At 46.9% G+C, this 144,179-nt stretch overlaps 2 protein-coding genes across 2 annotated transcripts in view; one reads left to right on the forward strand and one right to left on the reverse strand.

The window, feature by feature from the left end:
* Positions 1-26,824, forward strand: part of med12 (mediator complex subunit 12) — a 190,997-nt gene extending 164,173 nt beyond the window's left edge. The window contains exons 40-44 of the mRNA XM_070882632.1: positions 3,765-3,994; positions 9,466-9,604; positions 16,273-16,494; positions 20,956-21,037; positions 24,572-26,824. Of these exons, the coding sequence (XP_070738733.1) occupies positions 3,765-3,994; positions 9,466-9,604; positions 16,273-16,494; positions 20,956-21,037; positions 24,572-24,609 (711 nt within the window). The 3' untranslated portion in view covers positions 24,610-26,824. The remainder of the gene's footprint in view (positions 1-3,764; positions 3,995-9,465; positions 9,605-16,272; positions 16,495-20,955; positions 21,038-24,571) is intronic.
* Positions 26,825-31,844: 5,020 nt separating this feature from the next.
* On the reverse strand, positions 31,845-119,610 carry LOC139266081 (matrix-remodeling-associated protein 5). Its single transcript, XM_070883935.1, has 9 exons — positions 119,387-119,610; positions 91,063-91,296; positions 89,996-90,125; positions 67,010-67,400; positions 54,204-56,500; positions 53,754-54,117; positions 51,653-51,754; positions 49,016-49,919; positions 31,845-33,747 (listed from the first exon to the last, which is right to left on the reverse strand). The coding sequence occupies exons 1-9, from the start codon at positions 119,608-119,610 to the stop codon at positions 31,845-31,847; spliced, it is 6,549 nt and encodes a 2,182-aa protein (XP_070740036.1).
* Between the last annotated feature and the right edge of the window lie 24,569 nt (positions 119,611-144,179).

Here is a 144,179-nt window from a genome sequence, read left to right on the forward strand (position 1 = left end):
TCACACATCTTCCTAACTTGGAAATATATATCGCTGTTCCTTCATCGTCGCTGGGTCAAAATCCTGGAACTTCCTCCTTAACAGCACTATGGGAGTACCTTCACCACGAGGACTGCAGCGGTTGAAGAAGACGGCTCACCACCACCTTCTCCAGGGCAATTAGGGATGGACATTAAATGCTGCCCTTGCCAGCGACGCCCAGGAAAGACTAAAAAAAATAAGGAGTAGTATGTGCCTGGGATTGTGAAGTGTGACCCTAAAAAGATTACCCTTAATAAGAAATAAAATAAAGAGGAAGAACAGCCTCTACATATACAGGACAATGTGAAAGGCTTCACTGGGATAAATAATAGGAATGTACAGAAACACAGTTAAAGAATGGTCAGAGAAGCAAAGAAAGACCTGGGGGAAAGTATAGCTGTAGATGTAATACATAATAGTAAGAAATTCTTTCAGTACTTTAACAGTAATCAAGGAAATGTGCGGTATTGATGGTCATTATGAAGTAGCCACTGAATTCTGGGAAGCTGCCAGTAGGCTGGGAGCAGGCTATTGAGGCTAATAAGCAAAAAAGGGAAGCTTATATCAGAAATCGAGAGCTCAATACTGCAGAAACCCTAGAAGAGTGTAGAAAGTGCAGGGGTGAAATTAAAAAGGAAATTAAAAAAGCAAAGAGAGGGAATGAAAAAATACTGGCAAGTAGAATCAAAGAAAACCCAGAGATATTTTATAATTACATAAAAAGCAAGAGGATAACTAAAGAAAAGAGTAGGGACGATTAGGGACCAAAATGTTAACCTGGTGTGGAGGCGGAGGATTTGGGTAAGGTATTAATGAATACTTTGCTTCACAAAAGGGGGAGTGATGCTGACATGAAGTTAAGAAGGAAGGGAGTAAAAAATTGGATGGCATAACCATAGTAAGAGAGGAAGTATTAAGGGGTTTAACATCTTTGAAAGTAGATAAATTGCCAGGACCGGATGAAATATATCCTAGGCTATTAAAAGAAGAAAGGGAGGAAGCGTTGACCATCATTTTCCAATCCTTACTGGCTATAGGAGTTGTACCAGAGGATTGGAGAACTGCTAATGTTGTACCATTGTTTAAAAAGGGAGGAAGGGATAAACTGAGTAATTGCAGGCCAGTTAATTTAACCTCGGTGGTGGGCAGATTACTTGACAGTAGAAAGACACAGATTAATCAAGGACGGTCAGCGTGGATTTGTCAAGGGAAAGTTGTGTCTGACTAACTTCATTGAATTTTTTGAGGAGGTAACAAGGGTGGTCGATTAGGACAGTGCATTTGATGTAGTCTACATGGACTTTAGCAAGGTTTTTGACAAGGCCCCACATGGCAGGCTGATCAAAAAAGTAAAAGCCCATGGGATCTAAGAGCGAGTGGCAAATTGGAACCAAAATTTTCTCAGTGAGTAGGAAGAAAAGGGTAATGGTTGACGGGTGTTTTTGCGACTGGAAGGCTGTTTCCAGTACGGTTCCACAGGTCCTTTTGCTTTTTGTAGTATGTATTAATGATTTAGACTTAAATGTAGGGGGCATGATAAAGAAGTTTGCAGATGATACAAAAGTTGGTCTTGTGGTTGACAATGAGGAGGAAAGCTTTAGACTGCAGGAAGATATTGGTGGACCTGTCAGTTGGGCAGAAAAGTGGAAAATGGAATTCAGTCCAGAGAAGTGTGAGGTAAAGCACTTGGGGAGGTGCAACAGGGCAAGGGGATACACAATAAATGGGAGGATACTGAGAGGTGTGGAGGAACAGAGGAACCTTGGAGTGTATGTCCACAGATCCTTAAAGGCAGCAGGACAGGTTGATAAGGTCGTTAAAAAGGCATATGGAATGCTTTCCTTTATTAGCCGAAGGATCGATTAAGAGAAGGGAAGTTATGCTAGAACTGTATACAACACTAGTCAGGCCACAGCCTGAGTACTGCGTGCAGTTCTGGTCACCACATTACAGGAAAGATATGATCGCACTAGAGAGGGTATAGAGGAGATTTACGAGGATGTTATTAGGACTGGAAAATGTTAGCTATGAGGAAAGATTGGTAGGCTGGGGTTGTTTTCTTTAGAACCGAGGAGGCTGAGGGGAAATTTAATTGAGGTGTATAAAATTATGAAGGGCTTAGATAGAGTGGTAGAAAGGACCTATTTCCCTTAGCAGAGCGGGCAATATCCAGGGGGCATAGATTTAAAATAGTTGGTAGAAGGATTAGAGGGGAGATGAGGAAAAAACATTTCACCCAGAGGGTGGTGGGTTTCTGGAACTTACTACCTGAAAGGGTGGTAGAGGCAGAAACCCTTGTCATATTTTAAAAGTACTTGTATGTGCAGTTAAAGAGCCGTGACCTACAGGGCTATGGACCTCATGCTGGAAGGTAGAATTAGGCTGGGTAGCTCTTTTTCGCATGGACACGATGGGTCAAATGGCCTTCTGTTGTGTTGTAATTATTCTATGATTCTATGTGCAACAAAGCAAATAACAGACTTCAATACAGAGTAAAGGAATCAGTTAGCGGGAGTAAACTTCAGGGTTATCTATGCAGTTGTAACCCTGTCAACGTGGATTCAGAGTGGAAGAGCCTGGCTGACCAATCTTCCGGATTTCTTTTTGTGACATCCCAACTGACTTTTGAAAGGCTTACAGCATTAGTGTACCTAGACCTCCAAAATAAAAACATTGGATAAAGATCAAAATGAAAGGCTACTAGTTAAGCTCAATGTCATGGAGAGTCAGGATAAATTTTAGAAATGAATATGAAATTGGCTGAAAGGTTGAAAACCTTAGGTAGTGCTCAGTGTGGTTATGTCAGGGTAGGGATCAGTATTGGGATCACTACTGTTTCTGATTTGGAACAATGCCATCGATTCACAAACTCAATGCAAATTGATTAAATTAAACTAACAGGTGAAATCAAACTTGGGGGGTGGGGGGGGAAACGACAGTTAATACTGAATTACCAACTCGGTAATACAAAATGATTTGAACAAAAGGTGTAGGTGGCTGTAATAATTGCAAATGGAATTTAATATAGACAAGTATCAAGCGCTGCATGTCGGAAGAAAAAAAGGCCCATTCTATTAATGGTATCAAGACAGCAAAAGCTGAAGTTGAAAAAGATCTATGGGTCCTGATTGCTCCTTTGATGGCTGGCTAAGTTGAGAATTGAGCTATCAGCAAAGCAAGTAGAATATTGAACTATATAGCCACAACTGTAGACTAACGGTCAAAGCAGGTGATGCTCTAACAATTGTTATGTTCTGCTCACCAAGACACAAGGGAAACATTAAAGGACTGGTGGCACTACATAGAGAAGAACTTCCCAGTATAATGGTAAAGGTGAAAACCTTGAGTTATTTAAGAAACAAATTGGATGCCACAGTGGACGGACTTGAGTCTTTCTGAATGGACGAATTAAATTAGGCCAAATAGTTTTCCTTGTCCATATTTATCTTGTGATAACAATAGTGACTACACTTCAGTAATAATCATTGGATATGGTGCACTTTGGGACGTGATAAGGCACTATATAAATATAAGTTTATTTTCTTTATTATCTGTCTATTAGGTGAAAAAGGTTGGGATGGTGGAGGAATATGACCTAACTTTAAGTGATAACAAATGGAATTTATAATACGTTGAGGTGGGAGTGAGATCGTAAGAGCCCAGAAAGAGTAGCAGGATAATGGAATGAGTTGGATGGCTTCTTTTGTTAACAATCTTATTCATGCAAGACTGTTCTCTTCCAGAATATTTCCCAAGGGTACACCAACTATGGCTCACACTTGGGGATGCAGCCACACCCTTCGCAGGCGAGCGGCATGATTCCTCCTGCCTATTCAAGCCAACCATACCAGGGCAGTCACACGGCCAATAATCCTGCACTCGTAGATCAGGTTCGGCAGATGCAACAACGACCAAGTGGCTACGTTCACCAGCAAGCTCCAGCTTATGCACACTCCATGCAAAATACACAGAGGTACATGTCGCAAATCTGATTTTCCAAACCTAACTTTACTCCAATTTACAATGTTATCCTTCTCTCTTCTATAAGTTGTAAGTCTCTTGCCTCGTCTCTGCCATGCACCTTCCAGACTTAGGAAGTCACTGCATGATTTGTTCCCAGGCCTCTGGTCCCGTTGCTCTGTTTAGAAGATCAAATGTGCATTGGACAACAGAAGTGAATCAGTGTTCTAACTATCCTCCCCACCACTCAGTACCTCCCAGTAGCTTTGAGCGATAGGACAGTATTTAAGAATAGTAACACAATGTGCTGTGCTTCTTTCCATTCTCTATCCCCACCCTTCTTTATTTTTTTTCCTTTTTAATGATTGTAAATCATTTCCTTGCCAAATGGCTGGACAGAATTGGTATACAGTCTGAAGACTTGTGTGTCAGCTTAGCTTAGTTGGTAGCACTCGTGCTTCTGGGTCATTTGAGTCATTTACCAGTGACTGACACTCCCCAGGGCAGTACGGCAGGAATCCTGAATTGTCAGGAGTTATATATGCATTGCCATTCGGCTAAAACGTTAAACTGAGGTTCAGTCTTGCCTGTTTTGGCGATTCAGGTGAGTCTTTAAAATCTCATGCATTTTTTAAAGAAGACCGGGGAGTTCTCCAGCTGTTCTGTTCAACGTTACTTCCTCAACTAATACCAGAGAAAAAGGTTAACTCGTCATTTATCTCACTTGTGAGACGCTGATGACACAGAATGGATTGTCATGTTTGCTTACATAACAATAACTGCACTTCAAAATTAGTTGTGTAAAGCATTTGAAACATCAACAATGCATGAGAGAAACCTATTCAAAGGAGAGAGTTGTGTGACAAGTGGGGAGTTTCATCATTTCAAATTGTAAAAAGAAATATTTGAGATGGTTAATCACTAACTTAGTTTTACTGGAACTGCGAGCATGGCTAAATATGCAAACATCACTAACAAGTTTGCCCTCAAAACATATTTCCTAAAGATAATTATTACTCAAATTAAGTACCATTTAACACAACTATTTACTTTGCTCTGAAGATCATCTAGTAAGGTAATTCAATAGAAGAGGTAACGTTTCATTGTCTGCCTTAAGTTTGAGTAGCAGTTTAATCTGATACTGGAAAAAGACAGGCCAATATATATTTGGTGGCACAAGCGACCTGTAAGCATTCCCTGTGTTTTAAATTCTGTGCAAGCTGGCCCACTAATACAAGTGCCCCCTTTCCACGAGCCCCCTTATGATCAGGACTCTACGGGCTAGATTTTCGGATTTCGGCGAAAATGGTGCTACAGTTTTTAGGCCGAACTTTCAGCCTTTACGTCTGCACCAGCGCATCGGTAAAGTCGGCGTTACACGAGGATTCGCAGCACAAACCGCGAGTTTTGGCAACTTTAGTCTGGTGCCGGTAGCGCTCGGTGCCAGAGAGGCCTTGGGAGGGAGAAAACCAAAAACAAAAAAATTGCAAAAAACATTCACAAAACCCTTACCTATTAAATCATTGAAAAAGAAAAAAACTTTAACTTACCTTTTTTGCAGGTCTTCATACTCACTGCTACTGGCAGGGCTGCACCGGCAGATTTGACCCTGTTGGTAATCTGGGCACAGAGTACGGGTCCGGAGAGAGCCAAAAGCACAACCGTAACTCAATCCGCGGCGTTGCACATTGTTTCACGTCAGCGCTCCTCTCCCCGGTGATACATGGAAGCGCCACCGCAAAAAGGTGCCCGATGATCCCGCCGACCGGGTTTTTGCCGCGGAGGGTCAAATCGCAGCGAAAACCCGGTCGCAAAGTCAGCGAAAATCCAGCTCAGATAGTTCAAGAATAACCATGCTTTAAGTTCATAGTTTAGGCTATAAATTGCAGAACTGATTTATTAAAAGTAACAGATAAGTAGTTGGAAGAGAAAATACAGCAGTTTACACTATTATTACAGAACTTTTATTTTTGTGTCACTTTGCGAACTCTAATGATGATTGTATACTTGGATATTGGTGCCATACTGTAATACTTGTACATGGAAATTTGTAATGGCTAACGGAGCTCCAGAAGATCACTTTCACACAAGCTGCAGTTCAGTGACACAAAAAGAACCGATGACATGGAAACATAGGGGTCAAGTTTTGGCCTGAGTTGCTCCTATTATTTTGGAGCAACTAGTTTAGAATGGAGTATCTTAGAAATTGCAATTCTCGGCATTTAGTTTGCTCCAGTTCTAGTGAGTTAGAACAGTTTCATTTTAGAACAGATTTTTTTTTCCAAAGGGGGCATGTCCGGCCACTTAAGCTTGTTTTGCAAGTTTAGGCAGTGAAAACTTACTCCAAACTGACTTAGGATGGAGTAAGTGTAGATTTTCATATGCTCAGAAAAACATTGCCTACATTTATAAATCAGGCGTAGGTTACAAATCAGGCATAGGGGACGAGAGATGGGAGGGGGAGGGGAGGAGGAGAGGGAAGTTTACAAACATGAAACACATCACTTTTACAAATAAAGAGCCATCATCAATAATAAATGATAAATAAATCAATAAATCAACCAATAAATCAATCAAAAAAAATTAAAAAAGAAAAAAAATAAATAAATAAAAAATTAAGTTTCTACTCACCGACTGCAGCACCAGTAGCCTTCCAACTGGGACGCCCCCCCCACCCCACCACCCACCCAGTGTGTGTGTCTCTCTCTCTCTCTCTCTCTCTGTCAGTGTCTCTCTCTGTCTGTCAGTGTCTCTCTCTGTTTCTGACAGCGAAGCGGTGGGGGGAAGGAGAAGAGAGGAGTTGGGGGGGGGAGGAGAAGAGAGGAGGGGGGGGGGGAGGAGAAGAGAGGAGGGGGGGGGGGAGGAGAAGAGAGGAGGGGGGGGGAGGAGAAGAGAGGGGGGGGGAAGGAAAAGAGAGGAGGAGGGGGGAAGGAAAAGAGAGGAGGAGGGGGGAAGGAGAAGAGAGGAGGGGGGTGGGAAGGAGAGGAAGAAGAGAGGAGGGGGGTGGGAAAGAGAAGAAGAAGAGAGGAGGGGGGGAAGGAGAAGAGAGGAGGGGGGGAAGGAGAAGAGAGGAGGGGGGGAAGGAGAAGAGAGGAGGGGGGGAAGGAGAAGGAGAAGCGAGGAGGGGGGGGAAGGAGAGAGGAGGGGGAGGGAGAGGAGGAAGAGGAAGGAGAAGAGAGGAGGGGAAGGAAGGAGAAGAGAGGAGGGTGGGGAAGGAGAAGAGAGGAGAGGGGGGAAGGAGAAGAGAAGGGGGCGGGGAAGGAGAGGGGGGAAGGAGAAGAGAAGGGGGCGGGGAAGGAGAGGGGGGAAGGAAGAGAGGGGGGGAAGGAGAAGAGAGAAAGGGGGGGAAGGAGAGGGGGGTGAGGAGAGGAGGGTGGGGAGGAGGGGAGAGGAGGGTGGGAAGGAGAAGGGGGAAGGAGAAGGGGGAGGGAGGAGCGGGAGGGAGGGGTGGGGGGAGGGAGGCTGAACGGGCCCGGCCGATGAGATGCCATGCAGTTGGGCCCCGCCGAGGACGTGGAGGGAAAGGGAACAGCTGAACAGGGGGGAGGAGGAGAGGAGCTGAACGGGGGTGGGGGGGGGGGGGGGGGGGGGCGGTGGAGCCGGAGCCGGGCGGGGGGGAGGCGGAGCGGGAGCTGAACGGAAGGGGGAGGAGGGAGAAGAGCTGGAGCGGGAGCTGAAGCTCAAGACGAGGGAGGCCCGAATCTGATCTTCACTGCCCCAGTGAGCCCATTCGGCCAGGGCTAGGGGCGGCATGCTTCGGGCCCCTCCCACGCAGCCCTAGCGGCCTGGAGCTACTGTACACGTGCTTACACTCTAGCGCACATGTGCTGAGGTCTGGCACTGTTTTCAGCGCCGGGACCTGGCTCTGCCCCCCACAGCTTGTGCTGCGCTGTGCCAAGGGCCTGGAACGTTCCAGCAGCAGGGAGAATACCGAGGTAAATTTTAGGCGCGGTTTTGAGCGCAGAAATCAGGCGTGGCTCGCGGGGCTGTGCCATTCTAGGCGTGGCCCGAAACTTGACCCCATACTGCCTGGAATATGCCTCTCATACTCCTTGAAGTCGAAAACTGGGATACAGAGAAACAAGTTGATCAAATTAATACAATGATTTCCTGCGATTCACCCAGCTGGAAGATCTGACAGCATTTGTAAATGTTCTCAAATACTTGGTGTTAAATTTGATTACTGTGTTTAAACTCAAAATATATTTTGCATGGTGATGAAACCTTTTGAAGTGACATTTTGCATACCAGACAAACTTGTGTATCATCTCCAAAATGTGTCAAAGCAAATTAATAGTAACCAAATTTTGGGGGGATATCACATCTCAAAAATAGATAATATGTAGATTTCCTTATAATTTGAATTTTGAAAGATATGTTATTTTTCACTGTTGTTTGCCTACACTTTGAAAGCACTTTGAGACATTTTGACATGTCATTGCAAATGTTATTGCTACTAAGGTTGTAGGGAAGTTTGCACAAATGGTCTTGATTTGCTATTCTCCATCTTCCTCGCCTTCCCATTGTTGGGATGGCCAAGTTTCCGATCACTCCACATAGGGAATTATATATGTGTAAGGACTCCCCCAGCCCCAGAAAATTCTATCAATGAGTGGTATTGCTCTTTGGAGCTATAGTATACCATGACACTGCCCACTAAATAGCTTGCACTTTACCTAACTCATGGTCTGTACCTACCCGTCTATATTCTTACCTCTGATCAAACCTCTAACTTTGAGCTCATCCAAAACTCTGCTTCTCATATTCTAATTCACACCAAGTTGTATTTACCCATCACCACTGTGCTTGTTGCTCCACCAATGCCTTGATTTTAAAATTTGCAACCTCGTATTCAAATCCCTCCATGGTCTCGTCTTATCTCCCTAGTTCTGTAACCTCCTCCAGCTCTACAACCAATGTTCCCTGTAATTTTTGGGGGGCGTGTGGCCTCTTAAGTAGACTGTGCGGCCCATTCAAAATTCTGCGCGTGCACGGTTTTTGCATTTTAAAATCTGCGCAGGTGCTCCAGAGCGCTGCGCAGCCTTGCAGATTAAAGGGAGCATTGCCAACAACCCTCAAGAGTTCTCTGTTCCTCCAACTCTGGCCTCTTAGAATCATAGAATGGTTACATTATGGAAGAAGGCCATTAGCCCGCCGAGCCCATGCCGGTCCTCTGCAAGCACACCTCAGCTTATGCATCACCTACTTCCTTCACCCCACCGCAGGCAGTCATGCCTTCAGCCACCTAGGTCCTAAGATCTGGAATTCTCTCCCTAAACCTGTCCACCTTTCTTTCCCCTCCCCCTCCTTTAAAGCTCCTTAAAACCTACCTCTGAGACCAAGTCACCTGTCCTAATATCTTCCTCTTTGACTCTGTGTCAATTTTATCTATTAGTCTCCTGTGAAGCACTTTGGAATGTTTTACTATGTTAAAGGTGCTATATAAATGCAAGTTTTATTTAATGTGTTTTTTTTTCTTTGCAGGCTAACTCACCAACCCATGCAACAGGCGCCCATGATGTCTGGAATTAGTCATATGGCCCCACAGAGCGTTCATTCAACTATGAGGACAAATCAGCTGGGTCAGGAACAGCAGTACATACGACAGCAGCAGATCTTGAGGGTAAGTCATGCTAAAATGCTTGGTTCAATAGTTTGAAGGTTATAACCACAGAATACCATCCTGTTAGTTTCAGGAGAGTCTAATATCAAATGTGTAATTCAGTGACATTCTGGATTGCTGCCAAAACTAGTGGTAAAACAGCATTCAAGAAAATGGATTTACTGACCTATCGAGTGATCACTGACTTAGATCTCTTGTATTCAGGGATTGAGGATAATCACCTCATTGTACGGGAAATCATCAAATAGCTGGGGCAGTTGAAACTTTCCTTACGGGTCAAAAGATAAAGGCGTTATTCAGAAATTGTGTGTTTATAACGATGTGGGTACAATGCTGCTTATGAATGGAATGATTAGACATGGAGGACAACTGCATACAAGTAGTGACATTCAAAGGGTCAGTGTGTAGATGGAGTGTAAAGGTATAGATCGCCCCATGAATAGTAGACCTCTGGAACAAGCTGTCATTTCATGTGGTGGATGCAGACTCGCTGAATTCCTTCAAGCGAAAACTGGATTTGTTTCTGGCTGTGGCGGAGATCACCTCTCACAGAAGATCGGTACTGCAGTGAATTTGAGGCCAGAGTGATCACCTGGACTAGTTTCAGTCGCCTAGATGGGTTGGAGAGGAATTTCCCAGATTTATTTTCTCCAAGTTGGCCTGGGTTTTTTATGTTTTTTTGCCTCTCCCAGGAGATCACATGGTTTTGGATGGGATGTATGTGTTGTGATACACAAGATATCACAATTGTGTGGGACAGGCTTGATGGACCTGATGGTCTTTACCTGTCCGTCATTGTGCGTATGTTCGTAATGAAGTAGTGATATTGGAGTAGTTGGTGTGTATGGAGCAAATAGGCTCAGAACAACGTGCCATTGCATCCTATCCCAACACTAAGTTATGCAACCCTATCATCCCTGTTTTTGCTAATCTCCTTTGATTCCCCTTTCCCCAACCCATTGAACTTTGTTCCACTTTTAATGGCAGTACCTTCAACTGTCTTGGCCCTACGTTCTGAAACACTCTCCCTAAACCCTCTGCCTTGTCGCTCCCTCAATTCTCGCTCTTCAGAACATTGGTTAGACCACACTTGGAGTACTGCATACAATTCTGGTCGCCATATTATAAAAAGGATATAGAGGCAATGGAGAGGGTGCAGAGAAGATTTACAAGGATGATACCAGAAATATGAGGGTATACCATTCAGGAAAGGATGAACAGGCTGGGTCTCTTTTCGCTTGAATAAAGAAGGCCGAGGTGGCCTAAATTGAGGTCTTTCACATTATGAAAGGTTTTGATAAACTTAATAGTGAGAGAGTCTTTCCACTTGTGGGGAAGAGCATAACTAGAGGCCATCAATATAAGATAGTAACCAAGAAATCAAATAGGAAATTCAGAAGAAACTTTTTTACCCAGAGGTGAGAATGTGGAACTTGCTGCCACAGGGAGTGGTTGAGGTACATAGTGTAGATGCATTTAAGGGGAGTCTCGGTAAGCATATGAGGGAGAAGGGAATAGAGGGTTCTGCTGACAGAGTTAGATAAGGAAAGACGGGTGGAGGCTCGAGTGGAGCATAAATGCTGGCATAGACTGGTTGGGCCGAGTTGCCTGTTTCTGTATCATATATCCTATGTAATTCAAAGAATAATAGAATAGTACAGGCCATCGAGTTTACACTGGCTCTTTCGAAAAGCAATCCCTATATCCTTGCACTTCTTTTGCTTCAAGTATTTAATCAAATTGCCTTTTGAAGGCTACTATTGAATCTGTTTTCATCACCCCATCAGGCAATGCATTTCAAATCCTAACCACTCTTGCATTAAAAAAGGTTTTCCTCGTCTTGCGTCTGGTTCTTTTGCCAGTCACCTTAAATCTGTGCCCTCTGGTTATCGACCTTCAGCCATTGAAAGCAATTTCTCTTTATTTACTCTATCTACATCTTTCATGTACTTAAACACCTCTATCCAATTTCCTCTTGGCTTTCTCTGCTCCAAGGAGAACAACTTCAGCTTCCCAGGTCTATCCACGTAACTGTAATCCCCCATCCCTAGAGACATTCTCGTAAATTTCTTCTGTACCCTCGCCAAAGCCTTCACGTCATTCCTAAAATGTGGTGCCCAGAATTGGACACAATCCTCCAGCTGGGGCCGAAATTGTGTTTTATATAGAAACATAGAAAATAGGTGCAGGAGTAGGCCATTTGGCCCTTCGAGCTTGCACCACCATTCGATAAGATCATGGCTGATCATTCCCTCAGTACCCCTTTCCTGCTTTCTCTCCATACCCCTTGATCCCTTTAGCCGTAAGGGCCATATCTAACTCCCTCTTGAATATATCCAATGAACTGGCATCAACAACTCTCTGCGGCAGGGAACTCCACAGGTTAACAACTCTGAGTGAAGAAGTTTCTCCTCATCTCAGTCCTAAATGGCCTACCCCTTATCCTAAGACTGTGTCCCCTGGTTCTGGACTTCCCCAACATCGGGAACAATCTACCCGCATCTAACCTGTTCTGTCCCGTCAGAACCTTGTATGTTTCTATGAGATCCACTCTCATCCTTCTAAACTCCACAATGTATAAAGGCCCAATTGATCCAGTCTCTCCTCATATGTCAGTCCGGCCATCCCGGGAATCTGTCTGGTGAACCTTCGCTGCACTCCCTCAATAGCAAGAAAGTCCTTCCTCAGATTAGGAGACCAAAATTGAACACAATATTCCAGGTGAGGCCTCACCAAGGCCCTGTACAACTGCAGTAAGACCTCCCTGCTCCTATACTCAAATCCCCTAGCTATGAAGGCCAACATACCATTTGCCTTGATTACTGCCTGCTGTACCTGCATGCCAACTTTCAATGACTGATGAACCATGACACCCAGGTCTCGTTGCACCTCCCCTTTTCCTAATCTGCCACCATCCAGATAATATTCTGTCTTCGCGTTTTTGCCCCCAAAGTGGATAACCTCACATTTATCCACATTATACTGCATCTGCCATGCATTTGCCCACTCACCTAACCTGTCCAAGTCACCCTGCAGCCTCTTAGCGTCCCCCTCACAGCTCACACCGCCACCCAGTTTAGTGTCATCTGCAAACTTCCTTCATCCAAATCATTGATGTATATTGTAAAGAGCTGGGGTCCCAGCACTGAGCCCTGCGGCACTCCACTAGTCACTGCCTGGCCATTCTGAAAAGGACCCGTTTATCCCGACTCTCTGCTTCCTGTCTGCCAACCAGTTCTCTATCCATGTCAGGATATTACCCCCAATACCATGTGCTTTGATTTTGCACACCAATCTCTTGTGTGGGACCTTGTCAAAAGCCTTTTGAAAGTCCAAATACACCACATCCACTGGTTCTCCCTTGTTCACTCTACTAGTTACATTCTCAAAAAATTCCAGAAGATTTGTCAAGCATGATTTCCCTTTCATAAATCCATGCTGACTTGGACCGATCCTGTCACTGCTTTCCAAATGCGCTGCTATTTCATCCTTAATAATTGATTCCAATATTTTCCCCACCACTGATGTCAGGCTAACCGGTCTATAATTACCCGCTTTCTCTCTCCCTCCCTTTTTAAAAAGTGGTGTTACATTAGCTACCCTCCAGTCCATAGGAACTGATCCCGAGTCGATAGACTGTTGGAAAATGATCACCAATGCATCCACTATTTCTAGGGCCACTTCCTTAAGTACTCTGGGATGCAGACTATCAGGCCACGGGGATTTATCGGCCTTCCATCGCATCAATTTCCTGCCTAATAAGGATATCCTTCAGTTCCTCCTTCTCACTAGAGCCTCGGTTCCCTAGTAATTTCGGAAGGTTATTTGTGTCTTCCTTCGTGAAGACAGAACCAAAAGTATTTGTTCAATTGGTCTGCTATTTCTTTGTTCCCCATTATAAATTCACCTGAATCCGACTGCAAGGGACCTATGTTTGTCTTCACTAATCTTTTTCCCTTCACATATCTATAGAAGCTTTTGCAGTCAGTTTTTATGTTCCCGGCAAGCTTCTTCTCGTACTTTATTTTCCCGATCTTAATTAAATCCTTTGTCCTTCTCTGCTTAATTCTAAATTTCTCCCAGTCCTCAGGTTTGCTGCTTTTTCTGGCAAATTTATATGCCTCTTCCTTGGATTTAACACTATCCTTAATTTCCCTTGTTAGCCACGGTTGAGCCACCTTCCCCATTTTATTTTTACTCCAGACAGGGATGTACAATTGCTGAAGTTCATCCATGTGATCTTTAAATGTTTGCCATTGCCTATCCATCATCAACCCTTTAAGTATCATTTGCCAGTCTACTCTAGCCAATTCACGCCTCAAATCATCGAAGTTACCTTTCCTTAAGTTCAGGACCCTAGTTTCTGAATTAACTGTGTCACTCTCCAGCTTAATAAAGAATTCTACCATATTATGGTCACTCTTCCCCAAGGGGTCTCGCACAACAAGATTGCTAATTAGTCCTTTCTCATTACACATCACCCAGTCTAGGATGGCCAGCTTCCTGGTTGGTTCCTCGACATATTGGTGTAGAAAACCATCCCTTATACACTCCAGGAAATCCTCCTCCACTGCATTGCTACCAGTTTGGTTAGCCCAATCAATAATACTCTGCTTTCGTGTTTTTGCCACCAAAGTGGATAACCTCACATTTATCCACATTATACTGAATCTGCCATGCATTTGCCCACTCACCAAACCTGTCCAAGTCACCCTGCAGCCTGTTAGCATCCTCCTCACAGCTCACACCGCCACCCAGCTTAGTGTCATCTGCAAACTTGGAGATATTACACTCAATTCCTTCATCTAAATCATTGATTTATATTGTAAATAGCTGGGGTCCCAGCACTGAGCCCTGCGGCACCCCACTAGTCACTGCCTGCCATTCTGAAAAGGACCCGTTTATCCCGACTCTCTGCTTCCTGTCTGCCAACCAGTTCTCTATCCACGTCAGTACATTACCCCCAATACCATGTGCTTTAATTGTGCACACCAATCTCTTGTGTGGGACCTTGTCAAAAGCCTTTTGAAAGTCCAAATGCACCACATCCACTGGTTCTCCCTTGTCCACTCTACTAGTTCCATCCTCAAAAAATTCCAGAAGATTTGTCAAGCATGATTTCCCTTTCATAATCCATGCTGACTATAGGTTTAGCATAGCTTCCTGGCTTTATAACTCTGTGCCTCTATTTATAAAACCCAGCATCCCATATGCTTTACTATCTGCTTTGTTAACCTGTCTTGCGACCTTCAAAGATTTGTGCACAAACAGCCCCAGATCTCTCTCTTTTTGCACCCCCTATAACATTGTACCATTTAGCCTGTATTGTCTCCTAATTCTCCTAGCAAAATGCATCACCTCGCACCTTTCTGCATTGAATTTCATCTGCCATGTATCCACCCATTCCACCAGCCTGTTGATAGCCTCTTGAAGTCTAGTACTATATTTTCACTGTTTAATACACTTCCAAGTTTCGTGTCATCTGCACATTTCAAAATTGTGCCCTGTACCTCCAAGTCCAAGGCATTAATGTATATCAAAAAAACATCAGTGGTCTGAATACTGAACCCTGGGGAACTCCACTGTATACCTCCCTCCAGTCTGAAAAACAGCCATTAACCACAACTCTGTTTTCTATCCCTTAGTCAATTTTGTATCCATGCTGCTACTGCCTCTTTTATCCAATGGGTTTCAGTTTTGCTAACAAGCCTAATATGTGCGACTTTATTAAAGGCCTTTTGAAAGTCTATATACACAACATCAACTGTACTGCCCTCATCCACCATCTCTGTTCCCTTGTCTAAAAATCAAGTTGGTCCAGCATGAGGTGCCCTTAACAAAGTCATGCTGGCTCTCCTTTTAGTCCATGCTTGTCCAAGTGACTGTTAATTTTCTGTTGTTTCTAAAAGCTTCTTCACCACTGACGTTAAACTGACTGGCCTGTAATTGGCAGATTTATCCTTCCCCCCCTCCCCTTTTTTGAACAAGGGTGTAACATTTGTAATCCTCCAGTCCTTTGGCACCACCCCTGTATCTGAGGAGGATTGGAAGATTGCAGAAAACACCAATGCATATTCTACCCTTCCCTCATCAACCTAGGATGTATTCCATTCAGACTGGATGACTTAATCCACTTTAAGTACTGCCAGCCTTTTTAGTACTTTCTCTTTATTTATTTTTATCTCATCCAGTATCCTGGCAACGTCCTCGTTTACCATAGTTTTGGAAAAGTCCTCTTTATTGATAAACATCGATGCAAAGTACTCATTTACTACCTCAGCCATGCCTTCTGCCTCAACCAATAGATTTCCAATTTGTTCTCTTCTCAGCCCCAATGCTGCTCGGACAACCCTTTTACTGTTAATATGTCTATAAAAGATCTTTGAATTCCTATCTATGTTGGCCACCGATCTATTCTCGTACTGTCTCTATGTCCGTCTTATTTCCTTACCATCTTGAAAATCCTCATCACACCTCTTTGACCTTATCTTTTATAAAAAAAAATGTTTTTGGACTACTCTTGAATTACCTGCTAAATTCAGGTCATTAGATCCTCCATCCCCACCAGCCCCCTAGTCCTACAGAGTCCCAGGGAAAGCTTTTACTACAGTGTTGGACTTATTCTCACCAAAACAAAAGTTCTTGAATTGGTATTCTACATTTTTCAGCAGCAGCAGCAACAACAGGTACAACAGCAGCAGCAACAACAGCAGCAGGTGCAACAGCAAGTGCAACAGCAACAGCAGGTACAACAGCAGCAGCAGGTACAACAGCAAGTGCAACAGCAGCAGCAACAACAGCAACAACAGCAGCAGCAGCAGCAACAACAGCAGGCCCAACCCCAACCACAGACTCTGGGAATGCAGGCCATCCCACCTCAGCAGACCATGGTAAGCTATTCTCTAGTTCACCCTGATTATGATATTGAAGCAACATGACCTCAACTTTCAGAAGGTGGTGCAATACCATAGGCTACAGTAATTTATTATTCAAATTGATATAGTAAACACCGTGATAGCCAAGAAATTATTGAGTTGGGCCTAGGGTCTTCCTTTATTTCCTTCCCCTCTTCTAAAGGTATCTCTTGTGTACCTATGCTTTTAAGTAGCAGGCCAGGTGTTGCTCTTCAGCCTTGTTCCTTTGCCGAGGAGTTGCTCAAAGTAATACTTACAAGCTAAATATTTCAAAGATTGCATGTATACCATTACTTAAATGGGTGGTTCATCTGAGGTCACCTGTTGGCAGGTACTAACAAAGCCGTGTTTGGGATTGGGAAAATTTACATGGATGAGAGTCCTTATGAGTGAATTGATCTGTTGGGTAATCGAGCCTCAGAGATTTCACATGGATCCTTAACATGATAGAAAAAATAAAACTGGAACATTACTTTCAGATGTCTCCAGGGCAACATGACAATGAGAGCACAGGATCATTTGTGAAGTGCAAATTTAGTGCATATGAAACACAAAAATGACAGGAGAAGACCAGCTGGTCCATCAAGCCTACTCCACACTCATGATGTCTAGAGCATCGTGTCTAGACATTTCCAACCCCCATCCCCCTGCTGCAAAAGAAAACCGGTCCAATGAAGGGAGAAATATCTGGAAAATTCCTCTCTGGTGATTGAAACCCGTTTAGGAGATGACATTGACCACGGGTATGTTAACTGTTAATCCACTTACCTATTATATGATGCAATATCTGCCCCAGCGAACAACTCATAGCTCTCATTGAAGGTATGCAGAGAGTCAGCACATATTGCACAAGCCAGATGTGAGGAGGTGGACAGCTAAAATGGAAGATTGATTAAGAAATAGCTTGATCTTAAAATGGAAAGACAATAGGGATTGCATTCTAGAAGGATGAAATCAAATGAGTTGATGCAGCTGCATTGGGGCTGTAGAATTATGAAGAAAACTCACCTCAGCCTTACTGTTGCCGGCAGTGGCTAATTTTGAAGTTCCTGGTGCCAGACTGATTGTGTAGCCCCAGCATGCAACTAAACTTACAAGGACAATGGCCTCCAAAATGTTTACCGCAGAGAAATTCCAGAACAATTGGAAGCAACAGTGATACCCAAAATCATGATGCCCTAAACATCTTATTCTCCCAATGACAAATATTTTTTCCCGCCGGATAAGGCAGAATTGTTCTAGAAGGTGGTAGGCGGAATTTCTGGCATTAAGCCCTAAGCAGTCTGTAGCTGCTTAATACGGAGCAGATTAATATCTGATGGGGTGGGGGGCTGGTAGGGCGGAGGGGGGGGGGGCTGGTAAGGGGGGGTGGGGGGGGCGGGTGTGTAACGTCTCCAGTTCACAGGGGCCATCAGAGTTTCCCTTAAAAGCTTTATAACTAAAGAGCGACAAATCCCCGGGACCAGAAGGCTTCCATTCCAGGGTTGTAAAGGAAGTAGGTGAGCACATTGCACGTGTCCTAACTATAATCTTCCAAAGTTCTCTCAATTCGGGAATCACTTAGATTGTAAAATTGTGCACGTCACTCCACGAAAGAAATGTGAGAGGGGGAAACCAGGGAATTATAGACCAGTTAGCTTAGCATCTGTTGTTGGGAAATTACTAGTCTGGAATTAAAGATGGAGTGACTGAACATCTTGTAAATTTTCAGCTGGTCAGAGACGCATTATGGTTTTTGTAAAGGATAGATCATGCCTGATGAACCTGATTGAATTTTTTGAAGAGGTGGCTAAAGTTGTGGACAGGAGAATGACTATGGATGAAGTCCATATGAATAAATATTGACTTCCAGAAGGCACTTGATAATGTCCCTCATAAGAGACAGTTAGCCCACGTTGAAGCTCATGGAATTGAAGGCAAATTATTTACCTGGTTAGGAAATTGGCTGAACGACAGGAACAGTGAGCAGGCACTCTAATTGGCAGGATTGGCTCGTAGTGTCCTGCAAGCATCTGTGGTGGGGCCTCAACTATTCACCGTATTTATTAACAACTTAGATGATGGTATAGAAAGCCATATATTCAAGTTTGCCGATGACACAAAGATAAGCGGCATTGTAAACATTGTAGATGGAAGCATGAAATTATAAAGAAATATTGGGCTCAAAATTGGCCAGGAGATGCTTTGATTTTTTTGGAGCAACTTGATTCGAGTATCTTAAAAAATCCCCATTTTGCACATTCAATTTGCGCCAGTGTAAGTGAGTTAGTTACGATTTTTTTTAGTTTAGTTTAATTTTTCTCAAAAGGGGGCGTTACCAGCTACCTACGCCAGTTTTGGCCACTTTGGCCAGCTAATAGTTACTCCAAATCTACTTAGGCCAGCGTATGTGGCCACTTCAGAAAACCCTTGCGGAGAGTTAAGAAATCAGTGCAGGTAGGTACATCGGAAGCCAGCAGAACTTAATGACTTGACTAAAAAATGTGAATAGGATCAGACCACTGTACAGGACATCATATAACAAACTTCGCAAAGTTAATTTACTATATAATGGAAGCTTAAACTACAAAAATAAAAGAAGTAAAAGATAGTTGAATTAAATTGCCCTAATCTCACAACTAATTTAAACAGCTATTTGTTTGCAATGATTATACTAGGCCAAAATTGAGCCCATATTATCTAAATAAAGTCTACTTCAATAAATAAGATATTCTCTCAGTGTTCCTCCGTCACTTAAGTTCTTCTTTCACAATAGCACCGGGTGAATAGGCTTGACAAATGGTCACCATTATTCACAAGAGACAAAACATATTTACATAATTTTTTCAAAATATCCAAATAAAAAATAGAAGTAAGTCAGCCCTATCCTACCTTCAGCCCGGGAAGACAGCGGGCTGGCCTGTGTGGTAGGCCACTCGGCCTGGGATAGGGGCGGGACGCACCAGTAGTCGGTATGATGATGATGATCGGGTCCCACGCTGCAGCAACACACTGAGAGGCTGGGGGGCGAGGAGCTACTGCGCATGCGCGCACACTCCAACGCGCATGTACAGATGTCCCGGCACTGTTTTCAGCGCGGGACGCTGGCTCCGCCCCCGACCCAACTGGCCACACTGCGCGAAGATCCGGGAGAGGCCGGACAGCGGCCAAAGTGGGGAGCGATTTTTTTTTTCGGAGCACTTTTCAATGCAGAAAAGCGGCGCATATCCGGTGAGTGCGCCGATAAAAGGGGTGTGCCAATTTTGAGCCCATTAATAGTGGTAAATGAATTTCAATGTAGGCAAATGTGAGGTCATCCACTTTGGACCTAAAAAGGGTAGAGCAGAGTACTTCCTAAATGATGAAAAGCTAGACACAGTGGAGGTCCAAAGAGAATTTTGGGGTCCATGTACATAGATCATTAAAATGTCATGGACTGATACAGAAAATAATCAAAAGGGCTAATGGAATGCTGACCTTTATATCTAGAGGAGTTAAATGCAAGAGGGTAGAAGTTATGCTGTAGCTATACAAAGATCTGGTTAGACCACACCTGGGGTACTGTGAGCAGTTCTGGGCACCACATCTTGGGAAGGATATATTGGCCTTGGAGGGAGTGCAGCGTAGGTTTACCAGAATGATACCTGGACTCCCAAGAGTTAAAGTAGGGTTGTTGTCCCTGGAATTTAGATGGTTAAGGGGTGATTTGATCAAAGTTCTCAAGATATTGAGGGGAAGTGATAGAGAGGAACTATCTCCATGGGTTGGTGAGTCTAGGACTGGGCGCATAGTCTAAATATTAGAGCCAAGCCTTTCAAGAGTGAAGTTAGGAAAGACTTCCACACACAAAGGGTGGTAGAAGTTTAGAATTCGTCAAATGGCAATTGATGTTAGATCAGTTGTTAATTTTAAATCTGAAACTGATAGATTTTTGTTAGTACAAGATGGATATATGGAGTTAGGTCACAGATCAGCCATGATCTCATTGAATGGCAGAACAGGCTTGAGGGGCTAAATGGCCTACTCCTGTTCTATGTTTCTAATTATAAGCAGAAGGACAGGTTCAACCCATGGTCTGTGCTGGTTTAGCTAACCTCAGCTACAGCACCAGTTGGGGCACTGCTATTGGTCTTAATACACCTAAACTAAGAAGACAAATCATCCACCAGGATTCCTGCTCCTGGTCACTGTACATTGACTCCTGCTGAAAAATGTGTATGTGTTGATGAGATTATGTATTCCCATGGTCCAAAAACCTGCTGACATTGTTGAGCCTCACATGAAGATTCATAATTTTGTCAAGGCAGCTGAACTGCATGCATTTCTGACAGAAAATAAATCGTTGATTGGGGCGAGAAGACAGATATGAGGTTGAGTTAATCAACAAGTGCTAAACTTGTTTTTCTATTCTAAAAAGAAGGCACAGTGAAAAATCAGCATGTTTTAATTATTTTCCAGTTTCAGCGACAAGGAATGCAGCAGACACAGCAACAGCAGCAAACGGCAGCACTGGTCAGACAATTGCAGCAGCAGCTTTCAAGTAAGGTTAATGTACTTCTAGCTGTGTACATTAGAACATAAGAAATAGGAGCACCATACGGCCCCTCAAGCCTGCTCCACCATTTAATACGATCATGGCTGAACCAATCATGGACTCGAGTCCATTTCCCTGCCCGTTCCCCATAACTACTTATTCCCTTATCGTTTAAGAAACTGTCTATCTCTGTCTTAAATTTATTCAGTTACTCAGTTTCCACAGCTCTCTGAGGCAACAAATTCCACAGATTTACAACCCTCTGAGAAGAAATTCCTCCTCATCTCAGTTTTAAATGGGCGGCCCCTTATTCTAAGATTATGCCCCCTAGTTCTCGTCTCCCCTATCATTGGAAACATCCTCTCTGCATCCACCTTATCAAGCCCCCTCATAATCTTACATGTTTCGCTAAGATCACCTCTCATTCTTCTGAATTCCAATGAGTAGAGGTCTGACCTTTCCACATAAGACAACACCCTCATCTCCGGAATCAACCTAGGGAACCTTCTCTGAACTGCCTCCAAATCAAGTATATCCTTTGTTAAATATGGAAACCAAAACTACGCACTATTCCAGGTGTGGCATCACCAATACCCTGTATAACTGTAGCAATTATTATAACTGTTATACTCCATCCCCTTTGCAATAAATTTCCATTGGTCTTCCTGATCACTTGCTGTACCTGCATACTAACCTTTTGTGTTTCATGCACCAGGAACCCCAGGTCCCGCTGTAGTGCAGTACTTTGCAATTTTTCTCCATTTAAATAATAACTTGCTCTTCGATTTTTTTTTTCTGCCAAAGTGCATAATCTCACATTTTCTAACATTATATACTCCATCTGCCAATTTTTTTCCCACTCACTTAGCCTGTCTATGTCCTTTTGCAGGTTTTTTGTGTCCTCCTCACATATTGCTTTTCCTCCCATCTTTGTATCATCAGCAAACTTGGCTACGTTACACTCGGTCCCTTCTTCCAAGTCGTTAACATAGATTGTAAATAGTTGGGGTCCCAGCACTGATCCCTGCAGCACCCCACTAGTGTAGACATGTTAATAATAATGAGGAACAAATAGAGCCTGACTGCATCATATTCTGCTAGTCAGATCATGATCCAGAGTCCCTGTGTAATACATTAACAGTGTACCCACCTTTCCTCATATCATATTCAAAAAAAAAAGTGAGACACTGCAGGAAACACCAAATGAATGGCAAACAAATGGCCCGCAGACGCTAGAAAAATACATTAAATTTAGCACTGAATAACAGATGATTTACCCCCACTAATTTACACTTGCATTCTCATACACAGCGTAAGTAGAGCAGGGAGTTTGTGCAGACATCACTACAGGCTTAATGGATATGGATTTTAGCAAAGCTTTCGATAAGGTCACGAAAATAAAAGCCCATGGGATCCAGGGCAAAGTGGCAAGTTGGATCCAAAATTGGCTTAGTGGCAGGAAGCAAAGGGTAATGGTTGATGGATGTTTTTGTGACTGGAAGGATGTTTCCAGTGGGGTTCCGCAGGGCTCTGTGCTAGGTCCCTTGCTTTTTGTGGTATACATCAATGAATCTAGACTTGAATATAGGGGTTATAATTAAGAAGTTTGCAGATGATACAAAAATCGGCTGTGTGGTTGATAATGAAGAAGAAAGCTGTGGACTGCAGGAAGATATCAATCAACTGGTCAGCTGGGCAGAACAGTAGCAAATGAAATTTAATCCAGAGGAGTGTGAATTAATGCATTTGGGGAGGGCTAACAAGGAAAGGGAATATGCATTAAATGATAGGACATTGAGAAGTGCAGAGGAACAAAGGGACCTGGGAGTACATGTCCACAGATCCCTGAAGGTAGCAGGCCAGGTGGATAAGGTGGTTAAGAAGGCATATGGAATTTTTGCCTTTATTAGCCAAGACAAAGAATATAAGAGCAGGTGGGTTATGCTTGAACTGTAAAAAACACTGGTTAGGCCACAGCTGGAGTACTGCGTGCGGTTCTGGTCACCACATTACAGGAAGGACGTGATTGCACTGGAGAGGGTACAGAGGAGATTTACGAGGATGTTGCCGGGAATGGAGAATCTTAGCTATGAGGACAAATTGGATAGGCTGGGTTTGATTTCCTTGGAACAGAGGGAATTGAAGGAAGACCTCATTGAAGAGTATAAAATGATGAGGGGCCCAGATATAGTGGAAAGAAAGGGCCTATTTTCCTTAGCAGACTATTTTCTGGTCAACAACCAGAAGGCATAAATTTAAAATAATTGGTAGAAGGTTTAGAGGGGATTTGAGGGGAAATTTCTTCACGCAGAAGGCTTATGGAGGGCTGGAACTCACTGCCTGAAAGGGTGGTAGAGGCAGAAACCCTCACCACATTTAAAAAGTACTTGGATGTGAAGTTGAAGTGCCGTAACCTGCAGGGTTACGGACCTCGAGCTGGAAAGTGGGATTAGGCTGGATAGCCTCTTGTTGGCCAGCACGGACATGATGGACCGAAATGGCCTCCTTCCGTGTGTACTATGATTCTCTGATTAATAGTGAGGCCTTTATGTCAATAGGACTTAGCCTTATAAATTGAGTATTGTTTGTAATGTCTGTATACTTAATTCACAGTCCGGCATTATAATTCAGTAAAAACTAAATTTTTTTTCTTTTTAAATTTAGTTTGTCCAAGTTTTGTAAAATGAAGACATAAAGTTGTTTCCAAGCTTTATCTTTGACTGAAATATTAGAACAGTTAGGTAGTTGCAGATATTACATAAAGTGCAGGAACATCCCATGTGTTAAACGCTATATATTGGGGAAGGTGGATGAATTGCTTACATGGTTCAGTTGCTTAATTCTACTTAACACTTCCATTACGGATTTGTTCCAAGCTGTTAAAGTCTATTCAATGGAGAGGTCATACAACAGGAATCCCTCTAACAAAACCAACTAGGAATTTTTGTGGGTTTTGTTCCCTTCCACTTTTCTACATGAGCTAAGGTTTTCCTATCAATGAAAATGTCAGCTTTTAAGAAGAAAGCTCGGGGTTATCTACTTGTTGTCTTCTGGCCCTCTGTAACTAACACTGATAGGTGCATAAGATAAGCCCAGGATATCTGCTTGTGTCTGCTTTTCCTTTCTTCAGTGTCTGCCTTGATAACTTCGGTGAAATATGAAACCCTCCCCATCTTGTAATTTGCAGGCACCAGCCTATAACTTTATGCTACAGAGTACATTGAGGAGACCCATAATAAGCGTTGTGATGCTCCCTGACCTGATGAGTATTTCCAGCATTTTCTGTTTATATTTCACATTTCCAGCATCTGCAGTATTTTGACTTTGTAATAAATTTAATATCTTCCTTAGAGGGAAAATTGGGTGGGGGAGTGGTTTATCTCTAGAAATTAAACCAAACTGACTGAACAGATGAGCTCAAAGGTTTCTTGGTCAAGGTTTCTTTCCTTCTGACACTGAGTCCAGTCTGACCACTGTTTCTGAGGGGATTCTCAGATATTTGAGTTGCACTCACTCATGTTTGTTATTTTGGTTCAACAGATTCACAGCCACAGAAGAACACAAACCCATACTTTTAATGTTGGAATGTCCTGAAAGAAAAGACTGCTCTCTGCTTACCATTTGCCCTGCTCCAGATTTTGCATATTGTTCTCCAGAGATGCATTACTGTTGTGACTGAAACTGCAGCATTTCACAGAGGTTTTCTGATCGTCCTATGCACTTCCTCTTGTATTTAACAGGTTGCTCTCAATGCGTATAAATTCACAGTTAGAAAAATGATATTTCAGCATTAGAAAGCTAAGAGAGATGCTGGTATAATTTTTCCAATCTTCCTTCTCTATCCCATCCCATCCTATCCTCTTCTACGTGGAGACCAGGACAGCTGAGCCAGTGGACATCTGTGCTCAACCACAGTACTTCAGCTGATGTGCATTTAATTAACAAGGCTGTCGTAGACCTTGCATCTGAGGAACAATTGAGCACAATTTGTAAACTTCCATGCAGCTCTGCTAGTTGTCACCAATGATGGAAATTCATTAGAGGTCATGTTGTTAATGGAACTGTGACTCTTCCAGCAGCTGTACCAGCGCTGTAATATATATATATATACATTTGTATATATACATAGAAAGCACTCTATGAACATTTATTTTTAATTGTTTTCATTAATGTTTCATATTGGTGCTCTTAAAGCTAAAGAACCCAAGGAATTATAGTAACCATTTTCCCCCTCATGCCTGGAAATCGTTGACTTGCAGTGGTATGATTCCATAAGGCCAGCAGCACTTTGGTAGCTCCCCCTGTAAGCATTCTTTATACGTGAGCCTGCACATTGGCTATTCAACCACACATGGCATTACAGCCAAGCCTGATCTTGTCTAAACAAGTGCACTTTCCAGGATGGGTCACTGGATAATGATCAGGAGCCAGAAACCAAAATGTGTGTCCTTGGCATATCAATAAAAAGACCAGTTTTCCAAAGTGGGAAGAGAGATATTTTTGACCTATTTTACAGTAAGAGTGCAAAATGGTTTTCAAATATGTCTTCACTTGTCATTCCTAATACAGATTCTGGATTGCAAGTTGAGGTATTGGAGTTAGTTTGTATGCTGGGGAGAAAATGATGCTTCATGAAAGACTTTATAATGGTGAAGAGTTGTCTTGTGTTGACACTAGTCTTTTTCTACATTGTATGCTTATAATTGTTTCTTTGATTAATTAGGGAAAAACCAGCATCTCTCAGTCTGCTGATTTGCAAGTATTATTAATTATTGAGACAGTGAACATGGGAGTTTCAACTTATGTGTCTGCCACACTTTATGCTCTGTATGAATTCAGAGTGTCCAGTGAAAGTAACCACAAAATAGTTTATGAAGTACTGCAATTGTTCCTGTGGTCTTGGGAAATGTTGTTGCTGCTTTAGTTGTTGGCTCCTGCCATTCACTAACACAACTCAACTGGTGTAGAACAAAAGTTATAACTAGAGAAGAACAGCTGAATCACCGATTGTCGTATTGTATGAGTATGGAGCTATTCACATTCATTCGCTAAGGATAAGTTTAAACTGAGAAGTTTTAGATACTGGCATCACGACTTTGAAAATTCTTATTCGTCATCCCAAAGCATTTCTGAACTTAGCCCTCCAGAAACAGTTTGCAGATTCTCCATCCAATGATTTATCTTTTATATTTAAAAAAAAAAGTTATGGATTATAATTTGTGCTCACTCAATATGAATCCTCCTCATCTTTGCATGAGTTTTGGCTCACATCAAAGGTCATTTTTACATAAATTTTGTTTTCGAAAGCTGCGGGTAGAAGAGGCACAAAGTGCTGAGCACATAGGTGCCCGTGCAACAAAAGTGTGTTGACTGAAATCTGGGGCTTAAGTATCATGGAAATAAACTACTGAAATTGAGTAAATCTATAAAGGTGGGGCCTAAGATAGTAGGAAATTCTCCCAAGTACCTGTTTGTAAAGAAACTCATGGAACAGGTTACTAAGTGTGTAAGAACATCCCCTCACACACACGTGCAGTAGAGACAGCCAGCTGGAGAAAAGAATCGTCACACTGTACAGAAAAAATACTTTCTATCTTGGTTTGTAAAACTGTACCCACATATTAAAAATTATGTACATTTTTGGTAATTGTTTTGTTTTATCTTTAAGAAAATTCTGATGTAAAGATAAAATTCAAGATGGTGTATGTATAAAAAAAAATTGTACATGTGCAGTTTTTATATATAAAACACAAACATTGGTCAATGTGATGGAGATGACCAAATGAATCAGAAGATCCAGGTCTCAATTCTTTTTAAGACTTTTGCATGCATTATGTGTTTCATAAATTGGAAAAGATGCAAATCTATACTGCAAGAAGGGTAACGTCTCTCCCTTGTCATGATTAACATTTCAACTTTTATTAAGTTGTGAAACCCTGGTGAAAGGACATGGTTTCACCGCTCAAAGCCTTACAGCTAAAATTGTGCATTCACCAATGTGTGAAAATAATTATTATGGTCCACTCTGTGGGGCAGAACACCTATTTTCTAGTTGCATCACTGTCATGATATATTTTGTTACCTATATAGGCCCAGTTAAATGTTTAGGAAGAGTGAACATATTAATAGCTCATATTTGTTATATTAGGCTAATTGTCTGACAATGCAGAATCCCATCATCATGCTTAAGAGTATCCAACCAATCTAATGAGAAATCCACATAATGAAGAATTTCTGTTTCATGATATAGGATGCACCCATACTTGGCTTATGGACCCCCAAGATGTGAAGGGCATGGCTGGTGTTCAGCTGGCTAAAACTGCACAGATCAGGAGAACTTTGAATAGTAAGCTTTCCACAGCATGTTCATGAAGAACCAATTTACCTGTTGGGCCATTGGCATGTAGTGTTACCTGGAGCTGAATGGGAAGAATCCAGGTCAGGCCATTATTAATGACATATTTGCAATGGAGAACATTTCCTTTTTATCCAGTTACCATCCACCAAAAGTTAAGTAGCAGAAGGTTCTAGTTCAAATTCCTCAAGCTCACTTTTTTCTCAGCATCCTTTCAAGCTTATATCTAGAACACCAGGGGAAAATACAATACTGGACTATTGATTCCAGTGGATTACTTGTGGCATTACTCGTGCCAAGTCAAACCATATTCATTACAAGAGCGTTATAGCATGTAATGTATATTCTGCTACATGGAGCTGTGTTTAAGGTGCCATGTCCTTTTAAGGCCACAAAATCTAAATGCGTTAATCCCGAGGTTGGCTAGGGGTTAGCCTCCAATATCTTCAGCACAATTTAGATGGTCCGTATAGGTTCTGGATCCATTCTACAAGCTATTGTAGTACGAGCTCACTTAATCCCAGACACAAAGCAACCTGGGCTTGGAACTCTTGAGTATCTTTGCTATTACCATTGCATTTCGAAGTATAAATATGACCCATTGTCATTGACATATTAACCAGCTAATGAATTGGTTGGGGAAGTGGGATTTGGGAAACAAGTTTAACAGATGGAAGATGAAGGATAACACCATAATATCCAGACTGCAACATCTTTTTAGTATTTATTAGATATGCAGTAAATATAAAATCTGTAAACAGCTTTACAGAAATTATTTCAATGACTATATTTAAATAGTTACATGGAAAGCATGAGAAATTAATTCCATAGATAATGATAAATGTAAACTTTCAGTTACTATTCATTTCTTAACTGTTTTTGATGAGTCTCATGAACATTAAGGTGAGAAATGTATCTAATAAATAACAACTTTGTCTTTCCCTTGCTTGTCAGGTATACCATAGATTAGATGCAGGCTAAAGCTTGCTGCACAAAACCTCCCATGTCAAGCATTACAAAGATCACATATGGAGAATTCGCTCCAACAATGTCCTAACTGGCTGCTGTGTCGTGTCTATTTCCTTTATTTGCCATCCTATGCCTCTTTTTAAAAAAACAAATGGTTGAGAATACACAGCAGGTCCATCAGCACGAATGGACAATGGATGTCAGCTTCGCCCACATCCTGAGAACAAATAAAACAGAAAAGACAGGTTGATGTTTCAGATCGAACCCCATCAGTTGGAGGGACTCTACCTGAGCTTTTAACTTGGCTTCTGTTTTCATATGTTAATGGTCTTGGCTATGTAATTCTAGCCTTTTGTTTTCTTATTTCAGATTTTTAGCTTTGGAGAGTACTTCCTTTTTGTCTCTTGGGCCTCTTTAGTGAAGCTGAAAATGTTGTACCGATTCATGTAGAATGATGGGCTGTTTTGTGAAGTCTACCCACGAGGAGTTGAGTTTGAACCATTCCATGTTCATTTCACTTCTGGCCAAAGCCATGGTTTACAGTACGATACATTAAAATCCTTTTTATCCACATGGGATTCTGGAATTGTTACCAATATGTTGAGGAACGTATTCTTCAACTTTGGCCATTTTTCAATGAAAATTGTATAAAAAGCCTTTTTGATAATCGTTACAACCAACAGGGAGAGGAGGCATTCGACCTATTCGTCTGGGCTCAATTCAGATACAGGAGCTAAAGTTGAAAGCAATGTATTAGTACAGATTGTCTCTTCCAATATCTGTCAGTGGAGTTGGGTCATATGTTTGTATAGGAAAAACATTTGTCTAAACAATCTTTAAAAATGTGTTCTCTGGATGTGGGCAACACTAGCAAGGCTGCATTTATTGCCCAACTTTGGTTGCCCTAAAAGTGGTGATAGACCTTGACAGTGCTTCCAGGAAATTGATTCAGTGACTATAAAGGAATGAAAATATATTTGGATATCTTGGAGATAATGGTGTCTCCACAACTTTGTTGCTATTGTCCTCTGCTAGAAATTGCAGTGGAGTGAGATGCTGTCAAAATAACTGGTGAATTGTTGCAGTGCATCCTGTATATCGTACATACTGCAGCCAAAGTGTGCTGGTGATGGAAGGGTATTGAGTCCAGTGAATGTAATTCAATTGAACTTACAATCAAGCGAACTGTTCTGTCCCAGATAATGACCAGCTTCTTGATTGTTGCTATTGCTGCACCCATCCAGATTAATAGTATTTCATCTCACTCCTGATTTGAGCCTTGTAGAGGGGTCAGGAGTGGAGTCATTCATCACAGAATACCCAGCCACTGCCCTGCTCATGTGACCACGGTATTGATTCTTCTGGTCTAATTAAGCTTCTGGTCATTGATGACCCTCCAGGATTTGGTGCAGACTCTGCAATGGTACCATTAAAGGTTGGTGGGACATGGCTGGGCTTTCTCTTATTGGACATGGCTAGTGTCTGGTGATACAAGTGTTACCTGTTACTGGTCGAGCAAAGTTTGGATATTGTCCAGGTCCTGTTGTCATCTGACTTGGGCTGCTTCATTGTCAGAGGAGTTGTTGATGGAGCTGACCACTGAAATCATCAGTAAATGACCCAGTACTGAGTTGTGTGACTGAGGTCAGGCAATTAATGAAGCAACTGAAAGTGGTTGAACCAAGGATGCTTCCTTGAGCTCCTGAAGCGATGTCCTAGGGCTGCAATGATTGGCCTTTGACACCATAATCATCATCTCGTGTCACACGTGATGCCAGCCACTGGAGGCTTTTCCTTTGACTCCCGTTGACTTCAGTTTGCTTGGGCTCCTTGGTGCTATACTCCATTTAATGCTGCCTTGATGTAGAGAGGAGATACACTCACCTCTGGCATTCACCTCTTGTATTCATTTCCGGACGAGGTCTTGAGCCAAGTAGTTCTGGCAGAACCCGAACGGAGTTTTCTTGAGTAGGTGTCTAAATGGCACCATTGATGATTCTTTTCTAATTTTTGTCTTGATACAATGCCTACGGTTTTTGTCAATAGTGACATCAACTCTGGAGATACAAAATGAAAAGATTCTTCTTTCTTTTCTGTCACTTCTCTTTATCCCCTCCTGCTTTGCAATTCACCCATGTTGCCACTGTCAGATGAATAGATATTTCCTTGAAGATTCAAATTGTAACCAAATGCTTCCCCATTTTCACATCTGCTTGCCACAACTTAATTTTTAATAGAACAGGTACGCACGTGTTTCTGGCATGAAAAGTTCTGTCTTTTTAGATTAAATGTAATCATAAGTCTCAGATGATGCCATAAACACGTGACCTTTCTGAATCCAGGCCCCAATTCAATATTTCTAATTTACCTGAATGCCATCATTGAAAAGGCGAGAATTTACACAATGCCTTGTCACATTTCTCAGAAGCACCTCACATACAATTAACCAGTTAATCTGTTTTTGAGTTGTTGCTTTGCATACTGTTAGCTCTCCATTTCCTTGTATAGTAGTACAATGTTCCTTGCTGTGGATCTGTTCATCTCTCATTTGAATCATCAACTTCAGGGAGAGTTAATTTGAAAAAAAAAACACATTCCCTTTACAATGCAATGATTTATGTCATACATCCCAATCTGTCCTGTGTGGAGAAATCTGGGAAAAAAATGAATCCTGATCTCACTGCAGCCGTTCAAACTGAACAGAATCATACAAAAATATATTGACCTGTATTGTAAAAAAAAAAAATCTCTAACATTTCAGGAACACGTTAATATATTTGTAGATTATTTATGGGAATGCCTTACCAGATGTGTTCCAGGCAGAGAACTGGGAGATAAAAAGGAACAGGACAGCCTATCTTTTTAAATAAAAAATATACAAAGTGGAAAGTATCCTCCCCCAGCCAAGTGTAAGGTCTAACTTACTAACAATGGAAACCCTGTCAGCTTGTACTGATATTTCCACTTTCGCTTGACCCTTCAGAGTTCTTCACGCTGTTTAACCCTTTCCCCCCTCTCTATGGCCCTCTTGCAACTGGGCAGTTTGGCACCTGTCTTTCATCTCTGGTGTTTGTACTTATACAATGAGTGTTGCCGTGTAGTTATATGGAATTGACAATAGGCCAGAAATGTGGTTTAAATTCTAAAGATCTTATGCTGGTTTATGTTATAAGCACAACATTTTTTGGATTGGGCCCTTTTTCCATAGTACCTTGATCCACTTTGAAGACTCGGGACAACTAGATTGCAGTGAAGTAGTTGTCAGGTCTTTATCCGTCTTTGTTATTTTGAGGTTACAATGGAGAGTCTTAGAAAGCAGGAAGGCCTCTCCCTTCATATTTAAGGTACTGTTAATGGTACGGCTCCATGCTACCAATACCCTTCATCAACGTGGTTCTCAAAGGACTGTCTTTTTACTAATAATACCTTTCTTGTTGCTTCAGTGATCCCTTCATTTCCACACCAAGATGGATTTTTAAATTTTAAATATCAAAGAACCTTGATGTAGGTTGTCCTTGCATCTGAACCCAGCACGTTCCTGGCAATACACTTGTAAAAGCCAGAGTCTCTGAAAGAGATGGTCTGTAAGACTAATGTCCCCTGAGAGGTGATGTATTTCTGTCCGCTGGGGGGATGCCAGTGGGTTGTTGATAGCTGTTTGCCATCAGGAAGTTCCCAGACAATCTCCACTTTGGGGATCCCAATTCCAAAACAATTAAGCCGGAGCAATGCTCCAACAGTCCCAGTAAGGCTAGGTGGAGGACTATTGGTGATGCGCGGTTGGTAGAACACAATGATTACTGGGATGGACATGGTGGCACTGCCCATTTCATTCACTGCACTACAGGTGTAAGTGCCCCTATCTTGGACATTAACATTAGGAATGGAAAGAGTACCATTGGCCATCAGTGATGCCCGTTCAGAACTCTGAAGGCTTTTCAATACTGTCCCATTAGGTAAGCTCCATGAGACCTGTGGTGTGGGCAATCCCTGTGTCAGGCAATGCAGAAACAGATTTTCTCCATGCAAATAGCTTACTAATCCAAAAAAGAATGACTGGATCTTAGGCTTGGCCCCTTCAACCAGCATAAAGAGCTTTTCAGCATATCCAGCAACATTTTTTGCCATGCATCGATACCTTCCAGTCTCAGAGAATGTGGGGTTAGCTATATACAGTGTCCCATTAAGCTTATGATGGAATTTGGACAGTTTCTTTCCAAACTCCAGGCGTGTCCCATTGGGAAGTATCCAGGTAATGTCTGGGGTTGGGATTCCCTGCACAGAGCAATGCAGACCAGTGCTACTTCCTGGTTTAATAACGCTTGTCTCATTCTGTGGGGGTGCAAAGGTTGGTTTTACTGGCATATTAATTACTTCCAGCTGGACCATGAGCCTCGCTTCTCCCACTTCATTGCGCGCAACGCATATCAGTGTCCCAGAATCAGGCTTTCTTAATGCACGCAACTCCAAGGTCCCATTGAGGTGCACAGTAATCTTTCTCCTATAGGATGGGGCTGGCAATGTCAAACCATGGGGTGTAATCCACATGACTGTCGGTTCAGGAATGCCATCAGCCTTGCAGGTAATAAGTTTCTTCTGAAAGGAGAGGATGGTCTCTTTTATCACAATATCCTCTCGGTATCCATTGATCTGTGGTGCTTTGGAAACTATTTCCAATTTGATATTCCTCACATCATCTTCAAGTCTATTGTGCATAATGCAAGCATAGTTACCACTGTCCCATTGCGTTACTCTCTTTATGATAAGTTTTACACCTCTGATCTGGAACTTTTCTTCCGAAACATTGATTATTTGATTAAGGGGAGAGAGCCAAGTAATGCCGTGGAGGGGCTCCTCTTGAGCTTCACACTTGAGGGTTACTGACTCCCCATATTTTGCCTTCACACTAGCCTGCTCCTGCTCTTTGATTCTAGGAGACTTAATGATCACCTCAATGTTCACCTTCATTAAATCCTTTCCCACTTTGTTTTCAGCATAACAAGTATAATCCCCTTCATCATTCTTTCCAATTTGATTGAAGTAAAGTGTTCCATTATTGAAAATAATATACGGCCTGCTTCCGGCACTGCTGGTAGCACCCTGCGATATGTTGTTAATCATAGTGCCACCAGGTAAACTCCAAGTAATTTCTGGGATGGGAAATCCTGAAGCCGCACAGTCCACTTTGAATTCCCCTCCATAAGTAACCTTGCACCTGAGGTTATCTTTGCGTTCAATCTTGGCCGGTTTCATGACCACATCCAGTCGGAGAGCCAGAATATCATCGCCCATTCTGTTTCTGGCCACACACATGTATTCGCCTGCATCCTGGTCAGTCACAGATTGGACTATCAAAGTTCCATTGTGAAATACAGTTACATGACTGGATGAGCTGGAACACAGAATGCTTAGATGTTGAACAGAGTTCAGCAGAAACTAATCATTAGACAGTAAAAAGCAGTCTTTAGTGAGATATTTGCCGAACTGTCTAGAATTTACTAAATTATCTTATTGGATGTTTTTTAATGAGAGGAAATTTGTTGTGATTAGATTACTGTCGGATCTAGAACACTGAAATTAAGAACCCATTCATACTTTAATGATCAATTTTAAGAGTCCTTTAAAGAATCCAATAAAATAAACTGGGTAATGCATATTGTTAGCAAAGGTCTTTTCACCTGAATTCGGGATTTGAATTCCGACAAGACTACTAACTTGAAGCTTTCATAACTCTTGCTATGTTTGTTGTAAGGGTCCTATGTGTAATGAGTTTGGGCAGGCCCACGACAATTACTGATGGATATAGATCTACAATACAAATTACTCTTGGTGAGAGGAAGGGGCGGAATTGTAATTTCACTCCGATAAGCCAAAACGATGGCTAATGTGGAAAATGGCAGTGTCACACTAATGTCAAAAGGATACTTTTGTGATTTTGGAGCAGTATTTATGTTGTGTATAAGCCGTCTGGTCTGAATTCAAATCCTGATTTCAGGTGAAAAGAACTTTGCTAACAATATGCATTACCCAGTTTCTGTTATATTACTGAATTTTTTAAGAGACTCTTAAAAAATTATGTTCTGTATTAGAGGCCTGTTCACCTACTGAGTAAACATATAATTTACAGCACAGCAGCAAGCCATCAAGCCTGCAGCTGGTATTTTTTCTGCATGAAACACCTCCCCATTTCACTCATTTTTCAAGCGACTTTCAACAATTTTTTGTAGTAGAGAATTCCACATTTGAACTATCCTCTAACAATTTTTTAAATTCCTTTTGCCAATATTTTTAATTTGTGTTCTCTTGTTATCATCTCACAAGCTCACTGGAAACAATTGTACATCATAACCCTTCATAATCATGAAAACCTCAATGAGATGATCCCTCACGATCTGAGCTTCACTGAAAAATGCCCTGACTTCTTTAAGTTTCTCTTAATAATTCTAACCCTTCATCCCTGGTAACATACTTTACCTTTTCTAATGTTTTTATATCCTTTATATACTGTGATGCCCAAACGCTCATTATACTGCAAAACATTACTCTCAACAGTGTTCCAATCTGAGAAACTTTGTTTTACCCCTACCTTGTCTTCCAAGCATTTCCCTGTCCATGAGGCCACATGCCCTGTAATGTATGTGTCATTATCTTTGCTATAAGTCTCTTATGTGGAACTTTATTGAATGCTTGTTGGGAACCCATATAAACCTCATACTGCCTTTTCTTTTTCCAGCCCCTCTTGATATAGCAGGAAGTTATAGCAGATGCATTTGTTATAATCTACCAAAATTCTCTGGACTCTGGGGAGGTACCAGCAGATTGGAGAGCAGCTAATGTAACGCCTCTGTTTAAAAAAGGGGGCAGGCAAAAGGCAGGTAACTATAGGCCGGTTAGTTTAACATCTGTAGTGGGGAAAATGCTTGAAATTATCATTAAGGAAGAAATAGCAGGACATCTGGATAGGAATAGTGCAATCAAGCAGACGCCACATGGATTCATGAAAGGGAAATCATGTTTAACTAACTTACTGGAATTCTTTGAGGATATAACGAGCATGGTGGATAGAGGTGTACCGATGGATGTGGTGTATTTAGATTTCCAGAAGGCATTCGATAAGGTGCCACACAAAAGGTTACTGCAGAAGATAAAGGTACGCGGAGTCAGAGGAAATGTATTAGCATGGATAGAGAATTGGCTGGCGAACAGAAAGCAGAGAGTCGGGATAAATGGGTCCTTTTCCGGTTGGAAATCAGTGGTTAGTGGTGTGCCACAGGGATCAGTGCTGGGACCACAACTGTTTACAATATACATAGATGACCTAGAGGAGGGGACAGAGTGCAGTGCAACAAAATTTGCAGATGACACAAAGATTAGTGGGAAAGCGGGTTGTGTAGAGGACTCAGAGGCTGCAAGGAGATTTGGATAGGTTAAGCGATTGGCTAAGGTTTGGCAGATGGAATACAATGTCGGAAAGTGTGAGGTCATCCACCTTGGGAAAAAAAAACAGTAAAAGGGAATATTATTTGAATGGGGAGAAATTACAACATGCTGTGGTGCAGAGGGACCTGGGGGTCCTTGTGCATGAATCCCAAAAGGTTAGTTTGCAGGTGCAGCAGGTAATCAGGAAGGCAAATGGAATGTTGGCCTTCATTGCGAAAGGGATGGAGTACAAAAGCAGGGAGGTGTTGCTGCAACTGTATAAGGTATTGGTGAGGCCGCACCTGGAGTACTGCGTGCAGTTCTGGTCACCTTACTTAAGGAAGGATATACTAGCTTTGGAAGGGGTACAGAGACGATTCACTCGGCTGATTCGAGAAATGAGGGGGTTAACTTATGATGATAGATTGAGTAGACTGGGTCTTTACTCGTTGGAGTTCAGAAGGATGAGGGGTGATCTTATAGAAACATTTAAAATCATGAAAGGGATAGACAAGATAGAGGCAGAGAGGTTGTTTCCATTGGTCGGGGAGACTAGAACTAGGGGGCACAGCCTCAAAATACAGAGGAGCCAATTTAAAACCGAGTTGAGAAGGAATTTCTTCTCCCAGAGGGTTGTGAATCTGTGGAATTCTCTGCCCAAGGAAGAAGTTGAGGCTTGCTCATTGAATGTATTCAAGTCACAGATAGATAGATTTTTAACCAATAAGGGAATTAAGGGTTATGGGGAGAGGGCGGGTAAGTGGAGCTGAGTCCACGACCAGATCAGCCATGATCTTATTGAATGGCGGAGCAGGCTCGAGGGGCTAGATGGCCTACTCCTGTTCCTAATTCTTATGTTCTTATGATATTTCTTCAAAGCAATTTATAAGGTTGTTTAAGCATAACCATCCTTTCAGAAATCCGTGCAGACTGGGTTTTGAATGCAAACCTTTTGACACAGAGGCAAGAATGCTAGTAATTGCTGACACTCTTTCAAATTTGCTTGTTGGAGCCCTGAGCAAACGTGAGCCTGCTAACAATCCTAAGCTTCCCAATGTGAATGATCGATGATGTGAGTATGTTCATTAATGTCGGTCTGTGGTAATATCGCATTGCACATTTGCGGATTTGAGCCACAAAATACAGAAATATATATATTTTTTCAAAGTCACACATATAATAAAATAAAATGATATAGTGATGATGACAGCATAAACCTGAAAAGAAGTAAAGATCATTTTGATCAGCAAGCTCACTCTTCACAATCCATAGTAACAAACACAATCGTGTATACCACCCGCACAAGATCTGCATACTCTTTTTATTTAACTCATTTGCAAATCAAGCAGATCAATTAGTGCAAAAGCAAAACACAATGGATACTGGAAATCTGAAATAAAAACAAAATGCTGGAAATACTCAGCAGGTCAGGCAGCATCTGTGGAGAGAGAAGCAAAGTTAATATTTCAGGTCAATGATCTTTTATCAGAACTGGAAAAAGTTAGAGATGTAACAGGTACACAGGCAGAGAAAGGGGGGGAGGAAAGAACAAAAAGGAAGGTCTGTGATAGGGTGGAAGACAGCAGTGATTAAATGATAAAAAGGTTGCTAATGGAAGGCAGAAGGGGATGGGTCTGGAGGAGGTGTAAATGGGAATAGCAGAATCATTACCAACAGCCACTGTCTGAAAAAATGGGGACAGTGGCTATAATCTGAAATTGTTGAACTCATTGTCTAGTCAAGAAGGCTGTAAAATGCCTAATCGAGAGATGAAGTGCTGTTCCTCGAGCTTACATTGAGCTTCCTTGGGATAGTATAGCAGGCTGAGATCCAAGTGGGAGTGGAGTTGGAGAATTCAAGTGACAGGTGACCGGAAGCTCAGAGTCACCCTTGCAGACTGAACGGAGGTGTTCCGCAAGGTGGTCTCCCCAATGTAGTTTGGCGGCAGTCGGCGAGAGGTGGGAGCAGCGTGAGTGAAGCCTATAAAGGCCCAGTGGGTGTTCCTCAGTCGGCGAGAGGTGGGAGCAGCGTGAGTGAAGCCTATAAAGGCCCAGCGGGTGTTCCTCAGTCGGCGAGAGGCGGGAGCAGTGTGAGTGAGGCCTATAAAGGCCCAGCGGGTGTTCCTCAGTCGGCGAGAGGCGGGAGCAGCGTGAGTGAAGCCTATAAAGGCCCAGCGGGTGTTCCTCAGGCGGCGAGAGGCGGGAGCAGTGTGAGTGAAGCCTATAAAGGCCCAGCGGGTGTTCCTGAGGCGGCGAGAGGCGGGAGCAGTGTGAGTGAAGCCTATAAAGGCCCAGCGGGTGTTCCTCAGTCGGCGAGAGGCGGGAGCAGTGTGAGTGAGGCCGATAAAGGCCCAGCGGGTGTTCCTCAGCCGGCGAGAGGTGGGAGCAGCGTGAGTGAAGCCTATAAAGGCCCAGCGGGTGTTCCTGAGGCGGCGAGAGGCGGGAGCAGTGTGAGTGAGGCCTATAAAGGCCCAGCGGGTGTTCCTCAGTCGGCGAGAGGCGGGAGCAGTGTGAGTGAGGCCTATAAAGGCCCAGCGGGTGTTCCTCAGTCGGCGAGAGGCGGGAGCAGTGTGAGTGAAGCCTATAAAGGCCCAGCGGGTGTTTCTGAGGCGGCGAGAGGCGGGAGCAGCGTGAGTGAAGCCTATAAAGGCCCAGTGGGTGTTCCTGAGGCGGCGAGAGGCGGGTGCAGTGTGAGTGAGGCCTATAAAGGCCCAGCGGTGTTCCTCAGTCGGCGGGAGCAGTGTGAGTGAAGCCTATAAAGGCCCAGCGGGTGTTCCTGAGGCGGCGAGAGGCGGGTGCAGCGTGAGTGAAGCCTATAAAGGCCCAGCGGGTGTTCCTCAGTCGGCGAGAGCAGTGTGAGTGAAGCCTATAAAGGCCCAGCGGGTGTTCCTGAGGCGGCGAGAGGCGGGAGCAGCGTGAGTGAGGCCTATAAAGGCCCAGCGGGTGTTCCTCAGTCGGCGAGAGGCGGGTGCAGTGTGAGTGAGGCCTATAAAGGCCCAGCGGTGTTCCTCAGTCGGCGGGAGCAGTGTGAGTGAAGCCTATAAAGGCCCAGCGGGTGTTCCTGAGGCGGCGAGAGGCGGGAGCAGCGTGAGTGAAGCCTATAAAGGCCCAGCGGGTGTTCCTCAGTCGGCGAGAGGCGGGTGCAGTGTGAGTGAGGCCTATAAAGGCCCAGCGGGTGTTCCTCAGTCGGCGAGAGGCGGGTGCAGTGTGAGTGAGGCCTATAAAGGCCCAGCGGGTGTTCCTCAGTCGGCGAGAGGCGGGTGCAGTGTGAGTGAGGCCTATAAAGGCCCAGCGGGTGTTCCTCAGTCGGCGAGAGGTGGGAGCAGTGTGAGTGAGGCCTATAAAGGCCCAGCGGGTGTTCCTCAGTCGGCGAGAGGTGGGAGCAGTGTGAGTGAGGCCTATAAAGGCCCAGCGGGTGTTCCTCAGTCGGCGAGAGGCGGGAGCAGTGTGAGTGAGGCCTATAAAGGCCCAGCGGGTGTTCCTCAGTCGGCGAGAGGCGGGTGCAGTGTGAGTGAGGCCTATAAAGGCCCAGCGGGTGTTCCTCAGTCGGCGAGAGGTGGGAGCAGTGTGAGTGAGGCCTATAAAGGCCCAGCGGGTGTTCCTCAGTCGGCGAGAGGCGGGTGCAGTGTGAGTGAGGCCTATAAAGGCCCAGCGGGTGTTCCTCAGTCGGCGAGAGGCGGGTGCAGTGTGAGTGAGGCCTATAAAGGCCCAGCGGGTGTTCCTGAGGCGGCGAGAGGCGGGTGCAGTGTGAGTGAGGCCTATAAAGGCCCAGCGGGTGTTCCTCAGTCGGCGAGAGGTGGGAGCAGTGTGAGTGAGGCCTATAAAGGCCCAGCGGGTGTTCCTGAGGCGGCGAGAGGCGGGTGCAGTGTGAGTGAGGCCTATAAAGGCCCAGCGGGTGTTCCTCAGTCGGCGAGAGGCGGGTGCAGTGTGAGTGAGGCCTATAAAGGCCCAGCGGGTGTTCCTCAGTCGGCGAGAGGCGGGTGCAGTGTGAGTGAGGCCTATAAAGGCCCAGCGGGTGTTCCTCAGTCGGCGAGAGGCGGGTGCAGTGTGAGTGAGGCCTATAAAGGCCCAGCCGGTGTTCCTCAGTCGGCGAGAGGCGGGTGCAGTGTGAGTGAGGCCTATAAAGGCCCAGCGGGTGTTCCTCAGTCGGCGAGAGGCGGGTGCAGTGTGAGTGAGGCCTATAAAGGCCCAGCGGGTGTTCCTCAGTCGGCGAGAGGCGGGTGCAGTGTGAGTGAGGCCTATAAAGGCCCAGCGGGTGTTCCTCAGTCGGCGAGAGGCGGGTGCAGTGTGAGTGAGGCCTATAAAGGCCCAGCGGGTGTTCCTCAGTCGGCGAGAGGCGGGAGCAGTGTGAGTGAGGCCTATAAAGGACCAGCGGGTGTTCCTCAGTCGGCGAGAGGCGGGTGCAGTGTGAGTGAGGCCTATAAAGGCCCAGCGGGTGTTCCTCAGTCGGCGAGAGGTGGGAGCAGTGTGAGTGAGGCCTATAAAGGCCCAGCGGGTGTTCCTCAGTCGGCGAGAGGCGGGTGCAGTGTGAGTGAGGCCTATAAAGGCCCAGCGGGTGTTCCTGAGGCGGCGAGAGGCGGGTGCAGTGTGAGTGAGGCCTATAAAGGCCCAGCGGGTGTTCCTCAGTCGGCGAGAGGCGGGTGCAGTGTGAGTGAGGCCTATAAAGGCCCAGCGGGTGTTCCTCAGTCGGCGAGAGGCGGGTGCAGTGTGAGTGAGGCCTATAAAGGCCCAGCGGGTGTTCCTCAGTCGGCGAGAGGCGGGTGCAGTGTGAGTGAGGCCTATAAAGGCCCAGCGGGTGTTCCTCAGTCGGCGAGAGGCGGGTGCAGTGTGAGTGAGGCCTATAAAGGCCCAGCGGGTGTTCCTCAGTCGGCGAGAGGCGGGTGCAGTGTGAGTGAGGCCTATAAAGGCCCAGCCGGTGTTCCTCAGTCGGCGAGAGGCGGGTGCAGTGTGAGTGAGGCCTATAAAGGCCCAGCGGGTGTTCCTCAGTCGGCGAGAGGCGGGTGCAGTGTGAGTGAGGCCTATAAAGGCCCAGCGGGTGTTCCTGAGGCGGCGAGAGGCGGGTGCAGTGTGAGTGAGGCCTATAAAGGCCCAGTGGGTGTTCCTCAGTCGGCGAGAGGCGGGAGCAGTGTGAGTGAAGCCTATAAAGGCCCAGCGGGTGTTCCTCAGTCGGCGAGAGGCGGGTGCAGTGTGAGTGAGGCCTATAAAGGCCCAGCGGGTGTTCCTCAGTCGGCGAGAGGCGGGTGCAGTGTGAGTGAGGCCTATAAAGGCCCAGCGGGTGTTCCTCAGGCGGCGAGAGGCGGGTGCAGTGTGAGTGAGGCCTATAAAGGCCCAGCCGGTGTTCCTCAGTCGGCGAGAGGCGGGAGCAGTGTGAGTGAGGCCTATAAAGGCCCAGTGGGTGTTCCTCAGTCGGCGAGAGGTGGGTGCAGTGTGAGTGAGGCCTATAAAGGCCCAGCGAGTGTTCCTCAGTCGGCGAGAGGCGGGAGCAGTGTGAGTGAGGCCTATAAAGGCCCAGTGGGTGTTCCTCAGTCGGCGAGAGGTGGGAGCAGTGTGAGTGAGGCCTATAAAGGCCCAGCGGGTGTTCCTCAGTCGGCGAGAGGTGGGTGCAGTGTGAGTGAGGCCTATAAAGGCCCAGCGGGTGCAGCTTCAGCGGGGAGAGAAAACAAAAAAAAGTAGAAAGAAATCAAAAGGTGATGTCACAGCCATAGGGGTAAGTGATTGGTAAGTAGCTTTTCTTTTGCTTTTTTATATCAGTAAGTAACCTGTTAACATTGTCGCCAAATTAAGTGTATCTAAGGGTTAAGTCATGGCAGGAGAGCTCGGACACGTGTTATGCTCCTCCTGTACCATGTGGGAACTCAGGGACACTGGAGCTGAGGGTGGATTCACTCTGGAGCATCCACGATGCTGAGAATGACGTGAGTAACACGTGTAGCGAGTTGGTCTTACCGCAGGTAAAGGGTACACAGCCAGATAGGGAATGGACGACCAGCAGGAAGAGCAGTGCAAGGAAGGTAGTGCAGGGGTCCCCTGCGGTCATCCCCCTGCAAAATAGATACACCGCTTTGAGTACTGTTGAGGGGGATGACTCATCAGGGGAGGGCAGCAGCAGCCAAGTTCATGGCACCGCTGCTGGCTCTGCTGCACAGTAGGGCAGGAAAAAAAGTGGGAGAGCAATAGTGATGGGGGATAGATAGGCGATTCTGCGGCCGCAACCGAGACTCCAGGATGGTATGTTGCCTCCCTGGTGCAAGGGTCAAGGATGTTTCGGAGCAGGTGCAGGACATTCTGAAAAGGGAGGGTGAACAGCCAGTTGTCGTGGTGCACATTGGTACCAACGATATAGGTAAAAAACGGGATGAGGTCCTACGAGACGAATTTAAGGAGCTTGGAGCTAAATTAAAAAGTAGTAATCTCAGGATTGCTACCAGTGCCACGTGCTAGTCAGAGTAGGAATCGCAGGATAGCTCAGATGAATACGTGGCTTGAGGAGTGGTGCAGAAGGGAGGGATTCAAATTCCTGGGGCATTGGAACTGGTTCTGGGGGAGGTGGGACCAGTACAAACTGGGCGGTCTGCACCTAGGCAGAACCGGAACCAATTTCCTAGGGTGCCTGTTTGCTAGTACTGTTTGGGGAGAGTTGAACTAATATGGTAGGGGGATGGGAACCAATGCAGGGAGACAGAGGGAAACAAAATGTTGACAAATGCAAAAGACAGAAAGGAGATGAGTAAAAGTGAAGGGCAGAGAAACCTAAGGCAAAAAACAAAAAGGGCCACTTTACAGCAAAATTCTAAAGGGTCAAAGTGTGTTAAAAAGGCAGGCCTGAAGGCTCTGTGCCTCAATGCGAGGAGTATTCGGAATAAGGTGGACGAATTAACTGTGCAGATAACAGTTAACGGATACGATGTGGTTGGCATCACGGAGACATAGCTCCAGGGTGACCAAGGCTGGGAACTCAACATTCAAGGGTATTCAGCATTTATGAAGGATAGACAGAAAGGAAAAGGAGGCGGGGTGGCGTTGCTGGTTAAAGACGAAATTAATGCAATTGTAAGGAAAGACATTAGTCTGGATAATGTGGAATCGGTATGGGTGGAGCTACGGAATACCAAAGGGCAGAAAACACAAGTGGGAGTTGTGTACAGACGTCCAAACAGTAGTAGTGATGTTGGGGAGGGCATCAAACAGGAACTTAGGGGTGCATGCACTAAAGGTGCAGCAGTAATCATGGGTGACTTTAATATGCATATAGATTGGGCTAACCAAACTGGAAACAATACGGTGGAGGAGGATTTCCTGGAGTGCATAAGGGATGGTTTTCTAGACCAATATGTCGAGGAACAAAATAGGGGGGAGGCCATCTTAGACTGGGTGTTGTGTAATGAGAGGGGATTAATTAGCAATCTCGTTGTACGAGGCCCCTTGGGGAAGAGTGACCATAATATGGTGGAATTCGACATTAGGATGGAGAGTGAAACAGTTAATTCAGAGACCATGGTCCAGAACTTCAAGAAGGGTAACTTTGAGGGTATGAGGCGTGAATTGGCTAGGATAGATTGGCAAATGATACTTAAGGGGTTGACAGTGGATGGGCAATGGCAGACATTTAGAGATCGCATGGATGAACTACAACAATTGTACATCCCTGTCTGGCGTAAAAATAAAAAAGGGAAGGTGGCTCAACTGTGGCTATCAAGGGAAATCAGGGGTAGTATTAAAGCCAAGGAAGTGGCATACAAATTGGCCAGAAATGGCAGTGAACCCGGGGACTGGGAGCAATTTAGAACTCAGCAGAGGAGGACAAAGGGTTTGATTAGGGCAGGGAAAATAGAGTACAAGAGGAAGCTTGCAGGGAACATTAAAATGGACTGCAAAAGCTTCTATAGATATGTAAATAGAAAAAGGTTAGTAAAGACAAACAAAGGTCCCCTGCAGTCAGAATCAGGGGAAGTCATAACTGGGAACAAAGAAATGCCAGACCAATTGAACAAGTACTTTGGTTTGGTATTCAATAAGGAGGACACAAACTACCTTCCAGATATAAAAGGGGTCAGAGGGTCTAGTAAGGAGGAGGAACTGAAGGAAATCCTTATTAGTTGGGAAATTGTGTTGCCGAAATTGATGGGATTGAAGGCCGATAAATCCCCAGGGCCTGATGGTCTGCATCCCAGAGTACTTAAGGAGGTGGCCTCAGAAATAGCGGATGCATTGACAGTCATTTTCCAACTTTCCATAGACTCTGGATCAGTTCCTATGGAGTGGAGGGTAGCCAATGTAACCTCACTTTTTAAAAAAGGAGGGAGAGAGAAAGGGAATTATAGACCGGTCAGCCTGACATCAGTAGTGGGTAAAATGATCGAATCAATTATTAAGGATGGCATTGCAGTGCATTTGGAAAGAGGTGACATGATAGGTCCAAGTCAGCATGGATTTGTGAAAAGGAAATCATGCTTGACAAATCTTCTGGAATTTTTTGAGGATGTTTCCAGTAGAGTGGACAAGGGAGAACCAGTTGATGTGGTGTATTTGGACTTTCAGAAGGCTTTCGACAAGGTCCCACACAAGAGATTAATGTGCAAAGTTAAAGCACATGGGATTGGGGGTAGTGTGCTGACATGGATTGAGAATTGGTTGTCAGCCAGGAAGCAAAGAGTAGGAGTAAATGGGTACTTTTCAGAATGGCAGGCAGTGATTAGTGGGGTACCGCAAGGTTCTGTGCTGGGGCCCCAGCTGTTTACATTGTACATTAATGATTTAGACGAGGGGATTAAATGTAGTATCTCCAAATTTGCGGATGACACTAAGTTGGGTGACAGTGTGAGCTGCGAGGAGGATGCTATGAGGCTGCAAAGTGACTTGGATAGGTTAGGTGAGTGGGCAAATGCATGGCAGATGAAGTATAATGTGGATAAATGTGAGGTTATCCACTTTGGTGGTAAAAACAGAGAGACAGACTATTATCTGAATGGTGACAGATTAGGAAAAGGGGAGGTGCAACAAGACCTGGGTGTCATGGTACATCAGTCTTTGAAGGTTGGCATGCAGGTACAGCAGGCGGTTAAGAAAGCAAATGGCATGTTGGCCTTCATAGCGAGGGGATTTGAGTACAGGGGCAGAGAGGTGTTACTACAGTTGTACAGGGCCTTGGTGAGGCCACACCTGGAGTATTGTGTACAGTTTTGGTCTCCTAACTTGAGGAAGGATGTTCTTGCTATTGAGGGAGTGCAGTGAAGGTTCACCAGACTGATTCCTGGGATGGCGGGACTGACATATCAAGAAAGACTGGATCAACTGGGCTTGTATTCACTGGAGTTCAGAAGAGTGAGAGGGGATCTCATAGAAATGTTTAAAATTCTGATGGGTTTAGACAGGTTAGATGCAGGAAGAATGTTCCCAATGTTGGGGAAGTCCAGAACCAGGGGTCACAATCTAAGGATAAGGGGTAAGCCATTTAGGACCGAGATGAGGAGAAACTTCTTCACGCAGAGAGTGGTGAACCTGTGGAATTCTCTACCACAGAAAGTTGCTGAGGCCAATTCACTAAATATATTCAAAAAGGAGTTAGATGTAGTCCTTACTACTCGGGGGATCAAGGGGTATGGCAAGAAAGCAGGAATGGGGTACTGAAGTTGCATGTTCAGCCATGAACTCATTGAATGGCAGTGCAGGCTCGAAGGGCCGAATGGCCTACACCTGCACCTATTTTCTATGTTTCTATGTTTCTCGAGGAGACCACATCATGAGCAGCAAATACAGTAGGCTAAATTAAAAGAAGTACAAGCAAATCGCTGTTTCACCTGGAAGGAGTGTTTGGGAATCTGGACGATCAGAATGGAGGAGGTAAGAGGGCAGGTGTTGCGTCTCCTGCGCTTGCACGGGAAGGTGCCATGTGAAGGGAAGGAGGTGTTGGAGGTATTTGGACCAGGGTGTTGTGGAGGGAATGGTCCCTTTGGAATGCTAAAAGATGAGTGGAGGTGTAAATGTGTTTGGTGGTGGCAGCAAGCTGGAGGTGGCGGAAACGGCGGAGGATGATCTGTTGAATGTGGAGGCTGGTGGGGTGGAAGGTGAGGATAAGTGGAACCCTATCGTGGTTCTGGGAAGGAGGGAAAGGGGTGAGAGCAGGTGCAGGAAATGGGATAGACATGGTCGAGGGTCCTGTCAACCATGGTGCAAGGGAATCCTCGTTGAGGAAAAAAGATGATATATCGGAAGCATTGTTGTGGAAAGTGGCATCATTAGAACAGATGTGACACAGAAACTGGGAGAATGGAATAGAGTCCTTGCAGGAAGCTAGGTTGGAGGAAGTGTAGTCAAGGTAGCTGTGGGAGTCAGTGGTCTTCTAGTGGACATTGGTCAATAGCCTATCCCCAGAATTGGAGTTAGAGAAATCGAGGAAGGGAATTAAGGGTTACGGGGAGCAGGCGGGTAAGTGGAGCTGAGTCCACGGCCAGATCAGCCATGATCTTGTTTCAATGGCGGAGCAGGCTCGAGGGGCTAGATGGCCTACTCCTGTTCCTAATTCTCATGTTCTTATGTTCTAAGAGTCGGATATGGATCATGTGAAGGCGAGGGAAGGGTGGAAATTGGAAGCAAACTTGGTGAAATTTTCCAGTTTGGGGCGAGAGCAGAAAACAGCACCGATGCAGTGAGGGAGGGGACTTGTGTAGAACTGGAACAAAGAATGTTTCACATATCCCATGAAAAGGCAGGCATAGCTCGAACCCATATGGGTTCCCATAGCTAGACTTATTATTTGGAGGAAATGAGTGGAGTCAAAGGAGAAGTTGTTCATTGTGAGAACAAGTCGAGCCAGACGGAGGAGGATGGTGGTGGATGGGGAATGGTTGGGGCGTTCAAGGTAGAAGCGGAGCGCCCTTGGGCCATCCTGGTGGGGGATGGAGGTATGGAGGGATTGGATGTCCATGGTGAAACACAGATAGTTAGGGCCAGGAAACTGGAAACTGTTAAAGTGGCGGAGGGCATCGGAAGAGACTGGACAAGGGAAGAAAAAATAGTGGAGATAGGAAGAAATCAGTTTCGTGGCAAGAGCAGGCTGAAATGATGGGTTTACCAGGGTAGTCCTGTTTGTGGATCTTGGGAAGGAGGTGGAAGGGGGCTGTGTGGGTTTGGGGAACTATGTAGTTGGAGGCCATGGAGGAAATAAATTCCAGAGGAAATGAGATTAGTGACAGTCTGGGAAACAATCAATTAATGGACCTATAACCTATCATCTGTTTACTTGGAAGCTATTGATGGAGGAGAAGCATCCGGGAAGACGCTGAACATCTCGAGTCTCTTCATCGGGAGCACGTGTAAGCCAAGCGCAAACAGCGGAAGGAGCGCATGACAACCCAAGCACCCCACTCACCGGTTCCTCCAACCACCATCTTCCCCACCTGTGACAGAGACTGTAGGTCCCGCATTGGCCTCATCAGCCACCTGACTACTCATATCAGTGTGGAAGCAAATCATCCTCGACTCCAAGGGACTGGCTAAGAAGAGAGATCAGTTACAGAAAATAGGAACAAGATGGGCCATTCAGGCCCTGAAGCCTATTCCGCCACACAATTAGATCATGACTGATCAGCACCTCAACTCCATTTTCCTACCTTTGCTATGTACCCTTACCTGACAAAAAATTATCTATCTCAGTCTTGAAAGCTCCAATTATCCTAGCATCCACAGCCTTTAGGGGAGAGAGTTCTAAATTGCTACTACCCTCTGTGTGGAAAAAGTGCTTCCTGATTTAGCTCCTAAATGGCCTAGCCCCTTGTACTGGATTCCCCACTAGAGGAAATAATTTCTCTGTTTCGATCCTATCAAATTATTTTAACATTTTAAACGCCTCAATCAAATCACCCCTCAAACTCTTATAGTCAAGGGAATAAAAGCCAAACTTATGCAACCTGTTCTCATGATTAAGAGAGAATTGCTATTTCTAATTCTCTCTCTAATTAGTTACTTTTGTTTTAGCTGAGGTAGTTACCATTCTAAGAAGGCAACATACTTCAACTATCTCCCTGTAATGCAGAGGTAAGCCCAGGCAGATGCCTAAAACAGGTATTCGATCTCTGGCATATGTAAACTAGGGGCCTAATGCCTTTTCAAAATTAGTCAGTGATGAGCAGGGCAGCTGTCAGGCCTGCCCCACTCAGGATTCTTCAGCAAAAGGAAAGTTTTCACATTTTTATTAATATAAAAAACCCTTCGGAGCAAAGAAAGAAAGACTTGCATTTCTATAGCGCCTTTCACAACCTCAGGACATCCCAAAGTGCTTTACAGCCATTTAAGTACCTTTGACATGTAGATCGCACAAACAGCAATGTGTTAATGATCATGAAAAAAAAAATCTTTTTTTTAGTGATGTTGGTAGAGAAATATTGCCCAGAGAACTCCTCTGCTGTTCTTAAAAATAGTGTCATGGGATCTTTTATATCCACCTGAGTGAGCAGACAGGGCCTTGGTTTAACATCTCATCTGAACAAGAACACCTCTGACAGTGCAGCACTCCCTCAGCACTGCACTGGAGTGTCAGCCTAGATTTTGTGCTCATATCTCTGGAATGGGACTTGAACCCACAACCTTCTGTCTCGGAGGCGAGAGTGTCACCACTGAGCCATGGCTAGTGCTTCACTACCTCCACAAGTTTTAGTTACCCACCGCCCCCTACCCCATAGCCTCGAGACTTGCCTTGCAGCGGCCCAACATTGATGTCCGCTTTGCTGTCTGGGGATGGGAAGCTGGTGTCTGCAGCTCATGGTTCTAATAGAAATGAAACCCAAGGCTCAATTTCAATCGGGCCTTAGAAATACCTGTTCCTGTGCAGAGAACAAACCCTGAGCCTAGTTCACACTAACAGACTGACACTATGCGATTTCTACCTCCAGGATTCCAATAATGGACCCAAGAGACACATGATGAGAGGTGCATGATAACAACTTGATGCGATTCCCCTGCTAGCCTTTTATCCCCTATTGGGAAATGCCACAATCTATGGTTGGTGCCTCCTTCCATAATGAGACTCAGATTGGGAATTGAGCGCAATTGATAAATTGAACCTGCGCTTTTCCAAACCATAATGCAGGTGTAAGTGCTCCAAAACACAGTGCCACTGTACTGTCATCTTCATCTAAATTATTTTATTTCCTATTTAGAATCTATGCACCATTTCTAGCTGGTTTGCGCAAATGAGCTTCTTCCGGGCCACTTATCATGAATGGAACATTTTCTTTATCTCTTTACCTGTAACTTGAGTCTACGTATTTTCTTGAGGGTAGTTTCCAGATCACTTTGGGTTCTGGATTTCCTGAGGTTGAGCACTCCAAGTATATGGTGCTCCCATAAATTGCTTGTGTTCTCTTCAAGGAGGTGGAACTGATCTTGGGGAGGCTGAAGTCTGTCTTCACCTGAACATTCAAGGTACGCCTGCTGGTTCCTACCAAGTTAGTAGCAACACACTCATAATTCCCAGTATCCCTGGGGGAGGCATTCCTAATGTAAAGCGTGCCATTCGGAAAAACAAAGAGTTTCCCTAACAAGAATTGAGATGTTTTAATTTGAATCCCATCTGGCAGTGTCCAGCGGATGAGGGGCTCTGGCATTCCCTTGCTCGTGCAGTGTATGTAGACACTCTGACCAGGGATAAGAACGACATTCTCAGATTTTTCTTCATTTATCACAGGTGGCAGGGCCACAACACGGAGGTGTACCATGATTGTCTCAGCACCAGCGGTATTGCTTGCAATGCATTTGTAATTCCCTTTGTCTGAGAAATTGGATTCCCTGATTCTGAGTGTTCCATTTGGAAGAAGGGTGACCTTCGCTCCAATGAGACTTGTTGATCTAATGAAACTTTTGTCTGGGAGAAGCCATGCAATCTGTGGTCGGGGTTTCCCTACAGCCTTACACTGCAGCAAGGCATCCTGCCCCAGGTATGCTGTAACATCTTGGAAACGTGGGAACTGCATTTTGGGTGGATGAGCTATCACAGCCAACATGACTACCACCCTGTCTGAGCTTCGTGAATTGTACGCTGTACATATATACTGTCCCTGGTCCTGAAGTTGCACGTTCCGTATAACAAATGTACCATTTCTGAAGACCTCGAATCTTTGACTGTATTTTATGTTTGCCTGGATTGTGGTTCCTGTGAAAAGACAGTAAATGAAGGAAGTTTAATGGTGGGACAATGGTAACCAGAAAAGTTGTAACACAAAAGTGACATATTTGGGACATGCACTAGTGAAAAGCAATATCTCTGCTTCCAGTAGATCCCCAAATAAGGTTCAATGCAAATTGACAATGCATCTAAATTTGAAAGAAATAGGGATCAGATAATGGGTGGGTGGGGTCTACGAGCAGAACAAGGAGACCATGTGGGGTGATGGTGGCACTGAGAGGGGTGAAAAAAGACAGAGAAAGAAAATATAGGTCTAAAGAGAAGGGGATCAAAGATAGAAAGGGAAAGAGAGAAAGCTGTAAAATTACATTTAAAAAGGCATAGGGTGTGAAATCAAGGCTATGAAAATCATGTCAGCAAACTATAATTTTGGATTAAATGATGACCTGAATATGACTAGCAGTTTTACTACACAGTTAAAAGTGACAGGAGGGATGCCATTTATAATCTCGCTGCTGAAGCAATATAATTGGGAAACCAGGTGAAATAAATTTCATTCATTGTGTTGAATACTGCATTAATGCATTTCTGTGGCATAAAATAAATGGCTGGATGTTGAATCTTCTCTGCAAATATCTCACAGATGAGTCCCCCAATCTAAGTAGCACCATCCTTGTCATCTGAAAGAGGGGGGGAAACAGAGTGTGAAACATACACTCTCCCAGTAGTCAGTCCAGAGTGGCACTGGCAGCAACTTGGGAGTAGATCTGCCCACTGGTGTAGTTTTCATTAACTATAAAGTAAACTAAAACAATGTTAACCAAAATATCATAATTTAAATTAATAATAACTACATTTTAATTAATTTGTGCAAGTAAGCCACACTGTTATACACTCTCTTGTATGCAGCGATGAAGAGAACAATGGTCCTGGTTGTTGGCTATGATGAGTGAGCAATACACTTGAAATGTTACAATGGAGAGGCAAGGTTACATTACTCCATGCAGTGCTATCAGTGAATTTCCAGAAATTACATATTCTGCAGTTTTCTGAATGGCTTGTTGCACGGTATGTTCTGGATCAGTCAGCAGATACATCAGTAAATAAAATATGTCATCATTGTGGTGGTGTCCATCAGCGAACCAGTTTCTCTGTCACAAAGTGGACCAGTGTCCTGTCGATGAATTTCCTGAGGACAGTTTGCAATCTCAGACAATCCTTAGAGAGCTGCAAGTGAGGCTAAACATCTACCCACACAGATAAAGGTAGAAACCTCAGCCCACACTGCTGTGCATTTCCTAGAGATTCAGTCATAGAGTGGCAATAACAGACAGTTAGGAACTTACTGCCTGTGTGATCTCTCACCTGGTGAATGGGTGACTAATGCTTAGATTGGGACACTCATCTGTAAGATATTTGCACAGAAGATTCAACATCCAGCTGGGAGGCAAAAGAGAAGAAAATTACATCTAGAAATTGGGAAGCAAATGTAAGTTATGCTCTGTGAAGATTAATGAACAAATACTAATGTATTTATGTACAATTTCTTTGTTATTTTGTTTATGCTGGTTAATTGAGGCATTAACCCATTTCATGTTAAGTAGGTTTCCTTCTTTAAATTAGTGGACAACGGAATTCCACATGATTGTTAAGTGTTGATTTCAAGGCCATTGAGTATTCAAAGGGTCAAAAAGGTTGTGCCAGTAGGAAACTAACAAAGATAGAAAGTTTAGATATATGCACCTTGATCACATATATACCTGATGAAACGTTTGTCCATGATACAGAGGGCTGCGGTTCACCAACAACATTGCAGTGGAGAAAAACATCAGACTCAGCTAATGCTGATACACTCTCTGGTTCTGTTGACAAAATCTTAGGCTGCTTCCCAAATCCATTTGAATCAGGCATAAATAGAATTGCATTAGGAAAATATGGGACAAATTTTCCATTCTGTCCAGGCTCTGTAGGCCTGTAGAAAATTCTTGTATCAGGTAGAGCCCCTTGTGGAGTTTGGATGGCACTTTGTGAAACAGTGAGCACTGCTGGAACAAATATACTGGTAGTTCTTGGATTCGGTGTTTGGACAACAGAATTTGGTTTTGGAGTAAAAACTGGATAAAGGAACTTTGAATCATAAGGTCCATTTCTGCCATTGATAGTGGCCTGATGCCCAGAGCCTCCCTTGGATATGCCTGGCATTTTGGTTACAGGCCCTCGTGTATCTAGTAGATTCCCATTTTCACCTCTCTTATCAGCTCTACCCTGAACTTCCTTGATAAAATTGACTTGATTCTGGAAAGTGGGCTGCCTTGTTGACCTCCAGGTAGACACTGGAGTGGTGATCGCTATGACAGATGGTGGCGTAAAGTGATGGGTTTTAGCTGTTAAAGCTGTGATTTCAGGTCTGTTGATCACCTTATCCTTATTGTAGGTGAAGTAATAAGGAGGCCAAATCCTTTTTATGTTCAGTAATGGTGGTGGTGTACTAAATACAGGAGACCTCATTGTCACTCTGCTATGGATAATCTTTGGATGCAAGGTGACTAAAGGGTGATTAAAGTTGGCATCTGAGTTATTTGGCTTTGGATTAAACATAGCGAACCTGTAGATATCTGAACTTCCACTGGCTGGTTTCCAAGGAGCCACAGACCTAACTAATATGTCTTGCTCTGGATTCTGCACATTTGACTGCTGCTGTTGACCTGTTCCCAAGGAGTTCTGTCTGTTAGATGAGTCTCTCTTAGGTGGAGTAACAATTGAAGTGATCGTCTCTCTTGGGCCAGAATTGAATGCAGGTTTGGAAGTGGGCTTGAGGGGAATTGTCATCCTATACATGTGTGGTGAAGTTATCAGCAGTATCTTTGGTGCCAAGGTCATTGGGGTATGCTGTGGTTGTACTGTAGTTTGTGTTGGCCTCAGTTGGGAAGGAAATTCTTTCTTCACTTGTCTCCCTGGTAGAAATGTTGTTTGACTGACAGGAGCAGAGAGCACAGTTGTTGCCGTTCTAATGGACACTGTAGTCATCCTGGTTGTCATGGATATATTGGTGTTTCGACTATTGAATCTTCTTGAGGTGAGAGTGGAGGCAATAACCATAGGCTGTTCATGTGCTGACTGATTTACTTTAGGGTTGCTCATCAATTCTTGAAATTGCTCAATAATGCCAACAGATGTTTTTGCAGCTGTGGTCAGTGAATCACTTTGGTCATCCTCTCTTGTCTCAGAAGGATATGGTGCAGGAACTGTGACTGGGCTGGTTGGCTTCTCACCAATAAAGGTGAGTTTTACAGGCAACGTCTGTACTGACAAAACAGTAGTTTGGAGAGGAGATGCTTCTCCTTCAATGAATGTCTGCTGCCACCCTTTAGCTGCTGCTTGGGGACATCTTCTATACAACAAAACCTGTGCAGATCTGACCATTCCATCCCTGTTTGTTGTTTTAGTAATGATACTTGAAACATTGTTCCCAGGGACTCTAAGTTGGTCTTTTGCAACTGGGACCACTTCTCTCTGAAACCAACTCTTTACTTCACCTGAGACAGATTTATTTCCCTTGGGCTTTGCAATGGGGTGGACCATTTGTAGTCTTCGATTATACACAGGTCTATTTGGATGTAACCTTCTCTTGGTAGGTGTCCATCCTCTGCCACGACACCTGCCAGGAACAGTAAGATGGCTGATTAAGGTATTGGTTACGTCTGGTAATGTCAGAGGTTGAGATGTTTTTGGCTCCCTCATGCTATTACTAGATCTTACAGAAGGTAAAGTAATTGATGGCTTGTAACTTGATTGCATTACAGTTGGAACTACCCCATTCAGAGTGGTTTTAATCAGTTTGGTTCGTAAGAGGGGTGTTGCCATCAAAGTTCTGCCAGACTGTGTAACCAAAGCAGGTATTGATGCAAATCTGGGAGGGCTTGGGGTTGGCTTTGTGATGACTGTTGGTATAAATTTGTGATGACTTAGGGTTGGCCTTGTGTTGACTGTTGACGTAAATCTGGGAGGACCCAGGCTGGGCCTTGTGCTGCCTGTTGACGTAAGTCTGGGAGGACTCAGGGTGGGCCTTGTGCTGCCTGTTGATGTAAGTCTGGGAGGACCCAGGCTGGGCCTTGTGCTGGCTGTTGACGTACGTCTGGGAGGACCCAGGCTGGGCCTTGTGCTGCCTGTTGACGTACATCTGGGAGGACCCAGGCTGGGCCTTGTGCTGACTGTTGCTGCTTTTCTAATCAGCTTTGTGACTGAAAGTGTTTGAGGTCTTGACATCCTTTTAGTGGATAGCACCAATGATATTTTGGGTAAAAGTTTTGCTTCCTCTGAAAACTGCTGAAAAAACAAAGTATCCTGATTTTCAGTGTCTGAGGTCTGAATCTTACTTTTCTCCTTTGTAGTTGTAGAATGACTTGATTCCTTGTGAAGTAACTGTAGCTGCTCTTTCCCAGAATCTTCCAGAAATGTTTGAGATTGTCCTATCAGCACAGGCAGCGTAGTTGTTCTCATTGATGTTCTTCTTACTGAAGATCTCGCCAAGTTATCTGTGATCAATGGACCCTCTTTAAACTGATTGTAAAGAAGGGACGGTTGCTTTGTTGGATTGAAAGTGGAAGATAACATTGAGTGCCAAAGATGATCAGCTTCTTTGTTTGTTTGATTAGGTTTCCCTGGTGTGACTTTTGAAATATGACCTTGGTGTAAGCCACTGCCAATAGCTACTGTGGGTGGCATGGGATATCTGTGGGTTTTTGATTCCAGAGTTTGTGTTGTATCTCCTGATGATTGGGTTGGTGTTGAATGAATTGTTTCATCTTGTGTTAAATCCAAACTACTGGCTGAAGATTCTTTCATTCGCAAGTCTTCCTCCATGGATATAAATGAAGACTTTGTGGTAATGTCTCCCTTGTACCATGATGTGGCAGAGTGTTCAAACTGACTCGGTGTCTTAATGGAACTTTTTCTATGTGCTTTGGCAAAAACTTTAGCCCAAAGTTGAGGGTCAAGTTCTTTCACAGAAATATTTGTTCTCTTTCTGGAGTGACGGCTCCTTTTCCCTTCCGTGGTTCTATTTTTCCCAGTGTTCAGGATCCTTGCTCTCCCTCTGATCTGGAATTTTGGAACCATTGGGTTGGAATTTTTCTGTGCATCTTTCATTTTCTGTGGTCTTCCTCCTTTTGGTCTAAGGTCAGGAGTAGATTCCTTGGTAACAGATCCCACAAATTGATTAGAATCTATAATTTCCTCATTGCCTGATGCTTCCTGTTGCTCAAGCTGGTCAAAGAACTGAGCAGATGACATTTTTTCAGACGCTTTTGGTTTTAGAAAATGGGACTCCGTTCTATCAGTGACTATTATCTTGTGTGAAACCATGTCCACTCCATACAGATTCAAAGCCAAACAGCTATAATAGCCATTATCCTCTGAACTGCTCTCTTTAATGGTCAAGGAACTATTGTGCACAACAAATCTCCCTGCTGGTGAGGAGGGACTCATTATAATGTTGTTTGGTAGAATCCAGTTTATGTGTGCTTCAGGTAGGGAGATAGTGGGACAGAGAAGGTATATAGACTCCCCACTGTACTTATATATTGTTTCACCATTTACAGCCTGTGGGCTAAGAACAAGCTCCTTGACTGCCACCCTGTATGGCCGAAGATCTACATCATCCCCTCCAGTCACAACACAGTAGTAAATTCCTGAATCTGAAATCCCCACACTTTTTATAATCAGTTTTCCATTCTTGGAGATGGTGATGCGATTGTCCTCACTGCTGTGAGGTGCTGATGTCCGCATCCCATTGGGAAAAATCCATTCAATCATCGGAATAATGGTGCCAGCCACTTTGCAGTAAAGGAGCAGCATGGTTCCTTCAACCACTACGTGCTCTGCCTCCTTTTCATCATCTTGTGTTATCATCAGCCACGAATCATTGTGTTTCCTTGCAAAATTAAATGTCCCTGACAGATTGACAGTAAAGTTCAGAAATAATTTATTGCTCATGGTTTTCTCTCTTTCCAACTTGATGCTGAAGAAAGGCTGCATTAACCACATCGGTTGGGCCATCAAACTAGCCTTGATGCCGGTATAGTAGGAGGCATCATTATCCAGAACTTGTTTGTATCTGTAGCTTAAATATGGCTCTTTACTCAACATTACTTCCCTCTGTAATTTAGCTGGAGTTTCACTGTAATAAGCAATCAGTTCCCATGTTCTTCTGATGTTATTGCCAACATTACAATCTAGGTAGATAGACATTGTCATGTTGATGGCTGCTTCCTGAGTTGTTTTAAGTTGCCAGTTTATTATTGTTCCATGACTAGGCTCTAGCACATCGCAGGTGAAATTTGCTTCAGCTCCCTGATTATCTGTCAAGTTCAGTGCTAATTTACCAATAGGTTGCTGGAAATCCTCTATAGTCAGTAGCTTTGATTCTGCATTTTCCCAGATGGAGATATTATGTAATTTTAATGGTGAGTAAATAGTTGGTTTAAGACAAGACAGATTATCTGGAGGAATTTTGAACAGTTCACTGCCATCAAACATTCTGGGGGTTGAGCACCTTGGGCAAAGCTGCTCGTTTCTGTGGTTTCGATCATTTTTGCACTTAATAACACCTGGAGAAGGAAACAAAAATCACGAGTTAAAGTTTTCCATTTGTTTCTGGTAAGTGAGCCTGTGCACTGATCCTTATAAGTAGCAACTTGGTCGTTCAGGTACTATAGAATCATAGAATGGTTACAGCACGGAAGAAGGCCATTCGGCCTATGCTGACTCTCGGCTAGTCCCACTCTCCTGCCCTTTCCCCATAGCCCTGGGTTCTTTGCTTAAGAATTCATAGCAACACATTGCTATTAAGAACTAGTTGGTTTATTAACAAAGGTTTAACAATCACACTACACATTACCAGTTCATTCATCCCGGCTCCTAACTGCATATCACATCATGGATGACCTAGACCTAAATGACTCGGATTTTATTGAGTCTTGTGACTGGCTCAGCCATTCACAATGCACCAGCTCTACAACTATTTTTGTTGTATCTGTAAAACAAATGTAAATCAAATGCCCCCTTATTAAAGGGGCACTAAAACCGACAATTTAAACAAATTAAACTTTAAACTTTAAAGCAACAGCTCTACAAACTTGTGAGCGTACTCACAAGTGCATATATTACACCCTGCAAAGGTTTTTCCTTCAGATACTTATCCAACTCCCTTTTGAAAGATAAAATTGAGTCTGCCTCCACCACCATTTCAGGGAGTGCATTCCACATCCTAACCACACACTGGGTACATTTTTTTTCTCTCTTGTCGCCTTTGGTTCTTTTGCCAATCACTTTCAATCTATGTCTTCTGGTTCTCAACACTTCTGCAAATGGGAACAGTTTTTCTCTACCAACCCTGTCCAGACCCCTCATGATTCTGAACACTTCTACCAAATCTCCTCTCAATCATCTCGTCTCCAAGGAGAACAATCCCATCTTCTCCAGTCTATCAACTTAACTGAAGCCCCTCATTCCTGGAATCATTCTTGTAAATCTTTTCTGCACCTTCTCTAAGGCCTTCACGTCCTTCCTAAAGTGTGGTGCTCAGAATTGGACACAATAGTCCAGTTGGGGCCGAACCAGTGTTTTATACAGGTTCATCATAATTTCCACACTTTTGTACTGTATACCTCTATTTATGAAGCCCAGGATCTTTAAACCTTTTTAACTGATTTCTCAACCTGCCCTGCCACCTTCAATAATTTATACACACATACCCGCAAGTCTCTCTGTTCGTGGATCCCCTTTAGGATTGTATTATTTAGTTTATATGTCCTCTCCTCTTTCTTTCTACCAAAATGCGTACTTCACACTTTTCTGCATTAAACTTCATTTGCCACGTGTTTGCCCATTTCACCAGCCTGTCTATGTCTTGCTGAGGTTTATCACTCTAGAATTAGTATCAGTGTCATGTCACTGACAGTAGATTGGCATTGAACAATTAGGGGCTGTAGAACAGGCTCATTGAGGGGGGCTAAGTCATACATTGCATTAGATACTGGCTTTTCTCTTCTGCGACCTGAAATGAAATCCAACTCCGATTGAGGGGATTGGAATTTCTTCTCTCTGCTGGCTGCAGGTTCCTACAAGAGCTGCATCTGAGATATCATAAAGTCAGTTCCGAGTGGGCATGAGACCAGAATGCAGTACTGCCCCGGCCTTGGCACTAATTTGGCAATGTCCCTTGGAGAGGCCAAACGATACCTGATGTGGTGGATAGTGTAGGAGGTTTACTCTTCTGAAGTTAGGCTGAGGCATATTGTTGAACAGATTAGAAGGAGCTTTGCTGTCCTGGGAGTGCTAACTACTGACCCTGGAGGGCCGGGAGGGTAGTGCATTTAACTTACCAATTTGGCGGAAACAGGCAGAAGGGAAGATAAAACTGAGGGGGAAACATACCCGCTGGTCGTCTACCCTGATCCCGTCAGCTGTAATTTTAAATTGCATAGGGCAAGGACATCTGCCCAAAGCTGACAGGGTCCTTCTTTAATTATGCACATTGAACTCCGATGACGTTATCTGGACTGGACTGCAATCTTAACATCGGGTCTGCGCGGGGAACCTGTGCTAGGCCAACTCTGTCGGAAACGAAAGCAGGACTAAAAAGGGCCCAGCAAAGCACATTATTTAACATTTTTTGTAGTTTCTTTGTAGCCCAGGAAGAGCTGGAGTTCTCCTCCAGGCCCCACAAGGAAACCGTGACCCTCCCCTGGGCCGTACTTCCCTCCCCTTCCCCCATCTGCAATCTTTGCCGGATGCCCCCTGACCACTTACCTGAGTGTCAGAAACTGTTCCTTCTGGTCCCTTGCGGTGGCCTCCCGCTGCCTGATTTTAATAGCTGGGCAGCCGCTTCCTATCGACTTCACGGTTGTTTAGGTCAGAGAATTTGCCAATGGCTTGTTATTGAGATCCAGCTGTTAAAGTCAGCTGGACCTCTTTGCTGCCACTCCCGGACGGGCTGGATCTCACCAGCCCCTGTTCCCGCTCAGGAATTAAAATTGACTCTGAATGTCTGAAATGCAAAATGTTCTATTACCGAGCATTAAGCACCCGAGCAGTGCAAAATTCCCAATTTTGTTTTAAATTGTCCCTTTCAGCTCTTCGGGATTGGATTTAGAAAAGGCATAAAAATGAAATCACTATCCAATAAACTGTACCCAGCAATTTAGTGACATATTCATAGCACACAAACAGAGAGTGTCATCCCAGCCCTCCTGCTTGCTTCGCAGTTTAGATAACAGCATATTGTTCACAGTTATATAATTTAGAGAATTGTGTACAGCAGAGTAAGCATGGGAAATGTTGTGTATCTGTAAAGCATGCACTTGCATGTTCCGCCACCAGGGAGCGCATCCCCTGAAGTCCCAAGGGATCCCACCATCTCTTGGGAGCACTGTATATAAGCCGGCCCCTAAGGCCTGTTCCTCACTCTGGAGTGTCTTAATAAAGACTGAGGTCACTGTTACTTTAACCTCCCTGTGTACAGTCTCATCTGTGTTAGGAACATAACAACTGGCACGAGTATACGAATCCAACGCAAAGATGCAGCAAACTGGACATCCTGGAGACGTTCTCAGAGGGTGAGGACTGGGAAGCCTATGTTGAACGGTTAGACCAGTACTTTGTAGCCAACGAGCTGGACGGAGAAGGAAGCGCTGCAAAAAGGAGAGCGGTCCTCCTCTCAGTCTGCGGGGCACCGACCTACAGCCTCATGAAGAATCTTCTGGCTCCGGTGAAACCCACAGATAAGTCGTATGAGGAGCTGTGTACACTGGTTCGGGAGCACCTTAATCCGAGGGCGAGTGTGCTGATGGCGAGGTATCGGTTCTACAAGTGCCAGCGATCTGAAGGTCAGGAAGCGGCGAGCTATGTCGCCGAGCAAAGGCGACTTGCAGGACAATGTGAGTTTGATGGCTACCTGCAGCAGATGCTCAGAGACTTTTTTGTACTGGGCATTGGCCACGAGACCATCCTACGAAAACTTTTGACTGTAGAGACACCGACCCTCAGTAAAGCCATTGCGATAGCACAGGTGTTTATGTCCACCGGTGATAACACCAAACAAATCTCTCAGCACACAAGTTCTAGCACTGTTCATAAATTAACTGGAACTGTGTTTGCGAGCAGAAATGTACAGAGCAGAAACCACGAGTCTGCAACTGCCAGCAGGCCTCAGGTGACCCAGATGACTCAGAGTCCACAACAAAGGATGAATGCAAGGAAATTCACACTTGTTGGCATTGTGGAGGCTTCCATTCAGCCTATTCATGCCGCTTCAAAGGGTATGTTTGCAAGAGCTGTGGAACAATGGGGCACCTCCAACGAGCTTGCAGACGAGCTGCAAGCTCTGCAAAACCTGCTAACCACCACGGTTAGAGGAAGATCGGTCCATGGTGGATCAAAGCAATTTTGAGCCTCAGAGAGGAGGCAGATGCTGAAGTACATGGGGTGCATAAATTTTTGATGAAATGTCCACCTATAATGCTAAATGTAAAGTTGAATGGCTTACCCATAGCCATGGAACTGGACACTGGCGCTAGCCAATCCATCTTGAGTAAAAAGATGTTTGAGAGACTGTGTTGCAACCAAGCACTCAGACCAGCCCTGAGCCCCATCCACACGAAACTGAGAATGGACACCAAAGAGCTCATCACTGTCCTGGGCAGCACCATGGTCAAGGTCACCTATGAGGGCACGGTGCACGAACTGCCATCTAGATTGACTTGAGCGATGGCCCCACTGCTTGGAAAGAGCTGGCTGGGCAAAATCCGCTGGAACTGGGATGACATCCGAGCGCTATCACTTGTCGATAAGGCCTCATGTACCCAGGTTCTTAACAAATTTCCTTCCCTTTTTGAGCCAGGCATTGGAAACTTTTTCGGGGCGAAGGTGTGGATCCACTTGGTCCTAGAGGCATGACCCATTCACCACAAGGCGCGAGCGGTACCTCACATGATGAGGGAGAGAGTGGAAATCGAGCTGGACAGGCTGCAACGTGAGGGCATCATCTCCCCAGTGGAATTCAGCGAGTGGGCCAGCCCGATTGTTCCAGTGCTCAAAAGTGATGGCACGATCAGGATTTGCGGCAATTATAAAGTAACTATTAATCGTTTCTCGCTACAGGACCAATACCCGCTACCTAAGGCAGACAACTTATTTGTGACGCTAGCAGGAGGCAAGACATTCACCAAGCTCGATCTGACTTCGGCCTACATGATGCAGGAGCTAGAGGAGTCTTCGAAGGGCCTCACCTGCATCAACACGCACAAGGGACTGTTCATCTACAACAGATGCCTGTTTGGAATTCGGTCGGCTGCAACGATCTTCCAGAGAAACATGGAGAGCCGACTCAAGTCGGTACCACGCACGGTGGTTTTCAGGACGACATATTGGTCACGGGTTGGGACACTGTCGAGCACCTACAAAACCTGGAGGAGGTCCTCCAGCAACTGGATCGCATAGGGCTGCGGCTGAAGAGGTCGAAATGCGTCTTCATGGCAACAGAAGTGGAGTTTTTGGGGAGAACAGAAGCCAAGACAGAGGCTATCAGGAACGTGCCCAGGCCACAGAACGTCACGGAGCTGCGGTTGTTCCTGGGACTCCTCAACTATTTTGGTAACTTCCTACTGGGGTTAAGCACCCTCTTAGAGCCCCTACATGTGTTATTGCGTAAAGGTGAGAACTGGGTATGGGGAAAAAAACAAGTAATTGCTTTTGAGAAAGCCAGAAACATTTTATGCTCCAACAAGCTGCTTGTATTGTATAACCCGTGTAAAAGACTTGTGCTAGCATGTGATGCGTCGTCGTACGGAGTCGGGTGTGTATTACAACAAGCTAACGTTGCGGGGAAGTTGCAACCTGTCGTCTATGCCTCCAGGAGCTTGTCTAAGGTCGAGAGGGCCGACAGCATGATTGAGAAAGAGGCATTAGCGTGTGTGTTCGGGGTAAAGAAAATGCATCAGTATCTGTTTGGCCTCAAATTTGAGCTGGTAACCGATCACAAGCTCCTCATATCCCTGTTTGCTGAAAACAAGGGGATAAATACTAATGCCTCAGCCCACATACAAAGGTGAGCACTCGCGCTATCAGCATATAACTATACCATCCGCCACAGGCCAGGCACCGAGAACTGTGCGGATGCTCTCAGTCGGCAGCCATTGCCCACCACGGGGGTGGAAATGGCGCAGCCTACAAATTTATTGATGGTGGCGCAGCCCGCAGACTTGTTGATGGTCATGGAAGCGTTTGAAAATTCTAAATCACCTGTCACGGCCCGCCAGATTAGGACTTGGACCAGCCAAGATCCTCTGCTGTCCCTAGTAAAAAAAGTGTGTACTGCATGGGAGCTGGGCCAGCATCCCCGTTGAAATGCAAGAGCCAATCAAGCCGTTCCAGTGGCGAAAGGACGAGCTGTCCATTCAGGCAGACTGCCTGTTGTGGGGTAACCGCTTGGTGCTACCCAAAAAGGGCAGGGAGACGTTCATCTCGGATCTCCACAGCACACACCCCGGTATAGTAATGATGAAAGCGATAGCCAGATCCCACGTGTGGTGGCCTGGTATCGACTCCGACTTAGAGTACTGTGTACGGCAATGCAGCGTGTGTGCTCAGTTGAGCAACGTGCCCAGAGAGGCACCACTAAGTTTGTGGTCCTGGCCCTCCAGACCATGGTCGAGGATCCATGCCGACTATGCGGGCCCGTTTCTCGGTAAAATGTTCTTGGTGGTTGTGGATGCTTTTTCAAAATGGATTGAATGTGAAATAATGTCGGGAAGCACCGCCACCGCCACCATTGAAAGCCTGAGGGCCATGTTTGTCACCCACGGCCTGCCTGACATACTGGTCAGTGACAACGGGCCATGTTTCACCAGTGCCGAATTTAAAGAATTCATGACCCGCAATGGGATCAAACATGTTACCTTGGCCCTGTTTAAACCAGCCTCCAATGGGCAGGCAGAGAGGGCAGTACAAACCATCAAACAGAGCCTTAAACGAGTCACAGAAGGCTCACTCCAAACCCGCCTGTCCCGAGTACTGCTCAACTACCGCACGAGACCCCACTCGCTCACAGGGGTGCCCCCGGCTGAGCTACTCATGAAAAGGATACTTAAAACCAGACTCTCGCTGGTTCACCCCAACCTGCATGATCAGGTAGAGAGCAGGCGGCAGCAACAAAATGTAAACAATGGTCGCGCCACTGTGTCAGTGGAAATTGATCTGAATGACCCTGTGTATGTGCTAAACTATGGACATGGTCCCAAGTGGATCGCGGGCACGGTGATAGCTAAAGAAGGGAATAGGGTGTCTGTAGTCAAACTTGACAGTGGACAAATTTGCAGAAAGCACGTGGACCAAACGAGGCTGCGGTTCACAGACTGCCCTGAACAACCCTCAGCAGACATCACCTTTTTCGCGCCCACAACACACACCCATAGGATCAACAACATCACCCCGGACCAGGAAATTGAACCCATCACGCCCAACAGCCCAGCAAGGCCAGGCTCACCCAGCAGCCCTGCAGGGCCAACAACACGCCAGCCCAGCGAGGGCACAGCCAACACACCAGAACAAACATTTGTACCGAGGCGGTCCACCAGGGAAAGAAAGGCTCCCGACCGCCTCACCTTGTACATAGTTTTCACTTTGACTTTGGGGGGGGTGGGAGTGATATTGTGTATCTGTAAAGCATGCACTTCCATGTTCCGCCACCAGGGAGCGCATCCCCTGAAGTCCCAAGGGATCCCAGCATCCCTAGGGAACACTGTATATAAGCCGGCCTTTAAGGCCTGTTCCTCACTCTGGAGTGTCTTAATAAAGACTGAGGTCACTGTTACTTTAACCTCTCTGTGTGCAGTCCCATCTGTGTTAGGAACACAATAGTACAAGTGATAGCTAATGATGGAAATGATACAAGAAGTGAGGGTAACTGGTATTGCATGATTGATACTATAGCAATACCAGGTTTTTGTAGTTAAATATAAGAAAGTATACTTTATGCTGTACAATATGCATTTCCTATATTGATTTCTCTAAAAACAATGCATCTCATCATCATAGGCAATCCCTCGGAATCGAGGAAGACTTGCTTCCACTCCCAAAGTGAGTTCTTTGGTGACTGAACTGTCCGATACGAGAGCCACAGACCCTGTTACAGATGGGACAGACGTTCGTCGGGGGAGGGGGTCGGTGGGGCTGATTTGCCGCGCGCTCCTTCCGCTGCCTGCGCCTGGCCTCTTCATGCTCCTTGCGTCGAGCCTCAAAGAGCTCAACGCCCTCCCGGATGGACTTTCTCCACCAAGGACGGTCTTCGGCCAGGGTCTCCCAGGTGTCAGTGGTGATGTCGCACTTTACCAGGGAGGCTTTGAGGGTGTCCTTATAATCCACATTTCCTGCACACTTTAAATATGCATATCGTATGGGGCCTTGCATTCAGTAATAGGGGAGGGGCAGCAGAGGCCTAAACTTTCCTTGTGTGGTTTGGCGGAGCATTCCTACTCCACCTGGCACCACAAAGAAAAGTAAAATTTACCTTTTTCAGCCCCTCCTTCTTCCTGGCAGCTCCTGATTGGCTTTCCCCCAGTTTTCCTGCCTAAGCCTAAAACTGCAGTCGTGTCTCAATGATGTCAGCGGGACCCAACATGCATATGTAAAGAAGGACCCTGTCAGCTTAGGGGTGGTGTCCTTGCCGCCTGCACAGCAATGTCCCCTGTCAGCTGCGTGGACGCTCAGCGCTCCAGGAAACCTGCGCAGCCGGCTTTTCAATACAAAAACTTTCACGGAATGCGCAGGGCCAAACAAAATGAGAGGGAACATTGCTGCCCGGTCGATCAGTTTAAAATCTGGAATGATGGGATCCTCGCGGCTTACTGCGGGGGGTAAATAATCTTGGCAATTTTAACTGCCCGCCTGCCCGGTTTCCGCCGGATGGGTAGGAATAAAATCATTCCCTGTACACTTTGGTGCAGAGATTTCTGTCAGAGAATTGCAGCTTTGTGAGAAGCTCAGGGTCACCAGGGTCTTCTAGAGCTATAACTTTCAGCTTTATAAAAAGACTCAACAAGGTAGCGGATGACGACTTCCTGGTTGCATCTTTGCTAAAAGCTCTCAGATGCTTTTTTAAATTCACAGCATAAATGACCATTCATAGGGCATGCCAGGATTTGTTGTTGTAATCCACCTTTCCTTACCCTGTTTTTTTTTAACCCCCTCACCCATATATGCATTGCAGACACACTGATGGTGTTAACAGCCAGGAACAAAGTGGCAGTGAAAGTAACCAGAATTTGTTGTTCTTGTATGAAAACAAGGTAAAGTACAAACTGTTCAACTTTTTGTAAAATAACTGCTGACAAAGAATGTAAGCTACTATAATCGAGGGGTTGCTTATTTGGCAAACACAAAATATGTATGACAAATTAAACTTTGCAGTTTGAAATGTTTCCACTCTAATTTTTATTTATATATTGTAACATATCATATATGTTTAGAGCAACTGAATTAATTTTACTTAGATGTAACTGAGATAAACTGAAAAACAATGAGCAGAATTTTTTTTAATATAAAGGTGGCAAATTGTGGAAGGACTGTACCGTTACTCTGGTTTGGAGAAAAGCTGTGCCTGCCACAAAACTGGCCACATCCCCAGATCAAATTCATTACCATTACGTTTCCGTTAATTGCGCTTGCTTCTGGGCCTTCAGGAGGCTTTTAAAATCACTAATAGGCACATTCTAAAAGCTGTTGAATATATATTTTTTTAAGTTGCTAAGAAACTGACTTACTGTACACCGATATAACTAGCAAATGGTTTGTGTAGTATTTTTAAAGTCATTTTCAGTTATTTAAAATCGGGCTACTCACAGGTGGTGGACTAGACTGATAAAAATTGCTTATTCTTTGTGACAATCCCATTTTCACCTGTATTAATCCAACTGCATCAAGTTACCACTCTTAAATATATCAAGGAATATTTTTCAAAGCAACATTAAAAAAAAAATGATGTTCTAAAATGCTGCCCGAATGTGCTGGTTCATGGCAGATTTTAGATTCAGCGATATGCTAATATTTTTGAGTGGAAATTTGAGAAGAAAAAATATTTCTCAAAACTAGCGCAATTTGCACACTGATTACCGATTGTGTCCAAAGTGGAAACTTCATGCCATGGAATTGTTATTAGAGCTTTATAGCATAGAAGGAAGCTATTTGGCCTATCTTACCTGTATCAGCTCTCTGAAAGAGCTATCCATTTAGTCACATTGCCCTACACTTTCCCCATATCTTTGTAAATTGTTCTTTTCCAAATATTTATCCATTTCCCTTTGAGTTTCACCTTTTCTTAAGATTTAGATTTTTTGGTGCTCATTGTAACAATCTACACCCTAAACATGTGGAACTGTCTGCTCAGTTGATATTGTATAGACACATGTCCCAATTTATGTATGTAACTGTAGTAAGTAATCAGGGCATATTTGTTTCTTTATCTACCTGCAATGCACATAGAAAATGCAATATTCAGATAGTACCATTATATATAATACACTAAACCCCATATCCTAACTCGCACCAAGTCCTCTTCATCCATCACCCCTGTGCTCGCTAACCTACACTGGCTCCCAGTCTGGAAATGCCTAAAGTTTAAAATTCTCATCCTTGTCTTCGAATCCCTCCATGGACTTGTCCCCTCCCTATGTCTGCATCCTTCTCCAGCCCGACAACCTACCGAGTTATCTGTGCCCCTCCAAATCTGGCCTCTTGTGCAACCCCGATTTTAATCGCTCCACCATTGGCACTGTGCCTTCAGCTGCCCAAGCGCAAAGTTGTGGAATTCCTTCCCTCAACCTCTCCGCCTCTTTACCCCTCTCTCCTCCTTTTAAGATGCTCCTTAAAACTTACCTCTTTGACCAAACCCTGTCCTCATATCCCCTTATGTGGCTCGGTGTCAAACTCTGTTTCATAACGCTCTTGTAAAGCGCCTTGGGATGTTTTACTGTGTTAAAGACGCTATATAAATTCAAGTTGTTGTTGTACTACACGCTATATTATGCACTATCCTGGGCAGTGTGGTTTCTCACTGAATGTACCTTCTTTCTTCTTGTTCCACTCGACTAGCCATTTTAAATTGCAGTCACAATTCCAACGGTTGGCATGGAGATAGAGATTTTCCAGTTCCGTCATGTAATAGAACATCTGTGGGGGGAGCGTCTCCAGCATGTTGTCGGACAGGTAGAGGTGTTTCAATGTCGATATCTTGAAATGTCGCAGGAATACGAATGTTACGAAGGTGTTTGGGTGCAGTTGCTGCAAAAGGTTGCTCTCCAGCTGAAGGGACTTCAGTGCCGTCAGACCAAAAAATGTTTGAGGGTCAATGAATTCAATTTTGTTGTGATCAATATGGAGGTGTATCAGACTGGAAAGACCCTCAAACATTTTGCTATTTATGACTTTAATCTTGTTGTAGCTTAACTTTAGAATCTGACAAATGGAAAAAAAAATTATAATAATTCATTGGGGATCACATTATTGGCTCTGACCACATTATGTTCAGTCATCCAACATTCAATGAGTGTTGCAGGTAAACAGTATAGAAAGACAATAAGAGGTCATATTGGAGAATTGGCCATAGATTAAAAATAAAGGCTGATTGGCATACACAATGGTATAGAGTGGCTGAATCTAGATTTGCATCCCTGACTCCCTATGGTGAGTTCTCCATTTCAGCTTGCCTTGTGGGTATAGATACTAAGTTGAGCCAAGATACAGTTGCTATAAAATACACAAAGTGTGATTTAGTCACTGATTTCTCCCATCGCTGGAGATGCAGTTCGATGAAACCATTCTTCCTGACAACCATTTTTAGTTGTTGATTAGCGCCTCTATCAAGTTGTACCTTTGATATTTGTCCCCAATTTCACAACCCTGAACCTGTACTTCATTCTCCATCTGCCTTGGCACATTTTAAAGTATTGTTTTGGCTTTGCTTTCTAATTAATTATCTTGCATATCTCTGTAAGGTCCTGTTTTAAGGCTGAAGAGCTCTAGCTGATCAAGTTGTTCCTTATGGCTCTTCCCTCAGGCACTAGGGACCAGGCAGCTTGTTCTCCTCTACACTGCCACTAGAGCCACAATGGCCTCTTCTTGCTACAGTGACTAGAACTGTACACGGTAGTCTAGATACGGCCAATACAGAGCACTGTACAACTGCACTGTGACCTTTTGGGGATTTGAACTTTGTTTATTGTTCCCCCACATTGTTTAGACACGGTGAGTGTCACACTTAAGCTTCTTTTACCTTTCCCTCTCGACAAGTTTTCTCTAGCATTTGTCTGACTAGATCAGCCTTCGCGCAAACCCTGTTTAGTCTCTTTAAGATCTTGACTACCTCCTCTGAGTCCACAGTCCTTGCTGGTTTAGTGCTATTTGTGAATTTAACTACTTCACATTAAGTCTGCAATTCTAGGTTATTTTTGTAAACCAGGAACAGGATGATCCCAGCATGGATTTCTGGGATTCCTCCATTCAATACTTCCTCCCATTATGACCTAGCTCTTCTTATAACTTCCCTTCCTATTAGATAGTTACTAATCTATGTTCATATTTTACATCTGATGGCCACTAACCTCAGTTTGTAAAGAAATGTCTTGTGGTGCTTTAATAAAGGCCTTTCAAAGACAAGGCACATTAAGGTATATGGCATCTCCACAAAACAAGATCTACCTCTTCTAAAGGCATGTTGTTGTTTGGTTATTTTTATACACGTACCATCTCATTTTGTTTCTGTTTATTCATTTCCAATCACCCTTTTTGAATATAAGAACTACATTTGTCTGTTTACAGTCTGTTGAAGCAACTCCAGTTTTCATTAAATCCCCGAGATGACCATCGGTTTTTCACAGATCTTTTTCCTGTGTCTCTAAGTGCCCTTGGATTTTAGTTAATCTGCCTGGGAGCTATTGGCTAATGTGTGCTTGATGTTAGATGATACATTAATGTCCTCTGTGATTGAAAACCTCCATGAAGTTAGCGTGTTAACTATCTCAAATCCATTCTCATGATTTGCTCTAGTCAGGTCCCTTAGATTTTTAATTTGTTCCCTGATTATCCTCTTGCTGTTATAGCATTGGAAGAATTTTTTGGTATTATGTTTTTCACCAGCTGCTATGACCCTTTCCAGTTTTCTCTTGGTATTATCAATCTCTTTATAACCAGTGTCTGTATATTGGGCTATAATTTGCTGCAGTCGGCATCTAATGTTGTCTGCTGTTAGTTAGACTTGCTCTTGCATGTTTAGGTTTTTTAATTTTTTTGCGTGGCAAGTTGCTGAAAGTGTGAGCTGACAACATTGCAAGGAGGGAAATCGGGCATCTGGGATCTGAATGAACTGGGAAAGCAACTGTGTATCTCCTTAACCAATCAGATAAAAGGTTTGCGAAATTATCAGCGAAAGGAGAAGAAAGTGTAAATTAGAGTGGGTGAATTCAATGTCAAACCAAGTGCAGAAAGAGGCTGCAATTTATAGCCCAATATTTTTGAAGAATTTTTATTTCCTTTTCATTTTAGTCTTTATAAACACTGATTATTTATTTACTGGAATAATCTTTGATTCTTGCAGGTTATATGATACCAGTATGGTCACTGCTCCACAACAAAAACTACCAGGTCCCCTCTAGTGTCCAGATGAGTTACATTACATTCCCCTTTCTTTAAAATGGACTCGGATCAGAAAACATTACCACAAACTGCTTGTTACGTTTTTCGGTTGTTTGTTGGATATTCTATAGCACTCCTAGAAGTAGACTTCACATCCACTAGGAACCGGACTTTGTCTTTAGCTGTCCAATATCAAGGTAAACAATGGCAAGACTCAAGAGTTTGAGAACTCTTACCGCTGTGCTCCTGCTTACTGGAGCCACTGTGCAATTCCTCTTATTTTTGGTAGGCATACGGAATATGCACTCTATCAGACTGTGGTTCAGGCAAAGCCAACAGATAATTTATTTAACATAAAACAGTCAAATGAACAGCATTCAGTTCAAACCTTATATTTACAGTGATTCATAAACTTTATTATCCTACTTGATATATCAAGAACAACAAATGTGCTTTTCCTGAGCTCTCAACATAAATTGATGAAAAGCAAAATAGTGCGGATGCTGGAAATCTGAAATAAAAACAGAAAATGCTGAAAACGCTCAGCAGGTCAGGCAGCATCTGTGGAGAGAGCAACAGAGTTAACAGTTCAGGTTTACGATCTTTCATCAGTACTGGAAGATGTTAGAAATGAACAGCTTTAAAGAAGTACAGAGCTAGGGGAAAGGTGGGGGTGAGGGGCGGGAAAGAAAACAGGAGCGAGGTCTGTGATGGGGTGGAGAATGTGTGCTTGTTGGCTTGCATGCTTCTAGTATGGATTTGAAGGTCGGAAGCGGCGAGGAGCGGAGGTCGGAAGTGGTGAGGAGGAGCGGAGGTCGGAAGCGGTGAGGAGGAGCGGAGGTCGGAAGCGGTGAGGAGGAGCGGAGGTCGGAAGCGGCGAGGAGCGGAGGTCGGAAGCGGCGAGGAGCGGAGGTCGGAAGCGAGGAGGAGCGGAGGTCGGAAGCGGTGAGGAGGAGCGGAGGTCGGAAGCGGCGAGGAGCGGAGGTCGGAAGCGGCGAGGAGCGGAGGTCGGAAGCGAGGAGGAGCGGAGGTCGGAAGCGGTGAGGAGGAGCGGAGGTCGGAAGCGGCGAGGAGCGGAGGTCGGAAGCGGCGAGGAGCGGAGGTCGGAAGCGAGGAGGAGCGGAGGTCGGAAGCGGCGAGGAGCGGAGGTCGGAAGCGAGGAGGAGCGGAGGTCGGAAGCGGCGAGGAGCGGAGGTCGGAAGCGAGGAGGAGCGGAGGTCGGAAGCGGCGAGGAGCGGAGGTCGGAAGCGGCGAGGAGCGGAGGTCGGAAGCGGTGAGGAGGAGCGGAGGTCGGAAGCGAGGAGGAGCGGAGGTCGGAAGCGGTGAGGAGGAGCGGAGGTCGGAAGCGGTGAGGAGGAGCGGAGGTCGGAAGCGGTGAGGAGGAGCGGAGGTCGGAAGCGGTGAGGAGGAGCGGAGGTCGGAAGCGGCGAGGAGCGGAGGTCGGAAGCGGTGAGGAGGAGCGGAGGTCGGAAGCGGTGAGGAGGAGCGGAGGTCGGAAGCGGTGAGGAGGAGCGGAGGTCGGAAGCGGTGAGGAGGAGCGGAGGTCGGAAGCGGTGAGGAGGAGCGGGGGTCGGAAGCGGTGAGGAGGAGCGGAGGTCGGAAGCGAGGAGGAGCGGAGGTCGGAAGCGGCGAGGGGCGGAGGTCGGAAGCGAGGAGGAGCGGAGGTCGGAAGCGAGGAGGAGCGGAGGTCGGAAGCGAGGAGGAGCGGAGGTCGGAAGCGAGGAGGAGCGGAGGTCGGAAGCGAGGAGGAGCGGAGGTCGGAAGCGGCGAGGAGCGGAGGTCGGAAGCGAGGAGGAGCGGAGGTCGGAAGCGAGGAGGAGCGGAGGTCGGAAGCGAGGAGGAGCGGAGGTCGGAAGCGGCGAGGGGCGGAGGTCGGAAGCGAGGAGGAGCGGAGGTCGGAAGCGAGGAGGAGCGGAGGTCGGAAGCGAGGAGGAGCGGAGGTCGGAAGCGGCGAGGGGCGGAGGTCGGAAGCGAGGAGGAGCGGAGGTCGGAAGCGAGGAGGAGCGGAGGTCGGAAGCGAGGAGGAGCGGAGGTCGGAAGCGAGGAGGAGCGGAGGTCGGAAGCGAGGAGGAGCGGAGGTCGGAAGCGAGGAGGAGCGGGGGTCGGAAGCGGTGAGGAGGAGCGGAGGTCGGAAGCGGTGAGGAGGAGCGGAGGTCGGAAGCGAGGAGGGGCGGAGGTCGGAAGAGGCGAGGAGCGGAGGTCGGAAGCGAGGAGGAGCGGAGGTCGGAAGAGGCGAGGAGCGGAGGTCGGAAGCGGCGAGGAGCGGAGGTCGGAAGCGGCGAGGAGCGGAGGTCGGAAGCGGCGAGGAGCGGAGGTCGGAAGCGGGGAGGAGCGGAGGTCGGAAGCGGCGAGGAGCGGAGGTCGGAAGCGAGGAGGAGCGGAGGTCGGAAGCGAGGAGCGGAGGTCGGAAGCGAGGAGGAGTGGAGGTCGGAAGCGGCGAGGAGCGGAGGTCGGAAGCGAGGAGGAGCGGAGGTCGGAAGCGGCGAGGAGCGGAGGTCGGAAGCGGCGAGGAGCGGAGGTCGGAAGCGAGGAGGAGCGGAGGTCGGAAGCGAGGAGCGGAGGTCGGAAGCGAGGAGCGGAGGTCGGAAGCGAGGAGGAGCGGAGGTCGGAAGCGAGGAGCGGAGGTCGGAAGCGAGGAGGAGCGGAGGTCGGAAGCGAGGAGGAGCGGAGGTCGGAAGCGAGGAGGAGTGGAGGTCGGAAGCGGCGAGGAGCGGAGGTCGGAAGCGGCGAGGAGCGGAGGTCGGAAGCGGCGAGGAGCGGAGGTCGGAAGTGGCGAAGAGGAGCGGAGGTCGGAAGCGAGGAGGAGCGGAGGTCGGAAGCGAGGAGGAGCGGAGGTCGGAAGCGAGGAGGAGCGGAGGTCGGAAGCGGCGAGGAGCGGAGGTCGGAAGCGGCGAGGAGCGGAGGTCGGAAGCGAGGAGGAGCGGAGGTCGGAAGCGGCGAGGAGCGGAGGTCGGAAGCGAGGAGGAGCGGAGGTCGGAAGCGGCGAGGAGCGGAGGTCGGAAGCGGCGAGGAGCGGAGGTCGGAAGCGGTGAGGAGGAGCGGAGGTCGGAAGCGAGGAGGAGTGGAGGTCGGAAGCGGTGAGGAGGAGCGGAGGTCGGAAGCGAGGAGGAGCGGAGGTCGGAAGCGAGGAGCGGAGGTCGGAAGCGAGGAGGAGCGGAGGTCGGAAGCGAGGAGGAGCGGAGGTCGGAAGCGAGGAGGAGTGGAGGTCGGAAGCGGCGAGGAGCGGAGGTCGGAAGCGGCGAGGAGCGGAGGTCGGAAGCGGCGAGGAGCGGAGGTCGGAAGTGGCGAAGAGGAGCGGAGGTCGGAAGCGAGGAGGAGCGGAGGTCGGAAGCGAGGAGGAGCGGAGGTCGGAAGCGAGGAGGAGCGGAGGTCGGAAGCGGCGAGGAGCGGAGGTCGGAAGCGGCGAGGAGCGGAGGTCGGAAGCGAGGAGGAGCGGAGGTCGGAAGCGGCGAGGAGCGGAGGTCGGAAGCGAGGAGGAGCGGAGGTCGGAAGCGGCGAGGAGCGGAGGTCGGAAGCGGCGAGGAGCGGAGGTCGGAAGCGGTGAGGAGGAGCGGAGGTCGGAAGCGAGGAGGAGTGGAGGTCGGAAGCGGTGAGGAGGAGCGGAGGTCGGAAGCGAGGAGGAGCGGAGGTCGGAAGCGAGGAGCGGAGGTCGGAAGCGAGGAGGAGCGGAGGTCGGAAGCGAGGAGCGGAGGTCGGAAGCGGCGTGGAGCGGAGGTCGGAAGCGGCGAGGAGCGGAGGTCGGAAGCGGCGAGGAGCGGAGGTCGGAAGCGGCGAGGAGCGGAGGTCGGAAGTGGCGAAGAGGAGCGGAGGTCGGAAGCGAGGAGGAGCGGAGGTCGGAAGCGAGGAGGAGCGGAGGTCGGAAGCGAGGAGGAGCGGAGGTCGGAAGCGAGGAGGAGCGGAGGTCGGAAGCGGCGAGGAGCGGAGGTCGGAAGCGAGGAGGAGCGGAGGTCGGAAGCGGCGAGGAGCGGAGGTCGGAAGCGAGGAGGAGCGGAGGTCGGAATCGGCGAGGAGGAGCGGAGGTCGGAAGCGGCGAGGAGCGGAGGTCGGAAGCGGCGAGGAGCGGGGGTCGGAATCGGCGAGGAGCGGGGGTCGGAAGCGAGGAGGAGCGGAGGTCGGAAGCGGCGAGGAGGAGCGGAGGTCGGAAGCGAGGAGGAGCGGAGGTCGGAAGCGAGGAGGAGCGGAGGTCGGAAGCGAGGAGGAGCGGAGGTCGGAAGCGAGGAGGAGCGGAGGTCGGAAGCGAGGAGGAGCGGGGGTCGGAAGCGAGGAGGAGCGGAGGTCGGAAGCGGCGAGGAGCGGAGGTCGGAAGCGGCGAGGAGCGGAGGTCGGAAGCGAGGAGGAGCGGAGGTCGGAATCGGTGAGGAGCGGAGGTCGGAAGCGAGGAGGAGCGGAGGTCGGAAGCGAGGAGGAGCGGAGGTCGGAAGCGAGGAGCGGAGGTCGGAAGCGAGGAGCGGAGGTCGGAATCGAGGAGCGGAGGTCGGAAGCGGCGAGGGGCGGAGGTCGGAAGCGGCGAGGAGTGGAGGTCGGAAGCGGCGAGGAGGAGTGCAGGTCGGAAGCGAGGAGGAGCGGAGGTCGGAAGCGGCGAGGAGGAGCGGAGGTCGGAAGCGAGGAGGAGCGGAGGTCGGAAGCGGGGAGGAGCGGAGGTCGGAAGCGAGGAGGAGCGGAGGTCGGAAGCGGGGAGGAGCGGAGGTCGGAAGCGGGGAGGAGCGGAGGTCGGAAGCGGCGAGGAGCGGAGGTCGGAAGCGAGGAGGAGCGGAGGTCGGAAGCGAGGAGCGGAGGTCGGAAGCGAGGAGGAGCGGAGGTCGGAAGCGAGGAGCGGAGGTCGGAGCGGAGGTCGGAAGCGGCGAGGAGCGGAGGTCGGAAGCGGCGAGGAGCGGAGGTCGGAAGCGAGGAGGAGCGGAGGTCGGAAGCGAGGAGCGGAGGTCGGAAGCGAGGAGCGGAGGTCGGAAGCGGCGAGGAGCGGAGGTCGGAAGCGGCGAGGAGGAGCGGAGGTCGGAAGCGAGGAGCGGAGGTCGGAAGCGAGGAGCGGAGGTCGGAAGCGGCGAGGAGCGGAGGTCGGAAGCGGCGAGGAGCGGAGGTCGGAAGCGAGGAGGAGCGGAGGTCGGAAGCGAGGAGGAGCGGAGGTCGGAAGCGAGGAGCGGAGGTCGGAAGCGAGGAGCGGAGGTCGGAAGCGGCGAGGAGCGGAGGTCGGAAGCGAGGAGGAGCGGAGGTCGGAAGCGGCGAGGAGGAGCGGAGGTCGGAAGCGGCGAGGAGGAGCGGAGGTCGGAAGCGAGGAGCGGAGGTCGGAAGCGAGGAGGAGCGGAGGTCGGAAGCGGCGAGGAGCGGAGGTCGGAAGCGGCGTGGAGCGGAGGTCGGAAGCGAGGAGGAGCGGAGGTCGGAAGCGAGGAGGAGCGGAGGTCGGAAGCGGCGAGGAGCGGAGGTCGGAAGCGGCGTGGAGCAGAGGTCGGAAGCGAGGAGGAGCGGAGGTCGGAAGCGAGGAGGAGCGGAGGTCGGAAGAGGCGAGGAGGAGCGGAGGTCGGAAGCGAGGAGGAGCGGAGGTCGGAAGCGAGGAGGAGCGGAGGTCGGAATCGGCGAGGAGCGGAAGTCGGAAGCGGCGTGGAGCGGAGGTCGGAAGCGAGGAGGAGCGGAGGTCGGAAGCGAGGAGGAGCGGAGGTCGGAAGCGAGGAGGAGCGGAGGTCGGAAGCGAGGAGGAGCGGAGGTCGGAAGCGAGGAGGAGCGGAGGTCGGAAGCGGGGAGGAGCGGAGGTCGGAAGCGGGGAGGAGCGGAGGTCGGAAGCGGGGAGGAGCGGAGGTCGGAAGCGGGGAGGAGCGGAGGTCGGAAGCGGCGAGGAGCGGAGGTCGGAAGCGAGGAGGAGCGGAGGTCGGAAGCGGCGAGGAGCGGAGGTCGGAAGCGAGGAGCGGAGGTCGGAAGCGGCGAGGAGCGGAGGTCGGAATCGGCGGGGAGGAGCGGAGGTCGGAAGCGAGGAGGAGCGGAGGTCGGAAGCGAGGAGCGGAGGTCGGAAGCGGCGAGGAGGAGCGGAGGTCGGAAGCGAGGAGCGGAGGTCGGAAGCGGCGAGGAGCGGAGGTCGGAAGCGGGGAGGAGCGGAGGTCGGAATCGGCGGGGAGGAGCGGAGGTCGGAAGCGAGGAGGAGCGGAGGTCGGAAGCGAGGAGGAGCGGAGGTCGGAAGCGGCGAGGAGGAGCGGAGGTCGGAAGCGAGGAGCGGAGGTCGGAAGCGAGGAGCGGAGGTCGGAATCGGCGGGGAGGAGCGGAGGTCGGAAGCGGCGAGGAGGAGCGGAGGTCGGAAGCGGGGAGGAGCGGAGGTCGGAAGCGGGGAGGAGCGGAGGTCGGAAGCGGCGAGGAGCGGAGGTCGGAAGCGAGGAGGAGCGGAGGTCGGAAGCGAGGAGCGGAGGTCGGAAGCGAGGAGGAGCGGAGGTCGGAAGCGAGGAGCGGAGGTCGGAGCGGAGGTCGGAAGCGGCGAGGAGCGGAGGTCGGAAGCGGCGAGGAGCGGAGGTCGGAAGCGAGGAGGAGCGGAGGTCGGAAGCGAGGAGCGGAGGTCGGAAGCGAGGAGCGGAGGTCGGAAGCGGCGAGGAGCGGAGGTCGGAAGCGGCGAGGAGGAGCGGAGGTCGGAAGCGAGGAGCGGAGGTCGGAAGCGAGGAGCGGAGGTCGGAAGCGGCGAGGAGCGGAGGTCGGAAGCGGCGAGGAGCGGAGGTCGGAAGCGAGGAGGAGCGGAGGTCGGAAGCGAGGAGGAGCGGAGGTCGGAAGCGAGGAGCGGAGGTCGGAAGCGAGGAGCGGAGGTCGGAAGCGGCGAGGAGCGGAGGTCGGAAGCGAGGAGGAGCGGAGGTCGGAAGCGGCGAGGAGGAGCGGAGGTCGGAAGCGGCGAGGAGGAGCGGAGGTCGGAAGCGAGGAGCGGAGGTCGGAAGCGAGGAGGAGCGGAGGTCGGAAGCGGCGAGGAGCGGAGGTCGGAAGCGGCGTGGAGCGGAGGTCGGAAGCGAGGAGGAGCGGAGGTCGGAAGCGAGGAGGAGCGGAGGTCGGAAGCGGCGAGGAGCGGAGGTCGGAAGCGGCGTGGAGCAGAGGTCGGAAGCGAGGAGGAGCGGAGGTCGGAAGCGAGGAGGAGCGGAGGTCGGAAGAGGCGAGGAGGAGCGGAGGTCGGAAGCGAGGAGGAGCGGAGGTCGGAAGCGAGGAGGAGCGGAGGTCGGAATCGGCGAGGAGCGGAAGTCGGAAGCGGCGTGGAGCGGAGGTCGGAAGCGAGGAGGAGCGGAGGTCGGAAGCGAGGAGGAGCGGAGGTCGGAAGCGAGGAGGAGCGGAGGTCGGAAGCGAGGAGGAGCGGAGGTCGGAAGCGAGGAGGAGCGGAGGTCGGAAGCGGGGAGGAGCGGAGGTCGGAAGCGGGGAGGAGCGGAGGTCGGAAGCGGGGAGGAGCGGAGGTCGGAAGCGGCGAGGAGCGGAGGTCGGAAGCGAGGAGGAGCGGAGGTCGGAAGCGGCGAGGAGCGGAGGTCGGAAGCGAGGAGCGGAGGTCGGAAGCGGCGAGGAGCGGAGGTCGGAATCGGCGGGGAGGAGCGGAGGTCGGAAGCGAGGAGGAGCGGAGGTCGGAAGCGAGGAGCGGAGGTCGGAAGCGGCGAGGAGGAGCGGAGGTCGGAAGCGAGGAGCGGAGGTCGGAAGCGGCGAGGAGCGGAGGTCGGAAGCGGGGAGGAGCGGAGGTCGGAATCGGCGGGGAGGAGCGGAGGTCGGAAGCGAGGAGGAGCGGAGGTCGGAAGCGAGGAGGAGCGGAGGTCGGAAGCGGCGAGGAGGAGCGGAGGTCGGAAGCGAGGAGCGGAGGTCGGAAGCGAGGAGCGGAGGTCGGAATCGGCGGGGAGGAGCGGAGGTCGGAAGCGGCGAGGAGGAGCGGAGGTCGGAAGCGAGGAGCGGAGGTCGGAAGCGGCGTGGAGCGGAGGTCAGAAGCGAGGAGCGGAGGTCGGAAGCGAGGGGCGGAGGTCGGAAGCGGGGAGGAGCGGAGGTGGGAAGCGAGGAGCGGAGGTCGGAAGCGAGGAGGAGCGGAGGTCGGAAGCGAGGAGCGGAGGTCGGAAGCGAGGAGCGGAGGTCGGAATCGGTGAGGAGCGGAGGTCGGAAGCGAGGAGCGGAGGTCGGAAGCGGCGAGGAGCGGAGGTCGGAATCGGTGAGGAGCGGAGGTCGGAAGCGAGGAGCGGAGGTCGGAAGCGAGGAGCGGAGGTCGGAAGCGAGGAGGAGCGGAGGTCGGAAGCGAGGAGCGGAGGTCGGAAGCGAGGAGCGGAGGTCGGAATCGAGGAGGAGCGGAGGTCGGAAGCGGCGAGGAGCGGAGGTCGGAAGCGGCGAGGAGCGGAGGTCGGAAGCGAGGAGCGGAGGTCGGAAGCGAGGAGCGGAGGTCGGAATCGGCGAGGAGGAGCGGAGGTCGGAAGCGAGGAGCGGAGGTCGGAAGCGAGGAGGAGCGGAGGTCGGAAGCGAGGAGCGGAGGTCGGAAGCGAGGAGGAGCGGAGGTCGGAAGCGAGGAGCGGAGGTCGGAAGCGGCGAGGAGCGGAGGTCGGAAGCGAGGAGGAGCGGAGGTCGGAAGCGGGGAGGAGCGGAGGTCGGAAGCGAGGAGGAGCGGAGGTCGGAAGCGAGGAGCGGAGGTCGGAAGCGGCGAGGAGCGGAGGTCGGAAGCGAGGAGGAGCGGAGGTCGGAAGCGAGGAGCGGAGGTCGGAAGCGAGGAGGAGTGGAGGTCGGAAGCGAGGAGCGGAGGTCGGAAGCGAGGAGGAGGAGCGGAGGTCGGAAGCGAGGAGCGGAGGTCGGAAGCGAGGAGCGGAGGTCGGAAGCGGCGAGGAGCGGAGGTCGGAAGCGAGGAGGAGCGGAGGTCGGAAGCGAGGAGCGGAGGTCGGAAGCGAGGAGGAGTGGAGGTCGGAAGCGAGGAGCGGAGGTCGGAAGCGAGGAGGAGGAGCGGAGGTCGGAAGCGAGGAGGAGGAGCGGAGGTCGGAAGCGAGGAGCGGAGGTCGGAAGCGAGGAGGAGTGGAGGTCGGAAGCGAGGAGCGGAGGTCGGAAGCGAGGAGGAGGAGCGGAGGTCGGAAGCGAGGAGGAGGAGCAGAGGTCGGAAGCGAGGAGGAGCGGAGGTCGGAAGCGAGGAGCGGAGGTCGGAAGCGAGGAGCGGAGGTCGGAAGCGGCGAGGAGCGGAGGTCGGAAGCGAGGAGGAGCGGAGGTCGGAAGCGAGGAGCGGAGGTCGGAAGCGAGGAGGAGTGGAGGTCGGAAGCGAGGAGCGGAGGTCGGAAGCGAGGAGGAGGAGCGGAGGTCGGAAGCGAGGAGGAGGAGCGGAGGTCGGAAGCGAGGAGTGGAGGTCGGAAGCGAGGAGGAGTGGAGGTCGGAAGCGAGGAGCGGAGGTCGGAAGCGAGGAGGAGGAGCGGAGGTCGGAAGCGAGGAGGAGGAGCAGAGGTCGGAAGCGAGGAGCGGAGGTCGGAAGCGAGGAGGAGCGGAGGTCGGAAGCGAGGAGCGGAGGTCGGAAGAGGCGAGGAGCGGAGGTCGGAAGCGAGGAGCGGAGGTCGGAAGCGAGGAGCGGAGGTCGGAAGCGAGGAGGAGTGGAGGTCGGAAGCGAGGAGCGGAGGTCGGAATCGGCGAGGAGGAGCGGAGGTCGGAAGCGAGGAGCGGAGGTCGGAAGCGAGGAGGAGCGGAGGTCGGAAGCGAGGAGGAGGAGCGGAGGTCGGAAGCGAGGAGCGGAGGTCGGAAGCGGCGAGGAGCGGAGGTCGGAAGCGAGGAGCGGAGGTCGGAAGCGGCGAGGAGCGGAGGTCGGAAGCGAGGAGCGGAGGTCGGAATCGGCGAGGAGGAGCGGAGGTCGGAAGCGAGGAGGAGCGGAGGTCGGAATCGGCGAGGAGGAGCGGAGGTCGGAAGCGAGGAGCGGAGGTCGGAAGCGAGGAGGAGCGGAGGTCGGAAGCGAGGAGCGGAGGTCGGAAGCGAGGAGGAGCGGAGGTCGGAAGCGAGGAGCGGAGGTCGGAAGCGGGGAGGAGCGGAGGTCGGAAGCGGGGAGGAGCGGAGGTCGGAATCAGTGAGGAGCGGAGGTCGGAAGCGAGGAGGAGCGGAGGTCGGAAGCGGCGAGGTCCAGAGATCAGAAGCGGAGAGGAGAAGACAGATGAGGCACGGAGCAGCGGAGAGGTCGGAGTCCAGAGGTGTAGTGGCATGGACAAGACCAAGGGAAGGTGCAGCATGGGCCAATAGCGAGGCTGTGAAGTCGTGAGGCCCACATTGCGTACTATGAATTCCAAGTAGAGAGAGGGGGAGGAAGGAAGGAGGACAGTAGGAGTATGTTTAAGTTTGTGTGTATGTATTGGCACATGCAGCGGAGCCTGGTATCCAGTTGTCTTGGATCCCCTTGCCACTGGACCAAGAGACCTTGCTCTGTCAAGTCCGTGTGGTGGCTGGTGTGTAAAGGCCCTCCCCACGTTAAAACATTCACGCACGGGCATCTTCCACCTTTTAAAATGAGTTCATCAGTTACATGAGTACTCATTTTTAGTGTGGAAGCAAGTTATCCTCGACCCCGAGGGACTGCCTCTGATGACGATGATGATGATGAGTATAGATTTAATACACAAATTGTTGCACAGGAATGTTAGGGAAAATACCCAGTGTGCACCCACTCCTTAAATGTTAATTGTGATGTCTAACCTTTAAATCTAGAGGAATAAAAATTGCTCTTCTGATGAGAGACAGAGTGGTGCAGTGGGTTCAACACTAATCTTTTACCACTGGGACCTGGATTCAAATCTGGCCCTGACAATGAAAAAGGTCGTACTACTGATGGAAACTGGGTGATGTGCCAGAACTGAGTACCCAGTTTCACACACATTGCTGTCAGAAGGTAGTGAGTAAAGGTCGTGTTCCTTAATGGAGAGTACAATTCAGGCAGGCAAGCTGCTAGGAGAATCATTTTTTGCCCACCTTCCTCTGATCAGCGCTGAGCAGCATTAGGTGGAAAATTGGAAACGACTTCCTAACCTGCCCTTTCAGCAGAAGGCGATGCATAGCATGAAAAAGACTAAATAAAAAATAACACTTCAATTTACACACGGCTAGACTTTCCACTTCACATCGCCCATCTATGGCCCATATAATGCCCAAAATGGACCTCTATTGTCCATTTTGAGGAAAAAGTGGAAACTAGGCCAGAAAGATCGCTGGAAAAATAAGCCCCCGAGTTTTGGCTCATTTCGCAGAACTGATCGGCGAGCTGATCGCCCACACCGCCTATCCCAGCGTTTGACACATCGCCATCACAAGGCCGGACTGATCGCTTGTCGAGAACAAGGCTGGGTAATAGTTGCTTTCCTGGGCTTTACAGAAGGAAATGGGCAATACGGACACCATATTGAAGATCAGAGGAAGGGTGGAGGCAGCTAAAATATCATGCTTAGATAGTTGTGAGTTATTTAAGGGAGCTGTATAGATAGATCTACTCAGATAATTAATTATATTTAATTTTAATAATAGTAGTCTAGTGGATTAGGCATTTTTTTTAATGAAAAGTGCATTTATACCAAGTGAAAATAATTATTGATAGTGATGGGGCCTATGCTTTCTGCGCCATTACTCGTAAGTGCTCACACGCTGGCTTCTGAAAGGATCTATCGAAGAGGTGGCAGAGAAATGCGTAGACCGAGATAGAGGAGACAGAAAGGCGAGCGTACAGCCAACGAAGGTACAACTTGTCTGAAAACGCGTGTCTTAGGAGGCTGCGCTTCTGGAAGGAGGTCATCGATGAGATTTGCCAGCTCATCACGGGGTATCTGCAGCCTTCCAGCATTATCAGAGCCGCACCGTCCGTTGAGGTGAAGGTTACTGCAGCACTAGCCTTCTACGCTTCGGGATCTTTTCAGGCTTCAGCTGGCGACATCTGTCTTATCTCTCAGCCCGCCACACACTGCTGTATTTGGCTGGTGACTGAAGCCCTTTACGCTTGCAGGATGGACTTTATAAGCTTCCCTATGACCAGGGAGGCGTAGACCGGGAGGGCTTTGGGTTTCTCCAGAATAGCAGACTTCCCCAAGGTGCAGGGAGCGATAGAATGCACGCACATCGCCCTGAAAGCCCCATTAAAGAACACCGAGGTGTTTCGTAACAGAAAGGGATTCCACTCCCTGAATGTGCAGCTTGTTGTTGACCACAAACAAATAATCATGACAGTAAATGCTACATTTCCTGGCAGCATCCATGATGCGCACATCCTACGTGAGAGTGCTATCCCTGACCTGTTTGTCAATCAGCCTGAAGGTCACGGTTGGATGCTGTGGATAAGGGATATGGCCTTGCCAGCTGGCTGATGGCGCCACTGCGTAATCCCGTCACTGAAGCAGAGAAACGTTACAATGAAAGCCACGTAGCGACACGCAACATCGTCGAAAAGACAATTGGAGTGCTCAAGCAGCGCTTCAGATGCCTGGACCACTCTGGTGGCAGCCTACAGTACCACCCTGACCAGGTCGCTGAGTTTATTGTGGTGTGTTGCATGCTGCATAATCTAGCAATAAGGAGAGAACAACTAACGCCAGATGGGGCTGCAGGTCCACTTCCAGAAGGAGGGGAGACGGAAGAGCCAGCCGGCGAGGAGGAGGAGGCGGAAGAGGAGGCTGGTGAGGACCTCGGGGAGGGCAATCAACCTGGCGATCTAGCCATGGTGCCCCCCCCCAGAAGACCAGTACCCAATGGCAGTTACGCGGCTGTAAGCTGTGCGTTTCCAGCTCATTTATGAATGCTTTTCATGACCTTTCATTGTGGATAGTTACATTTACATTTACTGTGAAGCAAAAGTTGCATTTGTGTAGAGTTATGTTTCTGCCTTGCCCGCAGTGTCCTGGCATGTTCATTAATGCTTAAGTTAAGTAAACTTTTGTTACAATAATACAATGCTCAACTAATGCAGAACAATTGTTAAAATGTTATGCTTATCGTAACTATGAGAGAATGCACAATTGTTAAACTCAATAAAAAAATTTATTTAACAATGAATTATTAAAAATATTTTATCAACACCCTTCCCTCCCCCTCCACTCCTCCCCCACCCCAAACAACTTAAAAAAAATTAACAATTATTATGAAAAAACAACTCCCCTCCCTATCTGCGGCCACGTCTCCCTCCAGGTCCTTTCCCACCCCGTGTTTTAGCACCTCCCGCCTGTTTTGGTCCCGGCAGACCGGGACGAAGCTGGCGTGCAGCGGGCGACGGCAAGACTTCCTGCCGTGGTGGAGGTGACCGAGTGGAAGACAAAGCATCACGATGTTCTTCCGAGTCAGGAGGAACTGTATCCTCCGTACTCGCTTGTGTGCTTAGGTTTGCACTTGGACCCAACACGACACCTTGGGGTGCTGCGCCGTGTCCAGCCAGCAACGCACGCCGAAGGGCGTTGGTTGCGGCAGTCTGCTCTCTGATCCCCCTCCAAGGTCTGTCGTGCTAACTCAGTTTGCATGACAGGCCAGTTGGAGAAGTTCGTGGATAACTGATGCAACCCCTGGATAAGCTTGTGACCGATCGCGACTGTCTCCTTGCACATGGAGATCAAGCACTCCGTCTGCCGTTCCAAGGTAGGCGATGGCTCACCTGGCTGACCCGGCCGCCGTGGGGGTCAGCGTGTGCAATGTGTTGCACCTTGGCGTTGCCAGCTGCACACCGCTTGGTCCCCGGTGCCTAATCGCTCTCAATTGAGATGACCGCAGGTTCATCCCCCTCCCCACATCAGCAGCCGCCTTGTGCAGGAGCTCCAGCTCTTCTTCATCCACCTCCTCCTCCTCGAGGCGAGTAAAGTGCTCAGGTTCCTCCAGCTCCAGCTCCTCTAGTTCCTCCTGCTCCACCGATGGGGAAGGTGAAGGGGCGGGTGGCGACTGCACCTGTACCAGTGTATCAGGTTTACCTTAAAAACACATATGATGACATATTTACACAGCTTATTAGAGCACAACGGTGAACATTACCAAGAGACGTTACATATCAACACTTTTCACGACCCCAGAAAGCTGCAATCCCTGCTTCTTATGCCCTGCTTCTTACGCATGCATGAAATGGCATGACATCATTAGTACATCATAAGCTGATTACAAGTGTATTGCATTTTGCATTATAATTACAGGACATTCGCTCAGTTACATACTTAAGTTTTTAAATACTGTTTGGAATACAGTTCGACAAATTACAAATTACTCACGAGTCGCATGGCTGGGTTCAGCCAGACCGCGGGCGGTGGCTGCACGGTTATCATAGCCAACCAGCGCGACCGCACGCTCTTCGATTTCGGATAATGGCTGCAACTGAGCAATGCCGCCCCCTGTCTGCAAACGAGGAAAGAGCATGGCATGGCATGGCATGGCATAAGCTAATGGACTAGGCAGTATCTTGAGGTCTCAACAGTTTAAAATGTTACATGCTGCAGGTTCAGATCACTGTCTGGATCTTAACATGGTTTACGTAACACATTTAAGAATGACAAACTTAAATTCAATGCAGGAGATTCATTGTTATAATAAAAAGTTGCATGCATGAATCAGTAAAATACTAAATATAAAATTTGAAATAGAAAGTGCAACTTTTACTGTTAACATGGTTTCATTAATACAATATCCAATTTGAATTAAATGCAGGACATTCATTGCTCTAATAAAAATTTCCATGCAAAAGTAAAAGATTACATAAAAATTATAAAATATTAAGTACAAATTACTGTTAACATGGTTTAACTAATACATTCAAGAATTAGATTCAATGCAGGAGATTCATTGTTCTAATAAAAATTTGCATGCATCAGTAAAATATAAAATGTAAAATGCAACTTACTCTTACTGCAGTCAACAAGCTATTCCAGCGTTTTCTGCACTGGTCAGCCCCCCTCGATTCATGGGATGCAGACAAAACCACGGCTGCAATCTCTGCCCAAATTTTTCGGTCGACATGGTGGCGGTTTCCCATGCACACCCTGTGTCAAATTGTCCCACCTTGCATGCACCTCGTCGACCAGGGCCTCGTTTGCCTCATCACGAAAGGGGTTTAGCCCTTTTCCTCTCTGATTCAGTCTCCAAAGTCATTTTCAGAATGGATATGCTATTACACAATTATTTAGATTTAAATTTGATTTTTCAGTTGGAATCGCTGCAAATATACCGAGTCTAACCTCCTTGCTTCCTCCTCTATCAATCTGCTCTCTCTCTCTCTCTCTCTCTCTCTACCTTCTGAGCATGTGATGACCCCGACCTCCCGAAACGCGGTAAAACCAGTCGGGCGAAAAAAAAAATCTCACACACGCGGAGAAGGCCATTGCTAGGGAAGCTTTTGACTTCCTCTTTCGGTGGGCGGATGCGACTTCGCCGAAAAATCAGATCGCCCATTCCACATCGCTGGCCTAAGGCCAAGTGGAAAATCGCAAAAAAAAAATGGGCCATGTACCAGCGATCAGTAAGGCTGAGACATCCGACATCGCTGGAACAAGGCCCATTTTTGGGGGCGATGGCCACCTAGTGGAAAGTCTAGCCCATTGCATCTTATCCAATTGGTGAGACTGCTCATACCACTTTGCGTGATGAGTTACATCTGTGACTGCAAACAAGGCATCCATTGCACACAAGCACAAATGAGATGAATGAATAGTTAATTTTTTTTTCAGTGGTAATGGTCAGGGAAAAGGTTGACCACAAAATGAGAACTTCCTGCTTCTTTGAATAGTGCCATGGGCTCTTTTGACATCCACCTAAAACACACAGATGGGGCTTTGGTCAGAAGACTCATCCACAGTATTGTGTTCTGAACACAGATGAGACTGCACACAGGGAGGTTAAAGTAACAGTGACCTCAGTCTTTATTAAGACACTCCAGAGTGAGGAACAGGCCTTTGGGGCCGGCTTATATACGGTGCTCCCAAGGGATGCTGGGATCCCTTGGGACTTCAGGGGATGCGCTCCCTGGTGGCGGAACATGGGAGTGCATGCTTTACAGATACACAACATCACTCTCCCCCCGCCCCCCAAAGTCAAAGTGAAACTATTTACAAGGTGAGGCGGTCGGGAGCCTTTCTTTCCCTGGTGGACCGCCTCGGTACAAATGTCTGTTCTGGTGTGTTGGCTGTGCCCTCGCTGGGCTGGCATCATGTTGGCTCTGCAGGGCAGCTGGGTGAGCCTTGCCTTGTTGGGCTGTTGGACGTGATGGGTTCAATTTCCTGGTCCGGGGTGGTGTCGTTGATCCTTTGGGTGTGTGTTGTGGACTCGCAAAAGGTGGTGTTTGCTGTGGGTTGTTCAGGGCAGTCTGTGAACCGCAACCTCGTTTGGTCCAGGTGCTTTCTGCAAATTTGTCCATTGTCTAGTTTGACTACAAACACCCTATTCCCTTCTTTAGCTATCACCGTGCCCACGAACCACTTGGGACCATGTCCATAGTTAAGCACATACACAGGCTCATTCAGATCAATTTCCCATGACACAGTGGCGCGACCATCGTTTACATTTTGTTGCTGCCAACTGCTCTCTACCTGATCATGCAGGTTGGGGTGAACCAGCGAGAGTCTGGTTTTAAGTGTCCTTTTCATGAGTAGCTCAGCCGGGGGCATCCCTGTGAACGAGTGGGGTCTCGTGCGGTAGCTGAGCAGTACTCGGGACAGGCGGGTTTGGAGTGAGCCTTCTGTGACTCGTTTAAGGTTCTGTTTGATTGTTTATACTGCCTGCTCTGCCTGCCCATTGGAGGCTGGTTTAAACGGGGCCGAGGTGACATGTTTGATCCCATTGCGGGTCATGAATTCTTTTAAATTCGGCACTGGTGAAACATGGCCCGTTGTCACTGACCAGTATGTCAGGCAGGCCGTGGGTGGCAAACATGGTCCTCAGGCTTTCAATGGTGGTGGTGGCAGTGCTTCCTGACATTTCACATTCAATCCATTTTGAAAAAGCAGCCACAACCACCAGGAACATTTTACCGAGAAACGGGCCCGCATAGTCGACATGGATCCTCGACCATGGTCTGGAGGGCCAGGACCACAAACTTAGTGGTGCCTCTCTGGGCGCGATGCTCAACTGAGCACACACGCTGCATTGCCGTACACAGGACTCTAAGTCAGAGTCGATACCGGGCCACCAGTCGTGGGATCTGGTTATCGCTTTCATCATTACTATACACGGGTGTGTGCTGTGGAGATCCGAGATGAACGTCTCCCTGCCCTTTTTGGGTAGCACTACATGGTTACCCCACAACAGGCAGTCTGCCTGAATGGACAGCTCGTCCTTTTGCCGCTGGAACGGCTTGATTAGCTCTTGCATTTCAACGGGGATGCTGGTCCAGCTCCCATGCAGTACACTTTTTTACTAGGGACAGCAGAGGATCTTGGCTGGTCCAAGTCCTAATCTGGCGGGCCGTGACAGGTGATTTATCATTTTCAAACGCTTCCATGAACATCAACAAGTCTGCGCTGCGCCACCATCAACAAGTTTGCAGCCTGCGCCATTTCCACCCCCGTGGTGGGCAACAGTAGCCGACTGAGAGCATCCGCACAGTTCTCGGTGCCTGGCCTGTGGTGGATGGTATAGTTATATGCTGATAACGCGAGTGCCCACCTTTGTATGCGGGCTGAGGCATTAGTATTTATCCCCTTGTTTTCAGCTAACAGGGATATGAGGGTCTTGTGATCGGTTTGCAGCTCAAATTTGAGGCCAAACAGGTACTGATGCATTTTCTTTACCTCGAACACACATGCTAATGCCTCTTTCTCAATCATGCTGTAGGCCCTCTCTCGGCCTTAGACAAGCTCCTGGAGGCATAGGCGACAGGTTGCAACTTCCCCGCAACGTTAGCTTGTTGTAGTACACACCCAACTCTGTACGACGATGCATCACATGCTAGCACAAGTCTTTTAAACGGATTATACAATACAAGCAGCTTGTTGGAGCATAAAATGTTTCTGGCTTTCTCAAAAGAAATTACTTGGTTTTTTTCCCCCATACCCAGTTCTCACCTTTACGCAATAACACATGTAGGGGCTCTAAGAGGATGCTTAACCTTGGTAGGAAGTTACCAAAATAGTTGAGGAGTCCCAGGAACGACCACAGCTCCGTGACGTTCTGTGGCCTGGGCACGTTCCTGATAGCCTCTGTCTTGGCGTCTGTGGGCCGAATGCCATCCGCCGCGATCTTTCTCCACAAAAACTCCACTTCTGTTGCCATGAAGATGCATTTTGACCTCTTCAGCCGTAGCCCTACGCGATCCAGTCGCTGGAGGACCTCCTCCAGGTTTTGTAGGTGCTCGACGGTATCCCAACCCATGACCAATATGTCATCCTGAAAAACCACCGTGCATGGTACCGACTTGAGTAGGCCCTCCATGTTTCTCTGGAAGATCGCTGCAGTCGACCGAATTCCAAACGGGCATCTGTTGTAGATGAACAGTCCCTTGTGCGTGTTGGTGCAGGTGAGGCCCTTCGAAGACTCCTTCAGCTCCTGCGTCATGTAAGCCGAAGTCAGGTTGAGCTTGGTGAACATCTTGCCTCCTGCCAGCGTCGCAAATAGGTCATCTGCCTTAAGTAGCGGGTATTGATCCTGTAGCGGAAACGATTAATAGTTACTTTATAAACGCCGCAAATCCTGACCGTGCCATCACTTTTGAGTACTGGAACAATCGGGCTGGCCCACTCGCTGAATTCCACTGGGGAGATGATGCCCTCGCGTTGCAGCCTGTCCAGCTCGATTTCCACTCTCTTCCTCATCATGTGGGGTACCGCTTGCGCCTTGTGGTGAATGGATCATGCCTCTGGGACCAAGTGGATCCGCACCTTCGCCCCTGAAAAGTTTCCAATGCCTGGCTCACAAAGGGAAGGAAATTTGTTAAGAACCTGGGTACATGAGGCCTCATGGACATGTGATAGCGCTCGGAGGTCATCCCAGTTCCAGCATATTTTGTCCAGCCAGCGCTGCCCAGGACAGTGATGAGCTCTTTGGTGTACGTTCTCAGTTTCGTGTGGATGGGGCTCAGGGCTGGTCTGAGTGACTTGTTGCACCACAGTCTCTCAAACAAAATTTTACTCATGGTGGATTGGCTAGTGCCAGTGTCCAGTTCCATGACTACGGGTAAGCCATTCAATTTTACATTTAGCATTATAGGTGGACATTTCGTCGAAAATGTGTGCACCCCGTGTACTTCAGCATCTGCCTCCTCTTGTTTAGGCTCTTAATTGCTTTGGTTCACCATGGACCGATCTTCCTCTGCCACGTGGTGGTTAGCAGGTTTTGCAGAGCTTGCAGCTCGTCTGTTCAGCAGCTCTTGCAAACATACCCTTTGAAGCGGCATGAATTGGCTCAATGGAAGCCTCCACAACGCCAACAAAGTATGAATTGCCTTGCATTCTTCCTTTGTTGCGGACTCTGAGTCATCTGGATCACCTGAGGCCTGCTGGCAGTTGCAGACTCGTGGTTTCTGCCCTGTACATTTCTACTCGCAAACACAGTTCCAGTTAATTTATGAACATTGCTAGCACTTGTGTGCTGAGAGATTTGTTTGGTGTTATCACTGGTGGAAATAAACGCCTGTGCTATCGCAATGGCCTTACTGAGGGTCGGTGTCTCTACATTCAAAAGTTTTCGCAGGATGGTCTTGTGGCCAATGCCCAGTACAAAAAAGTCTCTGAGCATTTGCTCCAGGTAGCCATCAAACTCACATTGTCCTGCAAGTCGCCTTAGCTCGGCAACGTAGCTCGCCACTTCCTGACCTTCAGTACACTGGCACGTGTCGAACCGATACCTCGCCATCAGCACGTTCTCCCTCGGGTGAAGAATTAGTGTTCACAGCTCCTCATACGACTTATCTGTGGGTTTCACCGGAACCATAAGATTCTTCATGAGGCTGTAGGTCAGTGCCCCGCAGACTCTGAGGAGGACCGCTCTCCTTTTTGCAGTGCTTCTTTCACCGTCCAGCTCGTTGGCTACAAAGTACTGGTCTAGCCGGTCAACATAGGCTTCCCAGTCCTCACCCTCTGAGAACTTCTCTAGGATGCCCACAGTTTGCTGCATCTTTGCGTTGGATTCGTATTCTCGTTGCCAGTTATTGTGTTCCTAACACAGATGAGACTGCACACAGGGAGGTTAAAGTAACAGTGACCTCAGTCTTTATTAAGACACTTCAGAATGAGTAACAGGCCTTAGGGGCTGGCTTATATACAGTGCTCCCAAGGGATGCTGGGATCCCTTGGGACTTCAGGGGATGCGCTCCCTGGTGGCGGAACATGGGAGTGCATGCTTTACAGATGCACCACACACAGGATGGCACCTTTCATAATGCAGTATTCCCTCAGTACTGCACTTGAGCAAGGTACAAACCCATAACCTTCTGCTCTAGAGGTGACAGTAACAATGTCTGGGCCAAGCTAGCCAGAGAAAAAGAAGAGAAAATAAGGTTTAAATAAAGAGGATCATACTTCTACAACTCTAAAGCACCCAGCAACTAGTTTTTGTGTTTATAGTATTACCTGGACGGAATTTAGATGGCTAAATGCTCCAGCAGCTATTCTCTGGATAACATTACCATGCAGCATCAGTTTTTGCAGTTTGTTCAGTCCTGGGAATGCCTGTTGAGGGATAGTGTGTATGTTATTATACCTGCAAAAGAGACAGACATGTTAGCTTGAATCAATGCAATGACATATGAAAACATATACAATGTCTGCAGCTTTATAAAAGTTCATTTCAGCATCATTCCAGCAATGATAGAAAGGGAATCTGTTTGTTTTGTCACCATTTTGTTGAGAAGCTGTGAAATGGCATGAATGGTACCTGCACTCAAGTCTCAGAGACACAAGGCATTGGAGGATGGAAGGAAGATGTACAAACTTCAAAGTACTGGTCATACCTCTGTTTCAGTGATGGAATAAAGACTCCCTATGTTTAAAAACTGCAAGAATGGTGCAACAGAATAATTGTTTGGAACTCCATGACAGTGCATCATGGAATGTTAACCAGCACATTTCACACCCCACGGTAATCCAGATGGTGAGGTCCGTCTTTCAATCATGTAGCTGGATGGCACTGGAGTGGAGGAGAAAAGTGCTCAACAAAGTCCAGGTATTGCCCAATGGAGATGGAGCAAATGTTGGAAACACAGATATCTGCTCTTACACATATCATGGTGGTGGGTTCAAATGCATTGCCAAAGAAGAAGTTATCTGCCTGCTTCTCTAGTTTGATATTTGGGAGGAGTTGCAGGTTTTAAAGAAGATAAGTGATCAGGAATTTAATTTAAGAAGGAAGATAAAAGAAGTTAAGTGAGGATTTTAAATGATTAGGGGATATAGTGAGATGGCAAATAGATGGCACTGATCAATGAAAAAGGGGTGGGCTTGTTGATACCAATATATCTTTCACTGTCCTTAATGATTCTTATAAAAACTATTCCCCTTAAAGAGTAGAGACCCCTCACCGTAATAAGCAAAGAATTTATCTCCTTCCTATCTCAAAAAACCCCAGAAATCTTATGCAACTTCTAACACTTTAATAATAATTGCAACAGACTTGGCAACTTGATGTATGAGGTGCTTACCCCAGATTTATTCTCTCCAGCTGCTTGGAAATTCCTTTTGGAATAGTAGTCAGGTGCCGGAACGTGCAATGGATTTCTTTTGATCCAATGGAGGAGCATGGTCGAGCGCTGACAACTGAAAAGAGAGGATGCTCCCAAGATAGAATGAGCGCTACAGTCAGTACTCGAAAAGCAAGACCACAAAGGAATTCCTTCAGTAACCTCATTTTCTTCTCCGAATCTACATAATCAAAACTGAAAAAAATGGCAGCATATTTTTGTACCTTAAGTGTTCGGTTACAGCAGAAAGTTTAATTAGAACAAGATTAATGCACTTATTTTGTATTACAGCTGTTGGACTTTTGAGTGCAAAGGTTCCCTTACACTTCAGCCCCTCTTATGCACTTTTGATGGGTTCTAGCATTCAGTACTACTTTCACTGCAATCGATGACCTAACCATACACAGGGCTCAAACTGGATCAATCCAGGATATTGATAGTTGGATCTGGATCAGGATCTCCGATCCTAGGATACACAGGATTGAATCTGGGTTAATAATCCCAGGCTACACATGACTGGATCTTGATGAATAATCCCAGGGTACATTGATGTCAATGTTCATTATATTTTGGCCAGAAAGGATCTGGGGAAAAAAATTATTATTTTCAATGTGTTTTAAAAGGCATAGTGCACTACTATGAATTTAAAAAGGGGGCCTGAGACTATATGTAGTTAAGATGGTAATAAAAAGGCTTTGTTTCATCACCATTGATTGCAAATAATAAGCAATTAGATGGTTTGTCTCCATAATTGATAAACACCCACACCCACTGTGTTGAAGGTTTTTGATCACAGAGGGCTGCTACTGCTATCTCTGAGCTATACTATTCTGCAACTGGATGTAGGGCAATGTCAGTCCATTCCCATAAAAATAAAACTCTCATATCTCTCAAGAGAGTGACTGACACCACTGAACCTGTGGGATCTGATTAACTATTGTGGGACCTGATTAATTTATAATTATAGAGTAGCTGTGTGCTGTGTACGTGCTCACTAACAATGGAAAAGGTTGCAGCGTGGTTGGGGCCAAAGCACAGTCGCAGGGTTAAGCGCTGTTCCGACCAGATAACAGGAACATGCTGTGAAACAGTGAACAGCAGGAGGAAGGGGCATGATGTGGTAATCACATCATAACCAAGGCGATTGCTATCTGCAATGGACAGCTGGGTCATAACCAGGGGCCAGTCCGGAGTCGATAAACTGACCCCAGTAACAGCAGGGGGGCCAATCGGAATGGGAAGACCTCACGTTTACGACTATAACTGAAGCTGTAACACGCGGTAGAGCGCGCTTTATTCTTAGTAACTGCAAGATGTAACTGAGCCAATAAAGTTTGCCTGGATACTACCACCGGACTCGAATCTCGTCAACTGCTAAGAATATAAGAGACCCTACAGAACCCAAGCAGATATCTACAGCGCATCTGACTTTGTAACAAGAGCTGGATCTCAATCAATAATCCCAGTGTAGATAAGGCTGGATGCAGAGTAATACATGGAGCTGAATCTGGATTGCTAATCCGAGCAAACATGGGACTAGACTAGGGTCTTTAACCCAAGTATAAACAGGGGTACATCTGGATCAGTAACCTGAAAGTACACAGGCTATAACTGGGTCAGCAACTCAGTGTATACAGGCTGGAGCTGGATCAAAAATCTAGGGGACACAGAATAGGATCTGCATCAGTAACTCCATGGGATTCAGACTGTATCTGGATTATAACCCAGGTTATATAAGGTTGGATTTGAATCAGTAACCTAGGTTATACAAGGTTCCATCTAGATCAGTATGTCAGGGTACACTGGGCTGGATCTGGATCAGTAATCCCTGTGTATGCAAAGCTGGTCCGAGATCAGGAACCCTTTCGTTCACAAAGCTGGACCCAGACCAATAACCTCAGGGTGCTCATGGTTGTATCCAGGTCAGGAATCCCAAGGCACACAGGTTATTTGTGTGAGGAACTGTTTCTATTTCAGAAACCCAGCCATTTAACTGCATGAAAACTCTGATCAACAGCGACATGAATAGCACAGTAAATCACTGATAAAGGCGATTCTTCTCATGAATAGCCTGTATATGACTAAAACCTTATGAGAGAATCACCCCCAAGAAACACTGGGCTAGAAATTCTGTAGCGCCCCGTAGCGCAAGCTTTTGCAAAGTAGAAAAAGTAGCGCCAGGCACTTAATGATTCTCTCCTGCCAGGAAATTCAGCTTTCGTGCTCCAAGAGGGAAGTGGAGTGCTAAATCAAGCGCTAACCACTTCTGTTAGGGTGGTAAAGTCTGAGAGCAGGGTGGTAGTGGCAGAGCGCTGAACAATGTGGAGCGCATCGCTAAAGGTATCAGAGGCTGCTTCCATCACTTAAAGGGAAGGGCCAATGGTGCACAACCTACTTGCTGGCAGTTCTTTGTTCGAAGGCGACCTGCCCAAACGCTCTCATAAAGTGGAGGGCTTGGACATCTTGCAGCAATGAAATAGCAAAAACTTTGAGCAGGGGCACCAGGCTATGCAAGTAATAAAGGTTGGCTTACCTGAAAGCCATTCCCTTTAAGTAGTGCTCCCCAAGTGGCCAGCCGAGTTGACAATGCCTCCTCCTCCTGTCGTTGTTCATGCCTGCGATACAGCAGGGGGCGGGAGGCAATTTCACATCCGGGGCGATAACGGGGCACTGCGTATATTATGACATCACAATCTGCGAGGTGCTAGAGGCCCAGGCGGTAAGAGTTAGCGCCAGCTCTCAACCGGCACTGAAGTTTGTGGACGTCGCTGCATTTGCCGCGTCAGGTCGTTAACTCTTTAGAGCCTCGCCCCCCCCCCACCCCCCCGCCCCCAGGCACTAATGGAAGTCGCTAAGCAGCCGAATTTCTCCCCCACTGTCTCACAAATTATTTTACTCACATTCATCCTTCACCAATAATATATGTAGAGCAAATGTTAAGTCATCCTTGAATGGAGACTCAGTTCTTTCTCAATTTTCTTCATGGCTCAATGTATTTTCTTTTGCCTTAGGTTACAGAATAGATCATTATTTATAGTAATTGCGCTGCATGAAAAGGTATCGTAGGTAACTGGTGTTATGATTTACACACATGTAGTGGCAAGTTGGTTGTTGCCTGAGACAGCACTTGGATTCAGAACAAATGGGGAATTTCTGTGGATGTCACACACATGTAAGAGAAATGTCCCACTTTGACTGATTCAAAAAATGTAATCATTTATAACTGGACTGCTGCACTGTTTGAACTGCAGAGTACAGACAAATTGTTATTTGGGTGTGGTTCCTCATTTGGTTAGACGTTGTATAGGGATGTGTGAATTTGGAGACTAATTGGTGAGGCATTTGGGATTCTGTCCCTCGTTAAGTTAGAGACTGTATGGAAAAATTGGGGTTTGGAGAAAGATTGCTCAAGGGTTTTGGGGTCGCATCACTCATTGGAAAAAATATCTACTAAAATTAGCTCAGTGTTAAAAAAGTACTCTAAACATTACAAAATAAAAATGCAAAGCTTGTTCTCTTTCAAGAGCTTCATTATTCATTGAATGCTTTGCCACAGGGAGTGGTTAATGCAGGGAACATTGCATCTTTAGGGGAAAATATGGAGAGCGCACATGGGAGTGTGACTAGATTTAGATTGTTCTATCAAAGAACCATAATAGGCTCAATGACCATGTTCTGCTCTGTACACTTCTATGGTTTTCTGATACCACCCTTACTACTAATTCAAATTAGCACCAAAGGAAATAAAGAGGTGGTGCTATATGAGGTATAGAAACATATAAACATAGAAAATAGGTGCAGGAGTAGGCCATTCGGCCCTTCGAGCCTGCACCGCCATTCAATGAGTTCATGGCTGAACATGCAACTTCAGTACCCCATTCCTGCTTTCTCGCCATACCCCTTGATCCCCCTAGTAGTAAGGACTACATCTAACTCCTTTTTGAATATATTTAGTGAATTGGTCTCAACTACTTTCTGTGGTAGAGAATTCCACAGATTCACCACTCTGGGTGAAGAAGTTTCTCCTCATCTCGGTCCTAAATGGCTTACCCCTTATCCTTAGACTGTGACCCCTGGTTCTGGACTTCCCCAACATTGGGAACATTCTTCCTGCATCTAAGCTGTCTAAACCTGTCAGAATTTTAAATGTTTCTATGAGATCCCCTCTCATTCTTCTGAAGTCCAGTGAATACAAACCCAGTTGATCCAGTCTTTCTTGATATGTCAGTCCCGCCATCCGGGGAATCAGTCTGGTGAACCTTCGCTGCACTCTCTCAATAGCAAGAATGTCCTTCCTCAAGTTAGGAGACCAAAACTGTACACAATACTCCAGGTGTGGCCTGTACAACTGTAGTAATACCTCCCTGCCCCTGTACTCAAATCCCCTTGCTATGAAGGCCGACATGTCATTTGCTTTCTTAACCGCCTGCTGTACCTGCATGCCAACCTTCAATGACTGATGTACCATGACACCCAGGTCTCGTTGCACCTCCCCTTTTCCTAATCTGTCACCATTCAGATAATAGTCTGTCTCTCAGTTTTTACCACCAAAGTGGATAACCTCACATTTATCCACATTATACTTCATCTGCCATGCATTTGCCCACTCATCTAACCTATCCAAGTCACTCTGCAGCCTCATAGCATCCTCCTCGCAGCTCACATTGCCACCCAACTTAGTGTCATCCGCAAATTTGGAGATACTACATTTAATATGTGTAAGGAGGATTTTTCTCTGTACCTCTTCACAGCACCATCCCCATAAATCTACATTGCAAGAGTACCTTAGTGTAGGCTGACTTGCCTGGTTACTTTTCAGTGGTTTCCTTCTTTCAAGCATCTCAGATAGTGGAATACTTTTGGTGACAGTGGTGATGGTGCTGGAGTGCAAAAAACGTGCCAGCAGAAAAGGAATAAAGGGGAAAATGGAGTAGAAGCAGTCTAAAAACTATTAAGTCTTCTAACTGGCTCTTTAAACTTACTTCCATGTACAGCTAGCATTTAGCACTGTAGTCTGCTCAGTTACATGAGTGGTAATTAGAAGTGCCTTGGACCGGGGTAAAGACAGGAAATGGTATTGGTTGACATTATTGCACCACTTTCAAATAATTACCATATTAATAGTATTACTAGTCTTCACCCATTTTCAGTGCAGTTACACCCCATGACCAGGCATAGATGGGATGGTAATGACAGGAAAATCAACTCCGAAGTATCTTAACTGAAATTAATTTTGGGCATTTGGCACTAAATTGACAATCTCACTCAGAAAGGAAATGGGAATGGGTGTATTTGGGGTTGGAGTTGAGGCACACTGTTTAACAATATGGAAAGAGTTAGAAAAATGTTCAATAATTACAATTTCAGTAATACTTTCTCCTTCTGGAGGAACATACTTATAGAAATAAAACCAATCAAAGTATGCAGAGGAGTGGAACTATTTGGATAGTTCTTTCTAAGAGCCATCACAGGCACGATGGGCCGAATGGCCTCCTTCTATGCTGTATTATGTGCTGTCAAACCACTCACTGACATAAATCAGCAAGACAAACCTCAAGATTGCTGCCAATTTGATTTTGCGCAACTGTCTAAGATCAGTTTTATCCCCTGTACCTTTCCTACATTACTGTCCCCATAATAATCAATCTTATACCACTGGCTTCAGTAATAATATTCTTCCTGCACCACTAGTAATACTGCTCTTACTGACCTTAGTAACTATAGTCTTACAACACTATTCCCATGCTAATTTTTATCACTGGCTGCAGTTGAAATATGGTTCCTACATCACAGTTCATGAATAAGAGCCCTGAAATTGCAGTCAGAGGCATACCTGGCTCTAAAGCTGCAGAAAATTCAGGTCTTCAGCCTCCATACGTACATCATCCAATCGCAAAGGAGGATTCTATTGCAGTCATTTCCGAATGGAATCCTCTAATGACATGCAATGAAATCCCCAAATAATGAAATAATTTAGACAACTCTAATAAATATAGATGTTTTGATTTTGAAATTTAATTAAAAGTCCCTTCATTACATAAAATTTAATTTGTTGAAAACTAATTTAAAACATTTTAGTCCAGGCCAATATTTGCATAAACAAATTTTAAGTGTTTGCACATCATTTTTTATTTTTAAATTTGTAATTTAAGTTTTATAATGACCTTTACTCTGGTGAAAACAGGCCCTAGGCCCTAAGCCTGCTTTTACCAACCATAAAAGTTTTGTGGGCAATTGCTGTGCAGTAGTTGGGCAGACTGCGCCAGCAAAAGTGATTTTACAGTCGGTTTGTATGATCTGTCAAGGCATGCGGAAACCTGGAATTTGCAGGGCCTTTTTAGAAGGCTTACAACGGCGTATGCTGAGTGTATGCCCTCGAAAATACCGTAACTTCTGGCCAAATATCATTCTTACATCAATGTCTCCAGTAATCCCACTGTTTCTGTGTTATAATTCCCAGCAATACTTTATCTATGAATTTACTGGGTCTGCGAACTTGCTACCTCAAAATGAACTGCAAAGACTCTCCAGGGAAGCTTTAATGTTCACAAATATCAGCTGAAAATACTGATTTTCATCTTGAATATTTCGCAGAATTTAATAAAAAGAATGTCAAATCACTCACTGATTTTTACAATATTTTTTGAAATTTCTCTGTACCACAGTCAATATGCGAACAGTCATGTGTGTTCCCATCCCATGGTAATTCTATCGACAAGCACTTTCACATTCATTGTCTCAAGGTTCCACTCACCCAATCATTAATTTATATAAAAACAGGAAAAGGCTGGAAATATACAACAGATCCATCAGCATCAGACATCAGTTCTGATGAAATGTCTCCATCCCGATCATTAACCTACTTCTCTCACTGTGCCGATGCTGACAGACCTGCATTTCAAGCTTTTGTTTCATTTTCCCAGCATGCACAGCATTGTCTTCTTAATTTGACTGCTCAGTTTTCAATAAATCGAGCTTTAAAACAGGCTGGGTTCAGAACTCTACTTTGTGTTCTTGGAGATAGAAGCTTCACCGACTGACAGCACATATTGCAAATAATGGTTGGAACTGAAGGATATCCTTATTAGGCGGGAAATTGTGTTAGGGAAATTGATGGGATTGAAGGCCGATAAATCCCCGGGGCCTGATAGTCTGCATCCCAGAGTACTTAAGGAAGTGGCCCTAGAAATAGTGGATACATTGGTGATCATTTGCCAACAGTCTATCGACTCTGGATCAGTTCCTATAGACTGGAGGGTAGCTAATGTAACCCCACTTTTTAAAAAAGGAGAGAGAAAACAGGTAATTATAGACTGGTTAGCCTGACATCAGTAGTGGGGAAAATGTTGGAATCAATTATTAAAGATGAAATAGCAGTGCATTTGGAAAGCAGTGACAGGATCGGACAAGTCAGCATGGATTTATGAAAGGGAAATCATGCTTGACGAATCTTCTGGAATTTTTTGAGGATGTAACTAGCAGAGTGGACAAGGGAGAACCAGTGGATGTGGTATATTTGGACTTTCAAAAGGCTTTTGACAAGGTCCCGCACAAGAGATTGGTGTGCAAAATCAAAGCGCATGGTATTGGGGGTAATGTACTGACATGGATAGAGAACTGGTTGGCAGACAGGAAGCAGAGAGTCGGGATAAACGGGTCCTTTTCAGAATGGTAGACAGTGACTAGTGGAGTGCCGCAGGGCTCAGTGCTGGGACCTCAGCTCTTTATAATATACATTAACGATTTAAATGAAGGAATTGAGTGTAATATCTCCAAGTTTGCAGATGACACTAAACTGGGTGGCGGTGTGAGCTGTGAGGGGGACGCTAAGAGGCTGCAGGGTGGCTTGGACAGGTTAGGTGAGTGGGCAAATGCATGGCAGATGCAGTATAATGTGGATAAATGTGAGGTTATCCATTTTGGGGGTAAAAACACGAAGGCAGAATATTATCTGGATGGCGGCAGATTAGGAAAAGGGAAGGTGCAACGAGATCTGGGTGTCATGGTTCATCAGTCAGTGAAAGTGGGCATGCAGCTACAGCAGGCAGTGAAGAAGGCAAATGGTATGTTGGCCTTCATAGCTAGGGGATTTGAGTATAGGAACAGGGAAGCCTTACTGCAGTTGTACAGGGCCTTAGTGAAGCCTCACCTGGAATATTGTGTACAGTTTTGGTCTCCTAATCTGAGGAAGGATGTTCTTGCTATTGAGGGAGTACAGCGAAGGCTCACCAGTCTGATTCCAGGGATGGCTGGATTGTCATATGAGGAGAGACTGGATCAACTGGGCCTTTATTCACTGGAGTTTAGAAGGATGAGAGGGGATCTCATCGAAATGTTAAGATTCTGACAGGATTGGACAGGTTAGATGCGGGAAGAATGTTCCCGATGTTGGGGAAGTCTAGAACCAGGGGACACAGTCTTAGGATAAGGGGTAGGCCATTCAGGATTGAGATGAGGAGAAACTTCTTCACTCAGAGAGTTGTTAACCTGTGGAATTCCCTACCGCAGAGAGTTGTTGATGCCAGTTCATTGGATATATTCAAGAGGGAGTTAGATATGGCCCTTATGGCTAAGGGGATCAAGGGGTATGGAGAGAAAGCAGGAAAGGGGTACTGAGGGAATGATCAGCCATGATCTTATTGAATGGCGGTGCAGGCTCGAAGGGCCGAATGGCCTACTCCTGCACCTATTTTCTATGTTTCTCTGAAAGTTGCGGTCAGTGCGTGGCCAAATAGGTGCGGTCAGTGGGTGAGGTTCACCGCCGAAGTACAACGTTGGAAAATGATCCTTCATATTTAAGCAGTTTTAAAACAACTTTGTAGGATGAGAGTGGAATTCATGACCACAAATAGTTCATTTGCTCAATTTTATCCTGTATGTATTAACTGGACAGCGAACACTGTGCATTTAAAATACCTGTGAAAATTGTACCTCTAGCGATCCTGAAACTCACTCCTGGGACCTCAGATATAAACCATGTAAACTGCTCAAATGGCTTCCAATTTGTAACTCAAACCAACATGAGGAATTCCATATATAAAAAAAATCCGAACTCCCGTATTAAATCCTAGCTTGTAACTCACTCTTGGACAATCAATTATTCTACAGATAAAATATTCAAAGCCCTTCACTGCACCCATCACTGCACCCAATACACTGCCTCGTACCTATTATTCTATGCATATGCTATTTGACACACACGATTAGGTTCCAGTCCACAGTCCCGCTAAGTATTCCGTTCATAAATTATCTGAACCTTTTGATTGGTCACCCCCAGGTAGCCATCATTCTATATAAAACCATCCACCTTGCTGGATTGGATTCCAGCCTGCAATTGGCCCCGGGGTATCTGTTATTTAAAGATTCTGAATGCTGATTAAATCTTTCACAGTTTTCTCACCCCCCCCCCCCCGATCTAATTGTATTCATGAGTTCAACACTCATTCCACAAACGCACACATTTTACAGCAGAAATGCATAAAGAGAAAAATAACAACGTTATGAAAAACATGTTACGTATGTAATTATACAGTTTGAGCAGATATTTGAAATATGTCATGGCAGTAATACTATTAATACATCTTGATTCATATATTGAAATGACAAATATGACGTTTGCCTAAAATTTACTGTGATATTAGTGCAGAATAGTCCTTCATCCCTATGTTACTGGAGGTTTTTTTGACCAGATGAAGAGCTCTGTCAAAATAATAGACACGGAAATGCCGTGCCAGCATGTGAAGCATCGCGACAGTAATATTGCCAACAGTAATTCAAGGTTTATATATCTTGATACAGTGGTGATTCTGATACTGACCCCTTACCTCCAGGTGTTGAGGCTGAAACCGTGCAACCTTCTGGCTGGTCATCCATCACAGTGACATACCAAAGCCAGTCTTTGGAAACATTTCTGTGCCTTTAAATAACTTCAAAGCATTCTTCACTTAGTCTAATTCTAACTTTTCCTCTTCAAAATTTGAAAATTGGCGAAACAGAATGATCCCATTGTTATTTTTTGCATGCATTACCACGGAATGATAACATTTCCAAAAGATGCACAGAATGAAGCTCTTTCCTACCTCCTGTTACTTCAAAAGAATTACCTTGTCTTCGGCCGAAGCAGCTGCTATCCAAGCTGACTTTTATCCCCAACAGCCAAACCGTTGGATTGCTTGGAGCATTGTGCAAATTCTTGTTGAATGTCAGGGAGCTGTCAAATCAAGACTCAGCCTCCTGAGTGCCGCGCTGGCCCCAGTACGAGGAGTGTGTTCAAAGTCTGGAGCTCGGTCCGCATTTCCCACCAGGGGGAGACAGGCTACCCTTAAAGGCAAATGCTTCGTCTGAGCCTTTCGGAGAACTTCCTCAATCATGGAAACGTAATACCTTGGCATCTTTGTCTGAGAGGAAGGAATATCATTTCTCGTTTTTTGATGAGGTTTATATATAAAACAAACTATGCGCCAGAATGGATAAGACTATACACCAACAAATGTGAAAGCAGGTTGAAGTTCGCTGGGAACTGATCCAGGCATAACGGTCTGAATTGTGCCCGCTGGTGCCATCCAGCACTGACTCCCATGGAGTTTGCAGAGCCAATGGGAGGGCACCTAATTAGTACAGGGCAGGTAGGCAAAAGTGCCATGATAGGTGCACCTCTGATGCCTACATACCTGTGTGGCTGGAAATGCAGGAGCTGCCCATCACGGGGGGGGTCTCGGCTAGCCTCCTTGGCTGCGACCCCTTGGGTGGGATCCACATCTGTCCATTTTGAGGATGGTCCGCCTCACCTCATTGGGTGTAGCAGTCTCCAAAAATACACCAGGTCCCAACTGAGCCATGGGAGCAGGATTTCTCAGCGTAGGAAATCGATGTCCCTGGCTCTCTTCTCCCCAATGACATCAGTATTTTAAAGGAGCAGCTCGAGATTCTACTCAGGACATGACAATTCCGAAACCCCTGAAAATGACAGAGATCGGGTGCAATAAGTTTATGCTGTTTTTCCCACCAGAGTTATAGCAGGACACCCAGCAGCACCTCCAAGGAATTGTGGCCCCTGCGTCATTAATGTAGAAACATGTTGCAAGGTGCAACACAGAGGCATAAGAAAAACTGCACACTGAGCCAACGTTGGAGAGATTAACCTCGTCTTCATTTGTCAACTTTGGGGTGCTTGGTCAGAGGTGAGTTTTAAAGAGGGTCATAAAGGAGTAGAGGTAGATGGAATTAGTAAGGGAATTCCAAAGTGTGGCGTCATGGCAGCTGAAGACACGGCTGCTAACATTGGGGCAAAAGGAGGGTGTGAGATGCACAAGTAGCTGGAATCAGATTATTGAAGAGTTTGAGAAGGGGAAGTTTGTAGCACTGTAGGATGGTAGAGAAACAGGGAGAGGTAAGGCCATGGAGAGATTTAAATACAAGAATGTGTCATTGGGTCACTAGGAACCAAAGTATATCAGTGATGATAGCGATGATGGGAAAGCTGGACTTGGTGTGGCATAGGATATGGACAGCAGAGTTTTCAATGAGCTGAAGTTTATGAAGGGTGGAGGAAAGAAGACCAGTCAGGGGAACAGCTGGGAGGTGATAGAGTTTCAGCAGAAGATGCACTGAGGCAGGAGTGGAGGCAGGCGATATTATGGGGTGGAAACAAGTGGTCATTGTGATGTAGAAGATTAGGGTCGGAAGCTCAGGATTGAATGTACACCAAGGTTGTGAACAGTCTGCTTCAGTCTGCGATCGTGGCCAGGGATGGACTTGATGGCGAGGGAGCAGAGTTTGTGGCAGGGGCTGAAGACAATGGCTTTGGTCTTACCAATATTTAGCTGGAGGATATTACCAAGACAGGATGTTGGACAATCAGTTTGCCAGCACAGAGGCAGGTGAAGGATCGAGAGAGGTACAACGTACATGTGGAACTTGAACCCATGCCTGTAGATGATGTTGCCAAAGGGCAGCATGTAGATGAAGATAGGAGTGTGGTCAATGGATCCTTAGACAACTTGCAATGAGATGGTGCAGGGAAGGAAAATAAGCCATTGGTAGAGATCTTTGGCAATGATCGAATAGGTAACCAAGTCCGGGAAGTTCCACCACACTGGACAAATGAAAGCGAGGCATTAGAGGTGAATGGTGGATGGTGTGATGAACCATGTGGAAGGCTGCAGAGAGCTTAAGAAGGAAAGTGAGAGATGATGCTCAATGGTCACTGTCACAGAGAATGTTATTCATGACTTTGGATAGGGCTATTTCAGTGCCATAGGAGGGGTGGAAACCTGATTGATAGGATTCAAACAAGGAGTTGCAGGAGAGCTGGGCACAGATGTGAGAGGTGACCACATGCTTCAGGACCTTAGAGAGGAAAGGGAGGTTTGAGAAGGGGCTGTAGTGTTTCATTGTTGAGGATTGAGGTTGATGGTAATAGTTTTGAAATGAAGGGGGCAGTATATGAGAAGTTACAATATCAGCTAGCATGGAGTCCAGGAAAGGAAGTTAAGTGATCTAGTGTTTATTGGGAATGGAGTCTAGGGAGCAGGGTGTAGGTTTCAGGGATGAGGTGAGTTGTTACTTACAGGATAACATATGGGTTGGAATTTGTTCTTAACAGGTTAATGCCTAGGCTGGTATATGTTAAATGTATAATATTGACTGCGCTTCAAAATAAATTAATTGCATGTGAAGCATCCCAATAAGGTGCTATATAAATGCAAGTCATTTCCTAAGTGCTAGGCCCCATTGAAATCTTTGTGGATCTTATCAAACACTTCTGGTAGGATCGAGTTGGAGATAAATCCTCCATTTGTGCTCTTGCAACTTACAGTCTCCTGAGGCAAAATAAGTGATACTGGCTCAGAAATTGCAGTTGGAAGCTTCCTGCGGGCGGATGCCTCCGACTTGAAACATTTCTACGAATGTACTTGGTGGTTCCGAAGGTATGGAGACTTGTGGTCCTGGGCCTCTACGCAAATCCCAGGGACTTAAGCGCTTCGTACGCGTCCCTGGGATCACGTGGGCTGGCCCAATCAATCCAAGTAAGGGTATTCCCATTTATACTTGTGGTGATTCCGTATGTACGGAACTCAGCATAAGTAGAAACATAGAAACATAGAAACATAGAAAATAGGTGCAGGAGTAGGCCATTCGGCCCTTCTAGCCTGCACCGCCATTCAATGAGTTCATGGCTGAACATTCAACTTCAGTACCCCATTCCTGCTTTCTCGCCATACTCCTTGATCCCCCTAGTAGTAAGGACCTCATCTAACTCCTTTTTGAATATATTTAGTGAATTGGCCTCAACAACTTTCTGTGGTAGAGAATTCCACAGGTTCACCACTCTCTGGGTGAAGAAGTTCCTCCGCATCTCGGTCCTAAATGGCTTACCCCTTATCCTTAGACTGTGACCTCTGGTTCTGGACTTCCCCAACATTGGGAACATTCTTCCTGCATCTAACCTGTCTAACCCCGTCAGAATTTTAAATGTTTCTATGAGGTCCCCTCTCATTCTTCTGAACTCCAGTGAATACAAGCCCAGTTGATCCAGTCTTTCTTGATAGGTCAGTCCCGCCATCCCGGGAATCAGTCTGGTGAACCTTCGCTGCACTCCCTCAATAGCAAGAATGTCCTTCCTCAGGTTAGGAGACCAAAACTGTACACAATACTCCAGGTGTGGCCTCACCAATGCCCTGTACAACTGTAGCAACACCTCCCTGCCCCTGTACTCAAATCCCCTTGCTATGAAGGCCGACATGCCATTTGCTTTCTTAACCGCCTGCTGCACCTGCATGCCAATCTTCAATGACTGATGTACCATGACACCCAGGTCTCTTTGCACCTCCCCTTTTCCTAATCTGTCACCATTCAGATAATAGTCTGTCTCTCTGTTTTTACCACCAAAGTGGATAACCTCACATTTATCCACATTATACTTCATCTGCCATGCATTTGCCCACTCACCTAACCTATCCAAGTCGCTCTGCAGCCTCACAGCATCTTTATCGCAGCTCACACTGCCACCCAACTTAGTGTCATCCGCAAATTTGGAGATACTACATTTAATCCCCTCGTCTAAATCATTAATGTACAGTGTAAACAGCTGGGGCCCCAGCACAGAACCTTGCGGTACCCCACTAGTCACTGCCTGCCATTCTGAAAAGTACCCATTTACTCCTACTCTTTGCTTCCTGTCTGACAACCACTTCTCAATCCATGTCAGTACACTACCCCCAATCCCATGTGCTCTAACTTTGCACATCAATCTCTTGTGTGGGACCTTGTCGAACGCCTTCTGAAAGTCCAAATATACCACATCAACTGGTTCTCCCTTATCCACTCTACTGGAAACATCCTCAAAAAATTCCAGAAGATTTGTCAAGCATGATTTCCCTTTCACAAATCCATGCTGACTTGGACCTATCATGTTACCTCTTTCCAAATGCACTGCTATGACATCCTTAATAATTGATTCCATCATTTTACCCACTACCGATGTCAGGCTGACCGGTCTATAATTCCCTGTTTTCTCTCTCCCTCCTTTTTTAAAAAGTGGGGTTACATTGGCTACCCTCCACTCCATAGGAACTGATCCAGAGTCAATGGAATGTTGGAAAATGACTGTCAACGCATCCACTATTTCCAAGGCCACCTCCTTAAGTACTCTGGGATGCAGTCCATCAGGCCCTGGGGATTTATCGGCCTTCAATCCCATCAATTTCCCCAACACAATTTCCCGGCTAATAAGGATTTCCCTCAGTTCCTCCTCCTTACTAGACCCCCCGACCCCTTTTCTAACCGGAAGGTTGTTCGTGTCCTCCTTCGTGAATACCGAACCAAAGTACTTGTTCAATTGGTCCGCCATTTCTTTGTTCCCCGTTATGACTTCCCCTGATTCTGACTGCAGGGGACCTACGTTTGTCTTTACTAACCTTTTTCTCTTTACATATCTATAGAAACTATGAATGGGAATACCTGAAAAACACATAAGCACTTAAAATACATTTTTTTTTAAAAATCACACATTTCAAATTAATCAAAATTGAATTTAATGAATTATTTAAAACAAACAAAAAATAATTTTTGAAAATAAACTTACATATTTTAAAATGTCTAAAACTAAACTTACCTTATTTAATAGGATTTTACATATTTAAATTATTGAATAAAATGTCTTTTTCTGTCCTTTAAAAGTCATATGTTGATAGGTCTTATGCCTGCTTTTATCAGTCGTAAGAATTTCAAGGGCATTCGCTGGACAGAAATAGCCCAACTCTCCACTCACGGAGGCCCTTTACTTTTGGATGTGTGTGATCTGGCAAGAGGATTCTTGACAGGTCACAAGTTATGGGTTTAGGCACATGCACTTTCGCTGCGATTTCAGGGCCATTGAGATAAGGAAGAAGAAGCAGCAGTGAATGATCCACACCTGATTGGACTCTCATTTTGGCTGCTTCTTCCCTCGATTTGAGGGACATGAAACATGAGCGCATTGGCAACTTCTTGCGAGTGATGAAAGGAGGAGGTGAAGAAGAATGCTGATTATAAACTGGATGGAGACCTCAAGGTCATTTCAATCTTTGATAGCACACTGGATGGTACGTCTTATACCTTCAGTCACACCTTTTTCATCAATTGTGATGTTTTTAAGACTTCTCCAGATCTTGAATCATGCACTGCTAAGAGCGTGGGTCATCTATTGCCTTGTTCATTATGTATATGCATGAGGTGGGACAGTGATTTAGCACTGTACACTATAGGTTCATGCTTTCAGTTTTTACCTGTCCAGTGAATTCTTAATCCCAGCCAGACTGTTGGAGAGAGGGCCTTTCACAAGGAGGTGAGGAAATTGTGTTGAAATCAACCTTATTGCACAGTCTTCTTCTCAAACATATTCTTTCCTAGGCCTGAAAGCAGTGGAATTCCTTCTCTCTCGCAATCTTTCCTCTTTCATACAATTTGTACCTTTTGAAAGCCAGAGCTTAGTGCCATATTATCTCAAATTTCTGATTTACATCTTCGCTTTTGTTCTTTTCAACCTTGGCCTTGGCTTTTACTTTTACTCTCGAGACCGGCTTATGGTAAACACAGGGACAGAAATAAAGCTGGCTTATGGTTGATATTTCTGCCTGTATTCCAGAATTTGACTTGTCGTGGGCAGCTTTAAACCCTGACCTCCAAGTTTAGCTCCCTGTAATAAGGAAGTTTTGGATTAGTGCTGCCACACTCTCCTCAGCTTCGGTTCCAGATAACTGTCCCACTAAGTCCAGGCTGCAGTAATATTGATTGGGGAGGAGTAAAGTGAAAGAAATAGATTCTCCCAGATGAATTCTGTTAAACAAATTGGCAGTGTGTTGGGCTATGTTATAGTCGTATTACATTTCTATAAACTGTAGCGAAAAGCAGCCAAGTTGGCATATCATTCTTCCACAGTCCAATTAAATTTTCAATCAGCAGTTCAATTTACACAAAACAAGAACACTCAATACAAGCCTAAACTTGTCAAATATGCTGTAATCTGTGTGTGAAATTTGGAGAGATTGATTATGTAGTGTGTCTGCTGAGTATTAAAGCAATGGATCATAGACAATGTTTTCTGTACTGCCTGGTCTCCAGTTGTCTTGGACCTCCCTTGCCACTGGACCAAGACCTCGCTCAGCTAAGCCCGTGTGGTTGCCGGTGTGCAGCGGCCAACCCACGTTAAAAGAACTCACACACAGGCATCTTCCACTTCGTTAATATGAAGTTCTGGACCTGAAACGTCAGGACCCTCATGGACAAATCGAACAGCAACAGGCCGGAACGCCGCAACACCGTAGTTGCCCGGGAACTTAGACGTTTTGACATCGACATCGCCACCCGAAGCGAGACCCGGCGGGCAGGGGAAGGCCAGCTCAAGGAACAAGGTGGAGGTTATACCTTTTTCTGGAAAGGAAAACCAGAGGAAGAACACCGCCTTCGTGGAGTCAGCTTCGCCGTCAAAAATGAACTGGTCGACCGCCTCAAAGACTCCCCCCGCGGTGTTAATGAACCCCTCAAAACTCTTCGCCTTACCCTATACCGGAACCAAAGCGCCACAGTCATCAGTGCGTACGCCCCAACACTCGATGCAACGGATGAGGCTAAAGATGGTTTTTATTCCAACCTCGAGACATCCCTGTCCCGCGTCCCTACGGGCGACAAATTGATCCTCCTGGGTGACTTTAATGCGAGGGTTGGCAAAGACACAGCCCTCTGGGGAGGCGTGATTGGCAGAGAGGGGGTAAGGAAAGCCGACTCCTGACAAAATGTCTAGAACACGAACTCCTCATCACCAACACCCTGTTCCACCAGAGGGACAAATACAAGGCATCGCAACACCCTCGCTCCAAACACTAGCACCTGCTCGACTGTGCCATCGTCCCAGCCAGGGATCGCGAGGATGTGCGCATCACCTGCGCCATGACAGGAGCTGACGACTGCTGGATGGACCACCATCTAATCTGATCCATCATCGATATTAACATAGCCACAAAGCAGAGGGGACAGTAGAAGCAGTCTCGCATAAAAAGTTATTGCCGGGGCACTTAAAGACCCAGCTAATAGAGCCCTATACAGCTAGCGCCTCACAGCTAATCTGGCATACCTTGATGACCCTGAGATGCTGAATGCCCACAGCGCTTTGTCTGCCCTCCAGGCCTCTATAACCAGTGCCTGTGATGAGATGCTTGGTCACTCAACCAGAAAACACCAGGACTGGTTTGATGAAAATGATCAGGAGATCCAAGAACTAATAGATCGTAAGCGCAGAACATTTCTGGGCCTTAAACAACAACCCAACTCGGGAGCTGCAAAGCAAAGTTACAGACAGCTCAGGGCTGAGGTCCAACAAAAAACCCGGGACCTAAAGAATAGGTGGTGGATGGAGAAAGCACAAGTGATACAACAACTGGCCGACAGCCACGATATGTGAGGATTCTTCATTGCAGTCAAGGCCACCTACGGTCCAAACTCCCAAGGCCCCACCCCACTGCTGGCCAGAACGGGGAAACACTCATCAAGGACACCGAGGCTGTCAGGGCCCGCTGGAAGGAGCACTTTGAAGATCTCCTCAATTGAGACTCTGCCTTTGACTCGAGTGTTCTCAATTCCATCCCGCAGCATGCGACCCGTCACCACCTCAGTGAAACCCTAACTCTGAACGATTTAGGCAAAGCCTTAAAAAAGCTAAAGAATAACAAGGCCACAGGTGCAGATGGAATTCCTGCTGAGGCGCTAAAGTATGGCAGAGAGGCGCTGTTGGCGTGGATACATGACCTCATCTCTCTCATTTGGAGGGAGGAGAGCATGCCGGGAGATCTCAGCGATGCAGTGATCGTGACCATCTTTAAAAAGGGGGACAAGTCCGACTGCGGCAACCACAGGGAAATCTCCTTACTATCAGCCACTAGGAAGGTTGTTGCTAGAGTTCTCCTCAACCGTCTTCGCCCTGTGGCCGAGGAACTCCTCCCAGAATCACAGTGTGGATTTTGTCCCTTGCGGGGCACAATGGACATGATCTTTGCAGTGTGACAACTGCAGGAAAAATGCAGATAGCAGCGCCAGACCTTATACATGACCCTTTTCGTTCGTACAAAGGCCTTTGACACTGTCAATCGTGAGGGCTTATGGAGCGTCCTTCCCCATTTTGGATGCCCCCAAAAGTTTGTCAACATCCTTCGCCTGCTCCACGACGACATGCAGGCCGTGATCCTTACCAGTGGATCCATTACAGACCCAATCCACATCCGGACCGGGGTCAAACAGGGCTGCGTCATCACTCCAACCCTCTTCTCAATCTTCCTCGCTGCCATGCTCCACTGCAGAGAGCAAAATTCACCAGAACCCCCCCTGTGTTTGGGCTCATTCGAAAGGAAATTTAATTAGGGACTATCTCCCGAAAAATTTGGAACTCTAAAGTGCTTATGGAAGAAACTACAAACTCTATTAGAGTTATGAACTTTTACAAGACAAATTCAAGCCTGTGGGCGGACCTAGGGAACAAAGGAAGGCCACTTGATTATTGGAACTGTCTGGGTGTGACGACTGAGGTAACCTGTCTGGAAAAATGAGTATTTGAAAATCTCCCTCCACAAGAGACATTACCATCACAGCATCACCCAGAGATAGCTCCCCATCAATGTGGGTCTGGACAAATCATTTTCAGCATATACATCACAAAGAGGCTCAGTCCAGCCTGTATGCGAAAGACTAAGCACAAAAGGACATTGCCATTACCAAGCTAATATTTCCATCAGAAAACAGTTTTTCGAAGATCAACCCACCCAAGACACATCAACTTTAACGAGCCCGACAAAATATTACAAAGAAGGACCAAGCCCGCCAAAATTATACAAAGGACACTGAAATTGTATAACTGGCCACTGTTTTCAACAGAGGTTAGTGGGGGAGAGAGGTGGCCGCTACTACCTCATCAAGACAAGGAGAGAAACCAACGCGACAGTTGTAAAACTAACTTCTCCAGCCTCGAAGTCTTGAAGTCCTGAAGGCAGAAAGAACATCACCATCTACCATTAACTATCAAAAGGATTGGTAAGCATAAGTTCCTGTCTCCCCTGGAGTCTAACCTAGCTAGAATTAGTTATTGGGAGGTGGGAGGTATAATTTTACTGCGAATGTGTAGTGTACGGTACTTTATTAGAGTGATTATAAGTTTGACCTTGTACCTTTCCTTGTATTGTACTTTTTAGAGTAATTATACGTTTGATCTTGTACCTTTCCTTGTACTGTCCTTTATTAGAGTGATTGCAAGTCTGGCCGTGTATTTTCTTACTAGAGTAATAAGCCTATATTACTTTGACTGTAATAAAACCAAAGTTCTTTGCATCAAACCAGTGTCCTCTGCACTTTTGTCACACACCCCAAATAAATCCAGAGTACAGAACCCAAAGGAGGGGAGGGAGCGATTCAAAACCGCTCAATTTAGTCAGAAGGGAACCTGACCCCCTCATAGAGACCACCACACACACAACCCCCCCCCCCCCCACCTTACAAAATAGCGGTCGTGGCACAACTCTGGTACCAGGGGTGTGATGTGGAGATGCTGGTTTGGGGCAAAGAACCAAAATGGAAGAGAGGATTCCCTCCTATGTGTATAAGAAAGTGAATGTAACTAAGGAATGGGTGCTTAGTCTATTGTGCGCTGAGCATCCAGCTGATGCTGCAGCCCAGTGGACAGCAAGTAAAGATCACAAAGAAACAGTAGAGAAAGCAATTTGGTTGGTCTGTCTACAGCGACAGGTCCAACTGCTAGACAGAATGAATGAAACATTACAGGCAGAGTTATGGGAATGCGCAGAGAACTACCAGGAAAGGGTTATGTCAGAAGAAAGATTATTGGGAGAACTCTGTAAGCTAAAACAGGAAAGGACCCAAGTAATGGAAAGGTTTAAAAATAGTCAGGACTATTTTCAATGTCAGGTTACCGAGGCCAAAAGTAATGAAAAGTCACTGAGGGAGGAAAGCACTCGCCTCACCCTACAAGTAAAAGAGCTCCAGGAAAGATTAAAAGATGTGTAAGCAGCGTTTAAAGTAGCTAGCACTAGTGGGTTTGAATCGGGAGACCACAGTCCCTGCCAGCAACAAATTAAAAGTTTAAACCTTGCTCTGTCCAAGGCAAAAGGCATGGTATGCTTAATAAGCCCGGGTACGCCCCAGGTAAACCTGGAAAAACATAGAAACATAGAAACATAGAAAATAGGTGCAGGAGTAGGCCATTCGGCCCTTCTAGCCTGCACCGCCATTCAATGAGTTCATGGCTGAACATTCAACTTCAGTACCCCATTCCTGCTTTCTCGCCATACCCCTTGATCCCCCTAGTAGTAAGGACCTCATCTAACTCCTTTTTGAATATATTTAGTGAATTGGCCTCAACAACTTTCTGTGGTAGAGAATTCCACAGGTTCACCACTCTCTGGGTGAAGAAGTTCCTCCGCATCTCGGTCCTAAATGGCTTACCCCTTATCCTTAGACTGTGACCTCTGGTTCTGGACTTCCCCAACATTGGGAACATTCTTCCTGCATCTAACCTGTCTAACCCCGTCAGAATTTTAAATGTTTCTATGAGGTCCCCTCTCATTCTTCTGAACTCCAGTGAATACAAGCCCAGTTGATCCAGTCTTTCTTGATAGGTCAGTCCCGCCATCCCGGGAATCAGTCTGGTGAACCTTCGCTGCACTCCCTCAATAGCAAGAATGTCCTTCCTCAGGTTAGGAGACCAAAACTGTACACAATACTCCAGGTGTGGCCTCACCAATGCCCTGTACAACTGTAGCAACACCTCCCTGCCCCTGTACTCAAATCCCCTTGCTATGAAGGCCAACATGCCATTTGCTTTCTTAACCGCCTGCTGCACCTGCATGCCAACCTTCAATGACTGATGTACCATGACACCCAGGTCTCTTTGCACCTCCCCTTTTCCTAATCTGTCACCATTCAGATAATAGTCTGTCTCTCTGTTTTTACCACCAAAGTGGATAACCTCACATTTATCCACATTATATAAGAGAAGGAAGAAACTACCCGGCTGTTATCTATTGTCCAGGTACATTAAATGTAATAGTACAATGGTGCGCCACAGAGGGCGCTGTGGTGGGAGACCTGAAAGTACCTGCAAGACAGAGTATAAAAGGCTGCCCACCACACCTGAGAAGGCACTCTGGAGTTACCTAATAAAGGTCTAAGGTCACAGCAGTTACTACAACACGAGACCGTGTGGAGTCAGTGAATTGAGTGCTACATACATCACATTGGCGACAAGGACACGGACGAACTTCATGCAACCATGGCTACTCTGGGCTCGTTAAAGGATTTTACGGTAGGCAATGATTGGGAGGCCTTCACGGAAAGGCTCGAGTACTATTTCACAGCAAACGACCTGGCAGGGAACACGGACGCACTGAAAGAGAAGCGTAAAGAAGAGAAGAAATTACAACATGCTGAGGTGCAGAAGGACCTGGGGGTCCTTGTGCATGAATCCCAAAATGTTAGTTTTCAGGTGCAGCAGGTAATCAGGAAGGCAAATGGAATGTTGGCCTTCATTGCGAGAGGGATGGAGTACAAAAGCAAGGAGGTCCTGCTGCAACTGTATAGGGTATTGGTGAGGCCGCATCTGGAATACTGCGTGCAGTTCTGGTCACCTTACTTAAGGAAGGATATACTGGCTTTGGAGGGGGTACAGAGACGATTCACTAGGCTGATTCCGGAGATGAGGGGGTTACCTTATGATGATAGATTGAGTAGACTGGGTCTTTACTCGTTGGAGTTCAGAAGGATGAGGGGTGATCTTATAGAAACATTTAAAATCATGAAAGGGATAGACAAGATAGAGGCAGAGAGGTTGTTTCCACTGGTGGGGGAGACGAGAACTAGGGGATACAGCCTCAAAATACGGAGGAGCCAATTTAAAACCGAGTTGAGAAGGAATTTCTTCTCCCAGAGGGTTGTGAACCTGTGGAATTCTCTGCCCAAGGAAGCAGTTGAGGCTGGCTCATTGAATGTATTCAAGTCACAGATAGATAGATTTTTAACCAATAAGGGAATTAAGGGTTACGGGGAGCGGGCGGGTAAGTGGAGCTGAGTCCACGGCCAGATCAGCCATGATCTTATTGAATGGCGGAGCAGACTCGAGGGGCTAGATGGCCTACTCCTGTTCCTAATTCTTATGTTCTTATGTCAGGCGATATTGCTTTCCAGTTGTGGCGATGAGGTTTACTGTCTTGTCAGGGATTTGCTGGCATCCGAGAGCGCCAGGGACAAGTCATATGAGGAGCTGATCACACTCATTCGTGACCAACTTAAACCGAAGGAGAGCATCCTCACGGCCCGGCACAAATTCTGCCACCACTGCAGACCTGAGGGCCAGGATGTCACCAAATATGCTGCGAACCTCAGGAGACTCGCGGCGCCATGTGATTTTGGTACACACCTTGATGAGGTGTTGCGGGACGTTTTTGTTATGGGGATTGGCCACGAGGGTCTCCTTCACAAAGTGCTATCTACTGAACCTACAGTCACCCTGAAGCAAGCCATCACCATCAGCAGGGCATTTATGACCTCGATTTGCAGCACCATGTGCAAAAGAAACACGACTCACCGTGTGGCTGAGGAGATGGTAGAGGATCCACCATCCAGCGAGGAGCAGGCAGAAGAAGATGGGGTGCTGGGACTGTATACGTGTACCGACGATTCGGCCCCAGTGATTATGGAAGTCAAGATCGACGGAGTCCCTGTGACTATGGAAGTAGACACTGGATCGGGTCCATCGTTGATGAGTCAGAGAACTTTTGATAAACTGTGGGTCAACCCAGCTGCATGACTGTATTCGCCTGTATATTGCATTGCATTTCAACGGGGGATGCAGAGTAATGTTTAGCTAGTACAAATGCAGGGAAGGTTGACTCTCAGGAGCAGGAATTTTGCTTACCTTGATTGACACTCAAGGAGTGTAGAGTGTCAACAAGGGGGAGCAAAATTCACCAGAACCCCCCCTGTGTTTGAGCTTATTCGAAAGGAAATTTAATTAGGGACTATCTACCGAAAAGTTTGGAACTCTAAAGTGCTTATGGAAGAAACTACAAACTTTAATAGAGTTATGAACTTTTACAAGACCAATTCAAGCCTGTGGGCGGACCTAGGAACAAAGGAATTCCACTTGATTATTGGAACTGTGTGTCCACAAGAGACATTACCATCACAGCATCACCCAGAGATAGCTCCCCATCAACATGGGTCTGGACAAACCATTTTCAGCATATACATCACAAAGAGGCCCAATCCAGCCTGTATGCAAAAGACTAAGCACAAAAGGACATTGCAATTACCAAGCCAATATTTCCACCAGGAAACAGTTTTTCGAAGATCAACCCACCCAAGACACATCAACTTTAACGAGCCCGACAAAATATTACAAAGAAGAACCAAGCCCGCCAAAATTATACAAAGGATTGTGAACAGATTGGGCGGCAAGACTAGAACACTGAAATTGTATAACTGGCCACTGTTTTCAACAGAGGTTAGTGGGGGAAGAGAGGTGGTCGCTACTACCTCATCAAGACAAGGAGAGAAACCAACATGACAGTTGTAAAACTAACTTCTCCAGCCTCGAAGTCTTGAAGTCCTGAAGGCAGAAAGAACATCACCATCTACCATTAACTATCAAAAGGATTGGTAAGCATAAATCCCTGCCTCCCCTGGAGTCTAACCTAGCTAGAATTAGGTATTGGGAGGTGGGAGGTATAATTTTACTGCAACCCCCTTTGATTGTGTAGTGTACGGTACTTTATTGGAGTGATTATAAGTTTGACCTTGTACCTTTCCTTGTACTGTTCTTTACTAGAGTGATTGTAAGTCTGGCCGTGTATTTTCTTACTAGAGTAATAAGCTTGTATTACCTTGATTGTAATAAAACCAAAGTTCTTTGCATCAAACCAGTGTCCTCTGCACTTTTGTTACCCCCCGAAATAAATCCAGAGTACAGAACCCAAGGGAGGGGGAGCGATTCGAAACTGCTCAAGTTGGTCAGAAGGGAACCTCACCCCCTCATAGAGACCACCACACACACAACCTCCCCACCCCCATCCTTACACCCTCACAGCCAACAAGCTCCCTGCTGGAGTGGAACTAAACTACAGAACCAGTGGGAGGCTGTTTAACCTATGCCGCTTGTCATGTATGTAACCAGCACACTACTGTAACCCTTATACAATCGTAACCCTCAGGTAACCACTACATACTGAACATACTTACTAGAAATGCACACCTTGACCACAGGGGTGTACTTGTGGGAGACACTCCTTACCTGGAGATTCAGGTATATAAGGGGAGGTCCCTCGCAGGGCCAGCACTCCTTGGTCCAGGTAATAAAGGTGAAGGTCACAGAGTGACTGTGTCTGCAGTACGTGCCTCGTGTGATTATGTTTAAGAGTTAAGGATTCAACACCTGGCGACGGGAAACGGGAATCACTGAACCCAGAGGATGGCCACCGGTAGCTCAGAGGAACGTTACTGTGTGGGTGAGGACTGGGACGATTTTGTGGAGAGACTCCAGCAGACCTTTGTTACGAAGGACTGGCTGGGAGAGGATGCGGCGGACAAGCGGAGAGCGCATCTACTAACAAGCTGCGGGACAAAAACGTATGCGCTGATGAAGGACCTGCTCACACCCCACAAACCGACCAACAAGTCTTTTGAAGAGCTCAGCCAGCTGATCAGCGAACACTTAAAACTGGCGAGCAGCATACACATGGCTCGGCACCGGTTCTACACACACCGACGCCGGGAAGGGCAAAACATCTTGGACTTCGTGGCAGACTTGCGGCGCTTGGCCAGCCTCTGTAAGTTCTCAGACGCCTGCAGGGGGGAGATGTTAAGGGATTTTTTCATTGAGGGCATTAGCCATGCCTGGATCTTCAGGAAGCTCATAGAGACCAAGGAATTAATTCTAGAAGGGGCAGCATTGATAGCTCAAACTTTCATAGCGGGCGAAGAAGAGACCAAGCTAATTTACGCGAGTAGTCCTGGGTCCAATGTGGTGACGGACCAAGGAATTAACGTGATAAACACGGCTCAAGATCTCGCAGTCAGGCAAAGGCATTTTGAAACTGCAGCAGTCAGACAAAGGCATTTTGTAACTGCCCAAGCTGAAACCGACTCTAAGGTGGGCCTCTGACAGGGACAATGGAGAGGGGAGCGGCAATTCACGCCTTCAAGGGGACCATTAACACCCACCATCAGAGTGTTTAGAAACAACCAAGGGAACAATCAGAGAGGAATGCCTGCTAACAGCCCTTTTGTGAACAATGATCTCAGCCAATGCTTGAGCTACGGGGGCAGACATTATGCGAAAAGCTTCAAATTTCAGCAGTTCGTCTGTAGGAATTGTAATGCCAGCGGACATTTGGCTAGGGTTTGCAAACAGCCGGTAGCGAGGCTAATCTATGAAACAGAGGAATCAGGCGAGGGGCTTGCAGTGCAGGACAATGTCTGGGGTAAAGCCATGGATGCTGAAGTTCAGCGGGTTCATGTGGCTGACATCCACAGCTCATAAACCAAAACGCCACCCATGATGATGAAAGTTTTATTGAATGGCATCCCAGTGCACATGGAGCTGGACACAGGAGCTAGCCAGTCCCTCATGAGTGCACAACAATTTGAGAAACTATGGCCACACAGAGCTAGCAGGCCCAAACTGGAACGAATTAATACGCAGCTACGGACGTACACCAAAGAGATCATTCCAGTGCTAGGCAGTGCAAACTTGGTCGTAACACACAATGGGTCACAGAACCGGCTGCCACTCTGGATTGTTCTGGGAAATGGCCCTGCGCTTTTGGGAAGGAGCTGGCTAGCTGAGATGAACTGGAAATGGGGGGATGTGCACGCCATCTCATCTGTGGAACGAAGCTCAAGCTCACAGGTACTAAATTTTGGTCACTGTTTCAACCCGGTGTTGGAATGTTCAAGGCACAAAAGTAGTTATACGCATCACCCCGGATGCCAGACCAGTGCACCACAAAGCCAGAGCGGTGCCGTACGTGATGCGTGAGAAAATTGAAAGTGAACTGGACAGGCTGTTCAGAGAGGGCATAATTTTGCCCGTTGAATTCAGTGACTGGGCAAGTTCCATTGTTCCTGTCCTTAAAGCAGACGGCTCGGTTAGGATCTGCGGTGACTACAAAGCCACCATCAACCAGGTGTCCCTGCAGGACCAATACCCGCTCCCGAGGGCAGAGGACCTTTTTGCCACATTGGCAGGTGGCAAGCTGTTCACTAAATTGGACCTCACTTCGGCCTACATGACTCAGGAACTGGCTGAAGAATCCAAGCTTCTGACCACCATCACCACGCACAAGGGTTTATTCATTTACAACAGGTGTCCTCTTGGCATCCGTTCGGCGGTCGCCATCTTTCAGAGAAACAGCTTTCAGAGAAGCTTGCTGAAATCCATTCCTGGCACAATCGTATTTCAGGATGACATCCTAATAACGGCTCGAGACACCGAGGAACACCTCCACAACCTGGAGGAGGTGCTACGCCGACTGGACCAGGTAGTTCTGCAGCTGAAGAAGGCCAAGTGTGTGTTTTTGGCCCCAGAGGTTGAGTTTTTGGGCAGGAGGGTTGCCGCAGATGGGATCCGGCCTACCGAATCCAAAACTGAGGTGATCCGTCGTGCGCCCCGACCCAGCAACACGTCGGAGTTGCGATCGTTCCTGGGACTTTTGAACTATTTTGGGAATTTCCTGCTGAACATTGTTGGAGCAGTTACACGTGCTCCTGCGTAAGGGTTGTGAATGGTTTTGAGAGGACTGTCAAGAACGGGCTTTAAACAGGACGCGGAACCTGTTTTGTTCAACAAACTGTTAACGTTGTATGGCCCCTGTAAAAAAATTAGTTTTAACATGCGATGCATCAGCCTACGGGGTTGGGTGTGTGTTGCAGCAGGGTAATGGAGACGGACAACTCCAACCGGTGGCTTATGCCTCCAGGTCGCTCTCCCAGGCAGAGTGTGGGTATGGCATGGTCGAAAAGGAAGCACTCGCTTGCGTTTATGATGTGAAAAAAATGCACCAATACCTTTTCGGCAGACCGTTCGAGTTAGAAACGGACCACAAGCCGTTAACTTCTCTGTTGTCCGACAGCAAGGCGGTCAATGCAAATGCGTCAGCTCGCATACAGCGCTGGGCCCTCACGCTGGCTGCGTATGACTACACCACACGGCACCTGCCAGACACCGAAAACTGCGCTGACGCGCTCAGCAGGCTTCCCCTTGCCACCACCGAGGGGGCGGCGGAACAAAGCGCTGAGATGGTCATGGACGTTGAGGCTTTTGACACCGCAGGCTCCCCCATCACAGCCCGCCAGATCAAACTCTGGACCAACAGGGACCCCCTCCTATCCATGATAAAGAAATGTGTCCTGACGGGGGATTGGGCGCCCACACACGGGGCGTGCCCCGAGGAGGTCAGACCGTTTCAGAGACGGATGGATGAGCTCTCCATCCAAGCTGACTGCCTGCTATGGGGCAGCCGAGTGGTCATACCCCAGAAGGGGAGGGAAGTATTCATCAGGGAACTCCACAGCGAGCACCCTGGCATCGTGTTAATGGAGGCCATTGCCCGGTCACATGTATGGTGGCCGGGGATTGATTCAGACCTGGAACATTGGGTTCGCAGGTGCACGACGTGTGCCCAGCTAGGCAACGCCCCCAGGGAGGCCCCGCTCAGCCCGTGGCCCTGGCCCACAAAGCCTTGGTCACGTGTACTATGCGGGCCCGTACATGGGAAAAATGTTCTTGATCATTGTCGATGCATACTCGAGATGGATCGAGTGCATCATATTAAACTCGTGCACGACATCCATCACTGTGGAGAGCCCGTGCACACTTTTCGCGACCCACGGCTTACTGGACACTCTGATCAGCGACAATGGCCCGTGGTTCACCAGCCATGAATTCCAGGAGTTTATGTTGGTAATGGCATCAAACATGTCCGGACGGCGCCGTTCAAGCCGGCTTTCAGTGGCCAGGCGGAACGTGCGGTCCAAGTCATAAAGCAAGGCATGCTCCGCATCCAAGGACCCTCTCTGCAGTATTGCCTATCGCGCCTCCTGCTGGCCTATAGGTCCCGGCCGCACTCGCTCATGGCCAGCGGAACTCCTCATGAAACGTACGCTCAAAACGCGGCTGTCCCTCATCCACCCAACCCTGGCAGACATTGTTGAGGGCAAGCGCCAGTCCCAAACCGAGTGCCACGATCGTAACTCAAGGGAGAGGTGTATAGAAATGGATGATCCGGTATTTGTACTTAACCATGAATTGGGACCCAAGTGGCTGGAGGACACCGTAATTGGTAAAGAGGGAAACAGGGTCATAGTGGTCAAACTCAATAATGGGCAGATATGCCGCAAACACTTGGACCAAGTAAAGAAAAGGTTCAGCATAGACACCAATAAACATGAAGAAGAGCATGAGATGTCAACCACACCACTGCCAGTGGATGAGCAACAAGGACAATCATCAGCCTGCATAGTCCCTGCGGCCAGCCCGGACAGGCCGGAATCACCTCAGGTGACAGAGATGTATGCCAAGGCTCAGCCACCAGAGCCTCAACTGCGACGCTCCACATATTTACTAGAAATGCACACCTTGACCACAGGGGGTGTACTTGTGGGAGACACTCCTTACCTGGAGATTCAGGAATATAAGGGGAGATCCCTCGCAGGGCCAGCACTCCTTGGTCCAGGTAATAAAGGTGAAGGTCACAGAGTGACTGTGTCTGCAGTACGTGCCTCGTGTGATTATGTTTAAGAGTTAAGGATTCAACACCGCCTCCAGGCCATGTCCAAGATCACCTCAACCTCTGTCGTTGAGCTACAGTACGCGGATGATGCCTGCGTCTGCGCACATTCTGAGGCTGAACTCCAGGATATAGTCGATGTATTAACCAACGCATATGAAAGCATGGGCCTTACGCTAAACATCCGTAAGACAAAGGTCCTCCACCAGCCTGTCCTTGCCGCACAGCACTGCCCCCCAGTCATCAAGATTCACGGCGCGGCCCTCGACAATGTGGACCACTTCCCATACCCCGGGAGCCTCTTATCAACAAAGGCAGACATTGATGCAGAGATTCAACATCGCCTCCAGTGCGCCAGTGCAGCCTTCAGATACCTGAGGAAAAGAGTGTTCGATGACCAGGCCCTCAAATCTACCACCAAGCTCATGGTCTACAGGATGGATCAGAGGCATGGACGATGTACAGAAGACGCTAGAGATATATCACCAACAATGTCTCTGCAAGATCCTGCAAATCCCCTGGGAGGACAGGCGCACCAACATCAGCGTCCTCGCCCAGGCTAACATCCCCAGCATTGAAGCACTGACCACACTCGATCAGCTCCGCTGGGCAGGCCACATAGTTCGCATGCCAGACACGAGACTCCCTAAGCAATTGCTCTATGCGGAGCACTTTCATGGCAAATGAGCCAAAGATGGACAGCGGAAAAGTTACAAGGACACCTTCAAAGTCTCCCTGGTAAAGTGCGACATCACCACTGACACCTGGGAGTCCCTGGCCGAAGACCGCCCTAGGTGGACAAAGTGCATCCGGGAGGGTGTTGAGTTCTTCGAATCTCAACGACGCAAGCGTGAAGAGGTCAGGCGCAGGAAGTGGAAGGAGCATGCGGCAAATCAGTCCCACCTCTCCTTCCCCCAACGAATGTCTGTCCCACCTGTGACAGGGTCTGTGGCTCTCATATTGGACTGTTCAGCCACCAAATAGCTCACTTTAGGAATGGAAGCAAGTCTTCCTGGATTCCGAGGGACTGCTTATGATGATGATGATGTTTGGATCAGAAATTGTATAAAATGGGATCAAATGATTTGATAAATTGAAATTCTATACTACGAGAGCGAATCGGATGTGGTTGGTTAGAGCCAGGAAGCATTTGGATAGAATCTGATTAGGATCGCCTACTTTTATACAAATAAGGCAGAGCCAGACACTTCTTCCAAGGGAAGCACAAAGAAGCGATCAGCTGTTCCAACGGAAAAGAGGTACGGAACAGGGATCAGCCCGTTTCCTCACAATGAGGGAGAATCAACCCTCCTGAGTTTTATGAATTTATACATATGAGATTAGGATCACCTTCGATACAGCTCAGGGAGCAGTGCCAGCTGTGGTTCTTGAGAGGAAGCTATAAAGAAGGGGAAATAAATTAAAATGGGGATACTTTATAAAGATAATAAAATATAGCCTGAAGAAAAGTTACAAAAAAACTGCAATATTGTTAGAGAAATGTGTACGTGTAGAGACCTAATCAAAGGAAAGCTATGCTATTTAAAGGGTTGACAGTGGATAGGCAATGGCAAACATTTAAAGATCACATGGATGAACTTCAGCAATTGTACATCCCTGTCTGGAGTAAGAATAAAACGGGGAAGGTGGCTCAATCGTGGCTAACAAGGGAAATTAAGGATAGTGTTAAATCCAAGGAAGAGGCATATAAATTGGCCAGAAAAAGCAGCAAACCTGAGGACTGGGAGAAATTTAGAATTCAGCAGAGGAGGACAAAGGGTTTAATTAGGAGGAGGAAAATAGAATATGAGAGGAAGCTTGCCAGGAATATAAAAACTGACTGCAAAGGCTTCTATAGATATGTGAAGAGAAAAAAATTAGTGAAGACAAACGTAGGTCCCTTGCAGTCAGATTCAGGTGAATTTATAATGGGGAACAAAGAAATGGCAGACCAGTTGAACAACTACTTTGGTTCTGTCTTCACGAAGGAAGGCACAAATAACCTTCCGGAAGTACTAGGAGAACCGAGGGGCTAGTGAGAAGGAGGAACTGAACGATATCCTTATTAGGCGGGAAATTGTGTTGGGGAAATTGATGGGATTGAAGGCCAATAAATCCCTGGGGCCTGATAGTTTGCATCCCAGAGTACTTAAGGAAGTGGCCCGAGAAATAGTGGATGCATTGGTGATCATTTTCCAACAGTCTGTCGACTCTGGATCAGTTCCTCTGGACTGGAGGGTAGCTAATGTAACACCACTTTTTTAAAAAGAAGGGAAAGAGAAAATGGATAATTATATTCCAATTAGCCTGACATCAGTAGTGGGGAAAATGTTGGAATCAATTAATAAAGATGAAATAACAGCGCATTTGGAAAGCAGTGACAGAATCGGTGCAAGTCAGCATGGACTTATGAAAGGGAAATCATGCTTGACAAATCTTCTAGAATTATTTGAGGATGTAACTAGTAGGGTGGACAAGGGAGAACCAGTGGATGTGGTGTATTTGGACTTTCAAAAGGCTTTTGACAAGGACACACACAAGAGATTGGTGTGCAAAATCAAAGCACATTGTATTGGGGGTAATGTACTGACGTGGATAGAGAACTGGTTGGCAGACAGGAAGCAGAGAGTCGGGATAAACATGTCCTTTTCAGAATGGCAGGCAGTGACTAGTGGGGTGCCGCAGGGCTCAGTGCTGGGACCACAGCTATTTACAATATACATTAATGATTTGGATGAAGGAATTGAGTGTAATATCTCCAAGTTTGCAGATGACACTAAACTGGGTGGCAGTGTAAGCTGTGAGGAGGACGGTAAGAGGCTGCAGGGTGACTTGGACAGGTTAGGTGAGTGGGCAAATACATGGCAGATGCAGTATAATGTGGATAAATGTGAGGTTATCCACTTTGGGGGCAGAAACACGAAGGCAGAATATTATCTGAATGGTGGCAGATTAGGAAAAGGGGAGGTCCAATGAGACCTGGGTGTCATGGTACATCAGTCATTGAAAGTTGGCATGCAGGTACAACAGGCGGTGAAGAAGGCAAATGGTATGTTGTCCTTCATAGCTAGGGGATTTGAGTATAGGAGCAGGGAAGTCTTCCTGCAGTTGTACAGGGCCTTGGTGAGGCTTCACCTGGAATATTGTGTACACTTTTGGTCTCCTAATCTGAGGAAGGATGTTCTTGCTATTGAGGGAGTGCAGCGAAGGTTCACCAGACTGATTCCCAGGATGGCAGGACTGACATATGAGGAGAGACTGGATCGACTGGGCCTTTATTGACTGGAGTTTAGAAGAATGAGAGGGGATCTCATAGAAACATAGAAAATTCTGACGGGACTGGACAGGTTAGAAGAAGGAACAATCTTCCCGATGTTGGGGAAGTCCAGAACCAGGGGACACAGTCTAAAGGTAAGGGGTAGGCCATTTAGGACTGAGATGAGGAGAAACTTCTTCACTCAGAGAGTTGTTAACCTGTGGAATTCCCTACCACAGAGAGCTGTTGATGCCAGTTCGTTGGATATATTCAAGAGGGAGTTAGATGTGACCCTTACGGCTAAAGGGATCAAGGGGTATGGAGAGAAATCAGGAAAGGGGTACTGAGGTGAATGATCAGCCATGATCTTATTGAATGGTGGTGCAGGCTCGAAGGATCGAATGGCCTACTCCTGCACCTATTTTCTATGTCCCTATGTTTCTATTATTGAAGGTATAGAGTCCATCATCAAAGATGATTCTAGGTGTCAGGAATTTAAGGAGGTATGACTAGAATTAGTTCCTTTGGTGACTTAAGCAATATTTTCAAAGTTATGAAAGAGGTTAATAAAGTTGATTGAGGGAAATTGTTTTCTATAGTGAAGGGTTCAAATACCGAAGACAAATTCATACTGAGGAAGTTAATAGTAAGAAGGGAAGCCAGCCAAATCTTTTTCACACAAAGGGCAATGGTGTTGTGGAGTGAGTTACCAGGGAAGGCCAGTGCAGTAGACAATATAAATGGGCTCAGGAGGCAATTGGATGTGTTTCTGAAGAAGGGTTTTCATGAGAAGATGATGGAGGTGAATAGGCATTCAGAACTTTGGTTTAATATTCCATCTAAAGGATAGCACTGCTGATAATGGAACATTCCCTCAGTATTGCACTAGAATGTCACCCTATGTTATGTGCTCAAAACTTGAAATGGGAATTCAACCCATAACCATTTGATCTGGAGCCAAGAGTATTATCAAATGAACCAAAATGACTCGCTCTTCACCGTATATCTATCCAGTTTCTCTGCTCCAAAAAGGACCATTTTTACAGGACATCCTGCAGCAATACATCCAAAGCTGCTTCATTGAATAGAATGGTTCCGATGCTGCCTCTTCAGTAACAGGATTTTCTAGAGGAAACCAGCAGCCCTGTAAAAGCTGAGCATGCTGGATAAACTGTTCCTTGTCAATCTCTTTCAGAGGGGCCAGAGGTCAGTAGGGTCGTCGGGTCCGGATTCCAGAACTTTTTAAGGATTCCAGATGACCCTGCCACCGATTGGTCCGGAGTCCGCATTCTGGAACGTCCCGGATGATGGAACTCCAGATTCTCGACGCTGCACCTGTACCTCTATTCCCTTTAAGAAGAATGTTATGTGCTGTGCACTGTGATATTCTAATGAACTCACCGGACATTCTAACATAAGGTTAGCATTCTGTGCTACAGACATGCACGGCATGTGAGGAGCAAATAGCATGTAGCAGCTCTGAAGTGGATGTACGTGTTTAGAAACAGAGTTAAGTGGCACCAGAAGCTTCACACTGATCAATGGCCAGGTGCATTAGGCAGAACTTTTACAAGAGACAGCAGAATCTTGAGCATCATTGAACCAAGATGTAATACCAGATCCAACAGAAAGGGAAAAGGGAAATATGAAGCCTTATATGCCAGTGAGAGCCACATAAGGTCAGAAGATTAAAAGCAGTTAGGGAATGTAATTTATTTGCATGATGTTGTGGAAGAGGCAGATAGAAGACAGAGATCAGAAGAATCAAAGAGTGAATACAAAAGTTAAGACTGGAGGTGGAAAAAGACCTAACAAATAATTTGATTTACCAGGCCAATCAGAGGTAGATATTGGGCAAGGTGGATATAGAATGGGTGAATAGGTATAAGAACATAAGAACATAAGAAATAGGAGCAGGAGTAGGCCATACGGCCCCTCGAGCCTGCTCCGCCATTTAATATGATTATGGCTGATCCAATCATGGACTCAGGTCCACTTCCCTGCCCGCTCCCCATAACCCCTTATTCCCTTATCGGTTAAGAAACTGTCTTTCTCTGTCTTAAATTTATTCAAAGTCCCATCTTCCACAGCTCTCAGAGGCAGCAAATTCCACAGATTTACAACCCACAGAAGAAATTCCTCCCCATCTCAGTTTTAATTGGGCGGCCACTTATTCTAAGATTATGCCCTCTAGTTCTAGTCTCCCCTATCAGTGGAAACATCCTCTCTGCATCCACCTTGTCAAGCCCCCTCATAATCTTATACGTTTTGATAAGATCACCTCTCATTCTTCTGAATTCCAATGAGTAGAGGCCCAACCTACTCAACCTTTCCTTATAAGTCAACCCACTCATCTCCGGAATCAACCTAGTGAACCTTCTCTGAACTGCCTCAAAAGCAAGTGTATCCTTTCTTAAACATGGAAACCAAAACTGTATGCGGTATTCCAGGTGTGGCCTCACCAATACCCTGTATAACTGTAGCAAGACTTCCTTGCTTTTATACTCCATCCCCTTTGCAATAAAGGCCAAGATTAAATTGGCCCTCCTGATTACTTGCTGATAAATGTGAGCTTATCCACTTTGGTGGCAAAAACAGGAAAGCAAAATATTATCTGAATGGTGACAGATTAGGAAAAGGGGAGATGCAATCAGACCTGGGTGTCATGGTACATCAGTCATTGAAAGTTGGCATGCAGGTACAGCAGGCGGTAAAGAAGGCAAATGTCACGTTGGCCTTCATAGCGAGAGGATTTGAGTATAGGAGCAAGGAGGTATTACTGCAGTTGTACAGGGCTTTGGTGAGACCACACCTTGAATATTGTGTACAGTTTTGGTCTCCAAATCTGAGGAAAGACATTCTCGTCTTGAGGGAGTGCAGCGAAGGTTCACCAGACTGATTCCTGGGATTCCAGGACTGACATAATGAAGAAAGACTGGATTGACTAGGCTTATATTCACTGGAATTTAGAAGAATGAGAGGGGATCTCATAGAAACATATAAAATTCAGACGGGATTGGACAAGTTAGATGCAGGAAGAATGTTCTTGATGTTGGGGAAGTCCAGAACCAGGGGACACAGTCTAAGGATAAGGGCTAAGCCATTTAGGACCGAGATAAGGAGAAACTTCTTCACTAGAGAATTGTGAACCTGTGGAATTCTCTACCACAAAAAGTTGTTGAGGCCAGTTTGTTAGATATATTCAAAAGGGAGTTAGATGTGGCACTTACAGCTAATGGGATCAAGGGGTATGGAGAGAAAGCAGGAATGGAGTACTGAAGTTGCATGATCAGCCATGATCAATATTGAATGGTGGTGCAGGCTCAAAGGGCCAAATGGCCTACTCCTTCATCTATTTTCTATTTTTCTATGTTTCTATGTTTCACAGATGTTAGGCTAACTGGTATATAGTTTCCTGCTTTTTGCTTGCCTCCTTTTTTTAAAAAGTGGCATTACATTTGCAGTTTTCCAATCTGCTGGGATCTCCCCAGAATCCAAGGAATTTTGGTAAATTACAACCAGTGCATCCACAATCCCTGCCGATACTTCTCTTAAGACCCTAGGATGCAAGCCATGAGGTCCTGGGGATTTATCCGCCTTTAGTCCCATTATCTTACTGAGTACCACCTCCTTAGTGATTGTGATTGTGTTAAGTTCCTCGCCCCCTTGACTATCCACTGTTGGGATATTGTTAATGTCAGGAATGTAAAGAAAGGAAAATTAGATTACGAAAGTAAACTTGCGCAAAACGTAAAAACAGATAGTAAAAGCTTTTACTGATATATAAAACGGAAAAGAGTGACTAAAGTAAATGTTGGTCCCTTAGAAGATGAGAAGGGGGATTTAATAATGGGAAATGTGGAAATGGTTGAGACCTTAAACAATTATTTTGCTTTGGTCTTCACAGTGGAAGACACAAAAACCATGGCAAAAATTGCTGGTCACGGGAATGTGGGAAGGGAGGACCTTGAGACAGTCACTATCACTAGGGGGGTAGTGCTGGACAGGCTAATGAGGCTCAAGGTAGACAAGTCTCCTGGTCCTGATGAAATGCATCCCAGGGTATTAAAAGAGATGGCGGAAGTTATAGCAGATGCATTCGTCATAATCTACCAAAATTCTCTGGACTCTGGAGAGGTACCAGCAGATTGGAAAGCAGCTAATGTAACGCCTCTGTTTAAAAAAGGGGGCAGATAAAAGGCAGGTAACTATAGGCCGGTTAGTTTAACATCTGTAGTGGGGAAAATGCTTGAAGCTATCATCAAGGAAGAAATAACGGGACATCTAGATAGGAATAGTGCAATCAAGCAGACGCAACATGGATTCATGAAGGGGAAATCATGTTTAACTAATTTACTGGAATTCTTTGAGGATATAACGAGCATGGTGGATAGAGGTGTACCGATGGATGTGGTGTATTTAGATTTCCAAAAGTCATTCGATAAGGTGCCACACAAAAGGTTACTGCAGAAGATAAAGGTACGCGGAGTCAGAGGAAATGTATCAGCATGGATAGAGAATTGGCTGGCTAACAGAAAGCAGAGAGTCGGGATAAATGGGTCCTTTTCGGGTTGGAAATCGGTGGTTAGTGGTATGCCACAGGGATCGGTGCTGGGACCACAGCTGTTTACAATATACATAGATGACCTGGAAGAGGGGATAGAGTGTAGTGTAACAAAATTTGCAGATGACACAAAGATTAGTGGGAAAATGGGTTGTGTAGAGGACACAGAGAGGCTGTAAAAAGATTTAGATAGGTTAAGCGAATGGGCTAAGGTTTGGCAGATGGAATACAATGTCGGAAAATGTGAGGTCATCCACCTTGGGAAAAAAAACAGTAAAAGGGAATATTATTTGAATGGGGAGAAATTACAACATGCTGCGGTGCAGAGGGACCTGGGGGTCCTTGTGCATGAAACTCTTTTGGAGTCTACCTGCAAAACATAAAACATTTATCCGTGCCACCCGACGTGGATGACACACCAGACATTTACAAGGCCCTTTTTTTTCTTTTTTGTTTTTTTTTTGTTCCTTGTGCATGAATCCCAAAAGGTTAGTTTGCAGGTGCAGCAGGTAATCAGGAAGGCGAATGGAATGTTGGCCTTCATTGCGAGAGAGATGGAATACAAAAGCAGGGAGGTCCTGCTGCAACTGTACAGAATATTGGTGAGGCCGCATCTGGAATACTGCATGCAGTTTTGGTCACCTTACTTAAGGAAGGATATACTAGCTTTGGAGGGGGTACAGAGACGATTCACTAGGCTGATTCCGAGATGAGGGGGTTACCTTATGATGATAGATTGAGTAGACTGGGTCTTTACTCGTTGGAGTTCAGAAGGATGAGGGGTGATCTTATAGAAACATTTAAAATAATGAAAGGGATAGACAAGATAGAGGCAGAGAGGTTGTTTCCACTGGTCGGGGAGACTAGAACTAGGGGGCACAGCCTCAAAATACGGGGGAGCCAATTTAAAACCGAGTTGAGAAGGAATTTCTTCTCCCAGAGGGTTGTGAATCTGTGGAATTCTCTGCCCAAGGAAGCAGTAGAGGCTAGCTCATTGAATGTATTCAAATCACAGATAGATAGATTTTTAACCAATAAGGGAATTAAGGGTTATGGGGAGAGGGTGGGTAAGTGGAGCTGAGTCCACAGCCAGATCAGCCATGATCTTTTTGAATGGCAGAGCAGGCTCGAGGGGCTAGATGGCCTACTCCTGTTCCTAATTCTTATGTTCTTATGTTCTTATGTTCTTTACCTTAAAGACTGATGCAAACTATTTATTCAGAGTTTCTCCCATCTCCATGTTCCCCATTACTAATTCCCCGGTCTCGTCCTCTAAGGCACAACATTTACTTTAGCCACTCTTTTCCTTTTTATATACCTATCGAAACTCTTGATATCTGTTTTTATATTTTACTAGTTTATTTTCATAGTCTACCTTCTCTTTCTTAATCATTTTTTTAGTCATTCTTTGCTGGCTTTTAAAAGCTTCCCAATCTTCCGTCCTCCCACTAGTTTTGGCCACTTTGTATGCCCTTGTTTTTAATTGGATACCGTCCTTTATTTCTTTAGTTAGCCACGGATGGTTATCTTTTCTTTTATACCCTTTCCTCCTCACTGGAATATATTTTTCTCGTGAGTTGTGAAATATCTCCTTAAATGAATGCCACTGTTCATCAACCGTCTTACACTTTAATCTATTTTCCCAGTCCACTTTAGCCAACTCTGCCCTCATACCTTTGTAGTTTCCTTAGTACGCTGGTTTGAGATCCAACTTTCTCACCCTCCATCTGAATTTGAAATTCAACCACGCTATGATCACTCATTCCAAGGGGATCCTTTACCAGGAGATTGTTTATTCTTGGTAGTCTGTCGTATCCAACAAAGACGTTGATGTGCTAATCATCAATGGCATGTGTCTTCAAGTGGCTGTATAGGCCAATTCTGGATGCACATAGTCTCTTACACACCGGACAAGGGAAGTTCAATGTGCCTGATGCTGACAGTACTGCCATCTAATGTCATCTATCTTTAGTGTCCCGCAGGCGTTGACATCGGCTTTCTTCGAAGGTCTGGCAGGCAGTCCTCATGAGGGTTCGCCACTGAATTTTATTAGCTGCTGTATTCTCGAGGTCCTTTGGTCGGATGCCACAGTACTGGAGGTTAGCCTTGATGCAATCTTTGTAGCGCTTGTGGGGGCGCCCCTGGTTTATTAATCCTGTCACATTACACAGGACCAGATCTAAGATAGCCTGCCCCCTGGTTGGTTCCTTAACATACTGTTCAAGGAACCCATCCCTTATGCAGTCTATGAACTCTTCCTCAAGGCTACCCAGACAAATTTGATTTGTCCAATCAATATGGAGGTTAAAATCACCCACGATTATTGCTGTTCCCTTTTTACAAGCCCCCACTATTTCCTGGTTTATGCTCCGAGCAGCAGCGTTGCTACTGTTAGGGGGCCTATCCACTACGCCCACCAGTGACTGTTCCCCCTTGTTATTCCTTATCTCCACCTAAACTGTTTCAACATCCTGATCATTTGAGCCAATATCATTTCTCACTATTGCAGCGATTGCATCCTTTATCAACAGAGCTACTCCACCTCCTTTTCCTTTCTGTCTGTCCTTCTGGATTGTCAAATACCCCTGAATATTTAGATCCCAGTCCTGGTCACCTTGCAACCACATCTCTGTAATGGCTATCAAATCATACCCATTTGTAACTATTTGCGCCGTCAACTCATCTATTTTGTTACAAATGCTATGTGCATTTAGACAAAGAGCCTTTAAATTTGTTTTTTTTAATCTTTTTTTCCTGCTTGTTTCCTCTCGCTTTCTTTATTTTTGCTTTCTAATTCCAGTTTTACTCCCCTCCCTACTGAATCTATTTTCAGGTTCCCATCCCTCTGCCAAGCTAGTTTGAACCCTCCCCAATTATATGGTGGACAATGTGGATGCTGGGTAGGGTAGTTCTCAGGTGAGGCAGACATTGGTTGAAATGTATGTTAAGTGGGTGAATGGTCGGTGAAGAGAATGGTGACTAGGTTTGTGGTTGATTGAGGTGGATATCCGTTGAAATGACTGTTGGGGTGAGATGGATAATTGTGCTCTTTTATAAACAACTAGGATTTTATTTTTCATCCTGAGGCCTGCCTTACTGAACAGAGGCACCTGGTAGACCAGGCATGTCTTACAGTAAAGGGGTTTGTTCAATTTAATGGTATCAAAGAGACTGTTAAAACATAAAAATGTTTGATAAATGTTTGCTGGCCATTGAGTGATATCACAAAAGCGTTCATATGGACCTCTGCTTGTGGTGATGAAACATGCCTGTGGTGATTTTTACAATCCCAGCCCCTTTGGGACTATCCTGGATCAGGTGTACTCCTCAAGTGTTCACTCTCAACTTAAGTTTGAGGTAGCCAAATCATAAAGATGCTGAATGGGTCTGAAAGTCTGGACTATTTCTCCCTAAAGGAAAGGAACAACCCGAGAATGTTACCGTCCTCCAGATAGCACTTTTTGGCAAGTTTCAGCCAGATTGTAATGTCCCGGATATTGTAAGGGTCCGGGTTGGGGGGGTGGGGGGTCTCTCCTCAGTAATGTACCTCTTCACCAAAAGAGTTTACAGAGATGTATTTTCTGAGTTAATGATAAAGAAGGCAATGAGAGATAATTCTAAAATATATAGAGGTTCATTAAAGAACTGGTCTGTAATTTACAGTTGGTGAGTCAGTCAATCGCAATGTTAACAGTTCTTAAGAAAGGTGAAAAATACAATCTTATTTCTAGTAGAGAATCTAACTTTTAAATCTAAACTTTGTCACAGTACTACAGTTCTTAAAATTGTTTAAGCAGGATATCCATCAATTATCAAAGTAGCATTTACCTTAAATCCCTGAGTAGTAGAAGACTATAGAGCAGGCAAGCCTTCTGTCTTGCTCTGATAGTCAAGAGACGTATATGCCCGTTTAATAAGCGAGTTTAAAAAGGGATGCGTTTATTTGTACTGCCAAAATGGCCAACATGCTCCACCCTTTGTTTCTGTTTGGTCCCCTTGGAGGATAAGCCACACCTTGAAGTTTCACAGGGATGTGTAACTGGAACCGTCCATTCCAAGGTCTCACTGACTTTGCAAATTGTATCTCGATCCACTTTGACTTCCTGAAGCGACAGAGGACAGAGCTGCCCAGAAGACAGCAAAGGCCAGCCAAAGTGCCTTACCCCAGTCCAAGTACATCCCTCCCCCAGCTGAAGTGCCTTACCCCAGTCCAAGTACATTCTCCCCCACCCCCGCCCATCATAAATGGGGTAGGCATTGTGTACGGATTGTTAACAGGTTTATTGGTTATGAAGTGAATAGTGACAGTATCATGACTTCTGGATATCATCCACTCCAACGATGTCCCTTGTAGGGGATTGGAAGAATGTGATCTGTCTTCCCTGAGTTCCCTCTCTCCCCAATCCCGCCCCCGACACATGTCTCTTTCTCTCTCTCCCCTAGCCTCTCTCTCTCCCCCCAGCCTCTCCCTCTCCCCCCAGCCTCTCCCTCTCCCCCAGCCTCTCTCTCTTTCTCTCTTACCCCAGCCTCTTTCTCTCTCTTCCCCAGCCTCTCTCTCTCTCTCTCCCCTCTCCCAGCCTCTCTCTCCCCCCCAGCCTCTCTCCATCTCTCTATCCCCCCCAGCCTCTCTCTCTCCCCCAGCCTCTCTCTCTCTCCCAGCCTCTCTCTCTCCCTCACCCTCTCTCTCCCCCAGCCTCTTTCTCTCCCCCAGCCCCTCTCTCTCCCCCAGCCTCTCTTTCTCCCTCACCCTCTCTCTCTCCCCCAGCCTCTCTCTCTCCCCCAGCCTCTCTCCATCTCTCTCCTCCCCTCCCCAGCCTCTCTCTCTCCCCCCAGCCTCTCTCTCCCCCCAGCCTCTTTCTCTCTCTCCCCCAGCCTCTCTCCATCTCTCTCTCTCCCCCAGCCTCTCTCTCTCCCCCAGCTTCTCTCTCTCCCCCAGTCTCTCTCTCCCCCAGCCTCTCTCTCCCCCCAGCCTCTTTCTCTCTCCCCCCAGCCTCTCCCTCTCCTCCAGCCAGTCTCTCTCTCCCCCCCAGCCTCTCTCTCTCTCCCCCATCACCAGCCTCTCTCCCCCCCCCACTTCACCTCAGTCTCTCACTCCCCAAAGCCTCTTTCTCTCCGTCCAGCCCCCCAGTCTCTCTCCTGCCATCGCCCCCCCCCCCCCCCCCACTGCCATTGGTCCCCTCCTGCTGCCATTGGGCCCAGGCCCTCCGCCATCGGTCCCCCCTCACCTCCATCGAGCCCAGGACTGTTGCTATCGGGTCCCCTCCCCCCACCATCGGGTCCAGGACTGTTGCTATTGGGTCCTCCCTCGGACCCAGGCTCACTGCTATCAGGCCCCAGGCCGGCTGGGAGAGAGAAAGCCGGAGCCTTGGCTCCTGCTTCTCGGCACCACGTGCATGGAAGGATTTGGTCGGGAGGAGGGAGCGGAGCTTGACAGGGGGCAGGGCTTGCCGCCTGTGGTCAAAAAAGTGCAGTACAAATAGTTAGTCCCTTTAAACAAACTAATCCGAGCTCTCAATATTTATTCAATATCCTTATCAATATACCCTTGGTTGTTTTTTTGTTAGCCACAAGTGCCTTTTGCTGACCAAGTTAAGCAGAGATATTTTTTAGCTGACTGTTGCATTCGACATTCACTGTATCAACATATAGACATTGTGATTTTACCATCTATGGTCAAAGGGCAGATTCTATTTGTTTATGCGATGGGCACTTGGCTGTTGTTACAACATGTGTCCTTTTTTAAGAAGTTATACAATAACTATCCATTGTAGCAAGAATTTGGTCTTGTTTATGCGATAGCTACTTCAAATTAAGTCAAGTTAGCAAAACTAACTACTGTTAGATTGCGAAACTCTGGTTAAAAAGGCAGATGCCATTTATTTATGCGATGGGAATCCAAATTAGGCAATTCTGCTGACTGCTTTTTCAACAATTGTCTTATTTTAAGAAGTTAATAAAGTTACTTATCCAGGGTCAGCCCTTGAAGGCAGAATTCTTTCATGGCTAGGATTCCAAATGAGCCAATTCAGCTCACGGCTACTTGAACAATTGTCTTATTTTTTAAGAGGTTATAAGGTAGAATTCCTTCACATGCCTACATGTGGGAGCATGTGTGTTGGGAATGTTTTTATCCATCCCCAATCTGTTTGCACTCCTTTTTGTATTATGGGATATTTATTGGGATATATTGGGTAATATTCTGAAACCTACAATGCGGTTGCCCTGGGGAGCTTTTCATTTTAATTAGCTACAATAAAATATTGAAGCACGGACTTAGAATCCTTTAACTAAACTCCCAACTGCCAATTCATAAAGTGCAGCACATTTAGGTGCTGAGATAAAGCATGTTTAAACAAGAAAGTAGAAGCACTCTGCTATGGAAAATCTGGAAAATCTGGAATCTCCAGATTCTCATGATTTAAGAAACAATGTCATAGGGAATGATCATTGAACTACTTTCAGCTGTTCTTGTGCACCTCATATTGGAGAACTCTAGAGTTGTATGGGCTTTGGTTGGCACAATCATGCAATTTAGTAGCAATATACCGTAACTGTTATATTTGTGGACTTATATTTACTCTGTACAGCCAGCAGAGGGCTCATCCCCTGGAGTCCCAAGGGATCCCGTGGTCCCTTGGGAGCACAGGTGTTTAGGGAGGCTTCACGGGTTGGAGAGGCACTCTGAAACCTGCAATAAAAGACTAAGGTCACACTTTACTTTGAGCTCACAGTGTTCAGTCCGATTCTCTCTCCATACACAACAATTGGCGACGAGATACAGGTAGTGAACCCAAAGATGCAGAGAACAGTGGGCATCCTGGAGAAATTTTCGGAGAGAGATGATTGGGAAACTTTTGTGGAGCGACTCGACCAATACTTCGTGGCCAACGAGCTAGATGGGGAAGAGAGCACTGCCAAACGAAGGGCAATCCTCCTCACCATCTGTGGGGCACCAACGTATGGCAAAACCCACGGAGAAACCGTACGACGATTTGTGCACACTGGTCCGAAGGAAAGCGTTCTGATGACAAGGTACCGGTTCTACACCTACAAAAGGCCTGAAGGCCAGGAAGTGGCGAGTTATGTCACCGAGCTAAGACACCTTGCAGGACATTGCAAATTTGAAGGGCATTTGGAGCACATGCTCAGGGACTTTTTCGTACTTGGCATTGGCCACGAAACCATACTTCACAAACTTTTGACTGTAGAGACCCTAACCTTGAGTAAGGCCATAGCGATAGCCCAGGCGTTCATTGCCACCAGTGAAAATTCAAAACAAATCTCTCAGCACACAAGTGCTGCTGCAAGTACTGTGAACAAAGTGATGTTGTTTTCGAATCGTAACATACAGGGCAGGCCCCACATGCCTGCAGCTGCACGTCCGCAGATGACTCAGAGTCCACCATCAAGGGTGATGAATGCAAGGCCATTATCACCTTGTTGGTGCTGTGGGGGTGATCATCGTTTCCATTCATGCTGATTCAAAGAGTATGTTTGCAAGGGCTGTGAAACAATGGGACACCTCCAATGAGTGTGCAGGCGAGCTGCTAAGCCTGTTAAACCTGCAAACCACCATGTTGCAGAGGAGGACAGATCCACGGAGGATCACAACGAACCAGAGCCTCAGATAGAGGAGGCAGAGGTACATGGGGTGCACACATTCACCACGAATTGTCACCCAATAATGCTGAATGTTGAACTAAATGGACCCCTGGTGTCAATGGAGCTGGACATGGGCGTGAGCCAGTCCATCATGGGCAAAAATACAAGGCCTCAAGGCCAGTCTTAACTCCAGTTTGCACGAAACTAAGAACTTACACAAAAGAACTGTAATCGTCAGTGCAACTGTAAAGGTCTCCTACGATGGAGCAGTGCACAAGCTACCATTCTGGGTGGTACCGGGCGATGGTCCCATGCTGGTCGGCAGGAGCTGGCTGGGAAAGATACGCTGGAACTGGGACAACGTCCGAGCGCGATCGCCCGTCGATGACACTTCGTCTTAAACAAATTTCCTTCGCTGTTCGAACCAGGTATCGGAAAATTCCAAGGAGCAAAAGTGCAGATCCACCTAATTCCGGGAGCGCGACCCATCCATCACAAGGCGAGAGTAGTATTGTAGATGATGAGAGAAAGGGTAGAGATCGAGCTAGACTGGCTGCAAAGAGAGGGCATCATTTCACCGATCGAGTTCAGCGAGTGGGCCACTCCTATTGTCCCAGATCTCAAGGGAGGCGGCACCGTCAGAATCTGTGGCGATTACAAAGTAACTATCAATTGTTTCTCCCTGTAGGACCAATACCCACTACCAAAGGCCGATGACCTCTTTGCAATGCTGGTGGGAGGAAAGACGTTCACGAAGCTGGATTTGACTTCAGCCTACATGACACAGGAACTGAAGGAATCATCAAAGGCCCTCACCTGCATCAACACGCACAAGGGTATTTTTGTTTATAACAGATGCCCGTTTGGAATCTGATCAGTGGCGGCAATACTCCAGAGAAACATGGAAAGTTTACTGAAGTCAGCCCCGCACACTGTGGTCTTCCAGCACGACATCTTGGTCACAGGTCAGAACACAATCGAGCACCTGCAGAACCTGGAGGAGGTTCTTAGTCGACTCAACCGCGTGGGGCTCAGGTTAAAACACTCGAAATGCGTTTTCCTGGCACCTGAAGTGGAGTTCTTGGGAAGGAGGATTGCGGCGCACGGCATCAGCCCCACCAATGCGAAGACGGAGGCAATCGAGAACGCACCGAGGCCACAGAACGTGACGGAGCTGCGGTCGTTTCTGGGACTCTTGAACTACTTTGGTAACTTTGTACCGGGTTTCAGCACACTGTTAGAACCACTACATGTCTTACTACGAAAAGGGGGCTGAATGGATTTGGGGCAAAAGCCAAGTAAATGCCTTTGTAAAAGCGAGAAAATTGTTCTGCTCAAACAAATTGCTTGTGTTGTATGATCCATGCAAGCGTTCGGTCCTAGCATGCGATGCATCGTCATATGGCGTCGGGTGTGTATTGCAACAAGCTAATGATTTCGGGAAACTGCAACCAGTTGCTTATGCATCCAGGAGTCTGTCTAAGGCTGAGAGAGCCTACAGCATGATTGAAAAAGAAGCGTTAGCGTGTGTCTATGAGGTAAAGAAAATGCATCAATACCTGCTTGGGCTAAAATTCGAATTGGAAACTGACCATAAGCCACATTTATCCCTGTTTTCCGAGAGTAAAGGGATGAATACCAATGCATCGGCCTGCATCCAGAGATGGGCGCTCACGTTGTCCGCATACAACTATGCCATCTGCCACAGGCCAGGCACAGAAAACTGCGCCGATGCTCTCAGTAGGCTGCCATTGCCCACCACAGGGGTGTAAATAGCGCAGCCCGCAGATCTAGCCATGGTTTTGGAGGCATTTGAGAGTGAGCAATCACCTGTCACTGCCCGGCAGATCAAAACCTGGACAAGCCAGGACCCCTTATTATCTCTAGTCAAAAGCTGTGTGCTTCGCGGAAGCTGGTCCAGTGTCACAGTGGAAATGCAGGAAGAGATAAAGCCGTTCCAGCGGCACAAAGATGAAATGTCTATACAGGCAGACTGCCTTCTGTGGGGCAATCGAGTAGTGGTCCCCAAGAAGGGCAGAGACACCTTCATCAATGACCTCCACAGTACTCACTCAGGCACCATAATGATGAAAGCGATAGCCAGATCCCACGTGTGGTGGCCCGTTATCGATACGGACTTAGAGTCCTGCGTTCACAGATCTAATACATACTCGCAGTTAAGCAATGTACCCAGGGAGGCATCAGCTAAGTTTATGGTCTTGGCCCTCCAAACCTTGGTCTAGGGTACACGTCGTCGATGCAGGCCCGTTCTTGGGTAAAATGTTCCTTGTGGTTGTAGACGCATACTCCAAGTGGATTGAATGTGAGATAATGTCGGCTAGCACGTCCGCTGCCACCATTCAAAGTCTGTGGGCCACGTTTGCTACACACGGCTTACCCGATGTCCAGGTGAGCAACAACAGGCCATGTTTTACCAGTGCTAAGTTCAAAGAATTCATGACCCGTAACAGGATCAAACATGTCACATCTGCCCCGTTTAAACCAGTGTTCAATGGTCAGGCAGAGAGAGCAGTGCAAACCATCAAACAAGGCTTGAAGAGGATAACTGAAGGCTCACTGCAGACTCGCCTATCCCGAGTCCTGCTTAGCTACCGCACGAGACCTCACTCACTCACTGGGATCCCACCTGCTGAACTGCTCATGAAAAGAGCACTTAAGACAGGGCTCTCGTTAGTTCACCCTGATCTACATGAACAGGTAGAGAGCAGGCGGCTTCAACAAAGTGCATACCATGATAGCGCAAATGTGTCACGCGAGATTGAAATCAATGATCCTGCATTTGTATTAAATTATGGACAAGGTCCCAAGTGGCTTCCCAGCCAAAGAGGGGAGCAGGGTGTTTCGGGTCAAACTTTCAAATGGATTCATTCACCGGAAACACTTGGACCAAATCAAACTCAGATTCACGGACTATCCTGAGCAACCCACCTTGGACCCTACCTTTTTTGATCCCCCAACATACACACCTGTGGCAACCGGCACCACGGTTGACCACGGAGCAGAACCCATCATCCACAGCAGCCCTGCAGGGCCCAACACACCAGGCAGCCCAGCAAGGCCAGCTGCACAGCAGCCCAGCGAGGGCCCAACAAATGACTCAACAACACCAACTTTCACACCGAGACGATCAACCAGGGCAAGAAAGGCCACAGATCGACTCACATTGTAAATAATTACACTATTGACTTTGGGGGGGTGGGGGGGAGTGTTGTTATATTTGTGGACTTGTATTTACTCTGTACAGCCAGCAGAGGGCTCATCCCCTGGAGTCCCAGGGGATGCCGTGGTCCCTTGGGAGCACAGGTGTTTAGGGAGGCTTCACGGGTTGGAGAGGCACTCTGGAGACCTGCAATAAAAGACTAAGGTTACACTTTACTTTGAGCTCACAGTGTTCAGTCTGACTTTTCCTCCGTACACAACAGTAACCATATTTGAATTCTGCACCATATTTTGATGCAGTTTCTGTTCTGCCTTCTTAAGTGTTTTTTGCTAACTTTTCCCAATTTGCTCCCCTTCTGTCTAGAAGGCAGCAACCCTTTTACACTGAGTTTCTGGTATCCCATCCCAATTACCCCTTTTTATGTGTGAGACAAGACAGTAAGAGTTGGCAGGCTATTTGACTGTTTGGGAAAATACCTTTGCGTCTAGCCATCTCCTTACTTGAATGCGAACAAACAGGAGAGCGTCCAATTTCACACTGAGCTTTGTTTTGGCCTGAGGCAGAAGATAAGCTTTTTTTTTTAGGGTATTTACGTGGGTCTCTCTGCACTACATATATTATATATTCCCCATACATTAAAAATAACAAGAAATGCCCAGCAGCAATGTTAAGGCACTAACTGAAACTCCAAATCCTGTGGCCGTGTGTAGATTATGAAATTTATGCTTTAATTGTTTATGAGCTCTGCTCAAAGCATTGCATTGGACCAAGGGATATTCAGAGGAAATCCCTCTATTTTTATGTTGTGAAGAATAGGAGGATGAGGCTAGATTTGAGCATTCAAAGTGAGGCATCACAGAAGGCTCATACCCACTCACCAGAGTGGACATGTCAAGACATTCCTGACCAGTAGTGTCTCGGAAGGCTATGTTATATCCCGTTCCCCAAACCCCTATCCCCTTCCATAGACTGTGAGGGAAATATATCGACTGCTGACTGAAGCATACTTCCACCAAGAGAGCATTGTCAGTAACAATCAAGGTCACCACTGCCTTGAATTTCTTTGCAACTGAATCCTTTCAAGCAGCATCAGGTTACCATTGCACATTAATCAAGCAGTAGCTCACCACTGTGTCAAGGAGGCCACAGACTATGGGCTGTGCAATTCATATCCTTCCCAAAGGAATCTGAGAAACAAGGAGAAAAGGGTAGAAATTCATCTTGGGTGGTGGCGCAAAACAGGCGGGATTGGATCGGCTGCCTGTTATACGCAGTGCCTGTTATTCAGTTCTATTGCAGTCAATGCAACTGAAAGCAGGTGCTGAGTATAACGGGCAGCCGATACATTACCGCAGTTTTGCGTCACTGCCCAAGACGAATTTCTAGGACAGATTTATCCAGTTCTATAGACTGGCAGAGTTGTCACAGGTACAAGAAGCAGTAGACAGAGTACATTTGGCATTCAAAGCCCCATATTGTTATGTCCTAGGATGCTCTGATAATGATTCCATTCGGCAATCTGTTGTACTTGAACTGTAGTGACCTTAGTCCTTTATTGATAACTCCAGAGTGAGGATCACACCTGGTGGCCTGCCTTTTATACTAGGCCAGGCACACCTGTACAGGTAACCTACAAGTCTCCCACTGCTGTGCCCTCTGGTGGCACACCTTGTGATACTACCAACAGGTAGCCATGTAGGATACATGACATCACACTCCCCCAAGCCTTTAGTGCAAATCGCCTCTGAATTGACTGTGCCCTGGGCTTAGCTCTATCTGGTTGACCCTTGGCGGGTCGTTCCAATCTTGGGTGAGTGGTTGGTGTTTCGTTGGCAGTAGAGTGCTGGTGGTTACTGTTTGTGTGTGTCCCTGACCATTCCATTCTATCCCCCCCCCCCCCCACATATAGATTATGCTGGAGGCTCATTGCATTCATATACATTCAAGTCCAGAAAAACAAGTTTGCATTTCATTTGTGGTTCAGTTGTGAGGCAAGTACATTAGACTGGTGAGATACATTATCGATATGAACTGGGGATCGGTAACCAGTGCGTAAAGACAAGCTCGTTCCAGAACTGCTGGATGGTGACCAGGCTGTCTGATAGCGGCGCAGTGCCCAGTAATGGCAGTGGGAACCCGGTTGGCTCAAGTTGCCTGCTCTCGGGGCTGTCGCCGTTGCTCCTAGCGTCGGGCAGTTTGACAGATGCCTGTGACCTCCCTGTCCTTTCTTTGCTCCATGAGGAGCTGTCATCTAGCAGTGCACAGGGAACTGCTGACTTGCTTGCCTGGGCGTTGTTTGGTTTGGGATCCTGGCTGGTCCTGGTCCCCTTTGGGAGAACTGTTGTGGGTGACCCTTCGTTTCCAGGTATGGCCTTGGTGGCAATGGTGTCTGGGGGGTGCGACTTAACACAGTTTCTCTTTCAGGCTCATGGCGGTTGGTGCCATCGGGTGCTTGGGAGGCGGAGCCGATCAGGGGCAGGGTATCGATACCAGTGCCGCTGCCCTCCTGAGATCGCTTGCTCTGCAGCTCGTATGTATTGGCTGCTTGTGGCCACCTTCCATGGTGCATAACTCTGGTCCCAGGGATGCAGGCCACAGTGTTGGGTAGCTCGCTTGTCCTGTGTGCAGGTGCAACGAGACCTGGGTGGCATTGTACATCAGTCATTGAAAGTTGGCATGGCGGTGAAGAAGGCAAATGGTATGTTGGCCTTCATAGCTAGTGGATTTGAGTATAGTAGCAGGGAGGTCTTACTGCAGTTGTACAGGGCCTTGGTGAGGCCTCACCTGGAATATTGCATTCAGTTCTGGTCTCCTAATCTGAGGAAGGATGTTCTTGCTATTGAGGGAGTGCAGCGAAGGTTCACCAGACTGATTCCCAGGATGGCAGGACTGATATATGAGGAGAGACTGGATCAACTGGGCCTTTATTCCCTGGAGTTTAGAAAAATGAAAGGGAATCTCATAGAAACATATCAAATTCTGACGGGATTGGGCAGGAAAAATGCCCCTGATACCGAGGAAGTCCAGAACCAGGGTTCACAGCCTAAGGATAAGGGGTAAGCCATTTAGGACCGAGATGAGGAGAAACTTCTTCACTCAGAGTTGTTAACCTGTGGAATTCTCTACCGCAGAAAGTTGTTGAGGCCAATTCGTTAGATATATTCAAAAGGAAGTTAGATATGGCCCGTATGGCTAAAGGGATCTAGGGGTATGGAGAGAAAGCAGGAAAGAGGTACTGAGGTGAATGATCACTTATTGAATGGTGGTACAGGCTCGAAGGGCTGAATGGCCAACTCCTGCACCTATTTTCCATGTTTCTATGTTTCTCTGTTTCTCCTGATAGGTGTTTGCCCACTGCATTGGCAGTATGCCGTTGAAATCCTACATCGCACAATGTTTCATTACTTATTGTGAATACCCTGTCGCTCCGATCGCGATTGCGCGACTTTTCCTTGCTCGTTGCTTGTACACAACTCTGATCATCAATTACACATTTTACATGATTGCAATCGCACGACGTTTCCTTGCTTATTGCATGTACACAACTCTGATCATCAATTACACATTTTTCCTCTAACTTACAGTTGCTATTACATCGCTTGAGTGTGTGGAACTGTCCCTTTAATTGTGGTGGGATGCAGGTCTCCTTTCAGAGAGCCTTGCTTTCTTTACCCCAATCCTCTTCTCCGTTTGGTGCCACGTGTTGCTCCATCAGCGCTGCACCACGTGGTCTGGCCGCCGCCATCTTTTTCTTCAGCGCATCACCTCGTGGTTCGGGTACGATCTTTCCTCCATCCATGATGTTGACTGCGGTGATCCTCTTCTCCCCGGGTTCTGCCACCGAAGCTGCGGAGTCGCCTTTGGATCCGATTTTCTTCCTCCGGAGTCCTGCCACTGGAGCCTGGAAGGTGCGTTCGGGTTGTCTCAGTTGGATCATCTCCATGCAGTCGTGCTGGGTGGTCTGTGTCTCGGGTGCTGTGCTGGTCTGCTCTCTGGTGCCGGATCCAACCTCAGGTGAGGGCTTGCTTTGCCTCTGAGCGCAGAGGACGTCGATCGCTGGAGCGGTGAAGCCTTCCCACTTCCAATGGATCTTCTCCCTCCACCTTCTTCCGAGCAGCATTGGTCCATCACCTGCAACAATCCACAGAGGTAACTTGTGCACCGCGCCATCATGGAGTATCTTTACATCTGCACTACCAACGACTGGGATAAGTTCATCGGTGTAGGTGCGCAGCTTTGCCGGAACCAGGACCAACTTGGGTCGTTCAGTTTGATTGTTCCATAGCCTCTCAAAGGCTTCTTGATTCATTACTGACTGGCTCACCCCCGTGTCCACTTCCATGAAGACTGGAATGCCATCTATCTCGACTTCCACCCTCAACGGGGAATACTCGGTGGTGCAGGTAAACATGCTGTATACCTCCTCGTGGGGCTGAGCTGCCTCTCTGCCTATCATTTCATAATCTAGATTCATGGCCATCTGCAGACTCCTCATCGACACCATGAGTCATATTTCTATTACACATTCGCTGGAGGTGGCCTTTTGTGCTGCAGCCTTTACATACATAGTCTTTAAAACGTCACTGGTGAGCCCTGTGATTCCCTCCGCAACGCCAGCATGGTGCTACTCGATTAGCCCCCCTCGGCGGACTCTGAGTTAAGGGACTTGGGGGCCTGTTCTCTCTCCCCTGAGAAAGTTCGCGTTCTACATTCCAGCCTCTAAAAGGCGCCACTCTGTGCACAGTACTTGCTGGGTTTGAGTCCTGAGGATGAGTCATTTGCCGAGAGCCGCAGATAGAGGTTGTGAATGCCTGGCTCACAGAGATGGCCTTCTGCAGTGTGATTGTGGTATCCGCCGACAGTAGCTTGTGAAGAAGGCTCTCATGGCCGATTCCAATGAAAAAATGTCCCACAGCGCTTGGGTGAGGTGGGTTCTGAACTCGCACGGTGCCGCCAGCCTCCTGAGGTCTGCGGCGTACTTCACAACTTCCTGGCCTTCGGGCCGTCGGTGGATGTAGAACCAGTGTCTGGCTGTGAAGATGCTCTCCTTGGGCTTGAGTTGCCCATGGATCAGTGTTATGAGCTCCTCGTACATCTTGGTCGTTGTCTTCGCTGGTTAGCAGGATAGCTCTGCACTTATCAGCCAGTGTGGCCAGC

The sequence above is a fragment of the Pristiophorus japonicus genome, chromosome 6 (genome assembly GCF_044704955.1).
Source record: "Pristiophorus japonicus isolate sPriJap1 chromosome 6, sPriJap1.hap1, whole genome shotgun sequence".
In the NCBI taxonomy this organism is placed as follows: domain Eukaryota; kingdom Metazoa; phylum Chordata; class Chondrichthyes; family Pristiophoridae; genus Pristiophorus; species Pristiophorus japonicus.

Bases quoted from the DNA above. Each gene is read 5' to 3' on its own strand.
- LOC139266081 (XM_070883935.1), bottom strand. From the start codon at position 119,610: ATGTTTGATGCCATTACCAACATAAACTCCTGGAATTCATGGCTGGTG. The intron at 90,126-91,062 runs GTAAGCACCTCA...TCTCTTTTGCAG, and splicing joins CTGGAGAGAATAAATCTGGG to GTATAATAACATACACACTA. The intron at 67,401-89,995 runs GTAATACTATAA...TCCATTTGTCAG, and splicing joins GCCATCTAAATTCCGTCCAG to ATTCTAAAGTTAAGCTACAA.